Source organism: Corapipo altera, unplaced genomic scaffold (assembly GCF_003945725.1).
Source record: "Corapipo altera isolate COAL_440 unplaced genomic scaffold, ASM394572v1 53, whole genome shotgun sequence".
In the NCBI taxonomy this organism is placed as follows: Eukaryota; Metazoa; Chordata; class Aves; order Passeriformes; family Pipridae; genus Corapipo; species Corapipo altera.
Window position 1 is genome coordinate 9,364,490 of NW_020884900.1, and position 115,869 is coordinate 9,480,358.

Consider the following 115,869-nt stretch of genomic DNA (forward strand, 5'->3'; position numbering starts at 1 on the left):
GAGCACTGTAAGTAATTTTTGTTAACTAATAGTTTACATAAGATATTTTTGTAGTGTTACCAGTTCTAAGATATCCAACGTGATATTCATCTTTAATCAGCTGGTGCCAATTGCTTGACAGTGGGGGATAAATCAAATTTCTTAGTCTTGTGTATAATAAACTGATGTCCCCACTGCTGTAAGAGCTTCCTTATTGTAGGCATCACTGGGAAGTGTGCTGATGGAGCTGCCCCTTGGCTGATGGGACAGGGCTTGTGCCTCTGGGGCTGCCTGCTCTGTGCTTAGGCTGCAAGGAGAGAGCTTCAGTTTAGCAGCAAATTAGTGCACTTCTAAAACTTGTGAAGGAGGAAAGGAGTATGTGAGGGGCTTTGAAGGGAACTCTTACACTAGAAGGAGAATAATTATGTATCATGGGAAATCCTGTAATCCTTATCTTCCTACTAGAAGAGAAGGTAGGCAGCTAGGTGGGATTTTACTGTTCTGTTTCCACAGACAGTACAACGCTGGCACCTGCCAAGCATGGTCCCCTGGATCAGTTTGCTACTGCAGTTCACCACGAGGCCACACAAACACTCATATGAACACAGCTGGTACCTGGGCAGCTTGTGGCCCATGAGGAAATAGGGGCAGTGACCCAACACTAATGCCCTTTTTGGCTACCCACACTCTCTCTTGATTTCATATCAAGCCTAATATCCTAAATGGAACCCAGGGCAAAGAAGGGGCCCTGCCGACACAGCCATTTGGTGCTCCAGGAGCTCGCTGCGACTGTGTTGGTCTGCTGCTCAGCTGTGCTTTTTAAAAGTATATTGTGACAAATGCAACCACTTCTGATCTGTGGATGAATAGAATCTTGTTATCTGTTAACAGCAGGACATCTGCTGGGGCTTAAAAACACTGTCACAGATGCTGATATACTTGGTCAGAAGCTGCCTGGGGTCCAGTGTGGTCCCTCCAGAGCCGGCCATAGATCAGGTCCTCTGGAAATTGAGTTCTACCAGTGCTGCTTGTACTGGAACTCTCCAGCTTTGTGTGCATTTCCTAGGAATTGGGTCTTACGCTTGTTAACAGATATCCTATTGTATCCATATTAAAATGTACAGAGATCTGTTCTAAGCTTTATAGCTGATCACCTTCATACGTTTGGGCTGCCCTGGGGTGGAACAATACTGACATTCAGTGATTGATTATACTTGCCACCGTTGTGTGACTGTCCAGGAGATTTTGGAGGGGTTTAATGTGCAATGCTGGCTAAATTCAGAACATGTTTAGTCGAACTGGATTAAAGTAATTGTGTCAAGGCTCCTTTATAAAAACGCTGTGCTCACAGTATTAAAATTGTCTGGGTTTTTTTACAAACTAAATTAGAGATTAATTTGGTCCAGGAGAGAGACAATAGAAACATGTAATAACACTTTTTAGCTTTGTTTCCTTTCCCACTCTTAAGCAAATTGACAATCACACTTTCTAAAAGAACTTCTCCTTATATACTGTATTGGCTGAGTTGGATTTTTCTGTCCACACTGCCTGTTGGTCTTCTGTGTCTGCCATGAGAGACAGTGTGCTCTTAGCAGGAGGTATCTAAGACCTGGCAAGGCCCCAATGAAGATGAGCACATTGCTGTCATGCATGTGAAGGAGCAGCTGGAGTTTTGAATTTGAAAAGCTGGATCTTGGCTCCCTTCCCACGTCTGCTGACTTAGGTGGAGGGAAAGAGCATATTGGTGACCTTCTTGAGCTGTCCTTCTTCACCATCTTTGGTGAGCTTTGGAAGACATACTTTAGTTTCATCAAAATCTTCAGGGCCAGACCATTTTCATTGTTACAAGTGTGTTGGGAGGTCAGTCGAGTACTCCGGGCAGTTCAGATTCAGACAGAGCAACAAGAGCTCACGCTGGATGAAGAGAAATGCTTATTCCAGTATTTTGGAATGAGACTCGGTCATACAATGTTTGGACTCCTTAAAATCTCTGCAGAACTGGGCCATTTACATTAGATGCTTCCATGCTGTCTTCACATTAGTGTGCCAGAGTCAACATCAGCAAAGGAGCAAATTTTATCTGCATTTTAGGCATGATCCCAGCCAAACATTGTAAGATTAGTAAAAACTACAATGGGTTTTGGTGGATGTGTTTTGCTTCTCTTGGACATGCTGAGTTGATGGTGGTCTTCCTCTATCAAGGTGTGGATGCCCAGTAACTGTTTGGTCTCTTTCCAGTCGTGTTTGAATTCCTCCAAAGACTAAATTTCAATTCAGAATATCTCCCTTGCTATCGTCTGCCCATTTCCACCACCTGCCCTGTGCCAGCCCAGTGGAGCTCTCTGGCAATGTAATAACTTGCATTAAGAAGCTGATCTGACCAGAAACTTCTTTTGATGGACAATTTATGGCTGGACTTTCCTGCACTTTCCTAATGTAGGTAATTGCAGAGCCACAGACCTGCTCAGATCAATACCTGAAAGGCAAAAGGCATGAACAGCCAGTGGCAGGGGCAGCTTCTTCAATTACAGAATGAATTTGTCCATGATATAAGTACCAGATTAACTTCACCTTAGATGCCACTGCTTGGGTTACAGATCAGTTTGTTTTCCAAGCCCGCATTTAAACTTGGAACTTTTTTTTTGTCAGAGGATCATTATGTTGCAGGTCAGCCAGAGCATTGTGTCTGTCTCATGTAAAGGCTAAAGAGATTAACTGAAGTCTGCTAGCATTTGTCTCTTCTGTAGATGTGGAGATAAGTCTGTTCTCTTCATTTGTACCAACAACTCTGGTTCACTTACTGTCTCACTGAAAGTTGAGAAATAAGCTGGGAATTAGTTTTTTTAAAAAGGCAGATAAGCTTCTTGCCCCATGAACAAAATGAAGGATCAGTGGCTGAGGCATGTTATTTGTAAATGTTTAAAGATTTAAGAAAAAATAGTTACATTCCTTATCTGCAGTCCATACTCCTCTTTTTCATAAGTGAGTTTTTAAGTGAAAAATGTTTTATGTAAACATATTTCATGTGTGCCAAGCACGTTTGAAGCAATTTTATTCATTAAATCAGATTTAAACTCCTAGTTCTGTGTACTTTTAATGAATTCTGACCCTTTATCCAAGTGCAGCTTGGCATAGATCATAAGCCTAATCAGCCAGCAAATAAAAACCACTTTTGTAGTTCAGTAGCTGAAAGCTGACAAGCTAAAGAACTGTATCTTTGAGACAGTGCAGTTCTGAGTTATGTGTGTGACTGTCAAAGTCCTCTGCCATAGGAAACTCTGTGTACAAGTTACCCTTACATGTCATGTTTAAGTGAGTGCCAACTCGTGAGAATCAGCTTTTCTTTAAGAAATAGATTGCAAATACCAAACAGGGATGAAAGTGGAAATCAAGGGTGCTTGCTTCTTGCTTACATTGTGATATAAGTTACCGACTTAATCCACTGGGAAATATTTTTTGGTGGAACATTCCTCTAAATAAAGAAAATGCAATTTAAAGAAAAGCAGCAAAGCAGATCTTTTCCCTAAATTCACAGTACATGTTAATAAAAAATAACCATTGCAAGACAGGGAATCTGGGAGAAGGAATAATGTCGATCCGCATATTCTTTTGTTTATTCTAACTTTTTTTGAATGTGTTTTCAACAGAAGATGATCCACAGCCTGTTTCTTATAAACTGTTCTGGTGATATATTCTTGGAGAAGCACTGGAAGAGCGTTGTGAGCCAGTCTGTGTGTGATTATTTCTTTGAAGCTCAGGAGAAAGCAATCGATGTTGAGAATGTGCCTCCTGTCATCTCAACTCCACATCACTACCTCATCAGCATCTATCGGGATAAAATCTTCTTTGTGTCTGTCATACAGACAGAAGTGCCACCACTCTTTGTAATTGAATTTCTGCACCGAGTAGCAGATACTTTCCAGGTCTGTCACCATTAAATAATTTTAAAATCCAGTAACTGAAGGGAGCCTACAGGGAATCTAGAGAGGGACTCTTCTTCAGGAACCGTAGGGATTGGACAAGGAGTAATGGGTATAAACTGAAAGAGGGGAAATTTAGGTTAGATATTAGGAAAAAATTCTTTACTGCGAGGGTGGTAAAATACTGGAACAGATTGCCCAGGGAGGTTATGGTTTAAGGCTGGGTTGGATGAGGCCTTGAGCAACCTGATCTAGTGGGAGGTGTCCCTGCCAATGGCAGGAGGTGTTGAGACTACATAATCTTTAAGGTCCTTTCCAACCCTTAAGATTCTATGATTCTAAAATAATTCCAGGGGATTTTTTGTATAGACTTCTTTTAAAGAAAGATAATAAACCCTCCTGTCAGTGACTTTCCCCTCTGCGATTTCTGAGTCAAGCACAAGTTTATAGATTACAGAGGCAAGAAAGGTATAGTTTGTGTACTCACTTGATTTTATAGTTACCAATGCACAGTCACTAAAACTCAAATCCCACTTTGTAAAAGCTGTGGTTTTTTTCTGTAAGGTTTTGGACTGTTCATGTTATATAGATGGGAAGAAGGAGCATGCAGTCAGGCAGCACACACTCTGTAGGGAGGAAAGAGCTGCAAAGCATGAGTCACTTTGCAACTAATTTCTGTAAATAAAGGACCTCTGTGAAGATTGAGCATTGCCAAAAGATAGTCCTTTCATTTTTTGAGAGTCCTCTAACTGAAGATGTGTTAATGTTCACAAGTGGAAGGACCCTTGGGAAATATATAGTAGTAAATCAGATTGCATTAATTTTGCTGTTCGTGCTATTTCCAGTTAATGATAAATGTAACCTTAACATATGATGCCATCAGACTATAGAAGTAGCTAGTCAGTTTAGCCACTAAGATGCCTTCGTATGTTGGAGGGTTTCTGTGAGGAAAAAAAACAAACAAACTTCCTTTTGCAAAGCATTTTAACAGGAATAAAAATCCTCTCTTTTGTAATCTCTGTATTTGTTTAGGATTACTTCGGCGAATGTTCTGAGACTGCAATTAAGGACAATGTAGTAATTGTGTATGAGCTTCTAGAAGAAATGCTAGACAATGGCTTTCCACTGGCAACAGAATCTAACATACTGAAGGAGCTGATTAAGCCTCCCACAATTTTGCGCTCTGTCGTCAACTCCATCACAGGTAGGAAAATAAATAATTTTCAGCGATGACTGGCTGTTTAAAAAAAAAGCCCCATCATTCCTCATAGCTAAAAAATATTGGTGTGAATCTGTAAGGTGAGGCCACTGTCCTGCCACTTTTCATAAGTAGGAGTTGAATAAAAACAACTCCCTCCATATTTGCAGTTCATGCCTGGCTTCCTTGCTATCCCTGGTGGCACTGTCTGGTCCAGCCACAGCTGCTGAAGTCCCTCAGGAATAGCAGTTCCCAGCACAGTCAGGACATATTGGAGACAGGTGCTCTGGGATTGGTACAGAGCTGCCCCCAAGCCTTTAATAACTGAGGGGCATTGGAGAAGGTTAAGCATTTTGTAAGAAATCATTACAGAAAGGTATATAATGGTTGCCTAATAAATCTTTGATGGCTGGGAACAGATAGCATGAAGGGAAACAAGTAGCCTGTCCTCAGCCTCTGCCCCACCTGCACCACCAATCAGCATATGGATTCATATGGATTCGATTTCGGAGCTGATTTCAGGGTGTTATAAATGGGTCTTTCTTATAGTGATGAAGCCAAATGTCTGTCAGCTGAGCTGGTGGAATCTGCTTGTCTGGCAAGCGGGTGCAAGGGAGGTGAGCCATGAGGTGTCACATGGGGTCAGAGACATGGGAGGTGTTCGCCTGTACATTGTGTTAGAGGAGTAGTTGGGCTGCAGGGCCACACAGGTAGTACTCAGAGGAGCTGGTCTTTTTAGTAAATATGGCTTAGTCTTTGAGTATAAATCTCATCAGTTTTAATTTGTGTTATTTGAGGTTTGGTTAGGGTTTTTTAAAATGTGGATTTGGATGGTGGTATTTACACTTATGAAAAATATGACAGTAATGGACTAGATGGACCACTGTAAGGGGAATTAAGACTCCTGAAGCCAAGGGTTGCAGCATCAAATCCTCTTGTTTTATCTAGAGCCTTATTAGAATTCCCTAGGAGCCTAAAGCACCTGCCCAAGGCAGCCTGCATCTTGTCACTGTCAACAGCTCAGTGGAAACAGCAGCCTGAGAGCTCTCCTACCTACCTGGCCTGGCAGCCCAGCCCTGTGTAGCACTGCTGCACCCTGCAAGGCTGTTGAGGGACAAACATGGCAACTTCTCCCCTACAGAGATGCGTGGGAGTGAGGAAATGGTTGCAACTCCTCCCCCTTGTGTTATAGTACATACAAGGGTGGACTTTAGGAAGGTTGGGTTTTTTTAAGTTTTTCTGTTAGCTCTAAAGAATGAAAACTTTTTGTTTTCTACCTGTTAGGACAGGGCCTGCCCAGCAGGTTGTGTAGAAATGATACCCCTGGCCAGCAGCTTCTCAGTGGAGCTGTCTCACGTGGCAGGACACGCTACCTCGTGCGTTGCGCTAAAGGGCACAAGCAAGCGCGAGCTGTGGCCCTGTCCCAAGACCTACTTCTAGCAGAGGGAGTTGCTTCCACTGTGCTGGGATTCCAGGATCAGTCACCTAAGCCCTAGAAGTGATAAGATTATGGTTTTTTTACTTTTTAAAGCGTCATCAGTTTATAACTAGGTGGCTCAGGAAGCCTTTTCTCATGCTGGGTGGTATTGAGAACCAGGAGCCGAGGGTGTCAGCAAGGTAGGCAGGGGCAGTGGCATCACTGGTAAGGAGCCCAGAAGTTGAGCCAAAGACAAGGTCAAGGACAGGATCAGATGATAACAGGTCATCTGCAGCTCAGTGACTGCCATGAATATCCATCAGAATGGGACAGGTCGAGCCAGAAAGTCAAGTCTATGGGGCAGGGTCTGGATAGATTTGGCACATGGTCAGGTACAGACATTGCTGCAAGGTAGCTCAGGTGGGTACCAAGGGTGAGAACCTCAGCCTAACAGCTCTAAGCAAAGATTGTGGGAGCCCTCCCTAAGGCTTCTTACATGTCTTTCTTCCTAATGACTCTTACCTGTAAATCAGCCCTGAAGTCAGCCAGCTAAAACTCTTAGGAGAAGAGGGAAGAGGGCTTAAGGCCCTCATAAGCAGCTGTCTTGAATTATAGTGATTAAATCCTTCACAGGATCTAGCCCCACTTCTACTCCCACTCAAACCTCCTGCTGACTTGTATTTTCCTGTGCAAAATATGGTCTGAAAGCTGTTAAGCCTGAACACATGGTTGAAGTGCCTTCACATCACCTCACAAATAACATTTTAGCGTTCCACGTTCTATTCTGCAGTTCCTGGGGGCAAACCTCGCTTTGGTTCTTAATTTTGGCAGTTGAAACATTCCTCTTGTAATTAATGACTGATTTTGAGTTCCTTTTCGTTTTTAAGGCAGTAGTAATGTGGGAGACACACTTCCCACCGGCCAGTTGTCCAACATTCCCTGGCGCAGAGCGGGGGTAAAATACACAAACAACGAAGCCTATTTTGATGTCATTGAAGAAATCGATGCAATTATAGACAAATCAGGTAAGATGCCTTGCAAACTAATTTTTGTTTGTTGAATGTGTTTACATCTAGCTGCTGATGTTTAGAGAGAATACAGTCCAATCTTTCTATTTTTCTGCTTGTTTTATATCCATGAATCTGTATCTTAGATAAAAATACACAATTTAAAATTATGTGCTCAAATGTATTTCTTCGGTTCATCTTAAAACATCAATATCCTCTGGACTGCTTCAAGAACACTTACAAGAAATATTCTGTACTTGGATGTTTTCTGTTTTTATATTGATTATCTCGTAACAGATATAAATGGAAAATAAGTAGTTGAAGTTTTAAATGTGATGAGAAAATTATCTCCCATTGTTCCTGCCAACAATGTACTGCAGTCCTTGTAGGCCCTCAAATGAGCAAGACAAAAGCTTTCATTAGCTTTCTTCTGCTGGCAAGATAAACTTGGTGCAAAATAGCTGGACAGTGTTGTTTGCTTTATATATAAACTAGAGCCAGATATTATGAAGCATAACAATACTCCTTTTTTTTCTGTAAATGAAACATATCATCTTCAAATACAAAGGTCTTTCTTCTGAGATTTAACTTTAAGGAGGAACCGGATAACTTGTGTGCCAAGAAGTAGAAAAAATGATGCAAAGAGAAAACTGTAATGCTGTGGGCAGGAGCCTGCTGTTTTGTTCAGTATTGGGGCCATCAGTTAGCAATGTTGAAGACTGCAGGACACCAGTTTGTGGTGGTATGGGGCAGGGAGCAAATCTCTGATTTCTTCATTCAGTGCTGCTGTTGTAGCAGTAGTCAATGTTGTTTTGGTTCCATACACCCCTTAATGCTTTGGCCACCACTGAACTGGATAGTCACAAATAGTTATTGTGCAGCTCTTACTCTCACCATCTTGAAGCTACAAGAAGGTGTCCCTCACAGTCAGAACACACTGATGACTGTGTTACTCTCCCAGCTCATTAGGATTCCCAAGAGTAGCATGAGTCCTTAGTCTGAGAAGGTACAATCAAGACCATGGGGTGTCCTCTGTGTATTCCAAGCCAAATCAGTGTCCACAGAGTGTTTAAATTTCCTACTGAGGATCTGCTGCAGTAGTCATAGCTACTGTTTTCTGCTCTGATCCCTTGGGGACTAGCAATGGAAGAGTCTTTCTTCCTAACCTTAACTGGGACTAAGAAGTAGATAAGGTGGTTTCCCTGAATAGGGATGGTATCTTGTTTCGTAGGGATATGATTAACTGCTTTAACCTGAAACAGGATCCCTTCTTTTCAAACCAAATATAATGCCATTGTTTCTCCTTCCCCTTGACTACATGAGCAGTAGTTTCTATCTGTCTTCTAAAATTACCTTTGCTTGTGAGGCTGATTAATTAGTCCAGAGTCCTGCTTATACCTTTCTGTTCTTACACATTATTTAAGGAAATGAGCATTTCCTGGGTAAGATGCTTCATATTCTTGCTTTGGGTTTTGGGTTTTTGCTATAGATCTATTTACTGTCAAGACAAATATGTAATCCCACTGTTAAACAAGCCTTACTTATGAAAGCCAAGGTTAGCTGGAGCTTTATAGCACAAACTTACTGCTTTTTGACATTGGTTGTTTTGATGTGCTTCAACTTCCCTGCACCACAACACAACTTGCTAGTTTTCTGGAGACCAGGGACAGGGATGAAAGAAAAGAAGATTCAGAGCTCATGTGTTCTGAAATTCTTATTTGCTTATTGCTGGCAATCAGTTCAAGCACATCCAGTGTAACAGCTGGCACAAGTATAATGAGCTGATTTGGGCCAAGCTGTTTGCTCTGGCTCATGTATTTTAGCAGGCTGCCCAGGACACAGGTAACTGGGATGACCTTTCCTAGCTGGGCTTGGCAGGTTCTTGAGTGTTGTGCAAATGTCATCTGTGCCCTCCAGCTGCACTTCACCATGTCCATTAGGCCCTTCATAATAATGTTAAGTCATGTGTCTGTGTTTTCTCCTGCAGGTTCCACAGTCTTTGCAGAAATCCAAGGTGTTATTGATTCATGTATTAAGCTCTCAGGAATGCCAGATCTTTCTCTGTCTTTCATGGTAAATTCAGCCTATATTTGGGAATGTTAATTGCTCAGGATTTATTTTTCATAATAACCAGAGTTCAACAATTTTAAGAGCACAATTGCTACTTCATGTGTTATACATGTGAAAAATAACAAGTTTTGCATTATATTGTAGAAGCTGCATTGCTCAGTAGTCGGAATGGCTTTTGTCTGTACATAAAATACACTCACAGGAGCTGCTGTACCAGGTCAGATCAGAAATCCATCTAGCTCAGTAACGTGTCTCCGATAATGGGTAGGAAAGGTACTTAGAGTCTAAGAAATAGGAATTGTCTAGAGTTCAGTAGCTAGTTCAAACTGCTCATACTTGATGAGATTTCACTTACCATTTTGCCACTACTTCCAGAACCCACGGCTGCTGGATGACGTCAGCTTCCATCCATGTATCCGCTTCAAACGCTGGGAGTCTGAGAGAGTCCTTTCATTTATTCCTCCCGACGGGAATTTCAGATTGATCTCCTACCGTGTCAGTTCACAGAAGTACGTTTCCATTTAGACACACTGGTTCTCCAGATACACCATCTACTGCTTTCCATCTGAGTAACTGCAGATTTCTCCTTGTTAAGGGGGGGATTTGCATTGTTCTAAAATACATGTGCTCAGGTTTTGTCTCATCTGTTGCTCTGTCCCCACTAAAAGAAGGAAACCATTTTTCAGTGAATCGAGGATACTCAGCAATCCTTTTTCAGTGGAATAAATCACACATGGCAGTAATACAGGGCTATTCATTCCTAGTAGTCATTGTTGGTGAGAGATGCTTTGTGGGTAAGTCTCTGTGCACATAGAGGACTCTGACCTTCATGGAGAGAATAAAGCAAAAAAGTCTAAACTGCAGGTATTTGCAAACTAAAGCCTGATTTGACTGGTGGCTCTTCTGAGATTTGGCTCAGTGAGATTACTTTATTTTCTTCCAAATAACTTGTCCTATTCTCTCTTCCTTCATCTGTTTACTTTTTTAAACTTCTTTTCCTGCGACTCTGCTAATAAAATCACTTCAGCAATGATGCTGAAGAGTGAAGCATCACTTTTCACTTTTGAAACAAACCGGTTCTAACTTGAATCCTTGCCAGAAAAACAAGAACTGTTTATGAGAAAGAACTTTTTCTTCTCAAGCAGAGAAGTAACCAGGATGCATTCAGCTACTGTTTTCTCTTTTCAGCTTGGTGGCAATTCCTGTATATGTGAAACACATGATCAGTTTTAAGGAAAATAGTTCTTCGGGAAGATTTGATGTTACTATTGGACCAAAACAGAATATGGGGAAAACAGTAGAAGGAGTTGTCATGACAGTTCACATGCCAAAGGCTGTACTTAATATGAGCCTCACTGCTACACAAGGCAGCTATACTTTTGACCCAGTTACTAAGGTAAGTCTTAAGTTTTTATTTATTTAAAAATCAAAGATGGCATTGGAACAAGTCACCCATGTTGCAGAACACTGGAGCAGTGTTCTTAGCAAAAAAACTTCTGTTCAGCACATATTTATGAATTAAAAATTCATCTTTAAAATTTAATTTTTCAAACTTAGATACACTACAGTTGTGATTTCTGACTTTGTCAATATCCTTTTCCTTCCCTTCCTCCCTTTTCCCCCACTCTTTCACCCCCCTAATACTTTTCCTTAGTGGATGCAGCACTATTTTGTTGGTAGTTTCAGCCATGATATATTTTGCAATCTGTGTTCTTGAAAACATACTTATCTGGAGAAAATGCAGTAGCCTTGAAAATAGGTATCCAGGCAAACAAGGAGCAGGAAATGAGAAAAGAATCTCTTCCAAAAGCTATGCCTGAAGACACACAGTAAGGAAGACAAAATGTCTGAAAAAACATATCTTGGGCTCCTGCTTTCCTGCCTCTGAGTTGGAATTTGAAACCTAAATTTCCTAAAGCTCCTGAAGCCTTTTAGTACCCAGGAGCCATTTTGTTGAAGTGCAGTCTGAGCCAAACCATTCTGCTGCCTCTAAGACCCTGCTCTGAGCTTTCTGCCGCCCTCAGCAATTGATTAGAATTTTAAGTGAAAGCTCTCCAAGTAACATTCTGCTTCAAAAACAATAGACCTTGACCTTTTTAAAAGAATGACACCTAAAAACCCCACTTGAAGTCTGCTTTCCTCTCTGCAGAAATAAATGATACTGTGTTTTTATCAAGAGTTGGGATAACTAGGTGGATTGTTACTGCAAAAGTGTGTAGAAATGAGGAGAACTGAGGTTTTTCTGCATTTATCAGGTTTCAGTTTATACTAAGAGCAAACAAACCACCTCTTGTAGGTGAGTAAAGGACCTATTTGGTTCCACATTTCTCTGAAGTGTAAGAATCCATGGGGAACAAGTGATCCTTAGGAAAGTTACTCTAGCTCAGACACCTCACTTGGCCAAGTGCCTTGCTCCCACTCTCTTCATTCTCTTGTTTAAGTTCCTGTGACTTTTTGCTGGTTACTGTCCTTGCTTCATGGATGCAGCTGATCCAGACTGACATCAGGATCAATCATCATAGCTCAGGGAACACGATGCACTCAGTGCACAGACCCACTGAGGAACAGGGCAAAAAAAAACCTGGGAAAAAAAAGACCCCATACCTGTGGGAGCCCCAACCACACCATCTCACAGCCAGCAGGATAATTCTCAGGGCTACCAGGCTGCTTTCTGTACCCAGCCTGCAAACTAAAAGCTGGATATGACTTTAACCTCAGAGGTTGTTTCCTAGAAAGCTACTGTTCTTTGCTTCCTGACAAGGTGTTAACATGGGACGTGGGCAAAATTACCCCTCAGAAGCTACCAAACCTGAAAGGCATAGTGAACCTGCAGTCTGGAGCACCCAAGCCAGAGGAGAATCCAAGTTTAAACATCCAGTTTAAGATACAACAGCTTGCAATTTCAGGTGAGTGTGGGTGGGTATTACAGGTAGTAGTAGGAAATGAAGTGGAAACTGTCAGTCTTTTATTTGGAGATGTTGATCTGAAGTCTGCTTGGTCCGAAATTATTAAGTCTGGTTTACCCACACTTGACAGTTACCCTTGCTGGATGACTCCCTTGCTGGGAATTGTGAATTCCCAGCTGTTTTGCTCAAGAAAGGCTTGAGAAGTGTACAGAAGAATGGGTTTTTCGTTGTTGATTGGTGCATTAAACATGCCAATGTGTCCTTTTACTGAAGATCGATGGATGATGCTTTAGCATGCTGCCCTTGGCTCATTTTAGTCTTGCACCACACTAAAGCCATTTCTAATGGTCATAAAACTCCATTAATTTTGAAGAATGCCCTTCTTATTCTTTCCTTCTGGAGCTGGTTAGTTTTTCATCTTTAAAACAATCAGCAAGTAAAATCAGAATGAAGCGTATATGGTAAATGCAAAACTAAATGTAAAGCAGACAAGGCCTCAGTCTGCAAACACTTAAATCATGTGAGTTGTCCATGTGTAAAATGGTTCTGCAAGCAAGCTTTGCAGGATCAAGACTTTCGCAGTGTGGAGACACATTTGGAGAGGAGGAGGATGACTGAAGGATAGGTACCAGGCCCTGGTCCTTTTGCTTCCTAGACTACTTTGAGTAAATAACAGTTAGTTCTTGTGTAAGAAGAGAATCCTACAGTTTCCTCTTAAACTAGTTTTAGTCTAGAAAAATACAGCTGATCCAGTGGCTGGACACCAGATACGATGGACCTGTGAGAAAGCAGGGAACAGCCTGAAGCAGTAGGTAGTTAATAGCTACTGGCCTTCCTCAGTTAATAGCAGGGGGATTGCTGTTCTTTTAATTACAAATTGGAGTGAACAGAATTCTGAAAGCTGTCCTTTGCTTCATGTTCATGATTGGAAATGATTGCAGTGTACAAGGAGGAGGATAGACTCAGTTCAGTCGTTCATCTCCTGGAAGGAGGATGTTGGCTCATGGAGGAGAAGGAAGTTGTTGCCCTGCCAGAACAGCTGTGATTAGGTGACAAGAACAGTCTCATCTGCTATTTCAAACCAGATGAACTTGTGAAAGAAAGGAAAATTAGCTTCCTAACCCATCCTAGCGTGCTTCAAGAAAGCTGGACTTTTAAACAGACATGGTTCCTAGCATTCTGCTTTTAACTTTGTACTTTCTTTGGCTTTTTTCCAGGACTGAAAGTGAATCGCCTAGACATGTATGGAGAAAAATACAAGCCTTTTAAAGGTGTCAAATATATTACAAAAGCAGGCAAATTCCAAGTCAGGACATGAGAAGATGATCTAAAAGGAAATTCCCCTTAAAAAACTTGACTGCTTAGTGACTTATGTTGCTATTAATTAGGTGCCAATTAATTAATAGACACTGATTAGTTTGGGATCAAAGCATTTGTGCACAGCAGCTCTTAAAATGAAAGCATAGCTTAGGTTTTCTTAATATGGCTTTAAAATAAGGTACTTTTTTTCTAATACACTTTCACTCTTTTTTTACTGATTTGTTGTGCTGGTGAACAGTTTGATATAGGCAACCCACAAAATGTCACAAACCCTACACTGCCAGTCAGATACCAAAGCCCAGAGGTCAAGCACATTATGAAGGCCAGACAGGCCGCTGGAAAAGTCTGGTGGCATGTTTTGCTGCTGCAGCCACCTGCAAAGAAAGCTCAGTTACTCTCACAGCCAGCTGCAAGCTGGCATTCCACAAAGGAGCCTGTAATCCCTTCAGAAATGGAGAGCAGCAGTGAGAGGGGCAGGGGACCCCAGGGGCCTGGGACATAGCAAATGTCACTCCTGAGAAAGCTTCTGATGAGGTAAAAAATAATTTCTGTGTTGTTTACGAGAAATTGCCTTTCTTAAGAAGCATTTGCCTTAATCAGCTTTCACTTCTGCCCTCTGCAGATGAGCTGATAAAAATAACATCCTGCATTAAATCTGGGAGGTGATTGTTGCTTCGGTAATCCACTTTCTTTCCATTCAATCTCATCATTTCCATAATTTTTTTTAAGAATACAGTTGCAGAGAGTAAGATCTATTTTTTATGTGAAGCCTTTGCTTTGACTTAGATGTTCCACTTGTTTGAAGTGGATGCCACCAGATCTGTGTGGTGTGTACCTTGGAGCGTAGCTTTTTAGACAGCACAATAGAAGTGTCAAGTGTATTTAATGGTTGTGTGCTTTAATGTTGTGAAATAAAGGGAACTCTACTGCAAATGTCTCATTTTGTGAAATATTCATGCTGAGGTAAATGGTTCACAATGCTCTTAGGCAGGAGGCATCTGATACACAATTAAATAATGACTATTTGCTGCATCTTTACTGAACTTGATCACTATGCAGCTACTTAGAGTTTATAAAAGGCTGTTTAGAAGCATGGCAAGTAAGGTCCCTTTTGGATTTTTTATTTTTAAATGGAGGAAAGCTATTTGTTTATGACATTTCCAAGACTCAACAGTGAGGATGCAAAGCTGACTGAACTTCTCATTACACACCAGCAAAAGCTTGTTATCACTTTAAACCAAAACAAGCTCCACAGTACCCATCAGGTTCCAAACCATGCATGTGGACAGTACAGAGGGGGCTGAATTCAGAATTAAAGAAGGATGGGATACTGGAGAGCCTTTGTTTCCCTGACCTGTTTGGCTCAGAAATTGATGAAGAGGTGCTAACTTTGCTTCAGATGAAGAGCAGGAACTAAAGTAATTCAGTGGTCAATATTTCAAACACTGGGACAAAAAAATAATCAGCCTGGGAAACAGAAGGGAAACCCATGTGAACACTGGCAGCAAGTCAGTAAGAAATTAGCATCATATCATTAGGGTAAACTTGGCCATAAACAACCATTCTGAATTTCTGAAATTACAGTAGATAAAACAGCACTATGAAGAACCAGCACTTACAGTAAGAAAGCCTTGCATTTTTGTAGACACAACACTGGTTATTAAAAGCTACCAACCTTCTAAGTCTGCCTTTTTCAGCTGGGGAAACATCCATGAATTCATTACTCATCCTACAGTTCTGCTCCGTGTTTCAGCAAATTATATCCTTCACTTACTGTAACTGTACAAGAAATCTTGTCTTCAGAGGTAACTGGAAGCACACACAAGAGCTGCTGTCTGTGGGAAGGCTCTGATCCATACTTCCCAGCTCACCTCCAGAACTCGGTGTCAACAGGAATTGTACGCACCTGGTAGGAAAGCAGCGTGAGCACAGAGCTGTAACTTTATCAGAGAAACAGTGTCTGTTGTGTGAGGCTGATTCCTTTTGCTGAAGGTGTGCTGCTTCCTGCCCCTTTCTCCAAACACAGGAAGCTCAGCTGCAGACTCTGCACAAGAGAAACTGTTTACCTGTTCTCCTGTTAAAAAAAAACTGCGCCAGCACCCATATCAAGAGTACAGCTTGGGGAATCAGAGGATATCATTAGTCAGGAATTATACTGCCAAGTTTTGATCTCCCCTTCTCTAGATGTCCAGCACTGGGAATGCTGACAAAGGTGGCTGTCTGTCAGGTTCTCATCTTCTCTCAGATATGGAGAGAACTGTGTGAACAGTATAAAACTCTGGATTTTACCTATTATTACTAAATCCCAGGTGCCTCCTGGCACTATAGGGGTACACTTGGTCCTACGGCACCAATAAACATTGGTTCCAGAAAGTCAGAACATTATGTGTGCTGGTAGAAATTTTTAACAAGAGAAAGTGTTTGAGAAGTTCCTATGGTGAAGGACTGAAGGAAATAGGGCAGTGGTTCCATGCTAATCACCCTTGCATTCAGTTTAAGAAGTAAAATTCAGATTAACAAGATGCTGAGCAGAACAGCAGTTCTTCCCCTACTCAGGATCAGGCAAACTTCCCCCTACAGGATCAGGCAAACCCCATTTCAAGGTTTCAGAACGTTGTTTGGGTCTAATAGAACAGATTACTGTCAGGCCTTGGAAAAACTCCTGTTTTCTCCCACTGAACACAGCTTCCAGTAAAGTCTTTAATTACTAGTTTGACAGGCACAAAGGACAGAAAAAACTTCATTTAATCTTCTCCTGTTTGAGAAACTTTGCACTTTTTTTCTGTTCAGAACATGGAGAAACAAATGTTCTTTCGCTTTAGTATTTCTGCTGCTTCAGTTTTTTGCTGCTCTTCTTGTTACAGCATTATCCACTGCTCCATTATCATTAACACCCACAAGCTGACATTTGTACAAAGGCATTTTTATTGTTTTAACAGAACCAAAGAAAGGTTGAAAACATTAGACTATACAATACATTTTGGTTTATAAACAAAGTTTTATAGTGGTAAAACATTTCCAAGTGACATTCATGGTCTTGTTCAAATTTTTGCTGCACTTTGGGTCTGCAGACCAATAGTTTTCAAAAATGCAGTAACTGCATAAGGTGGACAAGTATCTCAGCTTCTACAAAACAGTTTGAGAACTTAGAGCAAACATTCTAGAAGAATATCAAAGGCAACCATGATTCATAACTCTCCTGCAAACATTCATCAATAAACAAAAAGTGATCTTTGGCATAAACAATTATGTATTAAAGGCATTAGTAATATTGCATTAATATCAGTCAAGCAACTAAACAGTGATGCTAAAATACAAAAATCTCACAGAGAAGCCTGAACTGGGACAGGGGGATGTGAGAAGCATTGAGAAGCAATACAGGAAGACTATTTAGAAAATCCCTTTAAAATAATCCCTACTTACTCAGTGTTATTTACTATTAAATAGAAATTACTACATTAAAATTATGTTAAAGATCTGGTATAAACCAACCAAATGCATCCAGGTTAAGGCTCTGGCACCCCTTCCCTCCTCTTCCCATTGCAGGTAACTGCAGGAAGAGAATACTAAGGAAAGATCCTAAGTACCACATATTTCATAATACCCAGACACAAGGAGCAAATTAAAGACGAACATGTGCCTTCTCTTGCTGAGGTCACTTTGAGGCAGATGTACTATCAACAGTTTAACTTCCCTTTTTAGATAACAGTGCAATGAAAGGGGGTGGAGGGGAGAAAATCCAAGTGTAGAATAACTGTTGCAGAGAGGTAAAGGACAGTTGACTGTGCTGTGTCTCTTCCTCTGAACTGTTAAGACTGAGCAGTTTTTCCACAAGGGCACTTCTATTCAAGGTGGTTTGATCATGCAACAATTTGCAGCAAATTAAAAGGGTATTATGATGTCAGTGCTGATTTGGGCAGAAGTCTGCAAGTATTCCTTGCAAGTGTAAAAACTCAGACAAGTTTTCCTTCTGTCAAATGCCAAAAGAGACTATGAGGCAATTAAATGAATGTGTATGCATATATATATATATATATATATATATATATATGAAGGCATGTTAAATTATGGAAGGATAAAAGCATCACAAGCTTATTTTAGTGAGGGGGGAGTTTGGGGGTTTTATTCTTGTCATTTTGTTTGGGATTTTTTTAAAAAACGCAGTAGGACTTCATTCAATTCACTATTACTAGAACTTGAAAAAAGATTTTTCAGCCTCCAAACTCCAAAAGCAGTAAAAATAATGAGGTATGTGTAGCATTAGGAACCACCATTTGCTGGGACCATCAGGCTACCTAAACAGAGTTTTGTGGACCCTGCAGAGCTCAGGATTCAAAAAGCTTATGCATTGTTGGAAACAAGGGCAGTGAGGCTAAAGGTCTTGTTTAATTGAGTATCTTTATCTTTTAATTTCCACCTTGAGCAGCTGGAATAAAATAATATTAGATGGAGAGAAGAGGGAAATAAGAATAATTGCATGTGCTCATTTGGTTTTCAAAAAGAAAGAGCCAACATGTGGCATCTTCTGGTCCTCGACATGCAGTCAGCTTAAGAGAACCAGGATGTTTCAGCTCAGTATATTGCTGAATTGAGCAAGGAAAGAGTCCCATGATTTAAGGTCTCCAGCCATAAGGCCTAAGGTGTCAACAGTGTGCCAGCTAACATCCTCTGCAAAACATTTCAGTACAGTACGAGAGTTCTGGAATGCCTACCTACAGAGTGACAGAGACAGCTCCAGTTTTTGTTAAAGTACTGTTGCCAGGCAAAAGTCAAAAGCAAAAAAAACCAATATCAGTTCAGACATGGAATTTTAATCCTCAGTTTACAACTGTTCTGCTGCCCCACCTCCTCTCTTTTAATTAAAAGCCCCACACCATCATTTCTGCATGGTTTTAGAACAGCCAGCTAAAATCCTGTTGGAAAGTTGAATGTTTCTATATCAATGATTTGTCCCTAAAAAACTGCCAAGTAACCAACAGTGTCCTAAACTCTCAAGGCAAGCTTAAAGTGAGGTCCATGTTTTATATCATCACATGGGAACTACTGGAATATATAGTGCATAACTGAAATGTGCTTTTGGGAGTACAGAATTCACTAAGAGAATCTTGAAAAGCAAAACAAAAAAAATCAAATGATAAGAACTGTCTACTGTTGACAGCAAATTTGAGGTGTTTGATATCAAATGTGTTCCAAAGACATTTGAAATGCATTATCTCATAATTCATACCCTTAGAATGGGGCATTAGCATAAGCTAATCTTAAGCTCATGTATACAGCACCTTTTGCTGTTCATATATCTCTTCTGTTTCCAAAAAAAGGCATTTTATGTTACAGAAAACAATACTTATGTGGCAAGTGTTTACTGATACCATGGGGTTTTTCTGACCCAGCGAAGAGTGAACCCAGCATCTGTTCTTATCTTAATGGATGCTGCTTCAGCTTCTCTCACAGTTTCCTTCACAGACTGCATGAGATTCTGGGCATTATGAACCAACATCTCAGTTGCCTGTCAAGAAAAAGAAGAATTTCCAATATGTCAGTAAATACCACGATTAGGACAGTAGTATGGAAACTCTTTGTGCACAAAGACTCTTAGTACAAACATCTTAATTAAGGTAATTGCTGACCTAAACTATGAAACAGTACGTGAAGCAACTAGTCTACGGAAACCAGCAAGTATTATCCCCACTCCAAACAAGGCTTTCCCATTCTTTGCTGTATATTTGTGCAAAATCTGAATTAAAAAATGTTTGGCGTTGCTAAGTAGAATAACCTTTATCAGAAGCCAAAACTGCAAGATTTCACCTGAAAAGATGCATTTGGAAGATGAACTGAGCTGCAGGGAGTCGAGACGACGTTGGAAAATAAACGTTTTCCGCGGAATCCACCCGAGGGCGCCCCTGCCCCTCCCAGGTCCAGCCTGCAGCTCAGCTTTTCACTGGCAAATCAGGGAAATTACCAAGTTGTTCACACCAACATCGGAACCCGAGTAGCTCTTTGCCTTGTTCCTCTATTAAACTGCAGCTTTTGTGCCAGAAACCAAACTGCTGTTCTAAAATTACCTTCACTGAACAGCTAAGGTAAGCTTCCAAACACTGAGTTCCCAGAACACATCTGACAGAACATGTTGTTTATTTTTCCCCAGAACACTGATGAACAATTCCACGCTACCCATCAGTTTTTACACCTCTTACCTGTTCCGACTCTTCATCGCTGATATTAGTTCTGCCCAGCATGGTAGCTTTGACAGTGGAGAGAATTTTCAGCTGTGTACTGATGGTTGGGATTCGCTCACAGACCTAAGGAATGGGCATAAAAACCACTTCACATTGTGAACTGAACCCATACATTATCTACTGGGGTTTTCCCAGATAAACTTTTATATTTTCTTTTACTATGAGAAAAGGAATAAGATAGAGGGGATCCTATAACCTTCAAGACTTTCTGACAAACATTGGTAGGATACTTGAATCTTATTTTACTTGCTCTGGGAATTTTTGGGGTGGAGCCAACATTTTTCCTTTCTTCCAGATACTGCTCAGATATGCTTGGTTGGGAATGGCATGATGCATATATATTTGGCTGAGACTGAAAAAACTAGAGGAGTGTTATATTTCTGCTACTATTCTTTGATACAAAGGAATGAGTAGATGAAATACAAAACAACGCAGACTTAGGACAGACCAGTATTCATACTTTTCAGTACTATTCAGAAATATACAAAATATTCAGTATTATTTCGTATTACCAGTATTTCTCAAATCCTCTTTGGCCACGAGCATCTTTCACTCACGTGCAATCAAATCCGAGCTTTACAGAACATATATTCCTAGGGGATCTAGAAGCAGCCCCGGAACTTGACAGAACTTTACAAGCCAAAAAGATACAGGATTTACTGGCACGACTCCTGCGCTCACCCACACTACAAGAGGAACAACAAGAGAACCGTGTGAGGCATTTACAGGTGAACTCGTTACCTGCAGGAGGTTTGTTCTAATGCGCTTGTCCGTGCACTGCTTCGCCACCTCCTTGGCTAATCGCGTGACCTCGTCCGAAGCCTTGGCAATATCCTTGGCACACTGGATGAGGGCCCGCTTGTTCCCGCTGCCTCCCCTGACCAGGCGCGACATCTCGGCCATGAGCAGCGCCATCCGCTTCGCCGCCGCGATGATGTCGTTGCCCTGCACACAACAACAGGGCAGCGTCAGGGCAACACGGGGGCTGCCAGGAGCCGCCGCCGCCGAACGGCAGCCGGCGTTTGGGTGGCAACACTTGGAAGAAGTTAAGGATGGAAGAACCATTTGTGAACACAGAAGAGGTTTCTTCAAGGAACAGGGGAAGATCTGTACTAATTACACGTTTCTGGCAGTTTTGTTCCTAACACTGAGGGGAAAAGGTCGCTTCAAAACTGGAAAAGAAGTTGTAAAGTGTTAGTTTGTCCATGGAATGAGAGTTACTGCTCTGCTGAGTAGATTTTAAGATAAAGCACGTTATTAGCATCCGAAATTTCAGATTTCCCCAGAAACCCAGTTTTTAAAGTTAAAAAATGTGCTAAAGAGCACAAACCACATAGCACTAATTAAGTTAAATAGTTGTAGTCGTAACAGTTGAGCATAAAATTTTCAGTGGCATATGAAACTGAAGTTGTTAAAGCATAAGCTATGCTGCTGTAATGCTAAAGGATAAAGGGAAGAGAATCTGACATACAAAACTTTTGTCACAGGTAATGTGGAAGTGAGATGCAACTATTACTTTTTTTTAAAGTTATTCCTTGAAAACAAGTCTTCCTTTTTGATAAAATCTCCCCCTTTAAAATAAAGCTTCCAGGAAGAGAAGAACATGGTAGTTCAAAAGATAATCTAGTGATATTTTTTGCATTAAAATCTCAATTTCTTGTACATCAAAAATTACAGTCACAGAAATACATGAGAAATATTTGAAATATGAATTGTGACCAAGGCAAAACCATTTCTTGTACACTGTTCCAGAGAGAAACCTAGTGCAAGGGAAAGCAGACCTAGCTGATCAATTGTTAGTAGTCTGTTAGTATATTTATATTATTCCCCTTTGTATAAAGTTGTTAGTCAAACGTGAACTATCTGGTGCCTTGAAGCATTCCTGTTGCATGGATGAAGTATTACCAGAGTGAGTTTATGTATTAGCACACTCTTTCCTTGGTGTTATTCCATAATTAATGGCCAAAGTTCACAGCAAAGAGTACACAATGAGAACCCAACTTAGCAAATGTGTTCTCAACCCTGTGCACACACTTCCATGACTCACTATGAGTCATCTTTAAGAAGATATCCCAGACATTTTGCAGATATAGGTGACACAAAAAGCTGAACTATTCATTACCGTGACCTATTAGCTAAACAGTTTGCTACTATAACCAGTTAGGATGCAAAGGACATAACACAAAACTTTTCCATGTTTTCACGTAGAAGGATCAAGAAATTAGGACCAGTGTCATTTACGAAGCCCTCTAACAAGTTATCCAAGCATCAGAATCTGAAAAGGACAAGAACATTTTTAAAGCCCTTTTTATTAAAATAGTTCAGTATATCTACCTATGTAAATACACACATGTACATATACACACACCCCTAACTTTTGTTAGTTATGGGACACCAACCTTATTTTTTGCAGCATGCTATGAAAGGTGCCCAGTCTTGCAAACATTTGTGCTTAGACAGAAGAGACAGGCTACTTGTGAATGTCTGAACCTCATGTTAGATTTCCACTGGTTTCATATAGACACGATCTCAAATCAGGAGCTAACAGCATTCAGTGCAGCTTCTTCATTAGAGAATTCTCTCAAGACCAGCATTTGCAATACAGCCCAGTGCAAGCCAGCAGTCAGTCCTCTTCCATGAACACTGCCATACAAAGCCATTCCTTGTTGGAAAGTATTGTAATTGATGGCATCAATGGAGGCAAAGCACAGTAGACACCTTAAATGACTTCCTGAATGCTGTATGCTCTGCTACATCCCGAAGTCATTAAGAAACCATTAACCACGGCTTGCCAGGTAGCCCAAATGAATGGAAAAAAGAACGGGAAGGGAGGAGGAAAAACAACCCCTATTACAATTTGAAAACTGCCATAACAAAGACCAGGCAGATGCAAAGGGAGAGGAAGCCTTTGAATATTAATAAGTGACCCAAATCAAGCTTCAATCCGGCACTGACAAACAGATCTAGCAAATTGGTGAAGCCACTCTCAGTCCTTAAAATGAAGTGCAGACACACTTATTCATTCAGAATGGCGGCCCCGGCAGGGATCAAGAGTGATGCACATGTGTCACGTTCCAAATGGCTGGATGCACGCGGATCAGTCCCCGGGGACTCAGGAGTACCTTACTAGACCACTTGGTTGCTTCTCGATGCAGAGACTGAGCAGCAGCCAGAATGGGCTGGTTAACGGGCTGATTGGTTGGCATTAACAGCAGCTCAGGCTCGTAATCATCTTCAATGTCATAGGGGAGAGTGAATTCAACATCTGCATCATCCTCCTCATCTACATCTACACCAGCCTCAGCCGCTTCATTAATCACAGTCACATCAGGCTTTGCAGGTGGCAGCAAGGGTGGAGAAACAGGGGACAGTTAGTACAAGAAGCAGAATTTGGTAGAAGAGCACAAACTGAGCAGTTTTAGTGACCAAAACATCCTCTTGGCCTCTCAGGATCTGACAAGGCAGCTCTAGGATCAGGTCAGGGGGAGAAGGGGAAGGAATATAAGATTAGCAGAAAGAAACAAACATTTCACCTGTGAATCAAAGTTACCAAAAATATTAAGAACTTACAATTCAAATATGCAGGAACATTTTTCATCTGAGCATACAGCTTCTACAGACAGAGGCTGACTCACAGAACATTTTTCTGGCAAGACAATGGTGAAATGAATGGATTTTCTCTTCCAATGAAAGCTGTTCCAACTGCACAGAAGCAGGCACAGCAGCTGATGACTGTGGGTTTTGTGCACATAGAAAGCTTTGTATGGAAGCCTGTTCATCTATGTGGTAAGAGGAGGCAGCAGCAGGAGCACAGAAAAACCACTAACACTGCTTGCTGTAGAGTAAAAAAAAAAGATGGGATGGGAAACACTGTAGAAGTGAGCACTGACATATCACAGAAAACATGTAAAAGAGCAAAACTGGGTTATGAAAAGAGGAGGTGACACTGGATGTTATGAATGCCACGAATATTACAGTTCTTAAAAAAGACTGAAATAGTAGAAATAGATAGAAATAGTAGAATAAGAGGATTATGAAACATATGATACTGTTTTGCCACAATATGTTGTATCCATTACCTTCAAAAAAAAAAGAAAGAGGATTCAAGCAAATATATTGTGTTAGGGTAGATCAAGGAAGAGGTGAGTGGTATAACAATACAGGAATTAATAACACAGCAGCATTTAAATATAAAAATAGCCTACAAGTTTACAAACTGTATTTCTTCAACTAAAGACAAGTGTGATAAAAGTCAAGGTACCCTTACCAAAACCTTAGCATTTTCGACTGTGTTTTGCTTAAGATACTGCCTTTTATTGAAAAAAAACCCCAATCTACACCAACAAAAACACACAGGAGTTTTGGAAGTGGTAACTATTACATAAGGCCAAATCAACTCACCTTCAAAGGCAGCTTATATTTAAGTCTTAATTAATGAAGTTTCCAAATATCCCACATTCTATGATTTATCCAAACCAGGGGAAAAGGCAGGGAAAACTAAAGCAATAGACATTGTTTGGTTTGTGCTCCATGATTGAAATGGAGTATGTGAAAGCCCAGAGAGCCACTCAGTGGAGTTTTTGTAAAGAAGGAGAAAAAAGAAATAGATTTTAATTCTTACAAGAGTGAAGAATGTTATCAACATTTTTTGAAGACTAAGTACTTGTTCACCCCCACACACTTTACTACAGGTGAACTACCTTACATTAGTAGACTAAAGTAATTCAGCAAAAGAGCAAAAGATAGTTAACACACAGTCTGTTGTGATTTAGTATGAAGAAGATCTTATATTTCTGTCTTTCCAGGTTTAACCCACATTCCTCATCAGCACTGTCCATTAATCCCTCTTCCACCCAATAAAGTGACTTCAGAGACTACAGAAGTGTTTTTAAAACTTATTCCCCAAAAACACTGTCAGAATAACTGAACTTTTATTGCTAAAATGGTACTGCTAAAAAAAGAATTAGAAGGACAATTGCTGTTCTAACTTGCTGGTCTGTTGGTCTCAAATTAGAGAAATAGCAATGAAAATAGTGTTTTATAATCTAAAGTCACTGAGCTTAGATCTCTTTCATAATCAGCAAGGAATTTTAACTTCTGCTGCTTGGCTTTGATAAATATTTAAACAGTTGCACTACTTAATTTCGAATGCACATTATATATATATATATATATATAGGTAATTCAGTATATGTATGGTAAGAGCATTTTATTACCTACTCTGTATTGTTAAGTTACCCATTCTGGGATTCCAACATGAAAACACTTTTAGGAAGCTGAAATTAAGGCTTTTAGCCTCAGAACTACCTTCTGAGATGAACAAGGACTGTCCCTTCAGTCATGTAAAAATGTGTTTGCTATATCCAGAAGGAAGAGGGAAATAGAGCTTTTCATTTTAGGGAAGAGACACCCAAACAGATTTGCAGAACTTCTTTTGTATTTTATCTGTACTTCCAAAACAGATGTTCCTTAAGGCCAAAGCACTGAAGTTGATTCTATAACTATTCAAGTTTTTCTCCTCACTCACCATCTAAATTGGGGGAGAAAAAAAGGGGAAATTTTAAAAGCTGAGTTCTGACTCTTAATTTACACTTGCAGAAGCCTAAATCTCAGAAGTTCTTACTCAGCTTCTGCCAGAGGAAAAATGTAGCTCTTTCAGGAAAGGGGTGCCAGTGGGGAGAAAAAGAGAAGAGCAAAAAAAAAAAAAAAAAATTATATTAGCATTTGCAAGACTGATGAATTCACGCTACTTTGTCATAGCACTGAAATGGTAAGGAAATTAGGGATTTCAGCCTTGATAGCAAATGTGACCTACTACAAACAAAGAATGAGACCAGGCCACTTACATATGGTCACTTTTCCCCTCATAATTGCACCAGATTAACTGCAAAGTAACTTGCAGCTTCTTCCAGAATTAAGACAAACAAGTACATGATTCCTGCAGCTGGCATCTGCAACATCCATACAGACTTTTCAAAGTCACTTAAATATAGCAATCAGCTTGTCAGCCTACACAGGCATAAGTATTAGTGGCTCTCTAGGCAATACTAGCAGCAAGGATCACAAACAGCTTAGCATACAAGGCATATTTGTGTTCCCAAGGGTATGTTAATAAAGCATTCTAGCAATTCTAAGTATTAGAACAGTTGACCCTAGTTCACTTTGAACTTGAAAGGGTTTCTAATTCCTCCTGCTGCAGTATTTTTACTATCTGGTCTATGGAAGACCCTGTCATAATACAATTGAATTTGGACGAAACACACAGATACTAAAAATAGAAGATAATCCTTTTAGTGCACAACAAAACAACTTCTTACCTTGCTAGACCATTTCCGGGCTTCATCATGCAACTGTCTGGCAGCCATCATCATGGGCTGATTAATTGCTTCTCCTGCTTTCTGCTCTGGGAACTCTTCATCCTTTTCTTCAGGTGGTGGCGGTCTGGGTGGGGGAACCTCACCTTCTGGAAGTGGTGGTTTGGGAGGAGCAAGCTCATCAGTCAGCTAAGGAAGGCAAAAATCTTATTCAGTGCAAGGCAACAGTACATAGATTGAGTAAAGGATGGTGTCATGGCAAGACATGATTGTACGGACTCAAACCTTTCTCCAGTTTTTCAAATGCATCCTGTTAAAGAAAATACCATGTGTTAATCTTTTCTTTCGAATGCTGGATTGGCATTTTTTAGACTTGAGGCTACTTGTACACATGGCTGGCCTGACAATACCTTTTATTTCTAAGGAATAAAAATATACTTAAGTAATTTCAGTGTGTAATCCACACATCGGTGACAACCGTGTATTTTACTACAAACTATGCTGCACTTACATGAAGGTGCTCAAGGTCAGGAGGAGGAGGGGGAAAATCTGGTTCCTGAGGCTGGAAGGCTTCTCTGACTTTGGCCACAGCTCCCAGAATTCTGTATCCAGAATCCAAGAAACTCTTCTGCAAACCTGAACAAAAAATCCAGTACCAGTTTAATAGTGTTTGGTAATATTCAGAACACTGAATATACTTCTATATTGTATAGAAGTATACTTCTATAATGTACTCTGCCAAGTACACTTATATGTGTGTTTAAAAACTACCCAATTTTTCACAGTGGACTTGCACATTTGAAATGTTAGTGTCATATGCAACACACATAAAATAAAGCAGTCTGAGTAACAGTCACTATCAATAGCCAAAGTAATTCCTGAACAACTTTTAGAATCAAAGAAATTATGTTAAATTTTCTTATAGAAAGTAGTACTACTTAAAACTAGTAACAAGTACTTCTAATTAAGATTATGAAATCACATATCAAATTAAAATGATGAATTCTTTTTCCTTTGAATATGCCAAAGGCATTTGACTGCATTTGAAAAGAGCAGGATTTAGCAGTTAGTGGTGTAACCTTGATTTCATCATTCTGTGAGATTTAAGTGTACACAATATTTGCATAAAAGAGGATACACAGCTGTACAAGAAAAAATGAGCACTAGTTCACGTCATCTTCAGTCAGTAAAAAGTACATTTTAAATTAGCTGACTGAATCCTTACCAGGATCAGAAATGTTTCCTGCCACAGCTTTAGCATCCATTACCATGGGTGATATAGTTTTGCTCAGCTCATCAGAGGCTGCTTTAACAGCCTCCCGAAATTTAGGGTCTTCTGAATTTTCCACCTCCCTCTTTGCCACCAGCAGGATGCGGTTTGCTCGTCTTGCAATGCTGGTGGCACCAGCTACCAGCATCTGAGGCTGCATGTTGGCCATTGCAACTTTACATTTATCAAGATCTTTCTTAATAGCCTCTTCTGATGCATCCAACAGAGATTTAGTGTCAATGGCTTCATCCACCAACCCTGAAATAAAAGTTAAACATATCAGTATTCTAGTTTCATCTGTGGAAAGGGATATTTAGTACTCTATAGACAGTTCACAACCAGAAAAGTATTTTAAAACTGGGGTATGGGGAAGAGCAGGAGAGGGGATGGAAATTAGACTGAATGTACTACTGCAGTTATTCTTCTAGATATGTGGTACCCCTGTCACAGCAGCCATGGTGAAGCTTGCTAATCACATCCCAAGCTCTTACTCATCTACCATGGAACGTTGTTTCAGTCAAGAAATGGTTTACACAGCATATGCAGCAGAGATTCCTTCCTGCCACCAAATTTTCTTAAGCATATTCAGTACTTTTTGTACCTCTCCCATTCATTCAAGAGGAAATATCCCTCTGCTGTGCTCTCACTTAGGGGTGATGCATAGTGACAAAGCAGTAAGATTTACAATACCCACAATTTAATCATTGGGATGGAGAAGGAGGTAGTATACAGGTGTTTAGCAGATCAGTGCAAAGGATCTGCACTTGGGAAGGACTGAAACATTTCAGTGTCTCAGCAAGATTCAATAGATCAGTAGCTTTGTTTTATTCACTGCATTCATCAAGCTGTAACAACATTTTGAACATGTTTTCTTACCCTCACTTATCTGTCCTATTTCAACATGCCAAGATTATACAAAAAAAACCTCAAGTTGTCACAGTGATATACTGCTAGAAGAGCAATTGCAATAAAAAGTAATGGTATTCTGGTTTTCCTACAAGAGAACTAAAGGGCTATTTGCTCCCCTCAGCTCACTATTAACACATCAGAAGCAGCTATTTTGCATATGTTATAACATATACATATTCCTCAAGTCAGAGACCATGTTCCCACTTCTCTTATTTTTAATCGGTCATTACTCTTATGCATGTTTCATCAATCCAAACAGAATGGAGATAAATCTACACAAGCTAGTTAGCCACAGGTAGGATCTTCAACAAAAATTCCTACTTTACCTGTCATTTTTTCTACATTATCAATCCACTGGTTTTTCATGGTCTCAAAATGTTCATAAGCAGCTTGATTTCCAGGATTTCTCAGGAGGATACGAGCAGCTGATACTACCTGCCAATAGAAAACATTTTTAATTATCAGTACATATCAACATCACACATATTCTTGAAAATGCATTTGTTTTTTCAAGACTGGATGTGTAGCTCCTCATTTGAAATACTAGTTCATTAATTCTAGTGCAACATCCAGCTGCTTGAAGATCTACAATACTTCTGGAATTTGTTGACACAAATACTTTTTTCTCGAACTTCAGTTGCATACTAATATATCTTACAAACAACTCTTGAAAGCACTCAAGTACAATATTTATTACACTACCAAAATTTTAGGTGGAAGTGCATGCTAGAGCATTTTTTTTCCACTTACATATTTTACTAAGCCCCAAAATCATTTTAAGTCTAAGTCATAGACACTTCTATCAAAAAGTTGAAGAGTAAGACATGTAATTTCATCATTTTGTTGTAGTTGGTATCATATATATAAATATTTTCAATTCCCCTTTGAAGAGTGTCAGCGTTATGTTCCTTGCTGGTACTAACATCAAGAGGAGGAGCATAAGGAAAATTCCACAGAAGTCATCCCCAGCCCTTTAACAGCCCTTCCAGCCCAAGGAAGCCAACCTGTGGGGTAAGTTCCCTTGCTGATTTCACTGTTGCCTGAATGCCCTCCACAGTAGTTTTATTTGCAGTTCCAACTGCAGCTGCTTTTTCTGCTGTAGCTCCCAGTTTAGCAGCATGGTTTTCAAAGTTTGCTGCTCTTTCATCAAACACCTAGTTGTCAGAAGAGAAAACACATTTAAAAAAAGCCCAAACCTTCCTAACAGAATGCACAATTTCTTTAAAGTGTCAGAGACATCTTCATAACATCCACATTTCATTCATCCTGAGAGGATGCAAGAGGACACAAAAGCTTTGAAGGTGTTTGATATTTTTTTTTTGTCTCTACATTACTGGAGTTGCTTCTTTACTAACTCAGTTGGGCAACTAAGGATACATATACATCTTATAGCTTTGAGGTATTAAGTTCATTTATTCCCGATGACTACTGCTGCAACAAATACTGCATTAAAACTATTTTAGCTCCTAGAGATTAATCTTCAAACCCATAATCCAAATGTAACTATATTTTAAAGATAAATAAGGGAGTTTACCCTCAAAATTGAAGTTTCACCTTGGAAAAAAATTCCTTCCTTTCACAGTCCTTTCAAGGAACAGAATACTTCGACAAAAAGCCATCCTGTCATAAAGCTGAATTCTCCAAGGCCTTGGGAATAATTTTAATCATGTTTAAAACAAACTAGACAAACAGAGCTGCCACACACAGTTTTAGATACTTCACGTGCAGCCAGTAGCTTTGAAGTACAGGAAACAATATCCAGGAAGAGAAGAAGTTGAATCTGTTGATAAAACCTGGCACAGATTTGACTATTGTAATCAGCTTATGTAATGCTGCGATATAAAATCCACTAAATGGTGTGTCAGCAGTTTTTGCACAAGAATTTTCAGCCAGCTGAAGGCAATGTGATACAAACATTACAAGAAGAAATCTTTGCCATTTACTGAAGTCAGGGACAACAGAGTTTCCAGGGATATACAATTCACTGTCTCCAAGAGTCCAGAGAGATTTGCATAGTAATCATTATGCTGTCACAATTAGTAAACGTGTATCAGAAACCTGAGAAAAAAATACCAATTCTTTTTTCAGAACACTGGTTTATTTTTCAAAATACCAATTCAGGTAAAATTAAACAGTAAGTGAAGCTTCCCATGGGAAGGAAAAGACCACCTGGGTATACTTGCCTCATCTCTGTTGGGAGCATCAGAGGGAGCAGTGGCTGCGACCGCTAACAGTTTAATAGGAGTTGTGGTGTCACTGAAGACATCAGAAACTTCCTGGGTCATTGCCTCTTGCATCCGTGTTTTAAGATCCTTAAAATACAGGAAAATTATTGGCATATGATACAAGGATATAAAGTTTGTAGGGAGTCAAATTCCATAAAATCTCCTCTTGTAAAAAAAAGCCCATTTCAATACCAGACATTAAAATAAAATAACCTTAAAATCATGATTAATTACCTTTTACATAATTTGAAATACACAAAGCTTACATACTACTCCTGGAAGCAGCATTAGAAGCTATGAACAGCACCATTTGAGATCTTGCCCATCAAATTTGCAATGCTAGCACACTATTTTCTTTTAAAAGAGACTTCCATTTTCCTACTAAACTGTTCATTTGGCATTAACTCCTAAGCATGATAACAAGGTCTTTGTAGAAAGTTTGGTTGAAACATCTCAGCTAACCCAACAGGTTTTTTGGAGCACTTTTCTTTTTACTTGATGCCTCACACACACAAGTGCTCGGTCAGAGGAGCGCAAGTACTTCAGCGTATCATGTGCTTGCCTGCATGAGAGCAGACTTTTACCTTCAGTGAGTCCTGGAGCTGAGCAGCAATTGCCCTGGCCTGAGGAGACTCCCCCTCCCCTCTGGCAGCGAGGTCAGCAAGCTGAGCAGCCAGCTGGTCCACACGGTCACACTTGGCAAGCAGGTCTTGCCGGTAAGGGCCCATCATGACGTTGGCTAAACGGCGACCTTCCGCAACCAGCCCCCGGATTGCTGCCTGCCCTACAGGGGAACAAGTCATCTTGCATCAGCATGTGGTGGAAGAAAACACTGAGTGTACAAATCAGCTGCACCATGAACTACTGACACATACATGCACACATCAGAATTCTTGGGTTTTTAAAAGCACCTTTCTAGGTGGTGGAAAAGATCTTCTGCAGTTTATCATTGAGTAATTGCAGATCAAACCCACGGAGGAATTCAACTCTCTCCGGTTTCTTTTTGCTTAATTCAGCAACTCTGGCTAGAGATGCATCCTTTTTAACTAGGTTAACAGAAGTTAACCATGACAGCTGTCAGGTATTTCTACATAACTAATCTGTTAACTCCAATAAAAAGCACTTGTGAATTCCAAGGACTGCAATTCACCCCCAAATCATCAGAAGATGAGTACCAGAAGCAAGAGGAAAAGCCAAGTAGAAACCATAAATAAAAAAAGCAGAATGCCCCCTCCTAGAATTCCAGAAACCATAGGTAAGAAGTGTCAAGTATCCGGGATTGGAGGAGATGGAGGGGGTAGGGAACACCTTAAAAAGGCTCTGCAGTGAACTGAAAGTTTTTCTGTAATGGAAAAAAAAAATATTTTTAGCATAGGTGATTCCCTTCATTCACTTGAAGATGCTTCCTGCTCTTTCATAGGAATGTAATTCTCTGCTCTTTCAATAACACAACAGCAGTATTCTTTTAAAAGAACTCATCATATATTAAGTCCCTCAAAGATCTACTAAAGAATAATTTTAAACTAATGCAATCCAACTTTGTGATCAAGCTCAAAATTACTTAGGAAGTTGTCACAGTACCAAACTATCCAAGAATCACTCAGCACTGCCACCATCATTTTAGAAAACTTATCAGTGTAGCTAAGTTTGGTGCTGTTGGAATGTCCCAAGATGTTTTCCAATTACTCTTTTGCTAGGTCAAGTGCAGCCAAGCAAGTACACTTCACACAGCAGTTTACTATTTCAGTACATCTTGCCTAGTTTGTATGTGCCAATTATTACTACTTCAGCCATCATTTAGCTCGGGTAATTCAGAATAGGAGTGCAAGTCAATATTTGTAGCAGCCAACACTAGTCAAGTGGCTCACGTGTTTATAAAACAAAATATACATTATGCCTTTGTTTTATTTCAGAGTTCAGCTTGTGTTGAAGCACTGCCCTGGGTTACCAGCAAACCCACGGGATTATTTGTAACATAGTCCCTACTACTGCAGACAACACTGAAGGATTCTACTGTTATTATAGCACTGAAAATATTAGGCCAAATTCTGCCAGAAGTGCTGTCCAGAATGAAAAGAGAACATATCTGATTTATATTCTTAATATATCTTAATATATCCTGCCAAGTGCCAGTGCAAGTGAAAGACATTTAATGAAAAAGGCGTACAATGACCTTATGTTACAACTAGAATTTTCTTTATTGAACTACAAACATTAAAGTTATGGGACATGCCACATCTTGCATCTCTACACACATTTTTGTCACATGTATTACTCCAGCATTTGACTACATTGACTGTTGAGCAACTTCAATTCTTCAGCAAGCCCCCAGTATGTATGCAAGCCTCATGATTTATTACGTCATTAGAGACTTCAAAGAGGATTTAAGTTACCTTTGTTTCTTTTCAACTAAAAATAACAAAAATTAAGTTTAGGTTTCGTGGTTTTTTGAGCCAACCACCTGACAGATTATTATGTTCAAGAGAAAGATCAAAATTAGGAAGGTTTTCAGCCACTGTCAAAGGAGAGCTATCTACCACCTTCTCGTTCATCTCATTCTGTGTGCAATCTGCTCATCAGCAAGTGCAAAACACGGAACCCCACTATTCTGTTTAAAATGTTTCCTTTAAATTTAGACTTCACAAATGTCCAAGCTATCAACATCATTCGATCTTTAGTTCAAGGATCTGTCACTGGTTATTCACACAACAGAAGTTATCTGGACAGATGGGGAGAAGTGTGAGAAAGAGGTATTAAAGGTTTGCAGTTATACCACTTCCTATAAGGCGTGCTTCCAGTCACTGGGATCAGCTGGACTGCTCAGACTTAAATGTTGTGGAAAAAAACTACTCAATCCAGTTTTCAAGCTTCATGTATCTACTTGCAATAACACCAGGAGAAGATAAACGAGACATTTCTGAAATGGTTTACAATAAGCTCTTGGTACAGCAACTCCTGAACCACACTGATAGCATACTTGGACTATCAGATCCCCTTTCTCTTTAATTAGTAGCATTCTCCTCAGATAACCCAGAAACCATATAAGAAGTGCTATTTTTAGGTCAGGTTTATGAATGTTTTTCTCTTCTCTGAAGGACTTTACTCAATTTGCTGAAGTAGGTATAAATTCAAATTCAAGACACTATATTTGCATAATAAAAGCAAGGAGCAGTCTGTCTTTGTGCGCTGTACAGCAAAAGTTCTCCTATTCTTTAGGAATGAATAGGAAAGTTGTTCTTTCCACAACACAAAGAGAATCACAGGCCAGCTTGATTCTATAATTTCTCAGCCAGGAGCTGGCTATAAATCTCCAAGTCTCCACATCAGTGAAGAGTCAATGCATCCTCAGCATCTCAGGAGCAATTGTTTCCACCACAGAAATTACTAACAATTACTTGTGAAACTGGGGGGGGGAAGAACACATGGAAACACTTACCTACTCCCCGATCAGCAACTGTAGGATTGTCTATCCACCTTTGAGCTTGTTCAATCTTGCCCTCCAAATGGACAGCTGCTTTAACTGGCCTAGTATTTGCCACAGCCCTGTTAGTTTTGGACTGTAAATTCTGAAGTGATGTAGCTATTTGCTTAGCCAATGCACGGGCCTCAGGAGAGTCACCTTTCCCACTAAGCATTTAAAAGAAAAAAAAAAAAAAGAAGTATAGTTGTATAAAGATCATTTATAGATAGTCTCAAATTCAGCAGGAAGACACAATGAAAGTTACTTCAACTTTTTAAAGAAGGTTAAATTTGACACCTGAGTTGAGACTCTCAGGAGCAATTCCCTGCTGTGGTACCTGGATATTACATATGTTCAATGAAGCACCAAGGTGGGGAAAGGCATAGTACTGTCCTTGCTAAAACTAATGTATGACTTGATTTCCCACATCCATGGCTGTCTTATGAGCAACTGCAATAATGCCATACAGATTACAAGCAGAAAAGTAAGCAGCCCCAGGCCAAAGGCTACACATCAACTTCACAAGGGGTAGCACATTTAGACCTGCAGCACCTAAAGCTCAAGAACAACTCAATTAGAGTATCTAACTAATGAAGCAAGAAAAATATTTATCTCCATATTGCAACTGGCCTTAGATGAATATCACAGTTCATACAATAACCATTTCTCCTCTTCCAGTCTCAAGCAACCTCTTTGTAGAACTGATACAGAACTATAATTTCTGTAAAAAGTCTTTTATACAGTTTGCAGTTACAGCTTAGAACACTGATGGAAGAGGTAGATATTCCACTTGGACATTCAGTAAACCACTTTGCAAAAAACAGCGATGACATCTGCCTGTATAAACAAACTTAAATTTCCCATTACCTCGTTGTTTTGACAGTACAAATGAGCTCACTTTTGGCTTCAGTTTGCTTGTCAAATATTCCACAGGCAGTAGAAAGAAAATATTTCTAGGTAATACATCTTCAGTTACTCTTTTTTTTCTTTTGAAGAAGCTAGTGCAAGCTAGGCTTTTTCTTTTATTTTACTCATCATTAATCCAATTAATCATCAATATTCTGATCTTGCTCAGCATTGTGAACGGAAGATGATAATAACTCAAATAAATGAATGGTGATAAAACTACTACGTACTGTCGTCGCAGATCTGACAACTTGGCTGTCAAAGCAGAGATTTCCCCCAAGGAACGAAGGATATCATCTCTTTCTTTAGGCTCCTCACATAGTTCTGCAACTTTCCTTGCTTCAGCCATAATTCCCCGGATATGTTCTTCTCCTTCACTGCCCCCGTTAGGATCTGCAAGCCAATTCTTAATACAAAGAAGTCGTGTACAGGTGAAGACAAACAATAATATTATTTCTATAGATGCTTTAAAAAAAACCCCACCAAATACCAATATGGCTTTCAAAATTTTATTTAAGAGAAAATACTTCTCAAAAGCAATTTCTGTTTATTAGATACCATGAAGTCACTCTATGGTCTGATAGTTTTCCTGTTTTGAAAAAGATGTCAAACAAGACAAGATCTACCCAAAGACTTTACATTCACTCTTTCCCCTCAACATTTGCCAACAATATTTTCAGAAGTAAAATTTAACTCATGCCTTTAGAGACTGACAATCTAGCTTTCAGAAAAAAAAGAAAACAGATCCTCCTGGGCTCACTGGGGCACACTTTATAGAGCTCTTCCTAAAGTGTTTCATTAGCATGTCATTTGATAAATATGTAATATTAACGTATCTTTATATATTGATAATTATATACAAATATACACATTTAGATAAGGTATATATAACATGTTCATCTAATCACCATCATAGTCATCACTGGGTAACAGACTGACCATTGAGGGATATATAGTTACAAAAATAAAGGGTCAATTAAAAGAAAATACAGTTTCATTAATATTTTTTCACTTTTGTCAGGAATATTAAGTTCTAAATCCTAGATTCCACTCTCAAAACAGAACCCAAAGAAAGGGCTCTAGTTTTATCCATAAGTCTGTGCAGTCTGAAACTCCTCTATTCTTTTCTTTAATAATATTAATTCATATGCAAATTCAGGGTGTTCCATAATTTTAATTTATTAATTTTTAGTAATGCCAAAAACGTTACCAGAAAAGGTCATGAACTGTAGCAAAACTCACAGCACGCTGTAAATTACTGAATTGAAGATTGTTCATTGTTAAAACAAGCACCCCTTAAATTTTATTCCGGTCAAGTTTTGTTTTGGAAACAACCACAGTAGTTCAGAATAACAGCTCTAACAGCAGTAACGTCATCACATTCTGAAGTATTTATTAAATCACTGGTGGTACCTGAGCAGCATCAATCTTCTTAGCAATTGCCTGCTTAGAGTTTGTCATGGCCTCCAGCTTGTGGGCTGCATTCTCCACTTTTGCAGTGAGCAAGTCCAGACCTTGGGACACCTGCTGTGCTTTCTGCATAGCCATGGGTGTGCCACCCTGTCCTCTGCTCAAGACAAAAAGAGCACCACAGATTCAGCTCAGGACTGAAAAAAGCTCTTTTCTAATGAAGAGGCAAAAAAAACTGCTTATGAGCACTCACAGCTATTATTGCCAGACATACAGTATTTAATCAGATTTTTCTCCCCCATAGAAAGCAAAAAATTACTGAGGAATAATATGACAACAAGAAGAGATAAAAACTAAGTTTATTTTCCCTATTTCAGAATGTGACATTTAGCATCCTCAGAAGAACAAACATTTTTTAAGTGTCACAAAATAAGGCTATTTATGGATACAGTTGCATTCAAGTACACCAGACAAAGCCTCTTATCTTCTCATTTATAGACTTGCAAAGGGTCAGAATCTGCAGGAGTTATGTCTCCCCACACCTAGGTGAGGACAGCAAGTCAGTAAGTGAAAATAAAATATCTTAGCTGCCTCAATCATTAGGAATTAGTAGATTAAAGGTTACAGGCTATTGGTAAGAGATCTTAAAATGTTGAGAAGGATACTAGCAAGACAAATTTACAGGGCTGTAGAAAACAATTTACAGCACTATCACTGTTTGTTCAAATGCTTAGGAGGTAGAAGCTGGATAGAAAGATTACTTAGATCCATATGCCTGAGTATGTTTGTTGCACTCTTCCAAAATCAGCCGACTACTGGAAAGCTTTGTTAACACGTGAACTTAACCAAACTCCTAACTTTTAAAAGACTACATTAAGTGGAAGGATGACAAGCTATTGAGATGTTGAGGTGTATTTACAGAGTCAGGCCAGAGTTTCAAAATATGTACCTTATTTTTCACAGGCTGAGTTGAAGTTATTTACATATTAAACCAGTATATAAACTAAATCATTTTTTAGTAAATCTAACTCCTGTCTCTTCCTTTACCTCCAAAAATTGTACATCATACAAAGCTGACACCAGCCACTGCTTTGGAAGAAGAATAAGAGTTTTGCCTATTTTCTAACACTGTGCAAAAACTGATGCAAAGCACATCTTAAATTCTCTCAGGGCAATCAACTGAGAATCCAAGAGATGATAAACTAAAACCAGCTTCTTATCCACTACCACTACTACAGCTAATATTCATCACTTCAATGACAATCTAACCTGTATTTCTGAATTTTGGCCTTTTTAGCCTTTATACAGCAAACTAACAACTCTTCCTGGAAACTATCTCAAGCTTGTGTACACATCATTGCAACACTTCAGAGCTGAGCAGTCTATGGATTTAAAGCGATAGCAGGGAATTCTTATTCTTGAAGTGACTCAAAACACAGCTCTCTAAATAATTTGCATTTGCTCACTTCTTGTACTTCACTGGGGCCTTAAATCCTTTTTTAAATTATTTTTTTAATTTTATTTTAAATAAAACACTCCTGACTTCTGTTGCTTTTTCAAACAGTTCGAAAGATTCATTAACATTAAGGAGAAACATTATACCAATTTACTATTACCTGTATCCTTAATGGATCACAATGAATAGCTTTCTGGGGTTTCTGGGTGTGGTATTTTTGCAGGGTGGGGAGCAGTGTTACAACAAAATAAAGAAAGCAATTTTAAAGCACTCTAGCTTAACAATTTACTACATTGATAAGCAGCTGAAAAATTCCTTATACTCAAAGGAAACACCTAAAGACTAGAATATTCAAGTATCTTACAGTAATTGGGGTATATCCTCTTTGGAGGACAGACTTCACAGTAGAGTTTAAAACTTCATTTCTGCCTAATTTGGAGGAAGGTAATGGGTTTGACATTAAGCAAACTCTGAATTATCTACCTGAGCAATTCTGATCATCACGTTATATAATGAACATTTCCCTTACTAAAACATACTGTTCAGAAAAGACCAAAGTAAAAAAAAAAAAAAGGCAAAATACAGATTAGGAAGTGACACAACTGCAAGTTCAGAAAAAACATTTTAATAGTACTGGAAAACTGTCCATTCAAAGTAATAGATTCACCTAGCTCGGAGGTCAGCCAGCTGGTCAGTCATCTGCCCCAGAGTTTTGCATGTTCCCAGAATCTCTCTGCGTTCTTTGCCTGCACACAGTTCTCCTGCTTTTCCAGCTTCATCAAGGATTTGCCTTATTGCTTGCTCCCCAGCATCCCCTAAGACACAGAGTCAGTCAGCACAACAAACAAGCCATTCCTTGACATGTACGAGTAAACTACTGAAGTCATCGTGTCCCAACACATTTAACTGCATTGGGTTCAGCTGGGAAAACACATTCATTGGAAAACCATGAGATAGACAGCAAAACCCAACAATTCACATCCAACTTTTACAACTCTATTATTTTGGCTTTGATTTCAGAGGAAGTCATTCTGATAAGGTCTTTCAAAGTCCAAATGGAAAGGCCTCTATCTATCTTTTTTTACTTTAAAGATACATACAAGGGCAAACCACTTATATAAGTAAAGATAATTGCAATTAGAGTATTTATGGTAGATTTTCATGTTAAAAATTTTACGTCAAGACTGAAAGAAAAACATGTCAAGAGATTCTGTTAGATAAATCTAAAGTTAGACAAATTTGAAAATAAAAAGGAGGAATTTTAAACATTACCAACGACTGCAATTAAGTACTGTTCAATAAAGGAATAAATACAGGTTCCTTCAGAATGATCCACTATGTATAGGTTAACAGTGCTTAAAGACAATTTTGCCTTAAACAATAGAAATATTAAGATCTTTAAAAATGAAAATACTTTATGCTGTTATTTTTTTTTTAATATTACCTGGAGGTGCATTTGGATCTCTCAGCCAACCTTTTGCCTGATTCATCTTTGAATCTATCAAGGCTAACGCTCTTTTCATGGCTTCAGTGTCCTTTACAAAAAAGAAACCACCAAAATGAATCTCAAAAAAAACCCCAAATGCACAAATAATCAACACAACCAAAGCAGATAAAGGTTCTATAAAGCAGAGTCTACTTACAGAAACACACTCATATACGCAGCTCAAAACCCACTTTCAAACTAGCAGGTCATAATCACTGCTTTCCAATTAGGACAGACATTTTCATTTCTCTCAAAATGCAGAAAATAAGCATGCAATTTTAGTGACTTTTCTATTCCTTCATTTATTAGTGTTTTAATTTCTGAAACTGGAGCTCTAATAAGCACACATCTTGGAGTTAGTTCCCTTTTTTCCTTACTGTACATCAGGGCATATAGAAAAGCTATGGAATTAGAGTAAACCTTTCAGAAATAAAAATTGGGAAGTGTATTTTACTACTTACTTCAGTGTAAGAGGCTGCACATTTGCATTTTTCACCTGTTCTGTTGCTTTAAGTCAAACAATTGCTGTTTGCAAAAAAATAGATTACCAGCTAATTCCTGAAATTCTCAGATATGGCATTTAATGCCTTCAGAGAGACACACATGTATTTACATGTGGTTGTTTTAAACTCTGAACTTTCTGACAGAAGCATCAAAGCTGCTGCTTGTTTCACTATTCTGCCACTGTTATCCAACACCTGACTCCAGGAGATAAAACCACCCAGTTCTGATTTCTCCACATACTCCGTTTATTATTCGTGTGCTATCTCTCCACTAGAGGCCACAAGTTTTCCATCTTACACAAATGGAAGGACAGTGAAAATAGAAACAAGTTCCTTAAGTAAAAAGTTGGAAAAAAGCCAAAATAGCTTTTTACCACACATGTCATTGAAATAATTTGAAATGGTTCTAACATCCTATGATTAGTATACAGATGATAAAAAGAAGCCTGGCTCTTGCCTTATTATCTGAATTTGACTGCCCACATCCAATTCGTATGAAGAAGAGCCAACAAGCATCAATGATCAGTATCTGGTATAGCATGTGGTATCCTGACAACACTAAAAAAATGCCACATTTCTGTGGAGTTGTTCATTCTGTGTGCTTAGTCTCAAAGACACAATACTGTAAACATTTTGGCATTTTTATTCAGGCATGTTGGTCAGTCAGCTGTTCATAAGGTGCTATAAGTCAGCAACCAACTTTCTAAACTGTCCTGCGACACTGCTGAGTATTTTTAAAGGCTCTTGAATCACAGCCTGAGAGACAGCACCAAAAGCAGAATTATTTTCAGATGGAGGATTGGTTCTCAGATCAAGAAACTGGATCTCAAATCTTAGTTGGGACCTCTTTGAAAAAATTTCAAAAAGGTAGGATATGTAGCTAAGGAGTGGGAGGCGGGCATGTTTTTTAGAAGCCATCTTCTCTATAGTTTGAGAACTGTGCATTTACTGTATGATAAGAGACAAGTAAATATTCATTAAAGATTTCAAATGTATATAGAAACCTTCCTACTTATTAAAGTAGGTGTTACAGTTTCCTATGTTTATTTATGGGCTGAAGCCACTTGACTTTAAAATGAATGGTGTACTGCAGGCCCATCTACCCAGAAACAATCTGAAACAAAGAACCCACTGAATTTTTAAAAAGGCAACAGATGTTGCTTATTGTGTTGATGAGATGATAGGTGTGGGCTGAGAAAAGGAGAGTGTTGGGAAAACTGTCTTTGCCCCTCCCTTTCCACTCACGCAGGCTTTTGTGTTGTCTCAGCTGCCTGCAGAGTTGCAGTTTCAGCAAAATTATACAGAAGCCTCTGACTCTAAAGTCTTCTTTCTGAGGAAAACATCATGATTATTTTAGATTTTACCCTCATGATTTGATAATGGCTAGAACTACCCAAGCAGTAACAGGATGCATCTGCCCTGTCATATGAAGGCTATATAACTGGATTGCTCTTCAGTGCTCTTGCTATCCCGTGTGCCTCCATACTCACATTTGCAAAACACTGTCTCCTTTCCCTATTTAAAAAAATCTGGTGAAATCCTAGTGTAGCAGTTGAAGTGTTCCAAGACAATTGAACTTAAAGCACCAATTTCCCATCTTCACAGCTCAGGGAATCTCTCTCAACTTCAGCTTCATGAGGAGTTTTTGTTGCAATAAGATGAGTAATACAAATAAAAAATTAGAATGCGTTGTTAACTAGGTTTGTTGACACTGCACTGCTGTTTCTGCAAGAGCTGTGTCTGGTGTCACATACTTGGCAAAGGAAAAGGTCTGGACTTGTCCACCAATTCAGGCTATTAAGCAGGAAGACAAAAGCAGAAATACTCAGTTTAAACAAACCACAGCAACTTGCTCAAGGTCTTACTGCTTAAAAGTGTCTTGGATCGTCCTGATTTCTCTACCTGTTTAAATATCTTGTTCCTTCCTAAAAAAGCAAATCTTGTTTAAAATTTAACTCTTTTGGGATTTACCAGCAGAATATCAGTTGCAAACAAGGAAAAAACCATCCAATAGCTAGGCTGCAAAAAAGTTGTTTTATCAGCAAAAATTGATTCATTTTCTCATCTCCCTGCAGTTCCCCTGTTGGCAAAAGGAATTTCATTAACAAAAGCAGCACTATTACTTTTTCAGGGAGATAAAAAACTTAATCAAGTTAAATAACTAGGGCAACACTGTCTGAAGGGTAAAGAGCAAGTTGGCTTTTTTTCAAAGTAGTTGCAAAAGCAAATAAGACCTTATTCAAGATACTTTTATGCATCACTTCTGCCACCACCAAGAATGTTGCACTTATTCATGGAGCAGGTGGTATTGGCTCTGCTTTGAAAAAGAACAAAATAAATCCAACTAAATGTAAAGCACAACCTCTGACTCAGTAAAGTGGTCTAGTCTAGGGATATCTGCATTTCATTACCAAAGAAGGCAATGTTGAAGGAAATAGGCAAAGCCAGCCTCCTGTCCTGGCAGGACAAATAGCTTAGTCACCATTCAGGGTTCAATCCTGCAAGATACCAGATACTTCTCAGCTTCTTACAACTTTTAACTCCTTCCATTTCTATGGAAATAGATGTTTGTATTGAGTATTACTTCAAAATTTATTTTAAAATAAACACTAAGAATATACAAGAGAAAACTCAATTCCTCTGTAAAATCAAAAATTCAATGAAAAAAGGTGCAAAGCTTTTAATGAATGAAAGAAATACAGATTTATTTTTTTCCCCAAGATTTTGTTAGAGAATGGTATTTCAATTCTAAAGCAGCATACTATTTTAAAAAATGCAGTGTTGGTACAAGTAGAGATTATTGGAATCCAGTAACAGTAACATACATTCTGGAGTCCAGAAGACCAACAAAATAGTTTACAAAAACCCCTACAGCTCTGGCTCCATACCTTGTTCATCATCCACTGACTCTAGACAGGCTGTGATACTTCAGTGTATAAACAATTCAAGATAGAATAATAAGCATAAAATTAACTCCAACATCAACAATAGCTTTATTACACAGCCAAAAAGTCAAGGCTGTGCATCTACAAACACCTTACTTTGCTCCAGAAAAACATGGGGAAAGTATCTTTCCCTTGACCACCAGCTGCAAAATGCGTGCAACAGTAACCTCAACTACAATTAAATAGCTCCTTCATCTCCCTTCCAGAAAAATAATGAGTAAGTCAACTGTTAAATATATATGCAAATACAGGATAAGGTCTGTAACACGAGGCCAGTAGCAAACTAGTTCCTGCTTCTTCATCCCACTGCATCTTTATATTCAAATGCTTTATCCTGACTGTTTGGTTAATCCCCAGTGTTACAGTTCCAAACCATCAGTGCACCTTAATTCAAAAACAAAATACAATTAAAAAGTTCTCACTTCAGAACATAATGATACTTTTATTATACTAGTCCACATAACATACTTACACATTAAGCATAATGACCAATATTTTCCATTAGGAAATATTGCTAATATGTCAAATGTTTTCTTAATGAAATCCTTTCTCAATCTTCCTCACTAGCAAGAAGAGTAAGAATTTCCTAAGGCTAAATTGCCAACTTTTTGCAAGAGACATTTTTCTTTACCACAAAAACTTCAAAATTTGTTGTGTGAAATAAAACTGTATTTGCATTTCACAAAATACAGCAAAGCTTAAATAAAAAAATAAAACTGAACTGAAAAAGTGCACGTACAAAACTGTAGTTTTAGGCCTAGACCTAAAGAACACGAACCATCTGAACTGAAGGAAGGTTGCTAGTAAAACATTATGGAATAGACAAAATTCCTGGTTTAATAAAGCTTTCTGGCCATGCAGAAAGCTCATTCCTGCATGACTGGATCCTTTATTTGCTGCTACAAAGACAAGTAACATAAATTAACACAGAAGCATTCAGCAAGAATGTGCTGTAAAATCTTGGCCTAACTCTAATCAGACTCAGAAAGACAGTCTTAATGCAGTTCAGCTTGCAATTACCATTCTCTTAGTGACAGCCAATTCCACAGACAGCTAGAGAGAGCTATTAAGATCCTTTTAAAACTTTGTGTGTACACACATAAGTACGGTGTCACAGCTGGCACACAAGAAGTTGAACAGCACACAGCACAAAAATCCCACATACATGCTTTCTTTGATTTTAGTACAAGGTCAAAGTGGAGGGTGTGGGAGAAAGCTTACCTTCTAAAGGTGAGAAAAGGGTAAGAAACAGGACAACAAAAACAAAGATGCATACAGTAGTCATAATAAGGAAGTGATAGTGACGAAATAACTCAAGAGGCAAACTAAAGGTCAAGTGCCAAACAACATAGGCCAAAGTGATTTTATGTCGAGGTTACATCAATGTTAGATTTCCTGCAAGATTGCATTTGCTAACCAGTCTGGCTTCAGGCCTCAATATATTCTTTAATGATACTTACTTTTTGCTCATAGCACTAACCCTTAAAAAAATCCCTTCAGCAATTTACTTTCAAGTGTTCAAAAAAAATTGGCATGAATTTCAGTTACACAGCTACATTTATTTGTAAGCCCATAGCACTTTTAGGATTTTGTCTGTCAGACCTGCTTTACAGTCTTCTAGACATTTCAGTATCTTCAGTATCACCTAAGAGCAGCGTTTAACTCCAGGTAAGTGGCTGTAGTCATTTACACAGTTTAACACTGATTTATAAAGAACCAATCCTGTCATATGCCAGCTTCACACACATCCTACTTATGCAGAAAGGCTGTTCAGTTTAACATATTTCTTTAAGACAAGGCAAACACTGAAAATTTACTCTTCTGTCCAGAATAAAACTAGGGCAGGGGGAAAAGGGGAAGGTGTTCAAGGAGGAATCTCCCAAAAATATACTAAAATTTCTCAACTCCAGGACTTTTGTACAAAGAATATGACAGCTTCCTATATTTTCTAGCAGCATCCAGAACAAAAATCTCATCCTCACTTATGAACACCTAGCTACAAAGTCGCTATATATAGGAAAAAATCCTTGTCTGAGAGGAATACACTATATTCTGGATTTCCTAATGATGCCAAAACTAAACTGAACAAATCTGTCTTCTGCTGGACCACTGAGTTGCTGTAAACTATTGAGCCACCTTCAAATGCCACACTTACTTCAGCTTCGCTTATTGAGAGAAAGCTAATTTTGAAAGACACATGAATATATTCATCTCTGAAGATATTCTTCAGCCTTGAAGAGGTTATATGATGTGATTACACGGTGTTACAAAACTGATGCACAAATAACATACTTCAACAATGTCAAAAGCATAAGTTTATAAGGGCAAACACAGATAAAAATTAAACATACATATAAATGTAGGTATGAAAAGTACCTTGCTTGCCCAGGCATCTTCATCCCAGGAAGTGAGTTGCAATACACGGATTATTTCATTTATCTCAGCACTCATTTTCTCTACTGTGAAATTGCGATTTTTCAAGGCCTCTTCTATTCCCTGGCTTTTAGAATTTTTTGTGGTTACAAAAATCTTCATAGCTGTGAAAATACCATAGATTAGAAAAAAGTACATGCAAGATCCAATCAGTGGTCAAGGTGACCACAGTACTTATATAGTACATTTTCTTTTGCATGGACCCTTTTATCTCAAAGAGATTGTAGTTTTAATACAAATAGCACAGTTATTTGCAATGAATGCAGAAGCAATGTCAAGGTTATTTTTAATCAACATAAGACATTGGAACTCTAGTTCAAAACAGTAATTCAGAGTGGCATTAGAAAACAAAGCAAAAAATACCTGAAATAAGTACTGGCAATAGCTCCTTCACAGTATTCATGGAGTTTACCAGCATAACTCTATGTTCCTGATGAGTTAATTCCTGTTGTCTCTCATCAATCATTTTGGCCATCTTTGTCATCCCTAAAGATTAAAGCAATTGAACATCACAACAGTTGAGTTTTCAAAACATGAACGAGGCACATGAAAACTGTATTGAAGTTTAAAACAATTTTTATATTAGCAGCTGTTACTTAAAGCACATTCCAGACACTTCAGAGAAGTCACTGATCCAAAATCTAGCCACTATGTAAAGCAGAATGGATTCCTCTAAATTCTTAATTTAAAATCCCACCAATAAAATTGGAAAATACTTGAAATTACTGTTTTAGGACACGAAGTCACTTCATGAATTCTGGAAGCTAATTTATGGAGTGGGGTTTTTTTCTCCTATTCTGTTAAGATGTGATCCATGCCTTAAGTGACAGAGAAAGGAAACATCAGGGTTTTGTTTGTTTGCCTTGAGGTTCTACCAGAGGTCAAGAACTGTATTTATTTATACTTCAGATCTGCTAGAAATATTTCAGTGCCCTAGAAGTAGGAAAAGAACTAAATTTATTTTAGAGCAGATCTATTTGCAATATCTAAGACTTGTGAAGTTTACTACACAGAACACATGGAAACTTCAGACAAAACTGCATAAAAATTTAAGATTAGTTAAATTGGTGCTGTTGTGGTCCTACTCTCTCTCCTACAGGGGACAAAACTGGAAGGAAGCTGTACATTCTTTGGCTCAATTACCTTTCTGTTGGTTAGCATCTTAATATAACACTGCTTTCATGACATCACTGAAAAGTAGCAGAATCCTCACACTGACAGCACAGAGACATGAGCTGTGCAGAACCACTTTGCCTTTCAAATGACAAAAGCCTAAACAGGTAATCATGTTCTCTCTACTTTCAGCATAAAACCTATAAACACTTTTTTGATTTTAACTGTAGCTGCAGATACTCCTGTTATTTATATAGTACTCACATTAATAGTTAAGTTCAGATGGCCATTATTATATCTAAAGGGAACAATGACTACAGGCATAAGTTTTGTGGGCATGGGCTGCAAGTGTTGAGCAGCATTCAGCTCAGGCAAAAACAGGGCTTCTATAGCATGCCAGAAGATACTTACTGATCACTTACACCGGTGATGGTGTGAGTTAACACACTGAAGTAACAAGTAATGAAGGAGCATCAAATAACAAAGAATTTCTCTAACAGCTGGGCTTTTGTGTTATACTGCAAGACAGCTATTTCTGCAACCTCATTAAGATGCTAATATATGACATGTACTTTTATACTCCAAGAAATTCCTACTAGGCCTAACTATCTCAGCTAGTACAGACATTTTATCAGTTTAATGGATTTTGTATCTGTGAGTGCTTAGTTACAGAGCTTTTTCCTTTCTTTTTTGTTTTACCCTTACTAATGCATGCTTACTTCCCTCACTGTGTAGAAAAAATATAGTACATATCATCCATGTGCCACATAAAATTTACCAACATTATTCTTCTGCATTCTTAAAGGAGAATGTGAATCAGTAAATAGTCATCATTCACCCTCTAGTTTAAAACTCTTTCCAACAGACACTTTCAAAGCAACTGCTCTATCATTGCCCAAATGCTCGAAACTCGGGTGAAGAAGGTACTGCATGGAAAACAAAGTAGTGGAAAGGACTATATTTAGTATATTTGTGAAATATATTGTAGCAAATCAAACCTGGCCCCAGATTCTTCGTGTATGTCACCAAATCCTCCATTGTCTCTACCACTTCTGCCACAGTCAGATATTCCAATATTCCTTTGCAGACACGGATGATTTTACGGACCTAAAAGAGGAACATTGCATTATTTGTTAGGTGAAGCTAAGTTACATTTGAATTAGAAATGCAAGCCCGTTATTAGACAGAATAGGTATAGCATTTGCTAACATGATGAATGTGGAATCACAAAGGTCTGAGATACTGAATAAGTTACCCAAAATATCATTACTTGAGTGCTGTAATGACAAGCCAATATTTAATCAGCTTTCCACTACTCAGAAATGCAAAATCCTGCTTCCAGTGTTTTCACTTTGTATGATAACTGAGGATAGCATTGAGAAAACAGGTTATAAAGAAGTGCATTTAGGTATGCTGGCATGCTCAAAGTTTTTCATTGCAATTTCATCAATAAAATATTTAACTGAAATCACAAAGCAAAACTACACAGAAAGCAGACTTCAAGCTTTTGGAGGAAATATTCACCACACAGTTTTACAGATGGATAAAACATTATCCAGCATTCCAGCAGGAAAGATAGATCCAAAATCTTAAGCTTTCCAGAAAAATCTATGAAGGCTGTACTTTACCTCTGGACCTCCACTTCAGCTTAACTTTTTCAGTTCCTACTTGATTCCAAAACAGAGTTCTCTGTCAGTTAATCTTCTAACCTCCTGAACCACATTATTTCTGACAACACCACAAACAATTCTTATTGAAGAATGAGTTAATGAACATTTGATTCGTATCAACTACATGCAGTGTTCAGTCCCTAGAATAGATCAAAATTTCCTCTGAAACTCATTTCAGTTTGTCCCAACATGAGTTCATATTCAAAGACAGTAGGACAGAGACATGCCAACTTCTGTATTTGTGACAAGTCAGTCATTCCAGACTAACGTCTCCCTTTGGTTAACATGAAGTTGTCAGACTAGTACAATGAAGCATTAACTTCAGAGAGCTCAAATCATTTCCTAAACACTGGAAGCAGGGAGATTAAAAGATATTGACTTCCTTGAAATTCTGTCCTCTAAAACTTCTATTAAAGAACCACTTAAAATAATGAGAATCACAACTGCCACAGAGAAATCCCCCAGCATTCTCCTCATTTCAGAGAAGCATGCTAACAGTAGCACTAGCTGAGACAAGGATGGGATGTTAGACTACTCAGAACAGCTGGAAGAGGAACACAATTCCATAGATTAACAGACTGATGCAAAATTAGGATTAACATCAGCATTTCTAACAGCACGAGCTTCATTTCTTCATTGTAGCGTACTATTTCTCATTTAGAAATGAGCAAGACTCCATGTGCCCAGAAAGAGTGCCAAAACTAAGATTTATACCCCAAAATATCTTCAAACATAAGACTCCTTTTTAAGCTTCCTTGCAACTATGGCTTTTTTGTGCATATGACAATGGACAAACTGCAATTCTGAGCCACTCCTTGACTTGTGCAGCAGACAAAACATAGCAACTGTAAGATTTATCAGAATATACCTTCTGCCTGCCCAACCAGACAGTCCAAATTTGTATTACCTTCTGCTCTCCAAGGCCAACTAAATTGCCACAGTTACTGAGTCAGACAAACAGGTTAAGAAGTGGTCTAGAGCTTTTTAGTGAAGGGATACAGAAAATATAAGAATCAGTAATAGGTATGGTGAAGGGAATACAGAAAATTGCCAGGAAGACAGTAGATGGGATCAGGCCTTTTTCAGCAATAAAAATGTCACTTAAAGATGCTCTGAACAAAGCAGAGCAACAAGTCTAAGATCCTTTTAATGAAAGGAATAAAAAAATACGCTTCCAATCAAGTTAAAGTTATCGATACCACATTAATCTACTCAATAGTTAGGTCAGCTAATTCAGAAAGGGGGATATTTTAATTAATAATACCATTGTGCAGATACCTATGTCAGTCATGTTGGGATTCCTACCTCCGCTTCATCGAACGTCAGAAGCAAGTCCGATGTTCCAGAAAGGATGCCTCTGGAGCCATCAATCAGATAGTCACGAGCTGGGACTGAATAAGGATCTGCTTGCAACATCTGGGCTGCCCGAACAAGCTTAGTGCAGGCATTCTCCACCCTGTGGAAGTCATCAGACAAAACCTGCTGATTAGTTTCTGTCTATATGACAGACTTGAGAAAACGTTGGATTTATTTTTAACTTCACTACTTGAAGCACTGCAAGCAGACTGATCATTCTACACCTCTACAGTTTAAAAAGCCAGAGTATTTACTATATTTACTTTAACAAGAAAGTAACCAGCAACCACACCATGCAGTTTTTTAGAAGTCATGCAATCTTTCCCATGTAGGGAATGTCTGAAGCACCCCTTGTACAGCAGTCACTACAGTGGCATTAAGGAGAGTTCCCAACCCAGCAAAATACCTTACATTCTTCAGGACAAGGGCAGGGAATAAAACACTTATTTTTTCAGGACTTTACAATCGAAGTAATTGCTAACTTTCATCAGCCTTGTATATGCATTGTCATTAAAATAGCAATTGCTGTTAATGAATATTAAATGACAACTACACATTAAGAAAAAATAACACAGTATTAAGAAAACCAAGACACTGTTCCGTGTGCATTGAAGCTGTAGTCCAGCTCTTTAGAATGTTCACATTAAAAACAGAAAGAAAATTTTAAATAACCACAAAATTTAGTGGTAAGGTACAATCTTCAAGTGCAGCTTGCAATTCCAGACTTAAGAACAAAAAGGAGATTTGGCAAGATATTATGCATGTAACTACAGCAACACAGAAGGTACCTCTCTAAGAAAATTAGCTCTGAAATTTGATTCCATCAAGCCATTTAACAAAACAACAGTAAAATATCAAAAATTTGAAGGCTAAAAAGGTTTTGGTTTTGTTCTCTTGTTGTAAGTACTCTGTGACACCTTGGGGAAATACAAAATTCAGACTTCACTTTCATGTTAGCTATGCTACTCATGACTGTAGTTACTGACTACACTGGCTGTGACTTTCCTCCATTCTCTCCAGTTTCCTTTGGGTGTGGTGTAATGCACTGGGTCTGTGCACGTGAGTGCCATGTGCTCATTCGAGTTACATGAAGTTCCAACAAACATTAAACCCTTTTATTACAGCGATGCTCCCTCTTACCACCACTTTTTCCTGCATGCCACGTAGCCCATTTTCTACTGACCACTTGGATGCACTCTTTTATCATACTTCCAGTTAAGTACTTTTGGAAAGTTACAGTTATCCTATTTTTTCCTCTCAGTTCTTTGCTAACACAAACATTAGAACTTAATGGTTACACGTAAATTTATCCAGCAGAAATAAGACACTTATTACAGGAAAACACACTTTTTTCCAGAAAGTAAAGTTTTCAGCTAACGGCTCCCTAGAGTAGATCAAATTGGGCCAGCTGCATTACCATAACCTGCTCTTTTTGTGAGACATCTGCTGGGTGTATCAGATAGCAGGAACTCATAACTGAGTAAGAAAATGCAGAAGGATTTGAAGGCAGAAAGTGGGAATGTTCTGCTCATTACTATGCAACGCACTTGGTTGTATTATCAAAGTCAACTGACTTCACTAAATTAGATTTCCGCGCTTGCTCCTCACATTTATTCTTTTCAACTCTGCCAAGAAAGGGATTAAACAAATCACCTATTCAGCCAGCTCAGAGCTCTAGGCTCTGAAATACTTAATTTCCTACAGTTTAATTTCATGGTCATCTGTTTAATACTAATAATTATCTCCAGGCTGGCTCTTTTGTTTGTAAAGAAAAGAATTAAGATAAATGTACATTATACCAGAAGTCACCATAATTAATGAAAATTTCTAAAGAGTCAAAGTTTTCATTTACAGCTTTTAGGGTTGAACCTCTTAAAGGTAACCTTTCATTTTACTAATATAATGCCCATTTTGTGTAAACTTCCCAAAGCACTTTAAATACTCCAGGACTGTAAACTATGTACAAATAAGCAGAGTGGTGTTAAAAAAAATTAGACATTCTTCTCCCCTTGCAAAGCACACATACTAGGAAGCAAAAGATTAGAATTCGGGAAAAAAAGTATTTAATAACTTTCATTAAAAAAAAAAAAAAAACCAAACCAAACAAAGCAATAACACAACAACCAAAAACTACTAAAAATATTCACTGCAATGAACTCCTTGTTCTATCACAAGAATCAAACTCATTCAGAAGTTTGGAATAGTAGTTCATTGCTATGGTGAAATTTCTAATCTCTGTATTATACTGCAACATTAAAAAAAAACCCCAAAGCTTTATACAAAAAGTATATTTATTTTTGAGACATGATAACGATAAAGTTATGTTAACACCAGTCAAATTCTTTGTGGGGAAGACACTGGTCATGATATTTCTAACCACGCTACTTTTGGTAGTTTATCAGCTTCACTCCTGTTAAGTGTATTCCTTATGAAATGTGAGGAAAATAAGTGTAGCTTATGCTAAACTACCATTTTAGCTTTTAGATTTTAGGATTGACCTCTGCTTTTCCTAGAGGTCATTTTCCAGTTTACTCACTACAATTTAGATTACTTGCAGTTCGAGAAATATAAATATTTTATATTAATATTAATTTGTTAATATAGTTACCAGCAATGCAGCTCCAATTTGGCTACCAAAATAATGTTAGTACAGAATAGTATTGCTGCTTGATTTGTTAAATGAGTTTGTGCATGCTAGTGAAACACAAATTTTTTATCTCAGTGTAAACAAATAGGTGTTACCCTATTCTTTGCCTAGAGATTGTAGTTCTTTAGTTCTTAACAAGAGAAGTTTAACAAGCAATATGAACACATGGCAAAACATCTGATGTAAATTATAATCATTATTCATACTCCCTGGTGATTAAGACAATTAAGATAGAGAAGACAGCATTTTTTAACTCTAAGTCACCAGTTTCCATGTGGTTTATGTCAGTAACAAACAAAAGGATGCATAATAGCTTCTGAGCAGCCAGCAAGTTATTTTGCTGCACCATCACACTCCTACTGAAAAGCTTTACAGATTAGCATCACAGATATTCATTATGAATCCTCAGTGCCAGTCTCAAGTCTTTCAAAAGAATAAGAGATGTCCTTCATCCTCCAAGACTGGTTCCCTCAAGACTGGTGATCCTTTTGAATGGAGGAAATATGGACAGGGAATGCAGTGCTAGCACATGTGTACTGTGTACAAATTCTGCTGGAGTACTCCCTTGAAGAGGAATGCCAATTCCTGAAATAATGTTTCAGAAACAAAAAAGCCTCCTTCTCAGGAAAACAAAAACAAAAGAAGACCCTCCTCTGTTTCACTTCCTGCATCCAAATTCTGTCCTTTAATGCAGGAAAAGATAAGACTCCCTTGGCAGCTCACCTGTTCCTATCACTTGTCTCCACAACCAAGATATCAGTGACAATACACTCCACAGCATTAACAAGAAACTATTAACATGTACTAGTTCATTTTAATATAAATTCCAGATTTAAAAAAAAAACAAATTAAATAGGTTGTCATTCATAGAGGCCACTGAACATTCCTAACCCATGTTACTGCATCTAGGATAGTAGGCACTAGGTGAAGTATGTTTCATTACTATGACACATAGCTTTGTTTCCTATTTTTCATTATATCACAGTTCAAACAGTCAAGAATTGTTGCAGAAAGAGTTCTTGCACCAAGCATAAAGTAGTACTGTTCAGCAGTGCTTCTATCACATTTCTACAGCAATTTAATTATTGAAGTCTTCACAGTCTGCTTAAGTGTTGATCAAACACTGAAATTAAGAAAATCTCTTTTCCTCAATCCCTTACTTGTCTAGGTGAAAAAGAAGCTGGAAATTACCTAAAAACTCTACACATCTAGAAAATGAGCACGATCAAAATCGTTTGGTTTTAATTCATCAAGAAGCAAGCAAACACTCCCCTCAAAAAAAAAAAAAAAAAAATCAAGCCCCTCTACACCCAAACAAGATCACAGACCAGGAGCACAGCATGATAAATACTGCAGTGGATTGTATCAAAGGCCCATTTAGCTCAGTAGCCTGTCTCCAAAAGGAGCTGCGAGTAAATGCCTAAGGAAGGTTAGGAACAGGATGAGCATTTATCGAACTTCCTCCAGGCACTCTCCCATCCTCCAACTATTTTCAGTTCTTGGGACTTCCTGCAGTTTGTCTCTTTGATAACCCACAATGGATTCTTCTAAGTACTTAGCTATTAACCTCCAAACCCATATAAAGAATTTTAACAGTACACAATTAGCTGTACAAAGAATCTCTCCCTACTGTTGGTTTATAAGTGACTAGTTTAAAGCAATTCCCCCATCAAGTTCTTGCAAAAGAAAAGTACAAGCTTCCATCTTCTCCATGCAACTCATATTTCCTTAGACCTTTGTCAGGGCCTCAATCCCCTCTGTCACTTTTCCCAGGCTGAAGAGTTCCAGCCTACTTAGCTTTGCCTTATACAGAAGTAACTCCATTCCTTTGTTCTCCAAGCCCTTCTATGAGCTTTTTCCAGCACTACTATAGCCTAAGATTGTGGGAGTACCAGTACATGCAGTATTTAAGGTGTGGGAGAAAAATATAGATAGAGTGACATTTTGGTCTCTCATTCTTTGATGATAAACCTAATATTTTATTTACTTTTTGATCACTATGAGCATATAATAGATGCTCTCTCCAATGTATCACAGCTCCAAGAACCTTGTTCACAATTTGTAAGGGTCAGTTCAGTCAATCATCCTATCTGACAGTAGAACTGCTGCTCTCCCGTGTGCACATCATTTTAGATCTTTCAAAATAATTTCATCCACACTTAATATCAAGTCACTTAAACTAATAAGGTCATGCTATAATTTCTCAGTCATCCATTAATCTCACTACCCCGTATAAGACTTGAGGTCATTGGCAAGTACTTTTGCCTCCCAGCTCAGTCTGGTTTCCAGAGCTTTTATTAATGTGGTGAAAAGCACAATCCCAACAGAGCTCTGCAGCTGTACTGGTTTCCTCCTGCCATTGGCAGGGTTAAAAGTCTAATTTTTCCTTCCACCTTCCATTTTGTCTTTTCCATACAAGAATTTTTCATGTTACCCTGTGGCTAATTCATTTTCTTAAAAGCCTGTAGACTTTTAAGACTGCCAAAAAGTCTAGAAATCAGTGTATACTGTATTACCTGCATTACCCTTTCCCCTGTTTGTGATATTTCTAATACCAACAGGTTTATAAGGCAGAATTTCCCTCCACAGAAACACTATCAATTCACCCACAGGACACCATATATATCTAGGATCTATTAATTCTCTTCTCTAATACACAATTTCTAGCCTTTTGCTCCAAAAGTATGTCAGACCTACAGACCTCCTGTTCCCCAGATTTCCCTACAAAGTTTCTCAGGCACTAGCATCTCATTGATTGACACACTGGTGGTGTCAAGTGACAGACTACTACACTAATAATTCAGCTATTTCATTCTTGAACTCATATGCTAATACTACCTGGACCTAAACATTATTTTAATTATTCATTTTGTCAACCTACAGTGCAACAAACTCTAAATCCCTTTTACTGCCTACCATAAATTTTCTCTTCAAACATCGTCTCTCTTCTCCATTTTATTATTTTCCTTAATTGCCTCAGTGCTTTCTTGTTTTGACTACCTGCCTGTTTGGTGTTTGGAAACACATTAAAATAGTCAGTCATTCTGTATGCACGGGACAACACTAATAGAGGTTACTATATTCAGTAGATTGTAGGGCAAAGTCACTTCAGCAGAAGTCTGTCTGATGGCAATAAGCAGCTTGGGAATTCCACAACAAGGTGTGAGGTATCATTTTTAAGACTTAAGGCAAGAGAGGGAAAAAGTCAGTTGTCCTTGATAGCAAATCATAGAATTAAGATTGTCTGCTCTAAGTGGAGTTACTGTCTACTAGACTGTCTGCAGTAAGCCACTGCTTTTCAAATATCTTATATTTCCAAGCAATTATATCACATGCAACAGCTGCCTATACTGACAAATTCACACTTTTCCATCCACCAAATAAACAGAAGAGATTGATAACACCACATTACCTCTGGCACTGTTAGGTAAACCTACAGCAGCATGCAGGTAATCTGATTTATTTTATTATTATTTTTAAAGGAAGAAACGCCCTATATATGTACCCATATGTACAGAATGTAACAGGACAAGTCACTGCTGCCCAAAAGGTTGTTCCTGACAAAGGTCAGTCTCAACACACCTAAGAACTTTTTAAACATAAGAATATTTTCCAATCTGTACAGTAGAAACAAGTAACAGTAATCTACCATTAGAACAGGTTTCCTCTACCTACAACACAAGATTTACAATAAAATGAGTTTACTTGATAAACGCTGGTGGCATATCCCTTTTCAAGATCTGGTCTTCTGTTGTCTGCACAGTCTCCTTTCCAACCTGCAGGAGAAAGAAGTCATACTTCAGAATCAAAATTTCAGTGTAAAGGCCAGATAAAAGCCAATAGCAAAATAGCAACAAAAAAACCGCTTTGCACTATTGATAACTCCTTTCACTAGGTTCTTGTTGCTGTGTCTGCTTTTGAGACCATCTGGTCTCAAAATGCTTTAGAAATCTAAATTGTTTCCTACCAACATCTCTACTAAATTGAACAAGGACAAACACACTTTTCCCTCTTCCCTCTGCATAGAAACAACACTATTTTTTTTTCTGCACTTAGTTGCAAAAACTTAATCACTGAACTCTGAAGACTTCCCTCCCTCCTAGTCCCCATATATCAGAAATCAAGTTCAAAGTTAAAAAAAATTACCCTCATTTTGCTACTTAACTTAGTCTATTAGAAAAATGTAGTTAATTACTGAGAATACACCCCACATCCACATTCACAGCATCCTTTAGGCAAAAATAATCATGCAGAAGTTAATAAAGAAAGAGATAGAGTAAGATCTGGAGTCCTCTATACACCAGCTCTTGTGTTATACAATAGAAGTCTTTATAATTGGTAGCTGACTCTCTGAACTGTGAGATCACCAACTTGACAAAATATTTCCAGCTCCTTTGTTCGCTGTATTTTCCAGCTGAATAAGCTATTCACAAAGGCATCACAAAGCAGAAGGTCTTTAACCCAGACACTATTTTGTGTTAAGAGCTGCCAGACCTGCTCAAGCTGACAAGATAGCCCTGAAAATCCCTGATCAGCTGGTGTTTAAAGATTTGCTGGTTTTTGACAGAAGATGTAGTGTGTCAGTACGCACAGCGCTTGCCAATTCTAATTCCGCACAGCCTTCCAGAAGCACCATTTCCTTGCAAATTTTTGCTGCTTGCCAAAAACTGTGTCTCCTTGGTCTGGTTCTTTTCAGAGGAACTTTACAGAAGTACATTGGTCCTAGTATTCTGTTTGCTTCACAGATTCAGCCTAGCCTATTTTTTTTTAATAGATATTAGTACTACACTCACAATTAGTCACATAGTTACTTAGAGGTAAAGAAGGAAGACCAAAAAGGAAGTTAAAGGCCTTGAATTTTATGGTAGGTTTCTGTCTCTTGTGTTCATTGTAGGCTCACCAACAATCCTGCTCCCTCCTCATGCATAGGACTGCAGTGTTGCTTTGACTCCCAAACTTCATGGCAACACCTCAGAAGCACAATTCCAAATGTATCTCATGCCCCAAATCCTGAGACAGGGTTACATGACCCACCAGAGAGCATGCCTGCTTTGTTCTAATTATTTCCATTGCACTCATGAAAAATGTTATTTGTATTTCTCACAAGTTTGTATGCATATATGCATGATCAAGGTGACACAAAAAGCAGAGTAATTCATATTAACTTTGGATTACACACTGTTCACACAAAGGACTGTCACCAGGTAAAAATGAAGAGAAAGAAAATATTTTATTTCCAAGAACCATGCCTTCAAGATTTTTTTTACAGTTGTACCAATCTGCATATAGTTCAGTATACTGAAAAAATACATTTGAAAACATTTAATTTTTAAAGAATGCAAAAAAATCAAGTTTACAATGGGGTGGGGCACTTCACATTGAAGGCCATTCAACCAATCTTTGTTGTTATTTTACATTAATCAGTCAGGAGTAACCAAGAAACAACTTTTGCACAAGTTACACTTGATGCTTTAGGTATTTAAAATTACTCTTAGTTTTATTTGACCACATAAAAAGCATCTTGTCATTCAGTCTGGAAAGCATAAGTCTCTTCTATCAAAGGATAGATCTAGGTTTATTATTCAAAGAAGCATTATCAGCTACGTATAGATAGATACATACATCTACTTTTTATATTTCTACATACATGTATTTAGACATTCTTTGTTATAACTAGCTAGGATCCTTGGTCTTCAAATGAAAGTAATGTATAGGATACGAGTCCACTCCCATTTTGTTTGGGTTTGGGGGTTTTTTTGTTTGGTTTTTTTTTGTTGTTGTTGTTGTTGTTTTTTTCATGGTGAGTTTTAACCTCAAAAAACTGCCCTCAACTCCAACAACATTTCTCTTCCAAACCCGTCCATATTCTAAGCACTGTATAGCACAGAGACAGGACAAGATTTCCAGCAGTTCCCACGATGCCTCAATTAAAAAGGTCTACTACCTTTCCAGCAAAAAGGACTTTCAACCTTATTTTACACACCAATTCAACATGCATTCCCTGCATCTGTTTAAAACCTTGTTCCTCCAAGGAAAGCATTTCCTCTTTACATAGCTCTTACTTAACCTCTCCAGAAGTTGTTCTTTGCATTTGTGGCCAAGGTACAGAGATGGCACATAAAGAACAAATGTACGCCACATGATATTTAACAGGCAAAGTCTCAAAACATGAAGCTACAGTCACAACTAGAAATTTATAACCTCAGAAGAGTTTAGTGGGTTTTCCTTTCTAGCTTTGTGGTTAGGGGTTTTTTTGTTGTTGTTGTGTTGGTTTTCATAAGATCCTGTTTCTTCAGATTTTACATGGCCTAAGCAATTTTTGGACACAGCACAGTGTAACACAAGGTAGAGATTCACTCAACTCTACCTTCTCCACACTGCAGTACCAAGCAGATGAAGAGTTTTCTCCTTGAAGATGCAGTATCTGCACATTCCTTATTTCAGATGGAAGGTTTCTCAAGCTTCACACTAATACAAAGCTATCATCTGAGAAACATGTATTTTATTTCTATCTAACAGCACACATGTAGAAAAAAGAACAGCATTCCTACTTGGGTTTCAGATACTATTGCCTCCTAAAATAATCTTACCTTAACTAACTGGGAAGCAACAGTCCCCATGATATAGAAGCTTCTGCTTTTACATAATGCTGAACTGTTAATGAGTCATTGTTCCAAAGAAACTGCCCTGGCTAATACAGTAAAGGGATAACTTTAACACTGTGCCTTACAGGGTAAGGGAAGCTCTCAAGCAAAACCTTTCCAAGACAATGTCATAGTTACAACTTCTACCCATCCACATTAATTTCCATACTCTTGGGGAAATTAGAAACAAAATCAGTTGAAAAAAAGAGTGAGCTGTTTTCCCACTTGCTCCCTGCTCAAAAAACAGGGAACAAGAGACAGGCAAGTGGAGAAAGTGAAAGGAAATGGGACACACACAAGTCAGAGGGCATATATGGCCCCTAAAAAGCCTTATGGAAATGTAGCTATAAACAGTAGAAGAGATTGAGATTTCCTGCGCTGTTGGCTTTTAACTTTGCTTGTAGGTCTCATACACTCCTATTTACCACTGATTAGTAGATCAGTATGCTTTAAGCTTCCTGATGGGGAGTATTTTCTCCATGGAAAAGAAAGAGGAAAAAACTTTTTCATCAGGATGAGTTGTTTTTCTTTATAGCCAGTTTTGCAGCTTTGTCGTGTTTGGTTCTACTGCAGGAAAGACAAGACAAGAGCACCCCACAGGGTCCTTTTCCCACTTTTTTTTAGCCTGCTGCATATAGTTCAGTAAGAATGGCAAATAGCTTCAGCTTCTGTCTTTCTATAAGCTTATTTAAACAAAAACACCACAAGCACCCAGTAGTATCTAGCTCTTTTTACTTCTAGAAGTTTCAAAGTACAAACTGTATGTATCATATCAAACAAAACACATATTTAGGATGAGAGTCCAAAATTTATTGTTTGAGGGTCATTATATTTTTTTAAACAAAGATACTTCTGAATGCCTATATTGACAATACCAGTTGACAATTTGCCAAATGCTGGAAATGAAATTTTCCTTGCAGCTTATATGATTTCCCCTGTTAAAAGGGAAGATGACCTTAGAAGAATTAGTTCTTGCAGTGTTCCAGAAGCTAATTTAAAACATCTGTCATTTTAGTAAGGAGCCTAAAAATATTCCCTCCTCATCATCATCCAGTGAACACATAACAGCTCTGGCTATTATACTAGCAGAGCCCCACATTTCCCCCAGGAAATAAGCTCCAGTTTAAGTTTTGCTTGACAAATCCAAGTGCCACACAAAAAGTGATGTATGCTGTAAAAGGAACTTTACCATAAGACATCTCACAAAAAAAATCCACTTGATGGCTTATGCATTCTTCCATGTTTTGCAAGCTTCCAGGAAGGATCATGACAGCAATAGGAGCATTAAATCTCACATCAAAAAATGTGTAATACACCAGTGTAGTTCCATCAAGTTCCCTGCAACTTCTTTCCCAATTTCTTTATATGTGTGTCCTGAAAAAATAAACTTCAGTACTTGCTTCAACTCTACAGCAACAACAGCCTCTACACTGCATAGCCATTTCTAGAATCCACCTCAAAATGGAGTTGCCAGTGCTTTCCCAACATCCTGTGTTTTAAGAACGTAAAACTGGCCTAGATCTGACGACTATGAACAAGGCATCAAGTAGAGCTAGAAGCAAGCCAAAGTTATACCAAATTTATGCTTACTCCTTGCTGGCAGAGACATTATACATTTCAGTCCAGACTAAAAAATACAGCATGGGCAGACAGAATTAGATCTTCAAGAAAGCACTTTGAATTCAGGTTACACACTTGCACACTACAACATAAGGAAAGTGATGACTGAAATTAATAGCATCCAGTTGTGAATCCTATGCCTTTCAGAGTTCACCCCTCCACACAAGGCTTGTCCATTGAAGACCTAGAAATCTGATCCTTTATCCCTCAGTGATTCCAGAGACAGTTTGATTCAGTGGGTTCAGAAGTGCCAAGGGCTCAGTAACTACTCCACGATTGTTTGGTTTTCCTTCTGTGAAACCAGTCATTGGGGCCCAGTTACATGGAAAGCTCTTGGGAAGGAGCCCTGGCAGCACAAAAATCCCAAAAAAAACCCCAAAAAAACCAAACAAAACCAAACAGGACTTGGCTGTTTACCTTTGTTCTTGTCACTCACAGTATTTTGATTGCAACTCACATTCTGTTTTTATTTACACTGTCAAGCAGATCCGATTGTTGGCATTTTGATGTATTTCTCTCAGCTCTTTTAGAAATACAGCTGTTGGAGCTGTTTTTACCACGCCCTGACCCTTAGCTACCACAATCCATGTGGCAAACACGACAAAACAGACTCGCATACATCCTGGTATAGCAGCCGAGTATCAAACCAGCCTTAGGGTACATCATGAAACTTCTTGGTCTCATCTAAATTTTACGAGTCACTCAAATAACATCATATGTAAACAGCTTCCAGTAAAGATGGAATTTCTGCAAACTGTGAACAGAAAAAAAAAAAGGTAATTTTATACGTTACTAGAAAAATCAAAGAGAACCAGTTTACAGGTCACTCCTTACAATTTAATCCTTCTCATTCAATAAGACTGAAAAAAGTGAGTCTTAACAAGCTATAACTTATTGTTTTAACACAAACTTTTGTTGTTCATTCAAAGGCTCTCAGAAGCATTTAAAACAAATTTCCAATTTCTCCATAATTCTACTCATCTTGCTTTGAATGATAAGTGTGATTGATATATCGCTTGCAATTAGCGAGTTCAACACTGGTTTAAGAAGCTTTAGGGTTTTCTGCTTCTCAGTAGGGGAATAGGCCAATGCAATTAGAGACTGAAAAATATGCCCAAGGAAATGTGCAGCTAAGTTCAATTCCTGCTTTTAGTTTACACCAAATGAACAATGCACATATACCACCAGAGACTGATGAATCTGAGCCTCTCCACTCGGCCTTTCAGTCAGCACAGAAGCCACATACAGACTCCTGCTTTTCTCATGATTGCCCTGGAGACTGCATTCCAGGCATAGCAAGGTACAATTTCAAAGTCATCTGGCAAGTAAATCAGAACACTCCAGCCATCTGGTCCCCAATAGCAGCAAACTGACCTATCTGTTTACATTGGTGATTAAGAAAAATTTAATTGGCTTGAGGCTAAGAAAATCCTGCTGTCCAAGTAAAATACAGAACTATGAAACAAGAACCATATGGAAAACAAAAAGTGACATCATTTGGGTACCAAAAGACTTATTCATGCTGCTATTATCTACTAACTCTGTTACCAGTACAGAGCTGAGGTCTGGATGGTTTGGCTAATTACAGGATTAGCTTAACAGGAGGGAAACAAATACATACTGATTATGTGAGACTTTTACAGAATTATTATAATTTGGAAATTAGTTCTTTTGTCAAGAGAAGAGTTTCTTCTTCCAAATCACCACTTAAATTAAAACTACTGTAGGATATTATCATTCTAATTCAGTCAAATAACTTAAGTCATCTCTGACCTTTGGGCATATACAAAACTCATCAGAAAAAACAAGATGCAGCAACTGTAGTCTACAGCTGAGACTGACAGCTGCAACTAGCTACCTTTACCTTACAAGAAAGTCAAAAGAAAAACAGCACACACCAAACAGCACACACCAAACAGCATGCAGATTCTCAAAGCTCTTACAGTTCATTTCCATACACCCAGATCTGTGAATCACTATTTTCAGAGCACCTCTTAATATGCATACATACACAGTAAGATTTAGATTTAGTACTGTACTGAAAAATAACACATTTCAGAGCTAAATTTTCTCATTATTCAGATGCCTGTCTGAAAAATAAGAAACCAAACACCACGACTCTGCTGGTAGATTTAGACCATCTTTGATAATCTGCTGATATCTGCATGTTGGAGAGGATTTGGGTTTTAAGGATCTCCCTCCTGCCCCAGTAATTGAGATGCATCCTGTCCTCCCAGCCTTCCAAGTGTTAAGTCAAGTAGAAGCATTTAGAAAGTTTACTTAATCTTATGGCTTTTTAGTATTACTCTGTTACCAACATAGCCAAAAAGTCTCACCATAGGAAGTGCACAGATCATATCAAGCGGAAGAAAGACTTAGTTCCAGATAGAGCAGAGCTGCCTGTGAGAATCTGTGTTTCTAATATAGATAAATATTGCACTGGAGAGTCTTTCAATCAATCCAAGCTATAGGTACACATAGGTACTAACTGACTCTCTCTCTCCAGGATGTTTTTCCCATCATCAGAATGACAATCTAAGTTCTGTTGTGGTCTCTGTAACAATAAGATTACATTAGTATTCCACTTAAACATGTTGGCACAGAAAATATTCAAGAAGCTGAAAAAAGCAAAGACAAAACAATATGTGTTCTCTGTTACTTCTTGAATAACTCTCAAATGCAGAACAGTAGAGCAATTTCTTTCTCTACTGTTCTGCATCTGAAAGTTACTCAAGAAATAACTGACTAAATCAGGTAGAAGGCAGATGTCCAAAATAAATATCTTAATTTTCTTTTGCTATTTCATTAACTACAAAATCTGTTGCTACCTTTTATAACCCATTTTAATCTTGGAAAACACTGCTGAATTGACAGGTATTGTTACCTAAATGAGGCATTTTAACATACCCCAACTGAAAACATAGGGGTACAGTTTTCATACCAGTGCTATACCAGGTACTGACTTTTAGTATCTTCTGTTTGCTATATGCAAACTTGTACTGACTTCTGAATACCAGACAGTTCAACACTGATTTTTCTCTCTTTTTGAGAAAGGGCAGCATCACTTCCCTTATCAGGTCTCTCCTAGAGCATCAGTGGTTCCAGAAAACAGATTGCTTTTCCTAAGCTCATGGCAGCAACAGTTTCCTGCAGGAAGACAAAATTTATAAGCATGAGAAAGAAAAAAAACATACTTACCTAAAATTTCTGTTTTATAAAGTAATATTTTTCACTGAGTTTTTAATATGGTAAAAATATCTTCATGTACTCACTAATAAATAGCTGAAGCAACAGAAACTCTCCACATTCATCTTTTGGCATAAACCCTGCCACAATAAATGTATTTTCACCAGCAAGATATGTACTACATGGTGTTTTATAGCAATTATCCACCTTCTGTAGCATACTGGACAATCTGTCTTTCATAAGAGTCTTACTTTACTTGACTAACAGTTAATTCTAGTGTACAGTAAGTTCATGGTGTAAATCACTGCTCACATGTTAAATGTGATCTTTTAATTAGATGAAACAATATCTAGTTACATTAAAGAGACTGTAACTAGAAATGGTAGGCTGTTTTCCAAGGGATAGTGCTCATTTACAGTGCCATTAAAAACATAAGTGTGTCAGAAATTTGATATCATGTGATTATTTTCCAGTTTGATTTTGCTTTCCATTCTCATGACCACTTATATCAGCTCTGCAAGAAACTCAGCATGTAGAAGTTGACCCATTTATGTGTAGAGTCACCACAATGAATTTGCAAACTATTAAAAAGCAACCACTCAGCAGAAATAACTGATGGAGGATGTTAAAAATCAAATGAAGTAGTGTCTGATCCAGCATTAATTCCAAGTTAGATGAAGATTTATTCAGCTATTAAAATTAGTTTTTAATAAATCTTAAGCTTACTATATGGTCACATAACAAATCACTATCACATCTAATAAAGCTTTAAAAACAACTACTTTCAATAGCATTTGCTACTGATTTCTTGACTCACACTGAAAAAAAAAATCTTTTGAAGACTTGTGGTTTTTTGTTGCAGTAAAAGCTAATAAACTATGGCATAACAGCAAGTGTTACCAGTGTAGTCAAAACCTCCTACTAAGGGATGACCATAAGAGTGATATAATCCAATTCCTAGTTGTCACTGATTCTTTTGAGGATTTTTATCATTTAATTCATTCAACTCCTTTAAAACAAGAGCCTTTTCTTTTCCCCACTACAATTTCTTAGCGTTTTAGAGTTCCATTGTGCCAGGCACTGTACAAACACATGATATTATCCAGTTCACATATAACAGTAAACCACTGCTGTGTCACATTACAGGAATGTTGACAAATCAACTCCACAGTTATCAAAGGACTACTCATTTCTAACAGTTAAAATCCTCTTACAAGTTTAATAGACATTAATGAAAAAGCCTTTAAATCTCTGTGAAATACAGATTAAGTTACAGTACAATGGCTGAGAAGAAAAACATCAGTATTGCTGCAAATCAAACTAAAAGCAACTCCTATAACAGGAAGCTACACTTGTTCCCAACAGTTTGTCCTATTTGAGGAAGTTGCTCCAAGTTTAATAGCAATGGAACAGAAGAGAACCACTCTTCTCAACAATCATTATTCTACCTTAAACAGAAATACAAGGTTTTGGGGCAGCTAACAAGCCAATAGTAAAACCTGCCTGAAGAAAGGAATTGTACTCAGTTGTGAGAGCAAATGCCAGATCCATCGAGTTTACAAATGCCTTACTACCTCCACTGCCACACAGCAACCAAGTTAGTTATAAATATTTTGGTGATTCTGACAACTAAGAAGCCAGGTGCACCAAAGTTTGCCCTTTGCAACAATAAAAGTGCAAGACAACTACTTAGAAATCTGCCACAACAACACTTCGTAGCAGTTCACAACCACCTCAGGGTCACAAGTATCTTTAGCGTTGAACCACTCCGAGTAATCAGAGAACTGAGCAGCTATTACAATTATAGCCCCCCAAATTGCCAGAGCAAAGCTGTTATGCAAGAAATTCACTTGCACTTGACAGATAAAACACTTCATGTTCCATGGCTTTGAACTACAATAATCACTGATGTCAAGCTGGGAAGGGGGGGGGGGGAAACCCAACAAAAATCAGATCGACTGAAAAAAAATACATTCCATTCTGCTGCATGGGGGGTGGGCTGGGCTCAGCTGGTCTGACAGCTCAAGTGCCAGTGGAATCGAGTCAGAGAGCTGAGGAACGTAGGTTTTTGTCCAGCATTAACTGAAGAGAAATCAAAGAAATGCCATGCTATTACATTTTTTGTCCTTGGAGAAAAACTGAAGTCAAACTGAAACCCCCCTAAAGCTCACTAAGGTTTCCACTTCCCACCCCCTGATTTTTTGAGAAAAAGGGAACATTTTACAGGTGTGGCAGAGACTCAAACAGCACTTCACTTGCTACAGTTAAGTCAGTGCTTGGGCAGTTACTAGCCCTTCACAGTCCATTTTTTGTCACTGTATCAGGGCAAGCTAAATAAAAGGTGACCTTTTCGCTACTTCTCTGTAGTTCGAGAGAAACCTCATTTGTTCATCTCTGTTATTCAGTACAACTATTGTGCTGCAAAAGCTGCAAAGACAGCTAGGCTCATGAAAGTGATTTTTAGGGTAGTTCAAACACTAGTCAGTTTAACATCTCACCTAGAAACTTCTAAGAGTTATGCAGTAATTTGAGAAAGTGTTTTTACACTTGATGATAAGTTTTATTTCAAGTATTGAGTGGGTTTGTGATCAAATTAGCTATTGAAGACTTAGGTGAAGGATATATAGACACCTGCATCCACATTCAGAGGTTCAAATGTGAAATGGCTTTTGTGATCAATCTTGAACAAAATTACAAAAAACCCCTGTGATTTTAATAGCAGAGACACAAAAACAAGTGACCTTCCAGTAGCTTCCAGCTATATGCTTGACACAGCAATTTTTTTTACAGTGATAACTCTTTAGATAAATATTCAGTGCATCACACACTTCAGTATTCAAAACCTCTCCTAAGTGAGATGATTACATGCATGTATGTCAGCAATGGACAAGGTTTCCAGAGTTTAAATTGGAAGGCTGAACATAGCAGCCTGCATACAACTAACACTCAGCATTAATTGTTTCCCTCAGTGATGTACTAGTATATCCCACTTTGAGCTGAACAGTTTAACCATTCATTGCCTGTGCACACACAGATATTATATTCATTTATATTAAGTCCATTTGTTCTAACTGTAACTGAGTTTGTGGTCACCAGGAACCAAATCCACCCAAAAATTCTTGCAATCTACAAGTTATCTGTCTCTCACATGCACTGACTATCAGTCTCCTTGAAGTCTGTTCCTGCAGGCGAACAAAACAAAGCCTGTGTAAGAAAAGAAAGTTTTATTAATACTTCCCTCAAACAGTTGCAATATGCAGCCTCTTCCAAATTCAGGAAAACGTTTGAAGATAGCAGAGGAAGCTGGAATAACTGAAGTTCCAGATGACAGATTGTAACATCTTCCCTGCTTGACAGGAAGAGTCAGACTCTTCTGAAACTGGAGAGCTGATACCCAGAAAATGGCTGAAGGACTAGAACAGGCAAAGAAGTTCAGATGGACTTTCCTGGCTCAGCCTTTAACAAGCACCTTTTGATGCACCTGTTCAAAAAGAAAGGCTGAGAACAGTCATTACTGTTTGCCACCATACAGTGACTTAGCTAAGGTGACCACAGTGCCTCTCATCAGTTCAGGGGTTGCAGAAACAACCACTGTTTCTCATACTGCTACTTTGGCACTTCTGTGACTGTACCTGTTTATGAAATTAATTACCACAGCTATTTTCTCTTGCACTTTTCAGCATTTAAGGAGGGACATGCTTGTCTCTAGTTCATGCTAATACTCAGCTATGAAATGCAGTTCCAATTGAATACCACTGTATTTTACTATTCTCACAAACAGAAGTTAAACATTGAGCAATGAGACCAGAACAGCTGCAACATACCCAAACATTTTAACACAGATACCTGAGCATAAAGCTTGTAAAACTAACCAAAGTAGTACTTTTTCAGTCCTCTTATTTTTCACTTATGCATTATATATACCTGAGAACAAAGATTAAGGATGATATTTGCTTGAGTCAAACCTTTTTAGGCCACCACAAAACTCAACAGTTTAATAAGAAAACTACTTGCCTGTATTTTTTCATTTCACACTCTAAGGCTCTAATTACCATCTTTCATTAGTAGATACAGATTGAGGAGCCAAAGGTAGGAGGCACTCTGCTGTCAGAAACAGGGAACAAAATCAGTTGGGAATGCAAATGCCAGATGCAGTGACCATTAGATGGCAGAATTAAGCATCCTAAAAGGAAGGAACTCAACAAATCAGACTCTGAGCTTCAGAACAGTATTTAGTCTCTTCAGGGACCTAACTGGTGAAATCACATGGGATACAGTCTGAGAATAAAGAGGGGTTCTGAAGAGCTGGTTAATTTTCAAGGATTACCTACTCCAAGCTCAAGGATAGGTCACTCTGATGTGCAGGAAGACAAGCAAAGGTGGCAGGAGGCCTGCATGGATGAACAGAACATTCCTGCCAGGAAGAGCAAAGACACAGTAGCTGAGCATGCAGAGATGGGGTCCATCACAAAGTCTACCTAGAGTTGAACCTAGGGAGGGGTATGAAAGACAACAAACAAAAATGCTTGTGTAAATACAGCAGCAAGACAAAGACTAGGTAAAATGTGGGCCCCCTGTGGAATTGGGGGGTGGGGGTGTGCTGACCACAACACAGAAAAAGATGAGGTACTCAAAGCCTTATTTACCTCAATCTTTTCTGAGAATATCTGCCTTTGGCAATTCCAGGTCCCCAAGATGCACTTAGAGTGTGAATCTAGAGTTTGGCACAAGGAAAATTTATATTTGGTGAAAGAAGACCAAGTTACACTCGTTATTCTGTGGGTGTAACCACCGATGGAAAATGCAACGCAGCATTATTACAATAGGTCTCTTCATAAGTATCCTAGGCCAACACCAAGATAAACAGCTTGTTTCTTTTCTCCACTCCTCAATAGAGAAACCTGCCATGAATCATCAGTTTCCTACCCTACCCATGAAGTCAGGATACTGGAAAACTGTTCCAACACATGTTTTCTCAGTGAGAGAAGAAGTTAGAAATCATTATCAACTAAGAGTCAATGAGCTGAGAGTTACAGTCACTATGGAAAGGCTTTGATAATGAAGAGGGTATGGTTTTTTTATTTCTTTCTCCTTTCATTAGCTGGTATCATTATCCATTGTTCATTATTCATGCTGTTAATAGTTATTCTGACAATATTTACTTCTGAATAAGAGATTTGTTTCAAAGTGAGTTCAGTATATTTGGACACAAAACTTTGGTGCTAGTCTCAGGACAGAGGCAAGTCATACTTCAGTACACTTTAACTATTGGGCAACATAAGCAAAGGAAAGGTTTGCTCTCTCTACTGTTTCTCCAGCTAGTTTTTCATATTTTCATAGATTCACTAGGACTTGAAATTACTACAGGGACAAACCAGACCTGCTACCAAATATCATGCCCTTAGGGTCATGCCCCCCATTCCCAACCCAATCAGTTTTGACAGGCTAGGATGCTAGGCTTGTGTTTTGAAGAGATACTTATTGGGGAAGTATTTGTAACTGAGAAGATCCAACCTTTATTTCATCATTTCATCTTCCCATGTAGCAAGTCATCTTATATCCACAAAGTATGTTCTGAAATCCAAGTAGCTGCATTATCCACTGTGGTCTATTTCCATGCATCAACATAAGTTGATTAAAGATGATGATTAATTTAGTGGATAAGCCTTTAACAGTTATATAGTCAGAAAAAGCACTTTACTGTCAAATTCAGTATCACCACTCCTATTGTTGTGTTTAAAGATAATGTCAGGAAAGTTATCACTTTGCAGAAATTAAGAACCATGGCTGTAGAGGCAAGTTCTGTATCAAGAACTGCTTCTGATATCATTTGACTGAACAAGTGATAGAACATAAACTGTGTCACCAAAGAAAAAAAAAATTACATTGCAATGTTTCTTAAAGTCTAGTTTGCCAGGCTGACTTGTTTTTCAGTGTGAGTAATATCAATTTTCTGCTGTCATTGCTAACAGTAGATATTTTGTCTTCATATTGGAGGTGAAAAAATACAAAGACAGTAAAACTTAGTAAGACAATGCAGTCAGAAACAAGAGCTTAGGAGCAACACACACAAGCTGTACAACAGAGAGGTTGGGATAAAAAGCCAATCTTTGCTATATGTGAAGAAGCCACTACCAAAATTAAGGAGTACTCAAAGCAAGAACTGACTAGGACTGATCTATCCTCTCCTTTGGAAAACTGGCATCATTTCCAGTAACTAGCATTAAGAACACACTTGCTAATGCATCTTTAAAACCACTGCTTGGATACACCCCCACCCAAATCCTCTCTCTAAGGTTTGTTTCATCAATCCAATCTTCAACTATATCAAGAAGGGGAAAACACCTGCACATTACTCCACTAATTTTCTGAAGCTACACATTCCTGAACCGTGTTTTGTTTGGTTCATTATTTTTATTAACGTCTAAAAGAAATTCCATGTTTACAGTCTTGTTTCAAAGCACAGCTACATTACACTCTAAAGTTACAAGACATCCGGAAGAATAAATAGCTAAAAACACTGGCACTTAACATGGGGTTTAACAACTCCTCCTACACTGGTATAATTCACTTATGCAGCAGAAAGCATATATTAAGTTTTCCAGTGCAGGAGTGGCATCCTCCAGATTCTTGGCATATGGAACTTTTTAGTCCAACTACCACTTTAAGGTTATCCATTCCACAATAATATTCTGGTTTTATACTCAAAAAGCAAGCTGCATGTAATTACTAATGAAGGCATTCACCATCTCTATGCACATTTAAAGGAAGAGAGAACAAAAGATCCCTTTTAAAGCTAATGGAGGAGACTGGTATAAATTAAGTATCCAAACACAATAACAGAACAAAGATGATTCCATTCAAATCAGAATCTAATTTATCACTTACATAAAGATAATTCCCAACAGATAAAAGCAAGAAAGAAGTTTATGATGTGCTTTTGTTATTACAAAGTTGCTTTCTGTCTGATTAATCACTCTTCTCCCAGCCTCTCCCATACACACACCCTAATGGGGTTTATCCACTTTCTCAGAGCATATGGCCACAGTTCCCACAATATGGCAAACGATCCCTGTTGAAATTGCTGGTACACTGAAGTAGGATGTTCTATTTCAAAAAAAAGAAGGAAATTTTTATTATTTGTAAAACACTAATCACAGTTTTCTACTACACATAGATAAGACCTAGAAACCTGTAATGAAAATAGTTACTCTCTCATGAGCTCATCAGGCCTATTCTGGTACTCTCATTCACTTGTCACTAAGTTTGAGCTGTGTAGAGTTCAGATGAGCTGCTCTAGTGACCGTTCCCTTGAGCTTCAAAACGTAACAATATAATAAACTGGAGATGGGAAGGCACAGATCTGTACATATCCCATGGCAAGTTACAAACATCAGTTAAAAAAATGCAGAAACTACAACCCCCTTGAGAGCCATCTTTTGCACTGTGTGGAAAATTCTGCCAGAAAAAAAAAAAGCTTATCTTTTTCCTTTCTCCATCCTTTTCCAAGATATATAAATATGTAAACATAAATATTGCAAGCTAACTTTTCTCTCAAAAGAGAGAAACATTAAGCTGCTCACAAAAGCTCACTCCTGCCTTGTGTACCCTGGGTTACAGGCAAGTCAGATATGGCAGGAGAAAACTTAGGAATGATAAAGCTGTTTTACCATCCACTGTCCACAACAGTGAGACCATCTCTCCTCATTCTAGGTGTTTAGTCATGTATTTGAATTCTGCTGCAATCATGACGATGATTTCAAGGCAGGCTGCATTTTTCACAAATTCATTTAAATAGGTGACTTCCAACCTGGTGATTTACAGGCATTAGTAGACAATTTAGAGCTTGTCCAGGGAAAATGATCAGCACTTTCCACCTGGCCCTACAACCCCAGCCAGCTTCTCACTTGAAAGAGCCCCATGGTTATGCAGTCAGAATATGCCAATGGCTTCAGGTGATTATTACTTCATCTGCTAGGATGAGATAAGACAGCTGCTACAGCTACACTTTTAAATGCAACTCTCCCACAGTTAAACTTTTCTGTTTATTTTACACTTTATGTCACTATCTAAGTACTGGTATCAAGTTTCACCTGTTTCAAGAGTTATCTGGGTGGTTTTAATTGTGCTTAGATGGGGTGGGCTTCAGCTGGTGGTAGTTTAAAGACACTGACCTCACAACTTTAGGAAGTGAAAAAAACCTCTGACACAAGTGACTGACTGATCCAGTGCTACAGGGTCTTGTTCTCATCGAGTACAGTCTCCAATTAAGCTTAATTTTACTCTAGACTACATTTATTTACATTTTAAAATAGTGCTTGGCCCAGCTCTACTGAAAGGAAACATCTGATAAATCATGACTATGAGACAGGATATTTATAATCTAAGAGACCCTTCCTGATGATTAGTCTGAGCTGCTAGTTAGAGTTAGTAACTGAGATGCAGAAATATGTCAGTACTGTTCCATCAGCCTCCAAATATCAGGAGGTAAATAAAGGCATATCCCAGCATCCAACAAGAACACATTCTTGAGAAACATGATTGTTAACAATTCAATAGAGAGCAAAGCAACTTTTCTCCATTAAAAAAATAACGTAATAGAAACTGGATGCATGTAGACACTTGTAAAACATAGTTTCACATACAGAAATACAGCCCCTATAGCACAGAGGATGGAAAGGCAGAAGGTGCACTATCAACTAAACAAGTGCTGTTTTTTCAGAGCAGATCTCTGTTCTGAAAGACCTCAGCCACTTCATTGGTTACTGTGCCTTAAATTTTTCATTACGAGCATTCCACAGCAGTATCCCTTTGCTCAGATGCCTCAAACTCTGTCAACATGAAGGACATGAAAACAGGGTCGGGCAATTGGTCTAAGGTAAAGCAGGTCAGATCTTTTAGCCCATTGACCTGGTTGAACAACCCAGCCTCTGAAAAAGAGACACCTCTTTGAGCTGCTGAGCCTGCTCCGATATTCAAATTACGTACTTCCCAAGTCCCTTCTATTACCTTAATTTCCATGCAGAGAATTGCTTCCCATTCTGTCAAACTCAGCAGCATCACCTATGGTATTGTCAGTATTTGGCAGAGCAACAGCAGCACTGCTCTGAAGCAATTCTGCCCAAAACAGCAGAGAAGGGACCAGAGTGGGCTATGCCTGTACTGACAGAACACCACAACCCATACAAGGCAGTAAATGAATGGAGTTTAAAACAGAGTACAATTTGCTTTCTCTGTTTGGCTATAAAATAACATTAGTCTGAACATAAATGCTTGTAAATTCACTATTGGAAAGTAGGGTTTTTTTCTCCTCCATGAAATGAAGCTATTTATATAATGTGTGCAATTGGTTTAAGATTTCTGCATCATCATTAGTCATCTCTGATAGAAATCCCTCTTTTCAAAAGTAGGCTAAAAGTCTGATGAGTGTTAAAAAAAAGAAAAAAGGCAAGAAAAACCAAAGAAAAAGGAAACAAAAAAAACCACACAAACAACTAGAAAACCACCACATGGTTCATTTCTTCCCTAGGATGTTTGACCAGTTAGAATTCAGAATTTCATTTCACTCTCCATTGAACTAATACCATATTTAGCAAGCTCAAAATTATTCCCTACCCATGGAGTGGTCTTGACTATTACCACCACCAGCATCACTTCTGTTGACTTACAGCATCACATCTTCAGCTAATACCAAGCATCAATCTTCCCATAAGAGGCACACATCCACTACAAATATCAGCCAATAAAAACAAAGATTTTTCTGCTGAAAAAGAACAGATTTAGTACATTAATAATCTTGTGGAATCTGAAGCCTCTCCCTCAAATACTTGGCTTCAGTCAAAGCTTATTTCCGTGCAAAAAAGCTTCTGGTGCTTACCACCCCCCACATGTTGAATTTTTGCATGGGCCACAAGTACTTTATCTCACAGTTAAGAAACTTCAAAACAATCTGAGAATTGTTCTGCAAAAGTTATGATGCAGTAGAATCAAACCCACATATTGGAAACAGAACACCAAGTCTTTCTTCAGTGTTTACTATGGGAAAGACTAACTCGTAAAGATTCAATTATTTCATTAACTTCAACAATGGCTTGTATTATCTCTTACCCAGGATTACAGCTAGGTTCTGACAAGGAAGCATCTCTACAGGTCTTCCTGGGTGTGCAAATTTTGCATTAAAATACCCATGTAATTTAAGATGGCTTCAGGCAAACCTTAAAATACAAACATTTCTGACAGAAAATACAGAAGTGCATGTTAAATGCAAACTGAAGGAAGAGTTCTCATATAGACATCTCAAATCAAGGTGTTTAGGAGAAGGACTCCCTTTTAATTTATCTAATAGTCTTAAATTAAGACTTCTGTTCCATCTTGAGTATAGTGTATTGTGCTAACTCCATCTCAGGAATACCAACAAAATAAGTTATTGCACATGGGTCCTTCCTCACAGCCATACAGTCATTTCCTAACCCATTTCCCCACTCAGCACAACTCCCGGCCCTTGCACAAGAATGGGTGTCAGGACTTCAAACACTGCCACCAGCAGTTACTTACAGATGCAATAGTCAAATCAACCAAATGTTGCACTTTCCAAGCTGTGGAGTCCTTACTCTAGGCTGGGGAGCTGGAGGACAGTGCTGCTGTGTGTGACAATTTATCGCTAAAGAATTCTCTGCTCATCAGTACTTGCCCTTACTTTGTGACAGTTGCACTACACAACGAACCCAGAGCAGGCAGCAAGCAACACACCGAGCTGGCAGCTCGTTGGCATTGCTCTCTTGCTTCCACTGACAACTCCATCTTTGCTGTCACCTGTGAGGACACCAGAAGGCTCATAATTTGATAACCTGTCTGCGTAAATACTCCTGCTCCAGTGAAATTGCTGTTTCACAAATCCCATTTACACTTTGGAATGATGCACTGAAAAACACAGCTCCAGATAGGAAACAGAACTTTAATTCTGTATTTTATCTAATGTAGTCAAAGCTGTATTCTACCAGATCAGGGCATCTTCCTGGTAAGTACTACCTCAGATTACATCACTTCTATTTGCCCTTTGTGAATTAACACACAAAAAAATAATTCAACAGTCTTTTCTTTTATCTAACTAGCAGGCAAGAAAAGAAAACCAGAGGCTTCCAAAACAGTCCAAAACGAAAAGAAGAGCAGGCATTAGCAAGCTGCAGAATGAAACTAGTTCTGTTTCTGCATTTCTCCAATAAATGAGACTTTATCAGATCAAGTTTCTTTTGAGAGGAAGGTGGGGTGGGGAAAAATAGTCACACAACCCAATGATACAGGCTAAGCTCAGAGAAGCAAAGAGTTATTACAAAGTCTTCCTTTCAAGGAAAAGTATTTCATACACTCATGCTTCACACCCTCACAGCCAATACACCTATTACATCACTTTGTTGCTGCAGACCAACTGTTCTCCATAAGAAGAGTTTCTGCTAAAGTCAGCAGGAAGCACAAGTATTCCACACAGCACAACCTGTGAAATTCACAGTCGTGGGGACGAAGAGATGTAGTTACACTGTAGTAAACTGCAGAATATCAAAGTGGCAAGTTATTCTAGCAGTAGCAAGTACTACAGGCCAAAAGATGACAAACATATCACCTACATTTGTCATCTTGACAGTTTCTTATACCCACAAGCCTCACAATTTCAGTGCATTAATACATGAAGTTAATAGTGACACAGTATTTTAACTGTACATAGTTAGTCATTTTAAGGTAAGCTTTACTGGCAAAGGGTATTGCTTGCCATGAATTACTTCAGAATTTTACAGGATTCAAAATGAGCAAGCAACATCTGATGTTCAAAAATTAATTCCCTATCTGTAAATGAACTTAACAGAAGTGTAAGTTAAGTATTACCAAGTAATTCTTAATGCGATAAAACAGTATGCAACATCACAGTGTCTTCTATATCAAAATATTTTTTGATGGTTATAAAAGTACTTATAGAAGTAAAACACTTCAATCGTAGTAATCACTTGCACTTCTCAAACTGAAATGTCCACACTGTAGATGCTCAGGTCTTAAAGAGACATGCTATGATAGCTGCTCTCAAGAAATCGAGAGATTCAAGCACAATTTCAGCTCCCCACCAGCGATCAGTAACTCACACTGGAGGCTACGTAACAAGACCAATTCACAACTCCAGACTCTGCCTGGAAACCACAGGTCTGTCCCGCCTCGACTCCTGCGCTGATAACGAACGGCCAGCCTTCACCAAATTAACAATCAAAACCAAATGCCTGGGAAGTCTGGGGTTTAATTGTTGGGATTTTTTTTTTTTTTAAGGATGGGCTCACGCCAAGTAAGTATTTTGCCTTTTATAGTGCACACACTTAAAATAGGAGTTTCCAAGGCAGCGAGGAACCCCACAGCGTATCAGAGCCATCTGTGAGGCGTTTCGGGGCGGGTGCGAACAGCAGCAACCACCGCGCTTTGCTGCGCTTCAACGCGATGCCGCTCCTCAGGTGGGCAAAGGCTTCTTCGCTCGGACACGGCGAACAACTCTCTGCCGGGAGAACTCACTGCTCCGCTGCACTGCTCGCCCGGCTCCTTCGCCGGCCGGGGCGGGAACAGCCCGAGGCGGCTTCCAGGCGGGAGCCGTAGAGGTCCAGGCAGCCTCCCAACTTAACCCCTTCCCGGCCGCCGCCGCCGGGCAGCCGGTCCCTTACGGGGCGGGGGCCGGCTCACCTGCCCGCGACAGCCCGGGGCGGGCTCCCAAGTTGGCCGCGGCGGCCGAAGTGGCTCCGTGAGGAGGAGGCGCGGAGCAGGCGCCGGCCGCCGCTACTCACCCGCACCAGGTTGCTGACAGCGGCCTGCACGGCCGACACGGGGGCGGTGAGGTCCGGGATGGCCTTGCCGTCCACCTCCCCCTCCTCGTGCATGATGACCAGGTGGGAGATCTGCTGGGCCACCGGCTCCAGGATGCTCTCGATGGTGCGCGTGTGGAAGACGGGCATGGCGGCGGCGGGGCGGGGGGCCGGGGCCCGAAGTCCGCACAAACTCCTGGCAAACTCTGTCCCTGCGAGCTGGCGCCCCACAGCGAGAGCCGCGGCCTCCGCGCCAAGAGGGAAACGAGGAAGGAGAGGAGACCAAACGACTACTCCGACCTCCCCTCGCCCCGGAGCGGAGTGCGGCAGCCCAGAGAAGCAGCTCCCGGCTCAGGCTCGCAGAGGCGGGACTCGAACTCGCTACCCTCCTGCCTCCCCCCGGCAGCGCCCACCCCGCACTGGCGCCGCTCCCCAGCCAGGCGGCGGCTTTTCAACAGCCACAACCGGCCCCTCCCGCCGCTCCCGCCCCCGCCCTCCTCGCCCAATGGCCGACCCGGCTCCGCCGCTCCCAGTGGCGCAAGGCCACGTCCATCAACATTCCAGAGCCTCCTTCCCCCTCCGCCCCCCACCTTTCCCGCACCACCCGCCTTCCCAACCGAGCTTGGCTGCGCGGGCGCTGGTTTCCCAGCGTCGGGATGACGTCAGACATTCTGGTGTCCATATAAGGAGACGATTAAAGCCGGGGTGCCGGGATAGCGGGGGCCGAGGGGGGCGGTGGGGTGGCGGGATTCCGGGATTCCTGCGCCACGCCCGCCGGCGCGAGTTCGCTCTGTCGGGCTGAGGCGGAGCGAGGCCTCCCGGCTGGATGTGTGACGCTGGGCATCAGCGGGACGGGGGGAGGTGACGGCCCTGGCCGGACCGGACCCAACCCCTGTCCCCAGGCGCTGCTTGGGGCGCGTCTCTCCTTACAGGGCTGCGCTCTCCCCTCAGCGCCCGCAGCCGGCCCGGGGCGGAACGCCCGGGGCGCGGTCCCGACCGCTTCCGCCCCACAGAGGGAAAGTGGGGAGAGGTGGCGGGTGCCCCTCCCCGCCTGAGGTACGGAGGGGTGTTCCCTCTATACCGCTGCCCTCCCGCCTGAAGTGGGGAACGGTGTCCTCTCTGTCCCGCTGCCCTCCCGCCTGAGGTGGGGAGTGGTGTCCCCTCTGAGTCTGAGGGGACGCGGCGGGACAGCGCTGAGGCGGCGGCGGCCCTGCGGTGCGAGCCGGGGCGTCATGTAGTGGGAGAGCGAACCTCGCCTTAGCTTTTCCCCCTGTGACTGGTGGCAGCAGCGGCACGGGCGCGGGAGCTCGTTTAAATACACTTAGGTGAGCGGCGTGGTGTCGGAGGAAGGAGTACAAGCCGTAGCCAGAAGGGAACATAAATTCCCGCTTTCCCGTGTGGGAGCTCGGCCGCCAGTCCCGGCGCAGCTCCGGGTGAGCCCTCAGGGAGCGTTGCGCTGCCCGCCCTCCGGCGGGTCTCTTATGACACGGGCAGCGCTCGTGGTAATAGAATAAAGCGTGTGAGTGAGGAGTTACAGGGTTGCAGTCTGCACTTGTTCCTTTCCTTGGTAATCCGAGCACAGAATTAGGTTTCAAAAGTTACTGCTGACTTTTAGGTGTTTTCGTCCTTGTTCTGCTATTTTAAGCTATAAATCGATGTTCCTGTCAGGCTAGGTGAAGCTAAACTCCAAAATGCTTCAGAGCAAACAATGTTCTTTCTGTGCAGTGTTTGAACACAGCCGATCCTACCAGCAGACACGGGGACATATAGAAAGAGCAATTAAGTCAGTAAGGGTTACGTGGGCTCAAGGATCTGTCTCTGTACCTTCTCATACCAGTGCTGTCGTGGCTGGAGCTACAGGGAGAGTTACAAGTTGTAGGCCTAAAGAGTTAAGAATAACAGATTTTGTACAGGGTTAGAAATCTTAGCCAAACCTCTGAATTTTTAATTTTTTTTGTTATTGTTCTCTTTTAGTGTGCTGGTATTGTGTTTGTGAGTGCGTATTTATTGAATCTGCAATGGTGGAAGTCATACTACTAATTTCTGTGTTGTACAATCCCATTTTGTTCAGAAAGAGGTATACCTGGAGGCTTGATAACATAATCAAATTATGCTATTGGCATGCAAAACATGCTTGGAATATCAGCCTCTCAGCAGTCTTGAGTGTATTAAGTTACTTGAACTGTGCACTCTAAGAGTAGTTTCTGTTGTTTGCTGCTGCCTATATAGCAGACACTTCCATTTCTGGTATAGGCATTCTCAGCAGTGCCTCTTTTGCATACTATGTATCAGTAATAATGAGCACAGATAAAAATCCTTCTGGATAGCAGCGTGCTGGAGCTGGGAATTACAAAAAACAAATTAGCCCATGTCACGAAATAATACTCTCTTAAATTCTGTTTTGTGGAACTATGCAGACCTAATAAACGATGTATTTGGTAATTTGTGGGACTTGTACATAAGCTAAGTTATTTGATTAAATATAATTGCTTTAGGTTTAGGATCAACTGTACTGACTTCTGCCTGAAATATGCATGGGTGTGCATATGTCCTTAAGAAACAAAGTGATATCCAATCACTATAAAAGGCTGACTTGGTGACTCAAATAGGTACAGTTACTACAGGCAAAGTAAAATATAGAACAGATGGAAATTTTTAGTGGCCTGCTGTGGCTGCCTAATTTGTGAAGCCACATCCAGCAAAATTCCATGCAATTAACAGCAATACATGTAACACTTGGAAGGTGTTTTTTCTTCTTCTTATGTACTACCTTTACAGTATTTTCTCTTTCCTTTGCAGTATTCACAACTGTCGCACTGATGTCACATGAATAACAGCTTTGAGGCAGGTACTTTTTTAAAAAGTTCAGTTTCTTTTGCCCTTTGCACAATTCAGTCTGTAATTATACATTAGTTTTACTGTTACTGTGAGATTGCTTCCCCAGGTTATACAGTTTCGTTAATTCATCAGGTTCTACTAGATGGTTAGAAAGTAATGATAGATTTGATATTTTCCATTTACTGGACCCAAGGTGGAAATGTATGCTTTCTTTTGTCCTCTTCCAGTATGGTATTACACATGCAACAATGGATTCCCCACTGAGAAAGAAAAAGAGGAAATGCTGAACCTCCTTTCCTTTTCACACACTCAAAATCTTAGTGTTGCTAAGAAGTAATATCTATTATTAGCATGACAGTGGTGACCAGCATCTCAAATAAGTTAATATGGTTTGAATTAAAGGATTACCTTTTAAGACACTCTTTCCATGTCTTTTAGTATGTCATAAGAACTCAGGTGAGTCCAGTTAAACCCATTTCTGCAGACTCTTCTGCTTATGAAAATCTCCATTGTCTTTAGGCCCAGAATTTCTCTCTGTCCCAGATGACCAGATAAATAAATTCTCCTTTTCTCACACGTCTTTTAGCAAAGCAAAGAAATTCTCTCTTTCCTTCCACTGAAGTAAGTGAGATGTATGAATACAGAAGTAATAGGCTTTGGTAGAAAAAGGGAGAACACTTTGTGCTTACAAAAAGCATAGCTGCAATGCAGCCTCTGCCACAGTCTCTTTGGGAGAGTCCTGTATCCTGTGCTCAGGGTACATGGCACTGCAGCTGCCAGTGGCAGGAGTGGTGGAACAGAACTATTTACAAAGAGCTTCATGAACTTGCAGCTGTCTGTAATTATAAGGTGTTTGGCTAGTGTTAATACTTCATTGAAGTGCGTGTGTCTGGTTAGCTCTAAGCACTAACCTCCATTTTACAGTAGTTATTCTCAGTATTAGGTACCTCAGCAGAGAAGAATTATGTTTTCTAGGCAAATACACTTGGCTGTGATTAATTACGTTTCCCTGGAATGACCTGGTATTGTTTCTTTACTACACCACTTTCCAATTTTTCTGAGTAAAAGCTAATTAGATGCCTGAGAAAATTTACAGAAATGCTGTATTCATATATTGCATGAACTGGATTGTATTGCTGTCTTGGTCCTGTGAAGATGTAAGCATATGTTGAAATTTAAGGTTTAGAGTCTCTTCTATCAGCTCCTGGAGGATTGGAGGCTGCTGTTGGCCAGTGGATGTTCTGCACTTCCCTCTTACCAAGCATTAACTTTGAGTAATCTAAGGAGTAAGCAAGCAATGGATGATTGAAGCTTAAAAAAAAAAGATTTTTTTCTTTCTGTGGTAATGTCTGCCTTAAACATAAACTTTAAATTTGTCATGGATTTGTTGTAGAATGGTATTACTGTACTGATAGCTCTAGTGTGTAGGTGACTGGTGCAGATGGAATAAATTTCACACCCAAGAAATGACAACCCAGAGGAAAGACAGAGCAGATTACTGAGGTGTCATGGCAGTGTAACTTCACCAGGACAGCCTGTCAGTGTGCCTTGCCATTTTAAAGATGAATTCTGCCATGAAACTAGGTTAGGTTCTCTTTAGTTCTGTGCCTTGGCTGGCTGTGTTCTAGGAACTGCAACAAGACCAACACTTCAGAATTTTTATACTGCACTGACTCATCACCAGTCACTATCTGAGCTAGATGGGAGCAGCCTGTTACAACTGGAAAATTTAAACCACAGTTGTCTTCCTTCTCCTGAATATGAACTTTGTTTCATCCCACACCACCACTTGGTTCCTAGCTGCCCTTCTGTAGTTGTGTTCTGTTGTTAAAATACAGTGGGGCTTAGGTCTGCAGAGGATGCTGCTGCCTATTCACTGTTTCCTTTGGGGTTTCTTGCTAGAAGTTCTACTGGGAAACCAAGAGTGCAAATGTAGTTTATTTTTGTCATCTTCTCAGTTACTGTGTCAACTGCTCTGAACCCAAAACATTTTGTTAACTGCACTGCGTTCTGAAGTGGTTTATTGTGGAGTATCACAACAGTTGTAACAACAAAATTTAAGGAATTTTTTAAGAATGTGAAACATGTAGGAAAGACAGGTAAGCATATTAAATATATATGTGTGTGTATTTATTCTAGAAATTGCTAATTACAGATAAGGTTCAAAAAAACAGGTTTTCCAACTTTTCTTCTGAAAAATTGCAGACAAAAATGTATTATCATGTATGTAAAGCATGTATGATAGTGTATGTGTTGTTAAAATTATACAGTCTATTCACAGTAAATGCAAACAAAGTCTTTCTATTATTGTGCTAACATTACTATGAACCTACAATAGACTTTGTTTTCCATAAAGCAAAAGGTAGTTTTCAGGAGCTTCTCTACAACTGGATAGATGAGTTCCACTACTTTTCAAAAAATATTGAAAAAACTATTCCTATAAATCCCACCAAGTATCATGGGGTTTATGGAATGTGCTTTTAAATAACATTTTTAGGCAATGGGAGATGTATACTTGTGTTCTGAGTATATGTATGCTGGCTCAGAGCTTGTCAATATAATTAACTACCTGGTAAACAATCCAAGTGCTTTATTCACAGTAGGTGACCATCTTAATGGTCTAAACATTCATTTTATCAATAATGATTTTGGTTAATATTTATGATCGTGTCTACACACAGACACAGGGAAATTGAGGCAAATAAACTGAAGATGTTAAATGTGTTTAAGTTAAGATTATTAAGCCTCATGTGGAGGCTGTCATTCAGCTTTAAATGGCCTTTGCTGCACCATGATTCCTTTCCAAAAAAATGCTCTGTGAGAGCAGTAAAACTCTTGTCCTCAAGCAGTGTACAGAGCTGCTGCATCTACCAGCTGAGATGTGGCAACTAACTTTTTGCATGGTCTGTATGCATGTTTTTTAAAAAGGAAAAGGCTGATTTCAATTATTCTTGTTGATCAGTTTAAGCTTTCCCTATTTTACTTTGCACTGAAATGAACAGATATCTCAATTGAGATAAGTAAGGTCTCACAATTTTTTGTCTACTTTGCAAGAACACATCTTGATTAGTCAGTTCTTGATTAAGTATTTTTGCATGCAATTATGTTCAATTCCATTTCAAGGACTCCTGTATCCAAATCAGCCCATAAGATGACCTATGAAATATTTGCCTTTTTTTTTTTTTTGGCTACATGTTTATCAGTGCCTCTGTAGGCTTTTTTACCTGTCTTGTAATATTAGATGCTTGTAGGTATCAACTCCTTTCCTAATAGTTCCTCATATTAGATTTCATTTATTAAAATATTAAAGCATGTGTGTATTGGTAAGTGTAAGATTAGTCAGAAATTTTAAGTGTTTTGCTTGTTTGGAATTGTGTAAGTTATTTATTTCCCTACAGCAGAATGAAAAGGCTCAGGGTCTTTGCAATTTTGTATATGTTCAAACTCACCACAAACCCAAAGCCAAAACTGGCCAAAATTGGCTAAAATTAAATAACACTATGTCTAAAAATAATGAACTCTTTGATTACATACCTGTATGTATTTGCCTTTTAACTGGATTATCATGAAGGTCTTTATCATTTTCATAGATTCTTTATGGCACATATAATTATCTGATTTAGTATGCCTGCTAAGGATTTTTAGCTGTATATTAGTGCATATAGGAGTTTACTGACATCAACAAGTACTAAATGGCCAAATTAGGCAAAACTTAGAGGATAAATTGTTAGACAGCACTGAAATTTTGTATACACTGATGAACTCCCTCCATATACAGTGGAGATATAAATCCACAGAATAAACGTACTTTTTTTTGTCTTGTCTGTGTCATATTCATTAATACATCTTGACTAAAACTCTTTATGTGTCCCAGAGGAGCTTCAAGTAATTACAGTAAAGACAGTTAACCTAATGCAAAAATATTTCTTTCTTCCTCCCTCCAAATCCAGAACTTGCAGTTATTTTCATATAATTGAACCTTGTACTTGCAGAAGATTCAGTAGGACTCACTGTAAGATTGCTCTGTGAGTCTTTTTGTTCTCTGTTCCTCATAAAATGCAGTGGTGTCACAGAGAGGACAGTGTGTCTTCAACGCTGTGCCACTCATAAGTTTAAAGATCATCAGGATTGTAGTGAGAGTTTTATCCTGTAGCAAAGGGAAGAATCCAGAAATACATCAATTTGTGCTACGCTTCTGGGCTTGAGAAAACTGTCCTCGTTACATGTTATGTCCATAAGATTTGTTTTAGAATATGTTTGAAGCGTCCTGAAAACATGCTCCTCTTTCTCTTAGTCTCCTCTATAGCCAGAGTCACAGCTATTAAGTATTAAATTGTGAATCTCTTACCCATAGAGAAGATCTCTGTGCTTTGTCTTGTTTCCTGTAGGAGTCAAGTGTTAGTGGACTGGCATTTTGCCATTACACAGGTGACATTGCCATGCAAGTATTCAGAGATAGGAATGAGAAGTTCATAAATCCTATCCTAAAGGAACTATAAGCTATTAGCTATTAGTTCTGTTAAAATATTTCAAAATCATTCCTATTTAAGGTATTATATGTTCCATATAATATCATGTTTCCAGTCCACTTACAAAAAACAACAGTTGATTAGTTAAAAGATTAGCATTTTTTGAAACTAGGATATGTTTGGGTTCTGCTGTTCTGGAGCTGCTGGAAGATGAGAAGCAAAAATTAAGGGCTACTAAGTTTGCTGCAGATGCCCTAAAATACCAGGGGTGAAATGAAATTCCTGTGTATGTTCTGGACTCGTGTATAGAAAAATGTCCCTGATGCCAGGCAACAGTATTTTCCATGTGAGTGTGTCATTCTTTACTGCTGTACCCTGTGCCAGCACTGCCAATTCAGTGTGGTACACAGGGGTGAAGTGTGTGCAAACTGCTGCCAAAGGAGGGGCAATGGCCTCAGCAACGTCCCCCTGTGCAAAGCACGCTGTGCTTGTGAAACGTTTTGTCCTGAGACAAACTTTCTGCATTCATCACAGTTCCCCTCACGAAGCAGTTAGCCGAGCTTATACTCACATTTTTCACTCATGCTGTATTTGATTTACATCAGCTGAAGGAAATGCTAACGTGCAACAGTGACTCTGGAATTTAAACAGCAACCCACAAGGGATCTCCATGCTGAAGGCCAGCTTCCAAATACGGGAGAAGAGAAGCAGCCGTAGTAGCCTGGGAAGCCATCCTCAGCACAGCAAGGGACAAAATAGTTGGGAGTACATGAGCTTTTTGGAATTTGTTCAGAAGGGTAACGGTGGTAATGCTTCAGTCTGAGTGAGGGAATGAAATACAAATACTGTGATAGCAGGAAGAAGCACTCTTGTGTGTTAACTGTCTAGGGCTGCCTGAACAACAGAAGTGCAGCTATTTTTTAGTTCTATTTTTCAGCAGGTAATAGTGCACTTACTCCAAATCCAAATGTGTATCCAGGCTCTACCAATGCTGATCTGTTGGGTTCACAGTTTTATCAGGAAGATTCATAAGAAGAACATTAATAAGAAGATTAGTGGGGCTCAGTGCCAGGTCTGTTTGAAATTCTGCCAGTACAGTTTTTCTCAACAGAACTAAATTCACCAATATTTAGACCTCATGTTCTGCAAATTCTTATTCAAAGGCTTAGGAAGAGCTTTTAATGTACACTTACTATAGGCCCAAGAAAGTAGAGGTTCAAAAGATTCTGCTAGCTGGTAGATTCACTTTTGTTTAGTTGTTGCAGATTTTTGAGGCTTCTGATTTCTATGAACAGCGGTAGCTGTGTGTCAGCCAGACACGTAGAGAAGCAGTGGCCTACAGGCCAAAGGAGTGTGGAGTCAAACCAGCAAGGGCAACTCTGACAGAGTAGAGGTGTATAAAGTGGTTCACTTTTGTAGTGAGCCACTGTTTAGAGAAATCTTTGTGAATGGTATCTTGTTGGCTACATTATAGACAAGGTTTAGGACCTTTCATTAGCATGAGGATAAAGCTGGCTTTTAGTAACAAACAAGGAAAATGAAGTCAATGTCTTATAAATTGAAATGCCATGAGAAAAGCCCATGGATGTTGGCTTTTTATGAAGGAAAACAATTTGTAGGCTACTTTCCCTACTCTTTGGGAAAGAACTATGAATTTTCTAGACTAGGTCAGGCAAGAATGGCTGTGAAAGAGTCAGGGTGCTTGTCCTGGGACACTGTTAAGGTGAAGGTGGGGGTAATAGATTCTATTTTTCTTTTCAAATTGCCTAAAGGAAGTATCCTGTGTTCTGTTAGCAAAAGAGACTTGATTGCACTGTGTCTTAAACTTCTTGAACCGACTCTGATGTCTGAACAACAACTGGATTTGAGTTTCTTTAAGGTGGTATGGTGGTATATATGAAAGTATATTATTTATATCTCATTAGGCAAAAGCATCAACACTTTTCAGGTTCTAGACACCTTCTTGTGTGCCTTCGTGCCTTTCCTCTACTACTACTGCCAAAATAAAGATATCACATGCAAGTTGTAGTGGGAAGGATTCCTAGATTTCCAGTCACAAGTCTCAAATTAGGAGTGTAATGTTAAAATTGAGTCATAGTGATTCAGCTACTGTGTGATCAGTGAAAGATTAGTAGGAGTGCTACTAAATTACACCATTAGCAACCTCTCTGGATAATCTGTTCCAGTGCACAGTCACCCTCACAGTGAAGAAATTTTTCCTCATGTTCAGGTGGAACTTCCTGTGCATCAGTTTCTGCCCATGGCCTCTTGTCCTATTGCTTGGCACCACAAAGAAGAACCTGGTCCATCCTCTTGGCACCCATCCCTTCAGATACTTGGATATGTCGATGAGGTCCCCTCTCAGTCATCTCTTCTCAAGGCTGAAAAAGGCTCAACTCCCTCAACCTGTCCTCGTAAGAGAGACACTTCAATCCCTTGGTCATCCTTGTCACCCTCCACTGGACCTCTCCAGGAGCTCCATGTCTCTCTTGTACTGGAGAGCCCAGATCTGGACACAGCACTGCAGATGTGGCCTCACTAGGGCTGAGTAGAGGAGCAGGGTCACCTCTCTCGACCTTCTAGCAATGCTCTTCTAATGCACACCAGGATACTGTTGGCCCTCTTGGCCACAAAGGCACTGCTGGCTCATGGACAGTTTGTACCAGGACCCCCAGGTCCTTCTCTGCAAAGTTACCTTCCAGCAGGTCAGATCCCAGCCTGTACTGGTGACAGTAATTATGGCACTCCATGAAATATTTTTCCTTACATCTCCTTCATGTAAGTTGGGAGTATGCTCATGGCAATTCTCTTCCGAAAAACCAAGGGTGGAAACAACTTCCCATGGCTTCCTGCAAGCCTATTTTCAATCTAAATATCTTTAACTAACATAGCCTAAAAACGCCATGTGTCTTTAATTAGGTTTGCATTTCTCTTGGAGACTGGGAGCAAGGGCAGAGAGAACATAATGCAATAGAAACCCTGGGAAAATTAGATCTGAAAATGAGATAAAGAAAACAGATTCTGAACAAAGGACTGAGACAGGGAGAAAATTTATTTTGGGAACATCACCTAAGCATTCTACTGACTACTTTGTGTATCTGAGAGATTTCAAGAAAGGAAGAGATTTTATTTAGTCCATAAAATGACAGTGACCATAGACTTCCTTTTAGCAAAAGAAACATGCCTTCTAGATTTTAATTTCAAATTACTATTACAGGAGATGAAAAATGTGGGTTTAAACTGAAGCAAAACATTTTAAGAAATTACACACACACACACACACACACACACACACACACACTCACACACGTCTGAGTTTATACAGTTCATGTGTCCACAGCACAAAGCCCTTGGGATGTCAGCTTCCTTCTGCTGCTGTAGGAAACCAGTACTTCTATAACTTTCAGGAAGAGTTAAAAATAATATCACTAAATGTATTTCCAAATGTGAGTATCAGCAGGGAAGGTCGTTTGCTGCACTAGCTGTTGTCAGGAAGGCTCTGTACAGACATTGTGTTTCTGAGGTCTAGTTGTGGCTCTCGATGGTTACAAGTGTATCACTGTGGCAAAGTTGCTTTCCAAATGAGCAGCTGAGAAAATCCTGGGAATAACACAGTTACCTTCACTAAAGTACTTGGGATCAATGTTGGTTTAATATCTGAAGTAGAAAGAGAATCATGGTTCATGGATTTGCAAGGCTCAAACCCCAAAAGCAAGTACCTTTCAAGTGGCTGTGGAAAGAGCTCCAACGCTCTGGGGACCCCTTTGGTTGCATGGCAGATGTCCAGTGCCAAGCTGAGGTATGAATGTAAATTGCCACACATCTCGCAAATAGACCTGGCAGTGCAAGAGCAGATGGAATTGTGTGATGTCTTTCTTACACAGATTGTGAAAGAGAGGTTATTATGCCCAATGACACTGACCAACAGGGTAACACTACAGGTAATATGATCTTTGGATTTGTGGACTTGTGTTTAGGCTTTAAGAAAATTTATGTCCCATTCCACACTAGCAAACAAGTATCATTAGTCTTCTTCAAAACAAAAAACCAGATGAGTACAAAAAACCCCCATGAATATATTTTTAAGAAATAATAATATCACAGATACAAAATTCCCAAGCAGATATACTGGTTATAGTAGTGAGTGACCTGTGTCCTTTTTTCACAAAACCTTTAGTGCATGCAAGCAGATGAGCACAGAGGTGCTGTATGAGAGAGGGACCATGGCCTATGCACTGAAGCCCAGCAGGCCACACTGAATGGTGCAGCAATCTGCACCACTGCAGAGGGAAGGAGGAAATGTAAATTACTCCATCCTGACTGCTGCCATTCTGCTCTCTTCATCACCTACAAAATAGTAAGGAGTAGAGTAGCAACCCAGACCTGACCTTGGCTTATGTCTCTAAGAAAACATTAAGATAAGTAAAACTAAAAATGAAACCATACAAACAAACCAACAACCAAGAAAAAAGAACAACCAAACCCGACCCACAAACAAACAAAAAAGCAAAGTCTACCTAACCCATAAACAACCCAACGTGTTGAATGTGCATAGTTTAGCTTCTGCTCAGGGTCTCTCCAGTATAGGATTGTAGTTGCAAAAGCTGCATAAAGGCAAGAACTTGTAAGGTCCAGGAGCAGAACAAGAGGGAGTGTGGACATGCAGGGAGCAGAGGGAGAAATCACTAACAGATACAGGACCAGAAGAACAGCAGCTGACAGAGGCCAAGGGTTGAGGTGCCCTGTCACAGAAGAGCTATGTAAAGAATCTTGCCCAGCACCTGTCCATAGTGTCCCAGGCTTGGTTGTTCTGTAATAACATCTAAAGCTGCCAAAATATATTAGGGGAAAAAAAAAAAGAGGAAAAATGTAAAAAACAGAAAAACAAACGAAAAGAAGGAGAAGAAAAAATAGAACAAGAAAAGAGAAGAAAAAATAAAAAAAAAAGGATAAGAAAACGATGATAGTGATGGCATCCATTTGGAAAGAGTTATTTAGGAAAGGTTCAACTCTGTCACAGAGGAAGGAAAGAAATAGCCATTATGATAAAATAATTTGGGGTTTTTTTCTGATAACAAAATAATTTAAAAGTACATGTAAACATAAACTGAGTTATATTTAAAATGGTGATAACGGCCTGCAATCAGCTTTGAACCGCAACAAAACACGTTAAATACTCTTAAGTTAGGCTTACTTTCAGTACATTTGAATATATAGACACTGCAGAAGCATTCCAGGGAATTACCCATGCAGCTGATAATATTTGTAGAATGGAGAACTGTGCTTCTTTGCTCCACATCCAGCTTGTGGCTCTCCCACCTCATCCAAAATCAAAGGAGTTTTGTTTCTTTCTACTGTGCTGTTTCCCCTTCTGCTCTCTATAGACTGAATTTTGAGCAGGGCAATACATAGGAAACAAGGTGTCACTGCCCCCCTGGCCTACAAAATTAAACAGGTGGCAGCTGACACCTTAGAAATGTATTTTCTTACAGTTGCTGTGATCAGAATGTAGCTTTTACAGTGAGAAGAGGTAATTTGGCACTACTGCTAGTGCTACTGCAAATATTTCCATATGCATGGAATGCTCCAGACCTCCATGAAAATCTCCAGGATATTTCTCCTTTCTGATTTTTCATTCCCAGCTAACATCCTAGAGTGACACTAAGTTCAGACTTGTTAGTATTCCAGAAGCAGAGAAAGATACTTTTATTTGATATAAGAAATAGAAAGTACTTCCTATTTACATTTTCCTAGGAGCACAAATACTTAGAATTTTCACAGGAAGGTAGCTGTTGTCATAGAGATCAGACCACTGCCCTGTTCAAGTCCAATCAGATTGTGGCCAGTCCTGACACTTTCAGAAGAAGATGTAAGAAACCCTACTTAGAATTCTCACCTAAGGTTTTTTTCACCCCAGTAATGTGGCAGTGAATTTCTCCACACTTTTCTTGTAACCTGTAACTCATTTTGGGCATGAAATAGTGCTGGGTCAGAATTTAGTTGTATGGATTCCCCTACACATGAAAATCTCACTAGGGTGGGATTTTACAGGCCACATGATTCACATACTGGCAAAATGACATTCATAAGTATTCGGACTTACAAAACTGCTGAGCTCACAAAACTCCCATTGTAGTCTGCAAGAAGTACAGATATAACATAATTATTTGAGATTATCAACAGTAAATACCCCTATCTTTTTGCTGCCAAAAATTACTGTTTTAAAGTAACTGGAGGTATTGTTTAGCAGAATAGTAATATCAGTTTATCTGCTGGATGGTTGTGGATGATCTGTTTTCTCTGCATATAATGGTATTACTTATATCTACTGATGCTTTTTGCAAGTTCATTCAGCACTGTGTTTTTCAAAGGATGGGTTAGATATTAGCTAATGTGTAGTTCTCTCTTCTGAGGCTGGCATGGAGTAAGTCCTTATTTTAGAAAAGAAGGAACTGAGACTATCTGAAAATAAATAAACATTTTTTCATTCTTTAGTAGTGCCTGGAAGTTGCTAAATCATATTTTTAGACTTAGTCCGTGGCTGCCTCTTTTTGAGCTATTTGAGAGCACTGTTTCTATGTGCTTTTATTTTGTGTGATTTGACATGAACACAGTAATTACAGAATTGAGTGTTAACAGACTCAGAGGTGTTAAGAGGTGGTCTCAGAATTAGTTTCCCAGTTCAGTGCTATCATGGGTTTTAGCCAGTGATCTTGGATACAGCTCTGAATTATCACCAGAGTACACTGTTAGTTCTATTCTGCCAACTCTTGATGTTCAAAGCTAATTCTTTTAACTTCTCTAGCTCCAGTAATATACACAGCTGAGAGTCCATTCTCTTGAATTCTTAACTTTAGGAGTTAGATTTCAGATAGAGATGATGTGATACTACTTATGTCTTGGCAATCTCTTTTTCTCCGTGCTCCCATTCTTGAAATGTTTGGCATAGTTATAGCTTTCTTACATGGGGTGATTTATTTACTCTGTAAATTATACTATTGTAAGACTTCTGAATGTCTCTCAACTGTTTATAGGAATATTTGAACATGTGGGAGAATACTTAATGTAAGATACTAGTTGTACATACAAGCAAGACCAGAAAAAGGTGGAACTTATACACAAAGAAATATCTTTGCTGAAATCCTCATGTCACTGAATTAAGTAATAGAATGCACACCTATTTTAATAGAGCAAGGAAAAAAAATAGACCTGGAAAAAAAATCTCTTTTCCCTTTTTCCCTCTTTTATCATTACCAGAATTAATGCATCAAAATTATATTTTTAGATATGTGCACATTATTCCCAAACACATTCAGTCTAGATTTAAACACTCTTGAAAGTCCAGAGGTGTTCCTGGATATTTCAAAGGGAGCTGTAAAGCAGAGCAGGAGCTGCCCTAGGACTATGTACATAAACACTCTGAACATGACTTAACCTGTTTAAAACCAAATTCAACTTCTTGAAGCAAATAAATTTCTTGTGCTGTAGAAGTTCAAGGTGGCTCAGCCAATAGATGTGGTCAGCAGTGTCTGAGCACAATGAACAGTGATATGGTGGACATGGTGCACAGTGCCACTGGTTAGCAAACTTCACAGGGCTTGGTGTGTGTGAGGACCTTTGCAAAGATCCACAAAGGAACAAGTAATGTATAGGAAGTTGGGGAATATCCATTCAGTCATGAGTGTTGTTGATGAGTTTTAACATCTTCCAAAATGTCTTCCAGTCTGCAGAGCTTTCAGACACTCTGGGAGATGACAAGCAGCTCATATGGGCTTCTCAGACAGAATTTATATAGTCTGTGGTATTCCAGTGTGCTTTTTGATATTACTATTAAAAACTGCTATTAGCATTGTCTTGAGAGGTGAGCACATTGCCTTGGTTATCTTTAAATCCCTGAGAGGAAGTGCCTCAACTGCAGCTGAGCACAGTGCAGCCCATTTGTTAACAGTTTATAGAGTTGTCACAACATACAGAGGAGAGCTGTAAACTTTTCCTAGCAGATCATTTATGCCCTCTCTCCTAGTAATTCTAGGAATAGTCTACCCACGTCATGTGGTGGGACAATATTAATTTTCTATTTGCTGAAGAATTGGCCATACCAAGCAGCACACAGAAAACTAGCAGAAAGACAAATATTTCTTCTTGCAGTAGAAATTGCATATAGTTACCACAAAAAAGAAAGTAAGGTGGTGTAAACTGTTGTTATATTTGCGTGTTGTCATCTGCAAAGACAAAAAGACTTTGTCTTTATTTGGAAATTTGCAGACACTGAGGTAGAGGAAACTTCCCATTTTGTAAGAGAGACAGCCAACAGGTGCTTTTCTCAATCCTGGTGTAATCCTGGTGTAATCTCTGCTCACACGACTTTTTGTCCCTTTTTCTTGTGAGTTTACCTTGTGCAGGAACACCAGGAGCTGCCCCTGTGGTTTCCAGATGAGAGAGTGCCTTAGATTTTAAATGGTCTGCAGCGTTGCAGCGTGGGCTGTGACACAAAGTCAAGTTTTTAAGAGCAACACCCCAAGGTGTGAAACTCATTGTCAGCAAGACAGGGGTTCTCAGTTCAAAGTATATATATGAAGTAAAAATTTTTAAAAAGGAGTAAAAATTAATCCCTTGCATGAAAGCTAATTTAAAATCCCCTTTTAAAACTGATCACCTTTAATCTGTTCAGAAATACAGGAACAGTTCGTAACTCTCACTGAGAACTCAGTGACAGGCTCTCCTTAGTGGAAAAAACAGATTTGGGATCTTGTAGCATCAAATCCTAACTTTTCACCCCACCAAGTGATCTGTGAAAATACTTTCTGTAACCTAAAATAAGACAGGCAGGCTGGAAGTACAAAGCTGCTGTTTTTCTGTGGGAAACTGAATGCAGGTTCAGAGTTCCTTGAGTCAGACATCTTGCACTGTTTATTTGGAAAGACCTGAATTCCTGTTGTTTTGTCTATGTAAGTCATACAAGAAGAAAATTCTTCAGAATTTGGTAGCTACATGGAGAAGAATCCCTTTTCCTTGCTCTGTTTCACTCGGCTATCACTGGCTGTGTAACTGGCACATGCCCAAATGGACTGTCCTGTCCCTGAGGAAAGCCTTGGGGGAAGAGCTACTAGAGATATTAAAATTTTGGTTTGTTTCTGTTTTCCTTTATCTATTGACAAAAATATTATGCTTGTATCTCTCTTACACTAATCTATTAAAGAAGTTTCACCAGGGTTTGTTGTTGTGCTGACATGCTCTGCCCCTGTGAAAGAGTATATATACCAGTACTGAATTATTTCTGAGGTTTTACTTGCTAATTTTTTCCCTACAATGTTAAAGACTAGTTCAGGAAGCTATTCTGTCTTGACACCACTGTACATCAGTGGTTTCAGGTTGTTTCTTATTTTGGGGGAGAAAATAAAAGGTGGGAAAGTGGGACATCTGTCAAAATTCCTAGAAAAGTATGTCTTGGTTGGTACAGCACTGAGGGCCCTTGAAGGTCACTCAGCAGTTATACTGCTGGGTATCAAGCTGAGGAAATCTTGAGGAGGTCACACTGCTAGGAACTGTAGGAAACATGTATATGAGGAGTAGGGATGACCCCATGTATTGGTACAGTCTTCACTTAGTCATGGTGTAGCTTCCAAATTGTTAACAGTCAAAACTGCCCTCCACCTAGTTTTCTGTCCTCCTCACTGTATTGTGTACAGTTAAGCTACACTCTCTCTAGTGATTTCTTGATTCTTGCTGTTATACATTGCTAGGAAATTTTCTTGAGCTGCCACATCCTAAGATAAAAAATTATTCTTCCCACTCTCCAGCCCTACTGTATCCTTTCTGACAGGGAATATTTTATGTAAAAACCAAACCATTTTCAATTACTTTTCATAGCATGTCTCATAAATGGGTGGTTGTATACTGCTGTGGCTCTTTTCTGTATATGTACATTTAACTTACCTTCAGTTTTATGAGGGCAGGAGCAAGACCTCATCATGTGATCCTTATCTTGTACTGCACCTTTTTTCTGATTTTTGCAGAACAATGCTAGTGTACAGTTAGTGCACAGTTATCCAAAATATTGTAATTACTTTGTCTGTCATATCTCTCAATGATAATGGCAATCTCTGCATTAAACAGAATTGCTGTTGTTAGTATGTTTCCTGATATTTAAATGCATGATTTTATGACCCCAATAGCCAAATAAGGATTAAACTCAAAAAAGTTTGACTCAAGAAATTCTAGAATCTCATGACATAATGCTGAAAAAAAAAAAGTGAATGTTTTATATATATACATATACCTAATGTAAATTTAAAAATGTTATTTAATTCAATTTTAAAATTGTAAATCCATAAAAGCTTGATAAGACAGGCAAGAACTGGGAGCACAGTACAGGGACTTGTTTCAGTAATAAGCCATCTACTTAATTTGATATGATGATTTGGTGTCATGTTAGTTAGGGCAATAGGAGTATCCTGATATATGTCCATTCCCTCCCTGCCACATCTTGAAATCTTTCACAAAACTCTTGCACGTAACTTGAGAATAACCTGAGAGCAGGACTTGTAATGCAAGAACACACGAGTGAATCCCAGTGACCAGCAAGTGTGACTATCCCAGTGATCACTGTTATGATCTTGTGACCAGCACAGGGGAGAAGCTTGGCTTAAACATAGAAACTGATACAAACATTTTCTTACCTTCTAGAAAGCAGAGCCTGCTGCTCCCATTATGATGTCTTCCTTATTGTGACAGATGTCCTGAGATTACACAGAGAGCACAAACATTTATTTCGGGTAAAATAAAAACCTTAAGAGTCCAGATTTTTGTTGTCTCTTTCCAGCTCCACCTCTGATGTCTGTCTATTATCGGACATCCCAGCCTCCATGGCTGAAGCAGATGTAATCTTTACACAGCTCAGAGCAATGAGTCACATCTTGGTTCTGTCCCGTAAAGCACATAGAGTTCATCATGAAATACAGAGTTATTTCCAGACAGGGCCCCTCTCTGAAAAATGTTAACAGGTGGAAGCCCTAGTAGATAACTTAACGTCTGCTCTTCGAGAGAGGGTTATTTTTACCACCAGCCTGGGTTTGGTGAGTGCAAGTGTGCCATGCAATGATATACAGAAAGCATTTATAGCTGCAGTGGTCTGGACCTGTCCCTCCTCATTTTTAAAGCAGAAGAGGCAAACAGTCTGATAACGTGTAGGCGTTTGTGTATTCATAACACCTACATAAGGACATTATTTGCTTTCTAGGCACAGAATTAATTTGATCACTTAGGCAGAGAACTGGATTGGGAATAAAGCAGACTAAATACCAAGTTCCATAGGTGCTTTGATTAAAAGAATTGTACAGAAATATTTTGAATGAAAATGCAGCCTGTCTTTTTAGGGTTACTGGTGACAATAAGTTTACAGCCATGTGAACATGTCTAGAATTTCATATGCTTATATATAGGAAACCATCTAAGGAAAAAGGTATTTTTCTGCCTCCATCACTTTTTTGCTTGAGGAAAGATTATTAACTTGTAGCTTCTCAGAAAATTTTTTTTTCCTAGTGTCTAGCTTTGGATTTTTTACACTTGGAGAAGCATGCTTGCTCATGACACTGAGTAACTTTTGTGAAGAAAGTTGAGCTGGTAATTGGATGCAATAGTCTTGTCTGATGACTGCTTAGCTGAGGAAGAAGGAGACTTGACTGCTTGTGGAATTCTCGCTGTCTCAGCCCGAGTGGATGGGCAGTGACCTGCATCTGCCCCCGGCCTGGCAGCTCTGCTCATGACTCATCACAGGGACTTCAGTGCCTTTGACACCACTGTCTGCTGAAGTACGGGAGGCCCACCGGTGTCCCCTGTGTGTCTAGGATAGCAATGCCTTATAAAGCATGATGCATTCCTAATGTGTCCCTGAGAGAATGAAGTCCAGCTTTATCTGGGTCAAGTTCTGTGGAGGACTGTAGAAAAGAAAGCCCATGACAACAATGTAAAATGGTAAGTCACACTATGGTATAAACAGAGTTTAAGTTTAGGGATGAGGAATTCAGTGGTAAATCACATGAACTCTCCTTCCCACTTACTGAATACATTACGTGTTTTTAGAAAATTCTGCATTAGTAATACTATAAAAATCTGCTTTTATTGGATTATGGATTGTATTGTGTATCCACAATTAAAAAAGGGAGGTTGTGCTCCCCACATGCTTTTCTATCTGGGCCACTACTATCTCTTATTGTAAGAGAACTGCTCTGTATATTTTCCTTGCTTTGTCTTTTCTAAAACCTCCAGTATGCCAGAATGCCAAATAGAGTCATGTTTTTGATGAGTATCTTTTCTCTAGAAACTGGGCTGAGAGCCACAGACTTGCTTCCAGTGAACCACCAAAGCTTCTTTTAATTTGATGACCTAAGTTGCTGTTGAATTTGGATGAACTCAGACAAGTTTATATGTGAAAGTGTCTGTCTTTCATTGCTAATCCTTTGAGCTATTCAGTCCTCTTAAATCCTCTTTTTTTTTAGGCTTAAAAAGGTTACATCTCCATCCAGACACTTTCAATGTTCTGTTTTCAGGACTTAAAAACTCATTTCAAGGCTTTTCCTGTATTTAAGACAATACTGAAAACTGCAAAGAAATTTTTTAAGTAAAGATTTTTGCAACATCAGCCAGCAGACAGTAGTCTTTTTTTATTGAGGTATAAGTGTACTTAATTAACTAAAGTACATTGTTCACATATTTTAAAATCACCTTTTCTAGGAAAAGGCATGAAACATATTCAGGTTATATGTCTTGCTTAAAAAAATTCTTCATCAATAAAACATCACAAAATCTCCTTTCGAGAAAGAAGTCAGCAAATCATTTCATGATTTTCAAGGTGACATAACTAGAGGTTGGAATACAGGACAATAGCAATGAAATGGAATAATGTGCCTGAGTTCAGAATAGTCAATTCTTCATATAAATAGGCTTTGAGACAGAGATAGAAGAAAGTTTTGTGTCATGGACTCTTAGATGGTGAGTGCACTTTGACACTGCAGTGTTTTTCCAAACCTGGAGGGATCACTATTTCTAATACTATCACACTGGAGAGAAGTGAGAGTTTTCTGAATCAAGCTACTTCAAGCTATAAAATGTCTAAACTTCTCAAAAATTACTTCTCTCTTTACTTTTTTCTTTCTATTTTCAGTTCTTATTTAGTATTGGTTTGAAACCAAGACCTTTGATGATTTTAACAGCCAAAAAAAGTGTAAATAGAGAAAGTGTAAATATGGTTATCAAATCTGTGAAGTTCTACAGAGCTTCAGTGATACTTACTGTCTTCTGACAAAAGTGTCCCCCATCTTTGTCTTAGAGCTTGTGGAATCGAGATGGTGATCATTAACTCTGGTAAATTTTAAGAAAGATAGACAGTGACATAAAAGGGATTTTTTTTCTTTTTTTTTTCTTTTTTTTTGTTTTAGTTAAAATCAAGAACATTGCAGAACATATGTTTCCATTAAATTCTCAACAGCAGAAATCGCCATCTTTTACTGAACAAATTGCAACTTTCAACTTCTCATGGAAATTGCTCCTCTTTTAAGGTCACAAGGATTCAAATGTAATCAATCATCCTGGAAATGGGATCTGAGAATCTGAAATTGTCTGAACTTGTCAGCATAAGGAACTCTGTGCTTGCAGTGAAATAAAAATGTTCACAGCTACTACGAACAGTAGGAGATGGAAGTTACTTAATTTTTTCTGAACTTCAGAAAGTGTTTTAAGACACTCATCTAAGTGCTGTACTCTGGTAAGGTGGCATAGTGGTAACATCTACTATCCTAATCTAATACTAAGTTCCTAAGTAAACACATTCCTATCCCTTACCAGATATAAAAAAGGTATCAGGAAATGCCATACTCAAAAATGGAGAGGCAATTCAGCCTTCAACAGAGTCAGCCTGCATTTCTCTCTGGTGGAAATCAAGGATTTAAAGAAATTACCCTTAACCTTTTGGATTCCAGACAGAACTGCACTTAAGATGGACTTGCTTTTGTTTTAAATCCCTTCTCTGACAAATGCCCCTCTAATTACAGAATGCAAAATCTGATACTTACAGGTCCAAAAGCTACAATATGCTTTACATCCTGAAACAATCCTCTGTGCTAGCTATCAACTCTGTCATGGAGATGGTTGCTAAAACTCTTGACACTTTCCTCACTGTGAAACACAGTATTTTAAATAAAATAGCTCAGTTTAAGGCTTGCTAACAGATGCAAACGAATGAGAAGCAGAGCCTGACCTCCCTAGTGTGCTTTTTTCTTCCTGTGCCTCACACCACAAGCTTTAGTGAAATGCTTCCATGTCCCACAAAGCCTCCCTTGTAGAGATGAAGAGGGAATGCTCTCGTTTCCATGCCCCCCGGGGGGCTCCCCGAACCCCCCCCCCCCGTGTTGCCCTGTGCCGCTGGTGCCCTGGGAGCAGCCCGACTAAGCAGAACATCGGATTCGTTCCAGGCACTTCTGGCTGCCAGCACATTGTAGAACTAACTTGCCAGGAATGTTCCCCTTGGCAGGCAGCCTCCTCCTGGCACCAGTGCCAAACGATATCAACCATAATTGTTGCTATTTATGATATTTCTTGTTGCTTTTATGAATCACTGCTAAGAAAGCTAGGTTATTCCAAATCTTTGAACAACTTGTACAGCGAGAAGCCTGATAATAGGTAGGGGACAGTATGAATTATTTTGAATTGATTCTACAGTTTTTTGAGCTGAGAGATAAAAGCATATTCTGCTTGAAGTGGGAGCTTCAAATCAAAAAACTGCTGAGTCTTAAGACTCCAACTTTGGCACTGTCTTGCTGTGTGCCCTGGAGTTTCTTGAAAGTCTCTCTTAGTTTTCTTTTACTTAGACTATTTGCTATTTTCTTTTAATTTTCTTTTTTTTTCAGCTGATTTGAAACTAATGTAAGCAAGCAGGCCCACATGCAAATAAATATTCCAGTATTGAGAATAATATCATCTGTATGTAATGGCTCTGACCGTGTGTAAGACTCTGAGCTTCTTTATGTGTGGATGAAATATATAGATAAAAATCGTAATTCTAGTTTTGACCGCTAACACACAATTAAAAATACAACAACAACTCTGTCGTATTTTTCTTTTCCCAAATAAGCAAAATGCAACTCTATATGAAATTTCTGAGGTGAATGCTGCTGTAAGTGCCCAACAGATCTAATCCAGGTTTGCGCTTCCAGAAACCCTGGGCATGCTCATTGTCAGAGGCATTCTGGAAAATGTTGAGTAAAACAGCTATGCATGCACAGTAGTTCTGGCATGTCCTAAAAGCAGGTGACTTTACTGTGCAAGTACAGTGTCATATGAGTGCAGGCAGCTTTTATCAGGAAATCTCAAGCAGAAATATATTTGTCCTTTTCTGTGTGTCACTCCTAAACCAGACCAAAAAATTCATTTTCCGTGAAAGAGAGAACATTGTATGCAAGGTGCTCCTGGGCCAGGGCAGGGAGTTTGGAGGCCTACTGTAACAACATAGGAAAATATGTCTACCCTCTGATGCTGTAGAATAACCTTCTGTAGCACACATTGGCTAGTAGGGACTTCTGTGGTAGTACTTGAAGGATGCTTTAAAATCTAAACAAAAAGGTTTGTAAGTGTTTTTCTCTACTTCTTGTGACTGACTGTGGAATAAAATACTGTAGACCTCTTCTTCTATTTCCAGTGTGTTTAATACCTCTGTAATGATGCTATATGAATAATATTGCTCTTTTAAACTTCTGTATGATTGCTGAGTGCCAATAATACTCATGTCAGAGTTTGAGTTTTGGACTGCTTTTAGCTACTACCATGCATATAATCCTAAATGCAGCACTACATATTTCATTTTGCAAATGAGAAGGACCTATCAGACATCCCTGTTTATGATGGCAAACTTATGAAATACCCTATTCAAGCAAAGTATAATGCTGTTTTAAAGCTCAGGATATATATATAAACACAAGAGGGCAAATTCTAACGTTAGCATATAATGCTACTGCCTATATCCCCAAATATGTGTATTTTCATCAGGTCACCCTAAACTGAGGGAAATGGAAATGGGTTGTTAGTCAGTGTAACAGAGAGACCACAGATATGAAGCATCTGGAGACCCAAGCCAGGCACCACAGCTACGTTATGGTGTCAGAGATCATGAAGCTTGTGCGGAAATAGAAGGGCTGGTGGCTTGGAAACGAGAGGCAGAAGGTTTGAGCTGATTAGGGATGCCCTGCCAATGGCAGAGCTTCCTCTTGCCTTCAGACTGCATGGTGGCAGAGCAGGCACAATGAGCTTTTGCTCAGTACAGGGCACAGAGAGAAGTGTTGAGGTGTACATTGTGTAGGTGTCTCACTCGAAGGAAAGGATGTGGTGATTTTTTCAGTGTCTCCAATAGAAGACTAAGCTCTGGGAAGGCCACTAAGGTGCTCTGAATGCATACACTGGGACAGCCAGCAACCTCTCTGTATCAGCATTAGAGAGTGCATCCTCACTCCAGGTGTCCAAAGCAGCAGTCTCAGGCTCACATTGCAGAAGATGTGCAAGCTCAGTTGTTTGCGGTCCTGACCCAATCACATAAATGCATCAAAATATCTTTCATGTCTTGTTTACATTATTCCAAACTCCAGTTAGTGCAAGACTCTGATAACACAGTTTTATGGATAACAAATGAGATGCAGTTGCAGAGTCAAGAATCAAAGGACTTTTTGGTGTAATCCTGCCTAGAAATCATTGTGATACAACTGAGAAATCTTGATGTTTTGTAAACATGAACTACAGAAACAAGAACCAGTCCTTTAGGTTTGAGGCCATTCTGAATGAATAGATTTAGACATACTGTTATTTTAAATAGTAACCAACCACAAACTTGTTTTTAGTTGTTCACTTCCTCTTTCTTTTTTTAATCTTTGTCATTCTTAGAAAACAGAATGTAGCCAGGGGAAGGATGGCAGGGAAGTAGTGGTTCCTCTGGCCAAAACTACACTGAAATGTTTTTTTTCTGTCTTTTCTAGTGAAGAAAAGGCTTTTCCAGGGCTTTTTTCCCTCCAAACTCATAGTAATTTTTCAATTAAATTACCATATATGTTAAATTTCACCAGTTGTCTGGCCCACCCAGGAACATGAGTCTTCCATTTTCCCACTGTTAAAAGCTTAAGATCTAAAACTCTTCAGTATTTTAATTACTGCAGATCTACCAAGCTGCCAGGCATCTCGTTATGACTAGTTTGGGTTTCATTGTTACTGTAAATGTTTTGTCTTCAATTAGCTTTCCTCTGTCCTGGAGACAATATTCAGCAGATCACAAGGTGCTGGCTGTGTGACACCGTGTGTAGAAGGTTCAGGTGTATCTTTTCTCTCATAAAGAGAGTCTTTCTGCTGCTTTAGGCCCTGTGTGTTCTCTGCTGATGGCTGTGACAGATGAACACACCAGGAAGGCAGTGGCCAGAGTGGTGATTTTGCTTTAATGGTGCATTTCTCAAAAGCCATCCAGATGCCATAGTGATGGACAGCTTTGAAATACATATTTAATCTCACAAACTTTCAATTAAGGAGCCTATCTGTTATGTCAGACCAAAAGATAAGTCTTAGAAATTAATTGTACTAAAGCAAAAATTTTGATTTATTGGCCTTCCTCGCTTCTGCCTCTCATATGTGTGGTGGTTCCTAGTGATCAGACTGTAATTCTCATCATTCTTTTCTTTTTTTATTATTTTGGTTTTTCTTGAACTATTCTGTTCTTTATAGAACTCTGACCATATCCCTTTCCTAAACTTTTTCACTAGTGTAATTTCTCTTTGAAGAGTACTTCACAATATCTGACCTGAAGTCAGTGAGGATGCGAAATCTGAAGATTATTGATGCCAAAGTGTTACAGGGTTAGAGTTGTAAAGAGAAATATGCAAGCTGGAGCACTGCTGAAAAGCAAACTGAAAAGGTCAAAATTGCTAAATATTGTCTGCACAAGACTATTCTCTTGTACGTGGCTGTTCTCATCTTATTATAAAATTACTGGCATCAGAAGTGCCACTCTCGTGTTAGTTACTGTTGCAGGCCACAGCATTGCTGCTTGTTTCCCTCTCCCAAGCAATTAAACAGAAGGAAAAAGAGAACAGGCAGGATACACACGAGCCTAAATCTCTTAGGTTTCTGTTCAAAGCCATATTCGGGATCCTTCTTTTGACAAGCACTGCTGCAGTAGGGTAAGTTTGCTGTGGTGATGGGGAACTGGCATCATTCTGTTGCAGCTGCTTGCCACAGATTGTAGCTTTTTCTAATCTAATGCCCTTGTAAACTGTACTGGTGATGCTGCTGGGCTGTCAGGGACACTTTGTAAACAGCTTCTGCTGGACTCTCAAAAAATACGGTATAGCACATGTAACTTTATGATCATTAGTATCTAGAAGTTTCGGCAACCTACCTGTCTACATTTTGCTTTTTAGGAATGTATGTTTAAACAGACAAATTTTTAAACTAGTGGTATCTTCTTTGCTTGCTCTTGATGATTTAGGAGCTTTCTGCCCTTAAAAGTCTCAAACTGTTGCCTAGCAGGTAACAACAGCAGCTAAATGTAGCGTTTTTAGAGCACGGATTACAAGGCACAGAATTCCAGCCTGGAACATCTGGCTGATAAATTATAGAGCACACTAATCAGCATGTCAATGTGGAGGATTTACATGGTCGATGGCAAGTGCCAGCCAACTCTAAATCAAATACATCACTATTTCTGTCTCTTCAACCAGAACACTGTCTGTACAGTGATTTGCTTCTGCACCCAGTACGCTGAAATTTCCTGGTCATCTGGAGAAAGATGCAATTACCAATAAGGAAACTGATTCTGGGGTGAGAAATCTGAGTGCACTTGGTCATTGTAAGCTGAAATATTTCAAAATAAAGAAATGCATAGTTCAGGAAATACAGTTTAATCATCTTCTTGATTAGAAGATACTGTTTTTTACATTTGTGAGATGGCACAATAACTCATTGTCTTCCAGATCCCCAGAATCAAGTTATGATGTGGTTATTGTCTGAGGAGATGCTTGGTGCTTTTAGAAAGATCTCTACTTCCATGTCATTCAGGAATTCAAGCATCAGATAGCATATAAGTGTGTGTGGCACTTGCACACAAGAGATGTGCCTTTACAAAGATGTCTAATTAAAGTACATGTATAAGGTCAGTAAATATGACTAACAAAAAACAACTAACACTGAAAGAGAGCTGCAGTTTGTTGGTTTTTTTAATTATTTTTGTTGTTCACCAATGGCTAATGATTTCTTGCTGTGTCAGGTGCTAGTGCTGGCAAAAAAGAATAGAGTTGTCCTTTAGTTGTTGGATGTTCTCAGAGTACTGGTGCAGCTTATGACCTCTAGGATATAATGTTTCAGTTCTGGTTGTAGGAAAAAGGTAGGGTTCTAATAGTCAGCTCTGATTTTATATTTTGTCTGGGAATGGGCCATTGTGTTGTTGAGCCACTCAGCAGTGTAATGCAAATTCTGGATGACTGATGAGCAATGCTAGCTCATCTAGCTAAGTTTACAATGACTTTATGCTGTGCTGGGGCTTTCTAGGCATCACTAGAACTTTTTGTTGCTGCCTTGTGTACACGATGCTGGGCAGCAGCAGCACCACATTTCAGATCTAAACCTGTACTGACTGAAGCACAGGCGAGGAGTGGAAGTCTGAAACTTTAACTGCCTCCTTCAGTGATCAATTAGCTAAAATGGTTTTTCTGCTTCTTCTGTTATGTGGATCAATACTGGTGATAAGGCACAAGCTTGCAAGGAAATGACTAAGCCATGTGGTGGCAGTTGATTGCTGTGGTTAAAGATGGTACTGGCTGGAGGGGAATTTAGGAAGTATAGCATAGTGCTGAGCCCATTGTGGCTGGGGCTTAAAAGTCAAGGGCAATATGTGTTAATTCACTGCAGGAAATAGAATGAAGGCATGTTCATGAGATATACTGTATTGCTGAAAAGGAATCATAATTGACATTTTGTTTCTATAACCTTGCCTTCACTTGCCTTCATTTTGAAATCTTTCTGTCACAGTGAATGGTGGCTCCCAGTAAAATCCACTCCCTGTTGACTCACATAAATTTGTTTTAAATTTTCTGATTTTTTGCTTGTGCTGCCTTAAAGGCTGAATCCATAAGCAATAACTACACAGTGGAAGTGGAAGAGAGAAAATGAATGTACTTCAATAGATGAGAATGCTGGCCCTTATGAGAATTTTCTTATTTAGGATATGAGTCACACCACATTGACACAATTATTTGTTCAGCTCAGTGGTTCAGCTGCTATTATGTCTGATTTTGAGTATGCATGCATTGCATTGTCTAATTTAGGGGAAAAAAACATTACACTCACTTACATATACAAAATTATTTATGAGGTAATGACACTATGGAGCCGGATTTGAGCTTCCAGGAACACTCTGACTTCAAAGATTACTATCATTTGCAAACGTAGTTAATAAACAATGATTTGGAAGCACAGATGGAGAGGAGACAAAGGACCACTATAAAATTTACTTCAAATCAACATCCTACCTCTAAGTTTGTAACTAGACTCTCCTTAAAGCTACATCCATGAAATCGGTGTTATGTGTCTCATAGGGATCTTCAGCAATCCCAAGGAATTGCTTCAGGGTTAGCTAAAAAATATTCTTGCATTATTTACTAATGACTCATTTGTAACCATCTGCCACTCCTCTTCCTTGAGTAAATATTGGCAAATGTTATTGCTGCAAAAACAACAGCTCTACATCATAGCTTTCTCAGATACTGGCACAATGGCTGTGCCAGGATCAGGCAAAGTGCTTATCTGGAAGCTGTAAAAAACATTTTGGGCTTTCTCACGTAATGCTTGTCAGAGTAACCCTAAAGCTGTGCCATCTGATGATGGGAAAACCAGGACTGAGGTCAGGAAATCACAAAGATCTATCCCTAAGTTGTTTCAGTTGAGCCAGAGGAGTTGATCTGTTTTACCTTAGCTAAGAACAATCTTCTGGCTTGAAGAGAAGAGCAAGGGCAGACAACAGTTCTGTGAAATCCATTTGAGTTTTCATCTCTGGGAGAAGTTTGTGGAGGCTGGTGATTCCTAGAGTTGTTGCTTTCTTCTGCAGCAGGAAAGACCCCTTCTTCCTTCTGCATGAGGAAAAACCCCTCATGTATATATATATATATATATATATATATATATATATATATATATAACTTTAGTGCTGTGACAAGCAGTTGTATCTAATTTCTCTGCTTTCAGCTTCTCCTTCATCTTCATTGTAAAATTATGGAATCCTCTGTGACCTGGTGCTGTATATAAATTATTCAAAGTGGCATCTTGGTATAAAACAGCAGACAGTGCTTTTTTCCTAGTTCTATGACTAGGTCTGTTTTTTCAGAAATGGCTAGACTATATTTGCTGCATTCTTACTCAGTGATCTAAAATTGTATCTTCATTGATTTGGCACTTACCAGCTTTCCCAAATAAGACATTACAAGATCCTTAACGGATGTACTTTTGTGGCTTATTAGTGGACTCACTCCTGCTGTTTGCTTTCAAGGTAACCTTTCATGTTTGCTACATTTTTAGAATACTTTGATTATGTGCCCCAAACCACCAAAGACATTCATCCTGCCCCACCTAATTGCAAAGGCTGTTTCGGCCACTCTGGCACGGGCAAGAGAGGTTATTGTAAGAGGGTGATTTTTCTAAGTCATTTTTTCCCTCTACACTGGTTCTGAGTCAATGCACACCCAGTCCTGTGCAGTGCAGCATGGAGGTGCCCTGCTGGGTCAGGGCAATTTGGCTTGGTTGATGGAAGCGGTACAGGTATGTGAATGTGTGTGTCTTCACCTGAGCTAAAATTCTCAACCTCATGTTTGGCTTGGACATTCTGAATGAGTGTCAGTCAAGGGAAATGCTGCCTAGCCAACAGGAGGAAAGAAATTACATTACTCTTTCATATTTTCACGTGTTATCCTGGTGAATTCTGGTGTTTGGGTGTTGGGTCCTTCCAAGCTGGCTTTTCAATGAAGAAAAAAACAGTGATGTGAAAGTGTGCTACATCCTTCTTGCTACACACAGGCCTAGAAAATAGGCTTTTCTTCTCAGACTTAAAACGTGCTTCCACGTGAAAAAAAAAATGTTCTTAAGAGAGAGCAGTAATATTGCTGGGTAATATATAAATGCAATTTGTGGGAATTGGTTCTTTGGTAAAATTATTGGCTAATGTGAAAATTCTTAGAAAAAGGCAGGCAATATTTAAAGACTGAGTTACAGCCTGCTGGGTGACTACAGCTTCAAAAGTAGGGCTACTCACCTGGTGTATGAAAAAGCCCATTTAGAACTATGCTCTCCCGGATTTAGAATCATGTAGTATGAAAATTCACAGTAAATACTCATAATCCATATCCAAATATCAGAGCAGAGATTTGTATCTGATTGTTCTGAACCCTTCCATTGTTACAGGAGTATTGAAAGTCTTGGCCTGCTTTCATTGCAGATGGAAAATAACACTAATTTTGGGAGCTTGAAAGATTCTGCATGACAGAATGAAGATATGTTGGTCTAGTTCTGTCTTCTTCTTATTTTGGTGCAGCATGTGAAAATGAAATGCAATCTTAAAGCCACTCAGATTTGTTTTCTGTTTTCTTAGGCTTCCCTTTGGATGATCTTTAAAATAATTGCACCACAAATACAGTTATACAGAGTTCAAGTATTCAATATTGTGCAATGTCTGTATCCGTTCTCTCCCCTTCCCCACCATCCTGTAAAATCAAGGGCTTTCTTTTCTGTGATCCATGGGGTTTTTCTTCATTTGTTTCTTTGTTTTGTTTAAGGCAACACCTGAGTCATGATATTACTTCCTCTCTCTAACCATGAGGGATACGATTTTTCTTGTGAATGAAAACTTAAATCCCTTGACTCTGGGCTTTGAGCAAAACACCAGTTATGATTACAAGTTCTCATAGCTTTTGTTATCCCAAATGGTGTTATTTCTAACTACAGACATTGTTAAATACTATTGGTGCTTCACAAAAAAACCCTATTTAGCTTGTTCTGCAGTACAGGATTCTTGTTGACTAGGCTGCTGGTTTTAAATTAAGTCTTATCTGTGACCACAGGAGAGATGCTGAGGTGAAGGAAGACAAGAACATTGCAGGTTCAAAATGGGGACCGAATTTTAAAGTTATTTTCTATACTTGACACACAGCCCCAGGTGAGAAACATAATTCAGTTGCTTTAATAGCTGTACCATGATCTTTCCCAGTATGACAATAAGCATTTGGCAGCTTGGTGACACCCTCATAAAGTTCTATTAGGAAGCATGCTAAGACCTCTTTGTACACAGAGAACAGGAAAAGAAAAAGAACACGTATTTGCTGCATATCATCTTCTGACATCAATATTTACCTGTTCTGTAAGCATGCAGGTTTGCATCATAGCCATTTCTCAAAGCTGTCATTATTCTCCTTCTAGGTCCTCTGAGATCAGTGTCAGCCAAAGGAAGAGTAAAGATATCTTTCACAGTCAGAGGTTGCTTTGATTGTTGGTAGAAAGGCTTGAGGATAAACAGTCATGAAAATCTAAATTCCTCATTCCTTGTGGTTTATATAGATTTTAGCTTGTTTCTGAATGAAAAAAAATAAATTACTAATGGCTAACTGAATGTCAGAATATCTTTGCATGAACAGGTCTCTTCACAAGCAATATGACATTTTTAACACATTAACTGCCCTTAGAGATTCCAAATGAAGACTCGTCTCATTGCCCATTTCCTTTGTGCTTGAATTACCTGCTTTAATTAGTCTAAATGCCTGAAGAGTTCATACACCACTAAGCTTAGTTTCCTTCTGAGCATACAAGCAACCATCTAGGTACAGAACACATGACATTGCAACTTTGTTCATTTGGATAGGCAGTGCAACTTTTGCAGCAAATTCAATCAAGGCATCAATTTTAGCCTGTGTTGATGATAACAAACTCCCTATTTAATAGAAGTTATGCTTTGATGCTTTTTCACATCATTTTAATTTATTAGTGTAAGTGCTAATGAAACACTGAAGCTGTTTGAGCCATAGAAAATAATTATCTTCTGCTATGTACTATGTGAAAAACAATAACAGCACTTACTAGGTGGATGCATAAATTAATGTGGCTTCCCTGAGTTTACGGTTTTCAGCTTTTTTATTTTGTGTTTTCATTAGTCCTAGGAATGTGTCACAAAATTAGGTAACACACATCATGGAAGTCCAATGCAAGAAGCTAATCTTTAAGTTGTGTAATTACAGTCAATAAAGGATGTAACTTGTGAGTTTGATTTGTTCTTATTGAATAGTCTTCCACTCTGCCTTGAAATGGGAGTCAAGTACAAATGGGAGTAAAACCAAGAACCTATTCAAGATGCAGCCCTTTGATTCTGCCGTGGCTTTGAGAAAGAGGAGATGACTTATTTGGCTTTTCCATGATCTCTAGGGCTTCTGCTCTTTGCACGCATCAGTCTGAAGCAAAGCTGGAACCACCAGCATTCCTCCCTTGGTCAGTGATTGAGCTCCATTCATCGCTTGGAGGAGGGTAAAGTTGCAGTCAAGTTGGTGACTAGTTACCAGTCCACATGAATCTGGCAGTGTTGGCTGTTTGCTTCTGGTAGGCTCCACTTCGAGTGCAAGCACTCTCTAATTAGACATGAAGAGCTTTGTTGAATTGTGTTCCCTTTGCTCAGTCGGTCGATGCTCGGAGCACGAATATTTTAGCAGATATTGACGCTGACTCATGGGACTGAGGCCGATGAGGGAGAAGGTCGTGCATCTGGCATGCTCAAGGTCATGTCATGGATTCATGTGCTTGTGGGAAAGCCCAGAGCTGCTAGACAGCTGCCCAGAAAATGTGCACTGCTGCCACGTTTGCTCCTTCTGAAACACCGTGAACAAGGCACAGCAAAGATCTCGAGGAGAATCCCAGCACTGCAAGTACGTGGAATGCAGACTGTGGCAGAGGTGTGAAAGTGCATAAGCTGAGGTTTAATTCAGTGAGTCATCAGCTCAGAGCAATGAGACCTGACAGGTCTAAGTGAGGAAAGGCCCAAAGGGGCTCTTAGGAGAAAGAACGCTACAGCAGTTCAGTTCCTTGTCAGCCTCTTGCTAGAGCTGCAGCCTAGCCTTGAAATTATGACCTGCAAACATTTGCAAAATATAAACTACATAGGAAGTTCATATCTGTGCATTTTGGAATTTTGAATCTCTTGTCTGAGATTTGTCTTTGCAGGCATTTGATCTCGCTTCAATATGTTTGTCATTTCATGACAAACTGGACTTTAGGGTAAAAGAAAGTGCCTGTCAGACTCAATGGGACCTGCTGCCATTGAGGTCAGGGCTGAATATTTGGGCTTGATTCCGAAAAACAATTTCAAGTCCTGCTGTTTTATTCCTTAGGACATAATCTAGACAAACAAGATTTCCAGAGGATTTTAATTTTTATTTTATGTGAGAATCTTTACCATGTATTTTATATTTGGTAAAATAATTGTTTGAAAAATGACATGTAACATAAATACCATTTCTGAATTTGGCTCCAGCTGAGGGAGACACAACCAGAGGAGACAGAAAAACATGCATAATGAGAAATCTGACCTTAACCTACTCCCTTGCTGGGTGCATGCTCTGTAACTCAAGAGAGGCCCATAAGTAACAGACTTTTAAAACATTTAACTGAAATTTTTTACAAATTTAACTTAAATCACCAATGCATTTGAATAAATATGTTTATCTTTTACCTTCTAACAACTGCCATGGTGTTTGGTTCCCCAACACTGTGCTGTTAAAGCTATTGCAGGCTAATCTATTCTACATCTACCTGAATTTTGTCAGTTCTGAGTAGTTAAGCAAGTCCACAGCCTGGTTTTATTCCTCTCCTGTCAGAGGCAGAGAAATAGCCCTGCTGCTGGTGTTGTTCAAAGGTGAAATTACTTTTGAGTCTCATTAATAAAGTGAATCAATATGTCCTCCTGCAGTGGCACGTTTTACATTCTTAGTCTCTCCTCCTTAGGAAGACACTACTATTTAGGAATCAAATCTATCCAGCAAACCAAAACGAAGTGATTTCCCCCCCTCTTTATGAACTTTTCTAGCTACAAAGTACTCCAAACAACATTCTAAATTATTCAGAGCTCTGTAGCCTGTGGAATTTTCAATCTGCTGGAAACAGCTGAAAAATAAAAACCACATGGTCCACTGGCTCTGCATACAGGAGTCTGCATTTTAATCCCGAGCTGCTGCACACACCGTGGCGTGTGCCTCCGTCGTTTGGTGTTGACATCTGCATTGTGATGAGGGCAATTATTCAAAGCTAAATTACTATTCAGGGCGGTAGTGTGAAACAACGAAAATGAGATTGCTAGAGGGGAAAATGTATGCAACAGTTTGTATAGTTAGGAAAGAAAATTGGGTTCATTTGCTGAAGCCCTGCTTTCCTCTTTAGCAGAGTTTAACCCCTTTGCAAAGGCTAAAATAAAGCTGTGACATGTTTTTTGACAAAATTCAAGTGCTTTCTATGTGCTTTTTCAGCTGACATAATTGTGATATTTATGGACCAAATCAGAAAGTGTCCTGTATGGTAGTAAAGACTTTATCTAGGCACACATCTGCACCTTGTTGGAACAGTGGGAAACAGAAGATATGACTGGATAATCACTTTTCGTCCTATTAAGCTGTGAATGCTCTGACTTTCCTTTTTTTTGTTGCAAGTGTAAAAACTTCTTCTTCAATGAATACATGTGGATCTTTAGAGAACAGGGCTTATGCACTGTGAATATTCTTCCAGGTCCTGTATTGGTTTGCTTTGTAGCTCAGAATATTAATTTCTGTCCTTAAAGACATTTTCTTCCTTAGCTAATCAAGACAGTCTGACTAGTAAATACTGAAATATGGTATTGGAACTAATGATTGTTTCTACAAGTTTGTGCTAGTCTATACCTGTTTTAGAAGTAGAGTCCCAACATTCTTCAGCTACCTAACCATTCAGAAGTCCCAATAAATCTTCTGGAAAGTCATCCTTGCCTTATACCCTCCTTCTGCAGAGAGTCAGGAAAAGAAAAGAAACATCCACAAATCATGGATTCCTTCCTACACCTAAAAAATTATCTACAGTAGCTATAAATTAAAGAGTTTATCTGTAAATCTTGGTCAGAATTCCATATGTGTGTATCACGTCCCACAAAACAAGATATTTTGAACACCCTGTTGTTTTTTTTGGCAGAGCAAAATTTCCACCCATTCTTGAAAGGTTTGTGTCAAAGTGTGGCTCTATCCTAACTGCTGCTTCTGGGTCCCCCCTCCTTTTTCTTCTTATTGTCTGTCCAGTTCTTTTACAAAGTGGCTTCAGTGCCTCAGGTCTGGGGGGTGATGGTGTTCCCTTTCCATTTCTTTACTTCTTAAATTCTGTGCCAGGCCAAACGCTGGCATAAGGACACATTTGAACTGAGTGGACATATTTATCTAGTGAATAGAGAAATGTTGCAACTGGTAAAACCTTTTTTTAAGGACAGACAAACACTGAAGCAGTAAGGGGACACTCAGGTTAGAGTAGATTCTGTGGTGAGGAGACCAGGAGTACACCCAAAGAGTGCAGGAGATACACCTGTGGCTCTTGCATTGTCTGTAACTGCTCTTAGACAGAACATCTGATACTGAGATTTTAGAACTGAATGTTTGATAACTGAATAGTGATGTATCTGCACTGTGTTGCAAAAGATCTGGAGAAGTTATCAGCTATGTCAGTGCCATGAAAGGCACAATACATTTTGGGTTCAGAGAGTTGAAAAATCAGGAGCTGTCCGTGATGAAAGGCACTGGTAGAAGAATTAACTTATGGAAGCCAATAAATGTGTGTTTGCACTAAGGTGCAGAATTCTGTTTTCATCCATAATCTAGAATATACCAGTTCTCTGGACCCTGTTTGCTCCAGCAACACATGTTAAGTATCTCTCGTTGCTGTGGCTTCAGTAACCTTCCTGCAGGAGCTGGAAGGCTGCCATGCAGAGTGCAGCCTGGGCAGTAACAACAGGAGCTTCTTCATTAAACTCCCTTCTCCAGCAGCACCTGGAAATGACAGCTATTTAATTCCCATCTTTTGCATGGAAGAGGTTTTTCCTGTGTAATGCAATCTTGAGCATATGTAGCATATGTTAATAGGTCAAATGAATCTTGTTGAAGACATTGATTACTTGACTGTTACCTTTCATTTAATTTGTAACTGAATGCTTTAGGCAGATTTCTTCTATGCTGAATTATCTTCACATTCTCAGCTAGAATTTATCCTTTCAGCAAAAAAAAAAAAAAAAGTATTGACTTAACCTTGGCATTTAGATCACCAATTTTTGCCAAAGATATCAATTTTAGAAATATTTTTTAAAATCAGTGAAGATCATGACAGTTATTTACCTCCTCTTTTAACTTCTGAATCAATGCTGATTGCCACAGCATAATCTCATTTGCTTTGAAAACATGGTATATCATACACTTGTGGCAGAAATGAATAAAAAAGGAACAGGGGATTTAGCATCATTTTAGAATGTAAGGAAGATCACTAGTAACCTAGAAACTGGGTAATTTTTATGTGTTGTGCTCTTATAATAGTCTAACAGAGTATGTAACAAACCTATTTAAATGTCACAAAATCATTTTCTAATGAGGTGGGTAATCTGTGAGAAATGCAGAATATTTCAGGCATTCTGACTGGTGTCATGTTTGTTTGACATTTGCAGAATGAGATGAAATAAGTGTTCAGTTTTGTTCTGGAAAGGTAGCATTTGCTTCTTTAAGCAATAATGAGTTCTGTTCATGTGTCAAGAAGAAAATAATTGTTAAAGTGCTCTTTAATGGAATGAAGAACTAGGATTCTTTATTTTTGCCATGCATTTAATATTTCTTTTGTAGCAATGTAACATGTTAATTTGACAAATCAGAGCCTGAAAAAGTTGCTTGACTTTACGATTTTCCAGTCATGGGTGCTTTAACAGTTTCCTATATCCAATATCCAGAATGATAATGTTTGGGTCATTGGCTTCCTAAAATTTGGTGACCAGTGATAATACAAATCAGACAACTGTAGTGAAGGGGTGTGCAGGCTTATTTGTTAAGCACACGCAAGTGCTCTCTGGCTTGATGTTCTTTGTGTTACACCTATTTTGATATCGTAATGCCATTTTACTTTCAGAATGGGACAACTTCTTGAACAGTTTGATAAGATTGGTCATTTTAGCTGTGCATTGATCACAATAATTAGTCAATGTAATTTCAGTTGTGTTCTGAAAAAGTTGATGCAGCTTCTGGAGGAAGCACGTTCGGAAGTTACTTGACAGTACTTTGCTTCCCTGCCTGAATGTGTCATATATGAAGACCCATGAAAAGTAAATTATAAACAAACTTTTGGCTATTACCTGAGTCTTCATTACCTTCAAAAAGCAGTTAAGGAGTGAGTTCCCCAAGAACTTGTAGAAACTTTGTGGGTGTTGTCTTGAAGTTAAAACTTTGAGCATCCAAAATCCAGAAGATGGAACCAGTTCAGAGCAAATTGCGCTGTGTTGTTCGAAGTCGGGTACAGCAAAGTCCTTGTCTCTGTGTGCTGCATGTAACGGAGGCGGTCTGGAGAAAACTGGCCGAGCCTTAGTGCCAGGAAGGTGCCGTGTTGCGATGCCTCCCCCAGTCTCTCTGCCCCAGGAGCAGTAACCCTCCGCAGCTCTCAGGCCAGAGCAACGAGCTGGCTCATAGACGCGGCCGCACGGCCTGCGGTTAGTGTTTCCATAATAATATAAAAATTAACATTTTCATGAGCGGGAATTACAGCTTCGCATCACTGCGGGTGCCTGGGGTGCCCCAGGGGGAAGGCAGCATCCCGGTATGGTTTGCATTCCAACACACCCGACGGAGCCGCCGCCGGCCGGAGCGCACAGGGAGATGCTCCCGGCAAACGCTCCGGAGCGGCTGCAGTTAGCGGGCACGTTTTAATGATCTAGGGCTTTAATGCGGCTCAGGGAGGATCACTGTCATCGCTCCCACTTAAAACAATTATAACTGGAACTCTTCGTAGGTAAGATTTAGTATTGCCGAGTCGGCTCCTATTCCGTGGGCCAGTTTACCTTTGCCTGTGCTATTTCAGCCGAACTCGGGCGTTGCAGGAGGAAAAAGGTTATGTGGTGTACTGTGCTTTTGCAGGTTCTCCTTAAACACTTTCCCCGCTGTTTCCATGCCTTCCGTGCCTTCCTGTGAGCGTGACATTACATAATTTGGTTTGTTTTGGGAGGTTTTTGTTGTTGTTTGGTTTTTGTTGTTTGGTTGGTTTGGTTTTTTTTCATGAAATAACTGGCTTTGTTGTGAAAAGGGATTCCCATAAGGGCAGCATTCTGGCCATCCTGCTGCTGGAAGGTGCGGTAGCATTGCCTGAAATCTAGATAGGTCAGGAAAAGGCAAGATTATGAATGTCAGTGAGGAATCACAGTCTTGTTTGGCAGGGTCACAGGCAGAAGTGCCGGGTTATAAACGTAAACGGCTGAGCATCTACTGTTTATCCCTTGCTCACCTTTTTATAAGCGCTGGGGGTGGAAGGGGAGCAAAGGTTGTGCTATAAATAAAAGCTCTTCAGCGTGATTTACGTGCCTGTGCATTGGCTGCGAGCGACTGCATCTCCTTTTCCGAGGCTGCTCCCCCATCTAGCGGTGGGTGAGAGGAGTGGAGCTGCCGGCGCCTCAGTGCCCCCCTTACAGGTTGCTGGCACATAATTTACACGTATATTTGAACAAAAACAAGTGCAGCCCATCAAAATTTGAGTGTATCAGGGCCAATCGATAAAAGACATATTTACTTTTTCTTCAGATGTTCATAAAATTTTTAATAGAGAAGACTGGCATTTAAGTCAGGGGAGCCACCTTGTCTGCTGGGAGCTTTGTAGGTATGAGATAGTTTTGTGTAAAACAAGAGATGAGGCTGGCCCAAACAAGTAGGACTAACTCTGGAAATAAAAATTCAATTGCTCTTGTAGATCATTCGGTAATAAAGGTGTCTTTGTCAGTGCTATATTTATGTTGTCCCTTTAAAACATTTTTCTCTAAAAGCTCACAAGTTCCCAAATTGATCTAATTACCCATATCTTTGATCTGAAGACTTTTAAATTTCTTTTCTGTTGCTGAATCTGTATAAAGCCTGTCTTGATGCATCTTTGTTTTCATAGCAAGATTCTGTAACTGAATACTAATAATTCTGTTTGGCAGTGGTTTTGTTAATAGGAAAAATGAGCTAATTGGCTCCTGTGCAATGATACCAAGAGCATGCTTGGGTTACTGATAACCTTTTAAGTAAAAAAACTCCTACAGAAATGCTCCTTGCCATTGGAATAGCCCACAGACTGTTTTAGTTGTAGTGTCCAGGCAAGTGTACTAGATCTTTTAGGATTAAGTTGGTGAAATACGTTATATATATCTATAAAAACTTCAGCCCTTGTCATGAATGCTTAGTAGGAAAAAGCATAGCAGAAAAGCTCCTGTATTTGTGAAGTCTGGAGCTTGTTACCAAAGTCTTTGTATCTGTAAAATTGTCAGTCGGGCAAAGATTATTAAACTAATGTAGTGAAAACTATAAAATTTCCTTATACTTGTATACTTAACTCTTTTCTTATCTAGACATGAAGTCTATCAGCATAAGTGCCAGCACAGGTGTGTATAACCTGGCCCTGTGGTCTCGTGTATTTTCATTGAGATTCTGTATCTAGTTCCAGAGAGGTTCTTTAAACATTGCTGCCTCCTGCCATTTTCAATGCTGTGATTAATAATAAATCTTTTTATTATTATTACAAGTTTGTCGATCTAAAAGACTGCTGACATCAATCACAGCCAGGTGACAAACCTTGTTTCTAAGCTTTGTAGTTGAAAGCATTCACAAGCTAACATCCCTGGGAGACTGAAATCCACTCTCTCTATCTCCTTCCACCATTTATCAACTTATATGTTTGACAGCTCTGTTGCCTCTGAACAGTCAGTATTGTTCCTGTCCATATGATTGTTTTCATGCTGTGTATTTTATGGCTAGAATGTGACTGTAAAAATAAAAATGGTTCCAAATTTTTTAGAGTAAAGCTAG

At 39.2% G+C, this 115,869-nt stretch overlaps 2 protein-coding genes and 1 long non-coding RNA gene across 10 annotated transcripts in view; 1 reads left to right on the top strand and 2 right to left on the bottom strand.

Moving 5' to 3' along the window:
- AP3M1 (adaptor related protein complex 3 subunit mu 1) overlaps positions 1-14,750 on the top strand; it is a 19,904-nt gene extending 5,154 nt beyond the window's left edge. For 3 of the 5 annotated variants that reach the window (XM_027649556.1, XM_027649553.1, XM_027649552.1), the window contains exons 2-9: positions 3,627-3,902; positions 4,932-5,103; positions 7,402-7,539; positions 9,509-9,594; positions 9,967-10,100; positions 10,780-10,987; positions 12,353-12,497; positions 13,715-14,750. In XM_027649556.1, the coding sequence (XP_027505357.1) occupies positions 3,630-3,902; positions 4,932-5,103; positions 7,402-7,539; positions 9,509-9,594; positions 9,967-10,100; positions 10,780-10,987; positions 12,353-12,497; positions 13,715-13,815 (1,257 nt within the window). In that variant the 5' untranslated portion in view covers positions 3,627-3,629 and the 3' untranslated portion in view covers positions 13,816-14,750. Of the gene's footprint in view, positions 1-2,105; positions 2,420-3,626; positions 3,903-4,931; positions 5,104-7,401; positions 7,540-9,508; positions 9,595-9,966; positions 10,101-10,779; positions 10,988-12,352; positions 12,498-13,714 lie in introns of those variants that run through there. The other 2 variants (XM_027649555.1, XM_027649554.1) reach the window with 2 other exon arrangements.
- Positions 14,751-16,724: 1,974 nt separating this feature from the next.
- On the bottom strand, positions 16,725-76,901 carry VCL (vinculin). Of its 4 annotated transcripts, XM_027649406.1 has the most exons (22): positions 76,416-76,901; positions 55,862-55,932; positions 49,459-49,609; positions 47,482-47,590; positions 45,734-45,856; positions 45,314-45,474; positions 39,448-39,538; positions 38,671-38,818; positions 36,551-36,704; positions 35,368-35,543; positions 34,208-34,398; positions 31,356-31,555; positions 30,730-30,858; positions 29,551-29,700; positions 28,873-28,981; positions 27,593-27,895; positions 26,879-27,003; positions 26,371-26,556; positions 23,176-23,385; positions 20,795-20,998; positions 20,012-20,116; positions 16,725-19,323 (listed from the first exon to the last, which is right to left on the bottom strand). In XM_027649406.1, exons 1-22 carry the CDS (start codon positions 76,581-76,583, stop codon positions 19,177-19,179), a joined length of 3,411 nt encoding a protein of 1,136 aa, XP_027505207.1. In that variant the 5' UTR covers positions 76,584-76,901; the 3' UTR covers positions 16,725-19,176. The 4 variants fall into 4 exon arrangements, with proteins under 4 accessions (XP_027505207.1, XP_027505204.1, XP_027505205.1 ...); XM_027649403.1 differs by lacking the exon at positions 23,176-23,385 and having other exon boundaries at positions 39,448-39,541; positions 76,416-76,896; XM_027649404.1 differs by lacking the exon at positions 23,176-23,385 and having other exon boundaries at positions 76,416-76,893.
- A 10,827-nt stretch (positions 76,902-87,728) lies between these two features.
- Positions 87,729-94,690, bottom strand: LOC113950079. The gene is made up of 3 exons (XR_003528662.1): positions 94,420-94,690; positions 89,844-89,877; positions 87,729-88,087 (listed from the first exon to the last, which is right to left on the bottom strand). It is a non-coding gene; the product is annotated as an uncharacterized LOC113950079 (long non-coding RNA).
- Positions 94,691-115,869: the final 21,179 nt, after the last annotated feature.

Coding starts and splice junctions, on each gene's coding strand:
- VCL (XM_027649406.1), bottom strand. CDS start 76,583: ATGCCCGTCTTCCACACGCGCACCATCGAGAGCATCCTGGAGCCGGTG. Junction 47,591..49,458: donor TGACGTTCGATGAAGCGGAG/GTAGGAATCCCA, acceptor TTCCTCTTTTAG/GTCCGTAAAATCATCCGTGT. Junction 36,705..38,670: donor CTGGCTGACCTCCGAGCTAG/GTGAATCTATTA, acceptor TGTCTTGAGCAG/AGGACAGGGTGGCACACCCA.